Here is a 144179-nt window from a genome sequence, read left to right on the forward strand (position 1 = left end):
CATACAAGGAACTGCCCTCGACTGGATCCGATCATTCCTTACCGGCAGAAGCCAAAGGATCAGACTGCCACCTTTCCTCTCCGATCCCACGGAAATCACCTGCGGAGTCCCACAGGGGTCATCTCTCAGTCCGACCCTCTTCAACATCTACATGGCCCCCCTCGCAACCATCTTCCGACAACACACAGCATTGTATCCTACACAGACAACACCCAGCTCATCCTCTCCCTCACCAAGGACCCCACCACCGCCAGACTCAATTTCCAGAAAGGAATGCAGGACGTCGCAGCCTGGATGTCCAACAGCTGTCTAAAGCTCATCCCAGAGAAGACAGAAGTCCTTGTCTTCGGAACCACCCCTTCAGCATGATGGCCCACCGCCCTCGGGAGCCCACCGGCCCCCATGGACCATGCCAGAAACCTCGGCATCATACTCTACTCATCCCGCTCCATGAATCAACCTGTCATGCCATTGCCTCCTCCTGCTTCAACACCCTCTGCAAAAACACACAAGATGATGGACGGAATGTTGCACATTGGCAAAACATTCACCCCCCCAGTCACAGAGCTGGGTTTAATCCATCGTTATTTTGCTCACCAAGCCACCCCAGTTCAGACATGGCCATATGCAAATCAGTCTTGACCCTGTGCCTCAGGGGAACAGTCCAGCCCGAACTGCCAAGCCATGTCTTCCCTGGACCGGAATTAAGCATCCTAGGACCAGCTTCTGGCTAATCAGCTGTCATCAGCCAGGCTAGCTTGACTCCAGTGGCAAAGTGAGCAAGGGACTCAGGTCTGGGCATACCCTGCCAAGTTCGGGCTGGACTGTTCCCATGGGGAACAGGGTCAACACTGATTTGCATATGGCTAGGTTCAAACTGGAATGGCATGGTGAGCAAAAACACGATGGATTTAGGCCCAAATCTCTGTACTGGGGTGAATGTATGACATTGTTCTGCATTCTGTGTCCATCAACTGTTGTTTTTGCATTTGTCACCCGAGTGGGACGTGTATGCTCAGACACGAGTCCCGTGCTCTCCATGCCACTGGAATCAAGTTTTCCTGGCTGATGAGCGCTGAAAGCCAGAAACCGGTCCTAGGATGCTTGTTTCCAGTCCAGGGAGGACCTGGCTTGGCAGTTCGGGCTGGACTGTTCCCATGGGGCACAGGGTACAGACTGATTTGCATATGGCTAGGTTCAAACTGGAATGGCATGGTGAGCAAAATAACGATGGATTTAGGCTCAGATCTCTGTACTGGGGTGAATGTAGGACATTGTATTAACTGTTGTTTTTGCACTTGCCAAATCGACACCCTCTGCATCCTCTGTGAGACGTTCAAATGGATCCCCCCGAGCAAAGGAACACAGTCACCCACATACTCATCACCAGCAGGTTGGACTATGGGAACGCACTCTACGGCGGCATAAACAAGTTCCTACTCCGCAGACTCCAGATGATACAGAACACAGCCGCCAGACTCGTCCTCGGCATCCTTCGACACAAGCACATCAGCCACCTCCTACGGAATCTCCACTGGCTCCCCGTCGAGAAGAAAGTAACTTTCAAAATACTCACCCACGCCTACAATTGCCTCCACAACACTGGACCCAAATATCTCAACGACAGTCACCTTCCACGTACCCAAAAGAAACCTCCGATCAGCCTACCTTGCCCTAGCCTAAACCCCTCACATCCACAGAGCCAAAGCAGGAGGTAGATCCTTCTCCTACATCGCAGCCAAGACCAGGAACGAGCTCCTGACAGACAACAGACACGCCCCCTCCCTGAACACCTTCAGGAAGGCACTCAAGACCTGGCTCTTCGGCTGAACAGCATTGCGTAATTCCCCTCCCCCTGCGTGCCTTGAGACCCTCACGGGCGAGTAGCTTACAATTCTCTGAATTATACTATTATGTTGTCCTAGACTTCCCCCAATATAAGCAGTCTCCCACTTGTGTGACTGGGCATACCGCCCGCGACCGGAAAAGCCCCAAAAAGCAATAAGGGGCCATTAAGATTCTGACATGTGAAATTACCCATTCTGGCTATTTGTGTAGCTGTGTTCTTTGGGCCCGGGCTCAGCCAACACCCAGAGAAACCTATGAAACCCAGACATTTCTGAAAACTAGACATCCAGGGCAGTCCACCAGGGTGTTTTGACTTGAATGTCTCTCACTACTTTTTCTTACCAGGCACTGTCTGAAAACACCAAATTATAACTAAACCCAAAGATTGTTCACATTTCTGTGAGGGGAAAGTTCCAGATTCTACAGGAGTATACAAAATTCCTACCACCTCCCATTCTCACATTTCTCCCACTCAAAGCACTACTCTATATGTGTGGCAGGGTTATCACCCACAGCAGGAAAAACCCCACGTTTCTACCCCATATGTGTGGCAAAGCTTATCACACACAGCAAGAAACCCCCGAAAAATGCAACTAGGAAACATCAAGATTTATCCTTTCAAATTGACCCATTTTAATGTTGTGGGCAACACTGGTATTTTGGTCCAGGTTGTGTCAGCACCTAGGGAAACCTCCTAAACCCAAACGTTTCTGGAAATTAGACATTCAGGGGAGTTCCCTGTGATGTGACTTGAGTGGACCCCTAGTACGTTTTTTTTTACTCAGAATGCCCTGCAAGCCTCAAACTTTAGCTAAAATAACAGCTTTTCCTCACAATTGGGAGGGGGAAATTCTGGAATATGTGGGGATCCACAAAACTGTAATCTACTTCTGTGGCTGGGGCTTCGCCTATCTGCTGCAATAGGAACAAGTCAAAACTTGTACCATGTGAAGTCAATGTAATGTCATTTATGTCTTCACATGGTTTCTGTTTTAGTCCATTCCAGTGCTATGCATTAGGTTCACCCACACATACACTGTTTCAATCAGGAGAAATGTGGAAACACAGGGTGGTAATACCTTTGCCATTGTAGGTAAGAAAAGATGTTGGGATCCTCTCAAGTACTTTACACTGGATCCCATGGTTCTCTCGATTTCATAAATGCCGATTAGTATAGTTGGTAGGGTTCCCTGAAGTTGTATGTCATTACAACAAATGCCTTTACCAGGCATCCTTTACCAGGTAGAGACTTTACCAATATCATTTTATCATTAATTGGATGTAGGAAGATCATTTGACTCTGCAGACCATTCAGGCCAGTCGAATCTCATTATTTGTGTACGCGTAATGTATAATTAAACTAATATTGTTTCTTTGGCATTTTATGCAGAATTAGATCATTATTAGCAAACTTGTATAACCATAGAAGATGTTGAGTTACAAGTTGGAAGGAAACAATATTTATTAGCAGTGCTTTTGTTAGTTAAAAATAACCAATCTTTATTCCTGGCTCAAGCACCAAAGTTGAATACCTTGCATAAGACAAGCATGGAAAGCGAGTGAGATATGAAACCTGAGATCAACTCTGTGACATTCCTCTTTTCTGTTGTTATTCTCTCACAGTGTTGCCAGAAGTGCAGGACCAGTAGTCCAGAAATTATTCAAAGAATCCCAGAAAGAATACCTGCACTGCAGCATGTCGTGATGTCATATTTACCTTTTTCGGCTTGGCTGCGTCCAGTCCTCCGATTCCGTTGGTTAGAATGTTCATGCAGGGCCGTTCCACGAATGTCAGTTGGTCTTTGGCTGGCGTTGGTGGAACACGCTCACATGTCGCTATGAGGAACTGTTTTGTAAGTCAATAAACATTTGTTCCAGAATCATTTGGTGCCCGGTGTCCTTACTACATTTCTTGGCGACGATCCCCAGCCATATGTAGTAACACCAGAGTGGCAAGGAGCGTGGACGGTGGACGTGTTCGGAAAACCTCAAAAGTCAATAGTGGGAGCTGTCTACCGGTGGTGAGCGCTCAAGTCAAGGCGCTAACAGTGATGTTTTCAAGAGTTGCTGTGGAATAATTTCATCTGTGAGGAGACAGACGCCGCAGAATTAAAGTAAGCACATTATATGACTAAAGGCATTTTCAGGGCAGAAGCGTAATCTGTGTGGCATTCATGAAGCGTGAAATGACAGTGCAGATTGTGAAGAAATAATTTCCTGTGAGGAAAGAGAGACTTTTGTTCAGCGATGAAAACTGTGGTAGAGGGAGCGTGCCTAGGTTTGGGAACAGCATCACTTTTGTCAGGATTCAGGGTCTCTTGCGCCTACCTAATGTTATAAACTATGACTCCCATGAGCCTTCACTGTGGGAGGTACTTAATGACTTCAAGCGCTGAAGCGAATGCGCATTATTCTGGTTGTTTCCTGGTCTCGGGTTTGTTTGTTCCTGTGGAGCAGGTCTCTCATTTGAAGTTAGCTAACAGCTCCGTGAAGTTCATACCTGTCCTTGTTCTTCCTGGTGGGTGAGTTGTTCTCCCAGCGCGGCGGCGCTTTCGTCGGTGTAACGGAACGCTGTGAGTCGGCTGAGCACTCGTTACCGGCTACACTTGGGGGCATTGGCTGCTTCGAGTTCTCCTAAGTGCCCACAGCGCGGCTGCGCTTTCGTCTGTGTAACGGAACGCTGTGAGTCGGCTGACCACGCGTTATCGGGTACACCTTCTGCCTCTGTGGATTCATTGCGGAACATGGTGGTTTTGCTACATGTTACCGTAACATCGGGAGTCTATTCTTGTTAGCGGAACGCAGTGTGTGTCTTGCCACGCGTTACCGTTCATGAATAATCATATGTGTATACAGCGGAGTAAGGTGCGTTTGGTGACCACTTACTACCGTGTGTCCTTGGATTGTCCTTTCTTCGTTGTACAGCGGAGAATCGTGGTGGCTACTACATTCTGGTGTGTGGGTTTAAGACTACATAGGAATAAACTCCTGTTCATGGACCTAGACGGAATATGAATACGCAATATTCCAGGAACTAGGAACTTGTTACTGTCTCTATAGTGGGTTATGCTTTTTCTCTTGCTGAGCTGTCCACGGATCTATAAAGCCAGAAAGGCTCATCTATTATTTTGGATACAGAAGTTCAAGTTCCAGAGTTGAGAACTGAGCTATTTCGTGTCTTCTGTTTCTTTCCTTGAACTGCTGTTGAACTGCTGTCTCATTGTTTAAGGTGTGTCTGTGGGTCTGTTGACCACTTCCTTTAGCGAGAATTGATGAGAGTAGAAGTTATATTTAAATGCTAAGTATAACCTTGTTTTCTGTTCTTGTGTCATTTCAGAGCCTTTGTCCTAGCAGTTCCTTCCCCTTCCCTTTTTATCCCTCGCCTAATGGTTCGAACTCCCTGTATTCTAAGATCGGGGAGTTGGTATCAATGGGAGGTGGACCCCTATTAGCAACAACCGGATCCTGTGGAGCGTAATCTTGACAGAATAACGCGCCACGAATTGTGCTACACCCGATCCGGTGGTTTTGGGGACCACGATGGATGATGTCCTGCAGGCTTTAGTATTAGTGCAGCAGGAATTGATTTCTTCAAAGGCAGAGACAGGGGCATTGCGTGACAAGGTGGATAAATTGGCTAGAAACCCTTCTGACGCCACCACTGCTGCCCCTCAGATTCAGGTCTCAGTACCCCCTCCCATACCCTTGACAAATCCAGAGAGGTATTCAGGTGACCCAACTAAGACGCAGGTTTTTTTAACGCAAGTCATAATGCATTTTTCTTGCAAGCCTTCTTCTTTCCCTTCTAACCATTCGAGAGTGGCTTTCGCTATTTCCTATTAGAGTGGGGATGCAGCCAATTGGGCAGTACACTTGGTACGGAATGACGATGCCATCTTATCGGATTGGTCTGCGTTCCGTGCTGAATTTGAAAAGGTATTCGATAGGAGGGCCACCACCTTAAGCACTGACAGAGAGCTGTTCGAATTAAGACAGGGGAGACAGGACTTGGTTACGTATCTTACAACCTTCAATAGGTTGATAGCAGAAACGGCATGGCCTGAAGGGAAGAAGATGTTGTTGTATTATCAGGGGTTACGAGAGGGTTTGAAGGATATTATAGCCCAGATCGATCCTCAGCCCCTCACTTGTTCGGACATGATCAACCTCTCTTTAAGACTAGATGGGAGGCTTACAGAAAGAGGGAAGAAAGACGCAAGGCTGAGAGTGGGTACTACAGAGCGGATTTTTCCCCTCGTAAGTCTAGTAGCCCCACTGAGGCAGGCAGCGAGCCTATGGAAATAGGAGCTGTTAGGAAACCTTGTCTAGAGCAGAAAGAGACATTTCGTAGGGTTTTAGGTTTATGCATGTATTGTGGGAAGAAAGGTCATTATGTTAAAGACTGTCCCGCGAAACCTAAGAATTCAGGGAATTGGGCCAGAAACAAGAAAACTGCTGTGTCTTTTATTACCACTGATGAAACAGCACAGTCAGTAAGGGAGGACACAAACTGAAAGCTTCCTTCCCTTGCAGCCTCTGTACTACAGGAACATGAATCCCACATAGTGCTTCCCATGACCCTAGAAAGTCAGGCTCATATTCATCAGGTAATGGTGATGGTAGATTCAGGAGCCACTGGGAACTTCGTGGATAGTGGATTAGTATCCTCTTTGGCTTTGCGTAGAGTACGTAGAGATAGTCCGGAGGAAGTGTGGGCTGTGGATGGTAAACCGTTGAAATCAGGCTCATAACAGCACTTACGGAAGAGTTAGTACTATCCGTGACAGTTAAAGGGGAGTGTCGGAGGGATGGTCGGAAGCAGAAGCGGGGAGGCCGTATGTGTTCAATAGTGAAGCTTTTATTGATTTCTTAGACTTCACAAAAAGGTTCAAGTAACATAAAGGAAGGGTGTGGTACAGATAGTCCAGGGGTGTAATTGCACTCTCTCTGGTATTAAGCGTCTGGTCCTGACTTCTTGCCGGCTTGGAGAAACCTGTTACGGGTTTCAGGGAATCCTCCGGTGTTGGGGAAACCTATTACGGGTTTCCTGGTGTTCAGCCCGGTCCCGGGGTACCTCGAAACAAAAGAGAGCAGAGTCAGGGTCTATCTGTTCAAGGGGATTACTTAGAGACCGTCACCTCACCACAGAAGTGAAAAAACATAGATTTTAGGGCAAGTGGTTAGAGGGGTCGAATCTGAGGGCTCGGCAAATAGGTATATTAGGCTCGAGATACGGTGCTGGACTCTAATGAGCGCGTTTTATAGGGTCCCTTTTTAACAGGGTCGGGTTTTAGCCTGGTCAGGGGATGAAACACTGGAACAGATCTTATCGCTATGCGGCAGCGTACACCCACCCCTTCCCTAGACCCTGGTCCCGCCACGTACCGCTAGTGGCCACAACTCTCCAGAGTTGTGGCGGCTCGTGTGTCCTCCGGGCTCCACCAGTCCTCGCTCCAGGTTTCCTCGTCTTCTTCGGCTCCGGTCTCCTCGGCGTTCACGTCCTTCGGCAGCTCCAGGGTCTTCGGATCAACTCCTTCCGGTGTCTTCCCTGCAGCTGCTTCTCCCTTTTTCAGCATTGATTCTTTGATTAGGGATGTTCCTGATTGGCTGTCACGCCCGTTGGTCCCGCCTTCCAGAGAGCAGAGCTTATCCGGGTAGTTTGGCTGTGAGAGGAGGGAAGATTCGGGCATTAGGGATAGCGATCCTTCAATGGAGTCGTCCTCGTCCTCACACCAGTAAGGAAGCCACGGGGTCTGTAAAAGGGTGAGGTTTTGTTCTGGGCTTGCTACCGAAGCGGGGTCAATCTCACATTCCCTTTCCCTAACTTTCTTGTCTACAAGAAACGGATCACATGGGTAGCGGGACATAAAATTGGCATTTGCATGATCATTTCCCTTTCTATGATGTACAGAATACCTAAAAGGCTGTAGGGCTAGGAACCATCTTAAAACCGTTTGATTTTGTCCTTTATTACGAGAGAGACATTCAAGGGGGGTGTGGTCTGTGTACAGTAAAAACTCCCTACGATCTAAATAATATCTGAGAGCTTCTACAGCCCATTTAATGGCAAGAGCTTCTTTTTCAATCACTGCGTATTTTGATTCCCTAGGAAAGAGCGTCCTGCTAATAAAGAGGATGGGATGTTCTTCCCCATTGTCACCTTCTTGTGATAGGACTGCGCCAAGGCCATGGTCTGAGGCATCTGTTTGTAACAGGAAGGGCTTCCGATAGTCAGGATTGACCAGAACGGGCTTAGAAGTTATAGCTCGTTTTAGTTGATGGAACGCATTCAACTCTAGGGATGATAGATTTTTAAGTTTCTTCTCGGCTTGACCTGTCTTTCTTAGTAGATTGGTTAAGGGACTAGCAATATCAGAAAAATGAGGGATAAACCGTCTATAGTAACCAAGGAGTCCTAGAAAGGCTCGCAGGTCCTTTTTGCTTTTGGGGAAAGGAAACTGGTCTATGGCTACAACTTTTTCCTCCTGCGGTCTCATACATCCCCCACCTAAAAGGAAGCCTAGGTATTTCACCGACTTAGAGGCTAGATGGCTTTTGGCTGGATTGATAGTCAAACCTGTGAGTCTGAGCGCATGTATGACTTGGGACAGGTGATACATATGTTCCTCCCAGGAATCGCTGTAGATTATGATGTCATCCAAATAAGCAGCAGCATACTTCTAGTGGGGACATGGGATTTTATTCATCAACTGCTGGAATTTTGCTGGTGCACCATGCAAGCCAAAGGGGAGGACCTTAAAATGATATAGACCATTGGGAGTACTGAATGCAGTTTTTTCCTTATCTTGAGGTCTCAAAGGTACTTGCCAGTACCCTTTGCATAAATCAAGAGTGCTGACGTACTGAGCCTTCCCGAGTTTCTCAACCATCTTGTCTACCCTAGGGAGGGGATAAGCATCGAACTGTGAGATTTTATTCACCTCCCTAAAGTCAATACAGAAGCGTATGGACCCATCCGGTTTGGGTACTAAGACCACCGGAGAACACCATTCACTTTTAGACAATTCTATGATGCCCATACGCAAAATTTGTTGTATTTCTTCCTCAATGGCCGCTCTGCAGGCTTCAGGGACACGATAGGGTTTCAATCGTACTATTTGCTTAGGTGGAGTGTGTATCTCATGCTCTATCAAGGTCGTTCTTCCCGGTGTGACTGAGAAGACGTCGTGTAGTGGAGCTAAAACTAAAACGTCTCTTAATGTTTTCTTTAAGTCATCAGAAAGATCAGGGTTGATGCTTTTTTCAGTTAAGGTGTTAGAGGGTTGAGCCAGCATTACAGGGGTGGGTCCTTCCCATTTTTTTAGCAAGTTTATGTGGAAGATTTGAGTAGTTTTATTCTGGGGATCCATTTCCAGTTTGTAAGTCACGGGAGTGACTTTCTCTACTACCCCAAAGGGTCCCTGCCATTGGCTCAGCAGTTTATGTTCAGAGGAAGGACGGAGTTCTTTTGTCATATTGGATTTTCTGAGCTATTTGTGACTGTTCCAAATTTGTACGTACAATCTCTCGCACTTGATTCAAGTGGGTTTTGAGACTGGCTACATAGTCCAAGAGATTTTTGGAGGTGTCTGATTCCTCTTCCCATTCCTCCCTGGCCATATCCATAAGGTTGCAGGGAGGCCTTCCGTAGAGTAATTCAAAGGGAGAATAACCCAGGCTCTTTTTTTTATGACATCGAATAGCAAAAAGGGCTAAAGGAAGCATGTCCTCCCATTTTCGTGCCTCCAAATTCAATAATTTCTTTAGGTTCGTTTTGAGGGTAGAGTTATACCGTTCCACCAAACCATCAGTTTGGGGATGGTAAGCTGCAGTGCGTATTTGTTTGATATGCAACTGGTGACATACTTCCTTCATAAGTCTGGAGGTGAAAGGTGTGCCCTGATCCGTTAATATTTCTTTTGGATATCCCACTCGGGAAAAGATACTAATCATCGCTTTGGCCACTTGGGTAGTATTAGGCTGTCTGAAAGCCACAGCCTCTGGGAACCTCATGGCGTAGTCCACTAGTACGAGCACATAGCGGCACCCACTACGAGAGGGAAGGAGAGGACCTATAATATGCATGCCCACCCGGGAGAAGGGTACATCTATTACTGGCAGGGGTCTTAAAGGCACCCGAGGGTGAAGAGATTGGCTGGATTTCTGGCACACTGCACACTCTTTACAATATTTCCTAACTTGGTGATAAATCCCTGGCCAGTAAAATCTTTCTGTTATAGCTTTCTCAGTCTTTTCACCACCAAATTAACCCCCTAGCAAATGGCTATGAGCGAGATATAAAACCTTTTCTCGGAAAGGCACAGGGACCAATAACTGTGTGGGTTGTGTCTTACCAGCCTTCCTATACAGTAAACCCTTGTTGATAAAAAACTGTGGACCTACTTGAAGGGGATCTTCCACTTCGCTGGCTTGACTCCACGCTTCCTGTAGCGTACTGTCCTCCCTTTGTACTGCGCGAACGCTCCTGTCGTGTTCCCATAGAGATGGTACAGGGTTTGTCGAGAGGACTGGCTTCCCTTTCTGTTTTTCTCGTCTTCGCTGTCGCCTACTCTTCCTGTCTTTGCCTGGTTCCCAGTCAGTACAGGGCTCTGAGAAAAAAGGTGCTTCTTCCCTCCATTCTGTTGTATCCTTTATCTCTCCTGACAAGAGTTGGTTAAAGTGAGGGTAATCTGTTTGAAGAATCATAGGTTCAGGTAGATGAGGAAGAAGGCCAGCTCTCATTTTGACAGGATTCTGGGTGGGTTGATGTTGAATGTCTAAATCAGTCATTGGGATACAGCTTATTGTCTCCATGAATGCACTGAATGTTCACCACCCCTGGGGGAAGAGGGGTCTTCCCGGGAACTACCTGTGGTCTGATAGGGGTCTGTTTACTCCCTGTGTCTACTAGGGCTTCTCTGGGTTCTCCGTTTACTGCGATTTGCCGATGAAAGGACCAGGAGTCATTGTTTGGCCCACCATACAAGACTCTGGTATAACCGACTTCCATTGGTTCTTCCTTTTGTGGACACACCTTTGCTATATGTCCAAAAGTCCCACAATGATAACGCTGGGGTCCTATGGGGGCTGGAGTTCTGGGAGCGGTTGGGAGGGTATGTGGCACCAGTGTCACGGTTTCAAGTTTATTGGGTAACAAGGATGTTCTAGGGGGTCTAATAGTAGGATGGGTGGGTTGTTTCCAGCTGCCCTCCTCTTTTCCTTGCTGTAACTCTTGGGCTCTAAAGTAAGCTGATGCTATTTCTACTGCTCTTTCTAGGGTTAGATCAGTGTGCTGGCGACCCCACATTTGGATAGGTGGATGTAGAGAGGTAAGGAACTCCTCTAAATAGATTTTCTCAAGGATTGCTTCTTTAGAGGTGGTGAGGGGTTTTAACCATCGATCCGCAGCGTCCTTTATACGATAACAAAGAGCTCGGGGATTTTCTTGTGCGCCTTCTTTAATGTGATGCAGGCGTATTCGGTAGGTCTCTTCGTCTATACCCATTCTTTCTAGGACACAACGTTTTATCTCAGGGTAAGGAGTTGTACCTAGAGGGTTTGCGGCTTGATAAGCAGCCTGAAGATCACCACTTAGGGTCCCAAATACTGACCCCACCTATCCTCTGGCCATTTCAAAGTTGGAAAGGTAAAAATCAGGATCTTCCCCAGTTACATATTTTTTGTACTACGAGGGAAAGAGGAGCAGTATAACCCCGAGGTTGACCTAAGGACTCCGCCAACTTTCCTATGGTGGCTTCTTGGGACTGACTTTGTCCAGTGAGGGTCTTGTGTAAGGCTCCCCTATCGGTTTCTGCGGTTTCCAAAAATTGCTTCTGATCCCACTTCTGACACCAAATGTCGGAGGGATGGTCGTAAGCAGAAGCGGGGAGGTCGTATGTGTTCAATAGTGAAGCTTTTATTGATTTCTTAGACTTCACAAAAAGTTTCAAGTAACATAAAGGAAGGGTGTGGTACACATAGTCCAGGGGTGTAGTTGCACTCTCTCTGGTATTAAGCGTCTGGTCCTGACTTCTTGCCGGCTTGGAGAAACCTGTTACGGGTTTCAGGGAATCCTCTGGTCTTGGGGAAACCTATTACGGGTTTCCTGGTGTTCAGCCCGGTCCCGGGGTACCTCAAAACAAAAGAGAGCAGTGTCAGGGTCTATCTGTGCAAGGGGATTACGTAGAGGCCGTCACCTCACCACAGAAGTGAAAAAACATAGATTTTAGGGCAAGTGGTTAGAGGGGTCGAATCTGAGGGCTCGGCAAATAGGTATGATTAGGCTCGAGATAGGGCGTTGGACTCTAATGAGCGCAGTTTATCGGGTCCCTTTTTAACAGGGTCGCGTTTTTGCCTGGTCAGGCGATGAAACACTGGAACAGATCTTATCGCTATGCGGCAGCGTACACCCACCCCTTCCCTAGACCCATGTCCTGCCACGTACCGCTAGTGGCCACAACTCTCCAGAGTCGTGGCGGCTCGTGCGTCCTCCGGGCTCCACCAGTCCTCGCTCCAGGTTTCCTCGTCTTCTTCGGCTCCGGTCTCCTCGGCGTTCGCGTCCTTCGGCAGCTCCAGGGTCTTCGGATCAACTCCGCTCCTGTGTTGGCCCATCCCAAGCCCGAGTTGCCTTTCATCGTTGAAGCGGATGCTTCCGATGAAGCACTCGGGCCATTCTTTCGCAAAGAGATCCAGATACGGGACAATTACATCCGGTGGCCTATCTGTCCAGGAAACTGAACCAGGCTGAGAAGAACTATACTATTTCTGAAAAAGAACTCCTAGCGGTAAAGAGACCATTCCAAGAATGGAGACAATACCTTTGGGGGGCTGAATACCCGGTGACAGTGTATTCAGATCACCGGAATCTTCAGTATATGCTAACGACAAGACATCTGTCTCAACGTCAGATGAGATGGATGCTATTTTTTGCTGAATACAACTTTGTCATAACCTTCAGACCTGGTTGTGAGAATAGGAAGGCAAGTTGCGCTGTCCCGACAAGAAGAGGGGAATCCCTCGACTACACCTGTTATGGAATCCATCATAGAACCCACGAAGGTGATTTGTGTCCTGAGCGCAGAGACATTCTTAGATAAGATAAGGAATGTCAAAACTACACCTCTTTGGGATACCTGGGCTGCGAAGGACAAAGTACGATCCATAAAGCAGGGACTTCCTTTCGTGAACACTCAGTTGTTTTTGCCCTCGGTCGCCTTACAGAAGGAGGCGTTCCAGTGGTGTCATGTAGCTCCGCTGGCGGGTCATCAGGGAGCGCTCAAGACAACACACTTGGTTCAGAGACACTTTTGGTGATTAACACTGAGAAGAGATGTTACATTATGGGTGGCTCAATGTGAGGTTTGTGCCCGATCAAAAAACGATTGTGGAAGGAAGAGAGGTAAACTAATAACGATGCCTACTTCTAGAAAGCCCTGGCAGACACTCAGTTAAGACTTTGTTACGGGTTTGCCAACCGATCAAGGCAAGTCAGCCATATTGGTGGTGTTAGATAGCCTAACCAAACTTGGGCATTTCATTCCTTGCATCAATCTCCCTACGGCTGGTCAAACAGCGCAACTGCTCCTCACTGAAGTGATTCATTTACACAGAGTACCTGAGGTCATTGTATCTGGCAGGGGACCACAGTTCGTGGCCAGATTCTGGAAACATTGGTGCTCCGCCTTGCAGATCAAATCTTCGTTGTCCACGAGCTTCCACCCGCAAACAGACGGAGAGACTGAACCAGACTCTAAAGAAATATCTTCGTTGTTATGCGGCTACCTATACAGGACTCATGGGTGTCTTTGTTGTGGATGGCTGAATTGGCGTACAACAACGCTTGGCATAGTTTGGCAGGGTTGTCTCCTTTCTATGCAACCTATGGAGTTGATGCCAATATCCTTTCTGTGAACATCCCTGAGAGTGTGTCAAATCAGCCCACAGTGTACAGCAGAATGAAGAAGCTGCATGCTGTACAGAAGCAGCTTATTAAACATCTGATCAAGGCTAAAGTGGAGTACAAACGATGGGCTGATGTACATCGCAGGGATGGTCCGGATTATCAGGTGGGGGATAGGGTCTGGCTCTCCACTAGGAATATTCGATTTAAGTTGCGAAGTGTGTTCCAACCTCGTTTCATTGGTCCATATGTCATAGGTAAAGAAGGTGAACCCTGTGGCTTTCAAGTTGAAGTTACCCGCTAGTCTTCGTATTCACCCTATATTCCACTGCAGCCTTCTGAAGCCTGCTTTATCTTGTGCACGGAGGGCCACGCCTCCAGTTCTTGTTGATGGTGGTGAGGAGTATGAGGTGAGGTGCAAATGAGACTCAAGGTGGAGGCGTGGTGTTCTGTGGTACTTAATCGCCTGGAAAGGGTATTCAGCTGAGGATGACTCTTGGGAGCCCTGTCACAATGTTCATGCTCCTGCGGCTGTGCGTCGCTTACATGCGAGGTACCCGGCCAAGCCTGGTCCTAGGAGGCGCTGAGGGGAGGACCTACTGTCAGGATTCAGGGTTTTTTGCGCATACCTAATGTTATAAACTACGACTCCCATGAGCCTTCACTGTGGGAGGTACTTAATGACTCCACGCGCTGAAGCGAATGCACGTTATTCTGGTTGTTTCCTGGTCTCGGGTTCGTTTGTTCCTGTGGAGCAGGTCTCTCGTTTGAAGTTGGCTAACAGCTCTGTGAAGTTCATACCTGTCCTTGTTCTTCCTGGTGGGTGAGTTGTTCTCCCTGCGCGGCGGCGCTTTCGTCGGTGTAACGGAACGCTGTGAGTCGGCTGACCACGCGTTACCGGCTACACTTGGGGGCATTGGCTGCTTCGAGTTCTCCTGAGTACCCACAGTGCGGCTGCGCTTTCGTCTGTGTAACGGAATGCTGTGAGACGGCTGACCACGCGTTACCAGGTACACCTTCTGCCTCTGTGGATTCATTGCAGAACATGGTGGTTTTGCTACATGTTACCGTAACATCGGGAGTCTATTCTTGTTAGCGGAACGCAGTGTGTGTCTTGCCACGCGTTACCGTTCATGATTAATCATATGTGTATACAGCGGAGTAAGGTGCGTTTTGTGACCACTTACTACCGTGTGTCCTTGGTTTGTCCTTTCTTCGTTGAACAGCGGAGAATCGTGGTGGCTACTACATTCTGCCGTGTGGGTTTAAGACTACATAGGAATAAACTCCTGTTCATGGACCTAGACGGAATATGAATACGCAATATTCCAGGAACTAGGAACTTGTTACTGTCTCTATAGTGGGTTATGCTTTTGCTCTTGCTGAGCTGTCCACGGATCTATAAAGCCAGAAAGGCTCATCTATTATTTTGGATACAGAAGTTCAAGTTCCAGAGTTGGTAACTGAGCTATTTCGTTTCTTCTGTTTCTTTCCTTGAACTGCTGTCTCGTTGTTTAAGGTGTGTCTGTGGGTCTGTTGACCACTTCCTTTAGCGAGAATTGATTAGAGTAGAAGTTATATTTAAATGCTAAGTATAACCTTGTTTTCTGTTCTTGTGTCATTTCAGAGCCTTTGTCCCAGCAGTTCCTTCCCCTTCCCTTTTTATCCCTCGCCTAATGGTTCGAACTCCCTGTATTCTAAGATCGGGGAGTTGGTAACATTGGGAGGTGGACCCCTATTAGCAACGACCAGATCCTGTGTAGCTTAATCTTGACAACTTTAGCGCGCCAACAGGAAGACGCTTTGTGAAGGAAACCTTAAAAAAAAGAGAAATGTTTCTCTTAAGAGGCGAAGAGTGGCTGTGAGCGCATAAATCAAATTGGGAACATCGTTGAGGCGCGCTGACCCTACTAGGGACAAGATATGGCGTCAACGGACTTCTCCCAAGCTTGGGAGAGGCTCCGGCTTCTCTCCTCCCTTCCCGACCACATGTGGGTAGGTTCAGAGACTTCGTCCGTACAGCGGACAGGTACCATCAGCTGTGGTGCCTACGCTTGGGAGAAGTCCATTGACGCCACCATATCTTGTCCCTAGTAGGGTCCCACTAGGACAGAGCAGGACCTCTTGGCCTGCCTTCAAGTCTCCTGTGGAAGGTAGTAAAATTCCCCGTCCACCCACGTGTAGTACAGTTGTCTTATTTAGGTCCTGATGAATTGCTAATGATGCATGAAACATGTCGACCGATCACTAGGTAGAACACACATCATTGGATCTTTGTACCAGTGTGTATGTTCTCCCTCCTGTTTTTAGTAAGGTAGTTAACCACACCATTACATTTCTTGTGGATTACCTAAACTTTTTTATTAGCACCACTTCTCTTCACGTCTACACCCCACCTAGAGCCCTCACACCCTTATGCACCAACTGGCAGGAACAAAAGATCTCCGATAAAGAGCCCCTTCGCGGGTGCCCGTCAGACATTGCAGCGCCAGTCTGACGAGGAGCAGAACCCAGATGATGAAGCATGACACCTAGCTTGTTGGGTGTTTGAGGGTTTTAGTTCCGAAAGGAGGCTTCCCCCTCCTTTCCCACTTTTGCTTGGTTCTTTTCATTTCTTTCTACTTTTTGGGGAACAGTGTATCCTTGTTGTTGTAAGTTTTTGGTGGAAGACATAGAGTACCTGAGTTATACCATCTCTGGCAACGGAGTTCGTCCAAATGGTGACCTTATTGAAGTAATACGTGACGCCGAAACAAGGAAGATTCCCTTGGAAAAGAGCTAAGCAGAGATTGTCATACCAACCTTACAATGTCACACGTACATACAACAGAAACAGGTAATTAATTAAAAATGCATTTATTTTTGAAAAACTTAAAAACACAATTGGGAGTTTAACTGATCTAGATCCCTAATCTTAAAACACATTTAAAATAATTAACACAATTGCGACCTGCACAATTGAAAAGACAGAACAAGTACAACATTAATTTGTTGAATACAATTGTATATTCTGGCTCCATTATAGAAACACTGGTATTGTATTGCTATTTCATCAGCATATCAATTTTTGGTGTTGGAGGCTTGAATTATACCAATTTATGCGTCGACGCGTTTCGGTGGGTTCACTTGGCCATTACCACCTTTATCAAGACCAAAGATTTGCTGTCACAAGCAGGGGTTAAATGCCATTGCCCTGTAATGAATTATATGCAAACAGTTAACTTTAGACTAAATGTACATACATTTTTTACTTCGCAATACATCCTAACGTACATACTGTTCCATTGTTACTGAGGACTCATATATAGCCATCTAAACATATTCAACATCAATCCTATACAAAACAGGAGAAGGGGGATGTCTGACTGGTTTATACTTCTGTCCTTATTATCCATTGTAAAGATAGGTATTGGGAAAACGAACATATCAATTTTTTCTTTCCCCATGATTACTCATCTTTAAGACCTCTTTTTAGTTATTGTCACTCGGCCTGAATTTATCACAAAGGAATTGCTAATACATTTTCCACATGAGAACATGAATTTAATACATTGGTTATACTGCAAAACTTATAAGACCCATGGTTACAGTTCATCACTTAATCAGGTACCCAGTATAAGGACTAATCAATTGACGGATTGTCGTCTGTGGGGCGGGAGAGAGAAAGACAGCAAGCTATCTTAGATCCTGAGTAAAATTAAACACCCAGACTACCTCGTGGTACACTAATTAGGAGGGAATAATCAATTACTAGTATCCCCTAGATGGAACACCCAGATTTTATACGCAATACGTGACGCACCTGTTCCTAATGACAAAGACAAACTGAGATCCTTTATGGGTTTAATTAAGTGTTATGCAAAATTTGCAAATTCATTTGCCACTAAGACTGAGGGCCTTAGAGCATTGTTGAACGAGGGGTATTTGTTTTCTTGGGGGGAGGAGCAGCAGGTTGCCTTAAAAAAAACATTTGTGAAGCAGGTGTCTTGGCACCGTTTAACACCACCTCATTACTTTTATCTCTGTAAATGCCAGTGCGTGTGGGTGGGGGGCTGTCTTGTCCCAAAACTTTAAGGGGCGGGAGAGAACAGTTGCATTCGCATCACGGACGTTGTCGGAGTGCGAGTGTAACTATTCAGTTATAGAGTGTGAAGCTCTGGCTGCCACACGGTCAGTGGAACCTTTCAGGACTTTTTTGTGGGGTATTAAATTCTGCATCCGCACGGACCACAACCCTTTGGTCAAAGTGCTGAGCCCAGGCGGGGCTGGAAAAGGGTCAGCAAGGTTAGCCAGACTGGCATCGCGCTTACAGGAGTACAGGTACAAGGTTACTCACATACCTGGATGGAGAAACGCACAAACAGACTGTCTATCCTGTTTGTCTTTATACAAAGGTTGTTGGTGTGACTGAAAGCAATGCTTGGGAACAGGAGGGAGCTGTGGCATCTTTGGGTGACTTGGCAGAATGTGTTGGAGGAGCGGTGAATGCAGACGAGTGGAAGTTGTCTATGGAACAAGATTCCACCCTTGAGGTGGAACGCATGTTGATTAAGGGTTGTAGAAGGGAAAGTACAGTGGGGCCCACTGTGAGACCTTTTGTCAAAATACTGGTCGATTTCAGCTTGAGTGAGTCCAAAATACTAATGAGGGACGACAAATTTGTACCACCTTGTGCTGTCAGACGCAAAATAATAGCATTGGCTCATGAGGGCCATTTAGGCCAAACTTTGACCAAGAAACATCTGAGAGAAAACTTCTGGTGGCCCTGTATGGGTGAGGAAATCAATGAGTGGGTGGTAAATTGTGATGTGTGTGTCCAGAGCGAGAAGAGGCTCAAGACGGGTCCCAAGACCAACACTGGCCATATTGAACATCCAGGATTTTAATGGAGTACTGTTTGTTTGGACTTCATTGGACCTATGCACGGCAAAACCTTAAGAATGCGTTACTTATGGTTGATGTACACTCTAAGTGGCTCAGCGTGCATTTGATGTCCGAGGTCACCACTCAGAGTACAATAGAGAAACTCATAATGGTCTTCCAAGAGGAGGGTGTTCCATCTGTCCTTGTCATAGATAATGGGACCCAACTGGTTTAGAAAGAAATTAGAGATTTTCTCGACAAGTGCAGCATTACACACCATCGCACCAGTTTGTAAAACCAACAGGACAATGGGACGGTTGAGCGGGCCAGTCGCCAGGTTAAAGGTAGCATTTCCATGGCAGTACAGAGCCAGAAAAATTTGAGAAACATGGTGAATGAAATGGTGTGGGCACATCGTACGACTGTGCACAGTGTAACTGGGGTTTCCGCTTTTGAGAAGATACATGGACGGAAACCCGGTACAAAACTTGTACCTGCATGGCTTATTTCACCCAGTTCACCCGTGGTGAGAGACACTGACCATAGCGCTAGAGCATCAGGTATCTGTAGCAGTGATTTAGTAAAAATCAGACAAGGCAGGACAGTCCGTGGCCCGTCCAGGTTTTGGGGGCCATTCAAGGTAAAACAAGCATTCCAGAACTAGGTTGTTGTTGAGAATGGAAACAAGTGGAACAAACTTAAGGTCGCTCTGTTTTGCAAAGGAAGGAGTTTGCACACACAGTAGATGGTGCTAATATAAAAAGTTCTGACAAATGTGTTAACGACTTTTGAGTGATGTTGGAATTGAAGTCAATGGAGGGAGGGGTGGGGGTGAACGAGGACGGGGGAATTTCTCCTGCGATGCCCACAACTTTTTACCTGCTACCTCTTCTCCATCTGTAAGCATTGAGTCCTCACGCCCCTGCTGTGACCGCAGACCGCCTAGTTATTTGGCAGACTATGTACTTACATGATTTCCCTTTCTCTGTCTAATCCTGTTCCTGTTTTCCTCTCCTTTTCTTCTCTCCTCTCCTTGGGTGAAGGGAGGGGAGGGGGGTGTAGTGATGTCATATTTACCTTTTTGGGCTTGGCTACGTCCAGTCCTCCGATTCCATTGGTTAGAATGTTCGTTCCGCGCCATTCCACGAATGTCAGTTGGTCTTTGGCTGGCGTTGATGGAACACGCTCGCATGTCGCTCTGAGGAACTGTTTTGTAAGTCAATAAACATCTGTTCCAGAATCCTTTGGTGTCCGGTGTCCTTACTACACAGAACAGTGATATGATGTTGTCTGCACTGCTGGATTGACTCTGCCCTGGTTTCATACTTTTGAGGGATTTTTCTACTTTGTATGAGGTATTTTCTTGGGGACAGTATTTGATCTGGGTTCTACAGCTCAGCGCTGCTATCCCAGTACCACCAATACTATTACTCTACAAGCCTATAAAGTAGTTACTGCCTGTAGGTACTTGACTCCCCATAGGTTGTGAAAGCGAGCAGATCAGGCTTACTCTACTTTGTAATTGAGGTGTAACACTCATACAGCATTGCACAGTAAATAACACAATAGAGATGAATAGGGTTTAATTGACAGACAAGTAAATTAAGGCGGGTTAAGAATATGATGCACCAAAATCTGAGCCAGTGACACCATCTTCTATGGCAGAGATATTGCCACAAATATATTAAAGAGCTAGATGATAGTTTTACATTAACATTCACATCTGTGGCTAATGTTACTCTATGGGAATCCATTTGCGTTTTCTTATAAAAGCGCTAGGGCTCAATAGGGTTTGTTTAACATTTCTGACTCACCTGCGCAGGGGTCCTGGACAAATGCGGTACAAAATAGCTTATATGCTTTACCTGGTACTCTGCTTCAACGATTCCATAGAGAAAGACTGGTGCAAGACGTTGCTGGAGAGCTTGCTGCTTAGTTTCCTGTCACCACAGTCAAACCCACTTCTGAAAGAAGAGTTCACACAAGTTCTGAAGGCATTTAAGTGGCTAAATGGAACACATGGCCCTTAGGGCCAACAAAAGGGACATCCTTCTTGAAATTTCGATTACCTTCACAAATAGGAGGAACTTTAACTGCTTTTTTCTCGTTATCGCGAGCTTATTGAGTACAAAAAGTCAGGGCTGAGGGTAATCGGAAGAGATCAAGGTGATTGGTCTTGATTGCAATCAGTTAAAAAAATGGCGACTCAAGTTATTTTCTACATCGTACATATTTTTCAAAATATCACTGTTCGAAAATGTTTTTCTGCCCAGCATACAATAGACCCAGAAAATACTGGTTGGTGCCGTTATGCAGGAACTTGGGATTTAGGAGTCACCTGTATGGGTACAGAATACTGAAAACTAGTACTCTGCCCCACATAGTTTTTGCAAAATTCTTAACGGCCATGTGGCAGATAAGAAAAAAATTACTGAATGTACGGACAATGCTATGAACTGCTTTTTAACCCTCATTTATGCCTGGATTATAATGGGAAGTAATTGTATGTAATGTGTTTTTATAATACTTAAGTTTTAACTGTGAATATGTGTTGTATCTTTTATGGTCTAAATGACCGAAATAAAGAATGTTTGGATTGGATTGGAAAATGGAATACCTCATTTAAAAACGCGGGCAACCCCGTTTTCTTCATTTTGTGGGTCCTGGGTAGAAGTAATTATTTATTCTATAAAACTATGACAACCCTGTCAGAAATGCTAGTATCTGCAATAAAATTACGTGAGGACTAATAGCGCTGCAACGCCGATAGCACATTCTTAAGTCTGCCTGCTCATCGCAGCAAAAATAAACATGAGGTCACACTTTCCTGTGTTATGTTTTTCCAAGCATTTCATGGTTAACTTTCAGCGTAGCGCTTTTTTTCCCCTTGTCAAGTCTACCGCTTTCTCTGTGAACCATTCCTTCTGGCATTTCTCCACGCAGTCCGGTTTATTTCACTGTGGGGGTAAAAAGTTAGAGGCTTATTAAAATTCCTCCCGCTGTCTGCCTGGGCTGGAAATCCCCCACATGCTTCGCGCCGTCCAATGGGGAGCCCTCGCCGCGCGACGCGCTCTTGGAATGGAGCGGTGGGCGAGAGAGGGAAAGGTTAGGCGGCAGAGCGGGCCACCAAGATGCGAGGACGCTTCAAGGCGCACTTTCGTCCTTCCATCCTTCGGAGTAAGGCGGCGTGGCGCAGCTGAAAGTCTAGAATAAACTTGCAAGAGCTTGTCGGCGAGGAGACGCACTCCGGCGGTTGTCTGCGTGGGGGCTGCCGCGACTGAGCCCTGTGCGGGAGCAGACATGAATAAGTTGCACTGTCTGATCAATGAAGGGAGTGGCCGCAGTATTTAAAGAGGGGAAACGAGGAGATTCTGCCTCATTACGCCGCGGGTTTGTTGCTGTTCTGACTCAAAGGGAAAGTTTCCGATGAATCCGCGGATGTGGAGTTTTATTCCGCCCAGGCTTACGTGTTGAACTCGAACTGGTTTCCATTTCAGGGTGCTGCTGGCCAATTCTTTGAAAGCAGTCGCCGCGTGCGCTTCACTCACCTGGGGAAAATGAACCTCCTCGGAGTGGCAAGCGCGCTTTTGAGTGCAGGTAAGATTTGCGTCATTAATCTCCTTTCATGTGTGCCAGACCAGTGCATGGGTCCGTATCTATTTTTAGATAACGAATGCTGCCTTACCAAAAGGCAGAGCCCGAGCGCTGTTTACAGACACGCAGCCCGTAGTTGTATTGTTTGCTGGATTTCAGAGAAGTGGGCTTTCATTTAATCTGGTGTATATTTCTGCCTACAGTTTGGATCGTTGTTATTAACGGGGCAGCAGTTGAGCCGCTTCAGAATGAAGTTGTCCACAAAGTAAGCGAAGGTTTTAAGTATGAAGAGAGGAAAGAGGCAAGTGTTCCATCAGTGGAGGAAACTGTAGATCAGAGAAGAGGTAAGTTAAATATGAATATTGAACTTGCTTTCTTTTTAAAGTTTCCTTTTTGTACTATTTGCTTTCAACTGTTATTTTTCCACAAGTTTTGCTTCTTGAGTTTTTTTTAAGGACATTTCTTATAATTGTATTTCTGTTGCGATCTCCCACAGTCGTGTTATACATGTATACAGCAAGGTTGCTGGACAGCATGGTGGTATATTGAGAGAAGGCAAGAAGGAAAACGCTTTTATCAGCCAAGAGCTGCGATTCAAGAGAGTTGATAAATGTGGACACTCTACATGGTGTAGCATGCTACATTGTTGGTAAGCGCGTCGGCGCCCCACGTAGGGTAGTAAGGGCCATATAAGTAAATGTTACAATGCACTACTATAGAATGCAATTTATGGAAGCTTGCTGTATGCAACACGTTTTGATGGAGGGATGTGGCAGCAAGTCATTTTTATCCTGATGGGTGTATAGTGCCTTGTGAAATTAAGGAGCCTTTTGTGCAAGTAGTTACTCCCTGGCATGGTACAAAGTGTATGATGCATGTCAAAGCACGGGCTTTTGTGAAAGTCCTCACATCACAGTTGTAATCGCCTAGGCAGAATTCTGCAAATATTGAGTGAGTAATCACTGATCTGCGCGGAACAGCACAATTTGGCACGAGTAGAGATATTTGAATACAGATACAGTTCTAAATAATAATCAGAGAAATGTATCTGATGGTGTAGCCTTGCAGGGCAGCTTCTTAACATTTGTATTTTCATTTGCTGCACTTATGCTTTACTAGTTAATATATATATTTTGCCTAGTACTGCATGCTATCTTTTAGCTTCTTCAGTGCGCTTGTCCATTTCTGCATTTAGTCGATGGAGGGCCTGCCTTTGTGTGCCTAAGGTGTTTTGGCGAAGGTGGAGCTGACATCAGTTGTTCCACCAGACATGGGCTCCGGTCTTTTTAGGAGTCAAGAGTTGCTTGTGGTTCAGGTGACTGGTGCTTGGTTTAGCAGATTGCCACTGAATGAACGGGGCCATGCCTCCTCAGTTGAAAGTCAGGGAACACCAGGTATACCATGCTAAAAGCCAAAAATCTCCCTAAACTGGAGAAGTTTTATGAGTCTTCTTATGTGTGTGGTGGGTTGTTTGGGCATTTAAGTACCGATTGTTCATAGCATTGGCCCTTGTTGTCTAATGTTCTTCCTCTCATAGCACATTTTAGACATATAACACATGCTTGTCTGGGACATAGGCTTGTGGATGGAATATTGTGGTGCCAGCATTTGAAAATAGACCCCCATCTGCAGTATGCAATGTGGAAGTGGCAGTACAACTTGTATTTTGATTGTCTTTGAACATGGGTAGATGTGCCTGGAGTTGTTCAGCACATTGTTTCTGCCTTGCTTTTCTGCTTCCACAATGCTGGAATTTATAGAGGTCTGTACGTGAGGATGCATTGCTCCATCTTCAAAAGAATCCAGTCTTTTTTTTTAATAACAATATATATATATTTTTCGTGGTACAGTGTGGCCGGGAGGCCAATTTAAACATATCCTCAAGCTTGAATACGTTACCAAGTAGTACCAGTAACACGACAAATCAACAGAGGCCAATAGGAATCTAACAAGGCAACCCCGGCACAGGCGGTTTACTCCATACCCCCCGAGGATCATCTCTATCAGGATCAATCGAGTGGCTGAAGCTGCTAGTCATGAAGGTGTCCGAGTCCTAATGGGTGCATTCCCCATTCCATGGAGGAATCTGTGGCGTGTGTGAAGAATAGTTATATACCCCTGTATGTCGCCCAAAGGACCGAGGGCCATATGTAGGTAAATGGCATTTACCGAATCGTAAATACCGAATTTTACCGATTCGGTATTTACAATTCGGTAAATGCCATGTAGGTAATAATTATTTAAATATTACCGAATCGGTAATATTCGGTAATTACCGAATCGGTATTTACAGATTCGGTAATTGCCATTGATTCCTATGGGCCTTGAGGCCCATAGGAATCAATGGCAATTACCGAATCGGTAAATACTGATTCGGTAATTTTACTGATTTGTCAAGGGGGGCAGGGTGTCACTTTGACACCCTGTTGCACCCCTGATTCTGGCTTGTGTGCAATGTGACACACATACATGCCCTTTGGGCATGTATGTGTGCCACATGGCACAGATGTACATGCACAGATGTGCATGTACACAGAAATTCGTTATTTACCATGCCATTGTATTTCATGGTAAATAACGAATTTCTAAGGGCCTGTGGCACTGTTTCCAGTGCCACCTACATCCCAAATTACCGATTCTGTACATTTACCGATTCGCTAATTTACCGATTCGGTAAAATTACCGATTCGGTAAATATACAGAATCGGTAATTTTCAGGCCCCCTACATCGGGAATTACAAATACCAGTCGATAACGGCCGAAATCGGCCGTTACCGACTGGTATTTTGCCACCTACATATGGCCCCAAATCTTTTTTTGTTTCTGTGGACAGCCACATGCTTTACACACTGCTTTTTCCATCCCCATGCACCTATCTATGGCGCGTTTCAACCCCCCATTCGTGGGGGAAAAGACTCTCTCCAATGTTGGGCGATGTCCCACTTGGCAAGGTTGAGTCCCAGGAATCGGAGGTGCTGCTTGTATCTGTTACCGACAATCCCTTCTGTGCTATGTAATAGGAAGAGTTTGGGCTCTAAGAAGAGATGCCAGGATAGAACTTGTTCTAGACATGAGGATACTTTACACCAGAAGGGCTGAAGTGCCCTACAGTTCCATACTGTGTGTTGGAAGATCCCCTCCTCATCCCCGCATCTGAGGCAAGTGGGGAACAGGTTAACACCCATGCGCCAAAGGTGAGATGCTCTATGTACCTATTTGAATTGAATTAGGCGGTACCGTGTTGTGATAGTGGCACTGCGGGAACTCGCCACGGCCTCAGTCCAGTCATCATACGTGAGCTCTGGGACGTCTGCCTCCCATGCCAAGCATAGTGTGCTTAGTGTACTATGATTATGAATGATCAGTGTTTGACAAATTTGTCTATTTCTGTGGGCACCTAGGTCTCCCAACAATAGGTTCCCCTCCCAAGGGGTGAAACGCCGGTAATCCCCCCGAGACGGATCTACGGTGTCAATGTGTGCCTAAGCTGTAGGTACCTGTAGAATTGGCTACGGTGGAGATGGTATTCAGTTTGTAATTGCTCAGAGGACTTAAGCACTGTCCCTTGAATTATGTCCCCCAGTGTAGAGATCTCAATAAGGTCCCAAACACGGAAATTTGGTAGTGTGGCAACTTGCCGGAGGTACGTTCCATGCCAAAAGGAGGGTCGTCTGCGTCAAGCATCCTCCCCAGCCCATCCTCCTTACTGTGCGCCCCCATATTTGAATTACTACCGTACACCCTGATGGTAGGTGGTCAAGGTTTGTCTGATGATAAAGGAGATCCAGAAGTGATTGGGAACACATCGCACACCTCTCTACCAGATAGGCTGGATCCATTTGTGTGCTATACTACCACTCGTTAATGTTTAGTAAGTGAGAGGCAGAATAGTAGGCATATATATCGGCTGCAGCGAATCCTCCTCAGTAGGTGGATTAAGTACAGGTACGCAGGGCTACCCTGATGGCACCATCACACCAAAGAAAATGATTGTGAAGTGCGTTGACCTGTTGGAACCATGATTGCAGGATAGTATAAAGAAAAGTTTGGGGACAATATAATATTCGCGGTAGGGAGACCATTTTGAAGGTGGCACACAACCAGAACAAGGATAAAGGTAGAGGTGACCACCCCTTCATTTCTTCGTGGAGATGTGACATTAGAGAGTGGATATTCCGCGACCAAGAAATGATCGGACATGGTGAGGTAAACACGCCTAGGTATTGGGAGCCCTCTGTGACATGGAGTAGTTGGGTCGCCCATGTGCCTCTCCCCTGGTCCCCACCGACTGGGAACAGTACCGACTTTGCTGGGTTGGTGCAGAGTCCAGAGATTTCGCCAAATATCCGGAGTATGGAAAACCAACCATGTGAGAAAAAGCAGCACGTCGTCCACGTACTGTGCAATCAAGTCGGACACCTCCGCAGACCACTCAAATCCCAGCTTCAAAGGGTCCCGCCTCACCCACGTAGCCAAAGGTTATATTGCCAAGGCAAATAAAAGCAGGGAAAGTGGGCTGCCCTGTCTTGTGCCCCGATGGATTGGGACAATGTTTTTTCATTTCTGCAAGTTTTTGCTCAATTGCAAAGAGCTAATCACTTCACTGAAGTAGTAGAAATCAATATATTCTACAGGCTACCTTCTTTATAAGATCAAGTATATTGCAATTAATTCATTCATTTAGGTGTATGGATTGTGCCATATTCTAGATACTCTCTAAATGTTTGGCTCATGATTAGATCGTTGCAATGGATCAAAAACTTGCTGAAATTAAAAAATATTGTCCTTTAAAATGAGTTCCTTGTGAAGGATTGTTGCTAGCTACACAACTAATACCCAGTTCACATGGATGTATGGGTCACTCTTGTGTTTTTGAAATACAGGAGGATTGGGAATCGCTCTGATCACGCTCCGCCCCCCCCCCTCCCCCCCTCCGTACAGTGGCAGAGAGATCGGTGTATAAAAGATGAATATATGAGAGAAAACGTGGACCAAAGTAGAGACCATGGAGGAGATGAAAAAGGTAATACCAACTTTGTGAATCAAATGCCTTATCAATGTCAGCAGGCAAAAAAGCAGCGGGACGTCCAAGTTCTGAGGCTTTTGCAATGGCGTTATGAACTCGCCTCATGTTGTCGGGTGGATCTGTATGGCATGAAGCCTGCTTGATCCGGATGAACCAGCTCATGAATGTGTGTACGGAGGCGATCAGCAAGGACTTTACCCAGAAGTTTGGATACAAAATTCAGAAGAGAGATAGGGCGAGGAGGGTTCATCGGGAGGACATCCTGGTTTGAGGAATACCACAATTTCGGCATGGCCAGTCAGGAGTAAAGATTCGTTGTTCTAGGGCTTCAGGAAGCACATATAAGAAGTGTTAGCCTAATTGGGACATATGAGATCGCAGAAATTCACTCCAGAATCCATTGGTACTCAGTGCGTGGCCGGGACGTATGCCTGATAGGGCCAGGCCAAGCTCCTCAACTGTAACTGGTTCATCAATTGGTTCATCAAGCTGTTCACGAATATGGTCGGGTAGTGACTTTGGTGATATATCTCTCAGGAATTTGCTGATTTGATCTTACGATATAATTTCCTTTTTGGCGTATAGATTCGAGTAGAAGGATGCAAATTCTTGGGCGACAGTACCTGGGGTAGTACACAGGATCCCTTCTGCATTTCGCAGTGTAGGTACTGGGACAGGTGATTGTGCTGCTTGACATAGGCGATGTAACATCCTTCTTGATTTATCTCCCCCATTGATACATTCTGGATTGGGATGCTTTCCACACTCCTTGGGCTTATTTTGTAATCAGCTGGCGCAGTTGTTGTTGTGTCAGGAGGAGACATCTCTTGGCCTTGGCACCCTTGCCCTCCCTCAATTCGGCTTCTAGGGCATGCTGACTTGTTTCAATGGCCACTACTTGCGCAAGGTGGCAGTGTTTCTCTCCTGCCCAGTAGGTGATATCACTGCCTGTATCGTGGGTTTGAGGATTTCCCACATTATTATACTTGAGGGGGCAGTGTCGACATTGGAGAAAGGCTGTTACCATTCCAGTCCTCCCTACCCATTCAGGCAAGCATTCCAGAATGATAGGAAGCCAACTGTTCAGTAGGAAGCCTGCACGTTCTTATCCTCATCCAATGTGTTGAGGAGATCCTCATGAATAGCAGGGTATACTGACTCAGTTCATTGCTTTGACCTGAAGCCTCCCTGTTGGTTGTCTCACGGGTCTTCAGGACCTTTGTAGTTGCTGGTGACCTGCCCCGTGTAGAGTTTGTACGTCAAAGATTGATTGTAGATCTGCTGACATTTGTCCAGGTAGATGTAGGAGTCAAAGGCTTATTCAAGAGCAAAGTGACCGTGCACTGAGTTAGGGAGTCATGAAGATGTGAGTGGCGAGCAGTGCTTAATTTGAGCCGGTGGTTTCCGGTGCTCGGCACCAGCACTTATTTGGCAGGACCGGCACTTATGAGTTTGCCACATATTGGGCTGTTTGTCTGATTTAGAGTGAGCCTCAACAGCAGTTGTTTACTAATTCAATATACATTGAAAATGACTATTACCTGCCACCAATGCTAATCTTATAGCTTTGGGGGCCTCGAATAGTCTAAATTGTCACACTTGTTGCAGTGTGATGGTTAGTAGCTGGTTAGGTAGTGTCATTAGCAGCGCTGCCAGGCAGAGTGGGTGGTGTAGGCTGCTAAGCTGCGCATGGCTTCATAGGCTGATTCAAAGTTTGCTCTTTCACAATCTTAGCTATTGTGTTGACCTAACACTAATTTATTAAGTCCGCTTTTAAAGAAGAAACTGTGCAGGTACCTACTTTCACTGTATCATCGTCCTGTATATAGGTTATTGTACTTTCCTTTTAGGAGGTTGGCGGTTGTAAGAAATTATTGTATTCTATCTTTGATAAACAAGCAGAAAGCCATATATTATATGGAGAGCTTATTTGGTTACATTATAAAAAAACAGCTCTAGCAGGACGTTGATCATTGTATGGCCACACAGAAGGACCATTAAACTAAAAAAAGCATTGGTAAAGCCAATAGGTTGCACCTTTAGAACCTCCTAACCATACCAATAGTTTTTAGCAATGCCATACAGCATCCCGATGCTGTGCAGCATGGTTAAAGTGTAAACAGAAAAAGGCGCTATTACTTGTCCACCCGCCTCATTTTGTAGGCTCACACAACTCACATGCACAAGCCTCTAAAATGAGGTAGGCGTTTTGTGTTCTTTTTAATTACCGATCCCAGTTGGATCAAAGATTAATGAAAATATCTAAAAAGTATCTAAAACGCGTGTTTATTCTGTTTTTTAAGGCGTGGGGGGTAAATGACAAAAGAGCTTGGGTGGGCAAGGAGGCAGTATGAGAGGTGAAGCACGGGCTGGTAAGACGTAGAGAGGATGAGTGGATAAGCAACATGGGCGAGAGAGAGGACCATAGAGCGCAGGAGGAAGAGCAGCACATGAGCTTTAGGGAGCAACATGGAACTATTAGGAGGGGAGCACACAGGCGGGAAAATAATGAAGCTTACAAGGGGGAGCACAACTCAAGGGGGATGCAAGGTAGAAGCGCAAAGGCGAGAGACAACAACACGTTGCGGGCTGGAAGGGCGAAGAGCAGTATACAAGGGAGAGAGCTGGAGAGCACACGCACTCTAGGCATGGGGGCGTAACAAAAAAAGAAAACATTTATTCAACAGTGAGCAGTGAAAGTAATGCATCCATGTTCTGAGGAAGGGACAAACCCAAGAAAAGGAAGTTAAGCCTACACATGCTCACAAAAAAGCAAGCATATGAGGGTCGATAAAGACAACCAATCGTAAGCAATGGGCGGGCTCTAAATCCACTGGAAACTGGAAATAGGTCTTTTTGGCAAAAGACTGCTTGCGTTATCTAGTAGAAGACCTAAAATATATGTTTAGGAACAATTAGGAATGTGGGCTCATTTTTGTTGGTGCTGGGTATAGATATCTTACAGTGCTCTATATGGAGAAAGGCAGTTGTTGTGCAGTTCGGGTCTCAAATACTGTAGCGTCAGGAAGTACCAAAATATTTTAAGGAGGGCTCTGTTCCTGCCACGTATTAATTAGGCAAAATGCGGTTTATTATGATGAACTCTAAAGTTCAACTTGCTATGCAATTGCCTCGAGATTTCAAGGTTATAAAGCTGTTCTCCAATAATAAATGAAGAGAGCGAGCGAGAAAGCGTGGTTGCTTGGTGTTGCGGAAGGAACAGTTGGGAAGGAAGATATTAGTTATGCAAATTTGGTATTCTAAGATCGTTTTTAAAAATTACATCACTGGAGTGAACATCAAAGTAAGTTTACTGGTTATGACTGATTGCCCAATGCCCATAACAGTTACTATGTGCAGTGCCCTCCGAGAAGATGTAAACTTCTCTGAATTGCTCATTGTGCAGTTAGGGGCCCAAACTGAAGGTGCATGAAGAGGGGCAGGATAATTCCCAATTATTAACTCTTGTCAGCATGTTGGTAATGGTACTAATGGTACCAGCGCTGACTTTTCTAGTCCAATCTATGTTCCTGCTTCACACCCTCACTGAAGTTAGAAAAAGGATAAACAACAGTTGTTGCTGCCAGCATCAATAGGGGCTGAGCCATTCCCAGCGTTTTCATCATGGTTCTCATATATCAAAGGCATTACTAGAACAGAGAGATGAATATGTTGGCTTAGTTGCTGTCATGTTATCCTAAGTGAGCCCATCCCCAGCAATCCCTCCCGGATCGGCCTTCTCATGCCAGGTACAGCCATCATGTCAAGAGCAGCTTCATATACCTAGGAAATGTCTACATATGCTAGATACAACTTCATGTACTTGGTTCTGGGATTGTATCTCAAATTGAAGCCATTGTATGTATAGATTCTGTTATGGTATGCCCTGAAACCTTCGAAAATGTACCGAAATACCCTCAAATGCCCAGTCACTGCCTCCTATACCAAAGAACAGATTCGCATGTTAAGGAACTGTCCCACATGCCAAAATTGTTGATCTAAAGTTTGTTGTACTGTTATTACAACCCATTAAAAACTTACGAGAAAAAACATAAGTAAATATACTGGAGCTGCACCTTACAGAATTGAATGAATATAAATCAGAGTATGCTTTAATGCATTACATTTTCTAGAAGAGAACAGAAAGAAAAAAGATGCTCATTGTTTTAATAGAACGTTACTTAAATATATTTTGCACAATTCATAAATACAATGTACATATAACCCTTTGGAAGCAAAACTAAGTTACAAATAACTGATTTTGAATACCCTAATTTACAAAAAAGTGTTTTGCATGTATAATTTGGAAATATTTTATCTGTTCACAAATGCAAATTTATTTAGCCCTTGATAACGTGTCCCATTACTTAAGAAGTTCTGCACAAACACCTGTTTGTGCAGGTATTGCAATCATAAATGGGTTGGAGTTCATGGCACCTTGTAATTTACATTTAGGGTAAAGTTTGCATCCCCCAGAAAATGTTGGCAGAATAAATGTGCCAGACCATAACAGAGCAAAAGGCCTGGTAAATGCCAGGTTAGGCAGATTGTGGTGTATAAAATGCCTGAATCTGCAGGTGATACACCGTTTTCGGGGAAAACTCATAATAGGTGCTCTTTACCACACCCCAAAAAGTTGAATCTTGGGTGGCCAATTTTATTGAGTGGGATAAATATCTCATTCCCCACTGGAGCACTCGCAAAAATGGCCTACATGAATTAAATATTCAGTGATTGACGCACAAAGTATATACTGATTTCGTATATCTGTTCAATCAATCAATCAATACATTTGTAAAGCGCGCTACTTACCCGTGAAGGTCTCAAGGCGCTGGGGGAGGGGTGCTGCTACTGCTCGAAAAGCCAGGTCTTGAGTTACCTCCTCAAAGTTAGTAGGTCTTCGGTCTGCCGCAGTAGGATGGGCTGGGTGTTCCAGGACTTGGTGGCGAAGTAGAAGAAAGATCTGCAGCCGGTGGTCGCTTTTCGAATGCGGGAGCGAGGTCGGCGGAGCTGTGGTTCGGGGTGTAGACGGAGAGTTGTCTTTTGAGGTATACTGGTCCGGTGTTGTGGAGTGCCTAGTGTGCGTGGGTGAGAAGCAAAAAGGAGATCTTCTTGTTGATGGGAAGCCAGTGGCGGTCTCTCAGGTGGGGTGTGATGAGATGTGATCTGTTGATGTTATATGCAAGACACCATAGTTTTCCTGTATATACAGAAGGTAGGGGGATCTCTGGGACTCACACCACTTTACAATGGTCCAGTTATAATATGTTGTGCCCTGACATTTCCATATGGTGGTTATGTCCCCTTTGCCCACTAATAACATATGAATTAACAAAGGAATTCGGAAATGTCAGTATGAAAGTACATAAACTTTTTAAGAAGTAAACTTGGGAATTTTTAAGTTGAAACAGTGCATTTTAATTAAAACAGTAATACACCTGTATTTGCTTTTCTTTTTTGTTCCAGTTAAATGTTTGCAATGTACAGCCAAAACATGTTTCGCTCCCTGGTGGCCTGCCGACCTATGCTTTTTCAAGGCTGAGATTGGATTCATTCAAATTTCTGGGAGGGGATGGGGCATCTTAAATTCTCTCTCTCTCTTTTTTTTTTTGTTAGTATATTTTTTATTGTAGATTCACAGGAAGCCACGAACAATCAATCAGGTGTGTCAGGTATTCGTCACAAATATCGCATCTCATCATCAGCAGAAGGATTCACGGCCATGTAGCCCACATCCCGGAGGTTGGGCGGCGAGTTACAGTAGAGCGCTGTAGGCTCCGTCTCACATACAAATGTAGGCTTTCAATGTGCATTCCGAGTATCTGCTTTTTACTTTTTGTTGCTGAACCCCCTCCACCCCCCGTAACGAACAATAACACAAGGTTCATATCCTCAACAAATCTATGCAAAAGAAAAATTAGCAGCAATTACACTTCCGTCCCCCCCCCTTGTCTGTGTATTGCCAGCAATGTCTTTCACAGTTCTGAACCAGGAGTCACAGATGTCTTACGGAGTTCCGCAAGTTTAGGAGGTATTGTCGTACCCTTTGTAGAGAGGTCGTTTGTCCCGGTGTCCCGTCTCATACTCACTGTAGGAAGCCCCCCCCTCACAGCCCCCCATCGAGCCCATGGTATTGTCTCCACTTAGACCAAATCCTGCGGAATTTTTTTGGACAACCCCTAGCCTTATAGGTTACCCTCTCGGCCGCCATATACAGATCCAACACTCTCCTCCATTCCTCCAGATCTGGAGGATCCGGCGCTCCCCAGTGTTTTGCAATGTCCCTCTTCACAACAACCAATGCAAGAACTAAAAATGTAAGAAGTGGGCGGGTCAGGTCCACCTCGGTGGTCATGCCCAGCAGCGCCAGCTTGGGATCCTGCGGGATCGAAGCCCCTAGCACCTCCTCTAGCTCCTTGAATACCTGTGTCCAGTATGTTTGTATTATGTCACATGTCCATATTGTGTGGTAAAAATCCCTCTCTCCCTGATGGCATCTAAGGCATCGCGGGTCCTCTACCCTCCCCATTTTGCTTAGGCGTAGTCTGTCGTAGTAAGTTCTGTGGAGTACATTAAATTGAATAAGCCGTAGTTGTGACTTGATTGCCACCTCCCGGGGATGCATCAACACTATTTCCCAGTCCAGATCTTCCATCTCGCCTACCTCAGCCTCCCACGTGGCCCTGAGTTTTGCCAGATGGGGCATCTTAAATTCTTGTATCAGTAGTGTTGAGACAAGTTGAGGTATTATAATCTTTGGGCAGCGACAGGCTAAGTTCTCTCTGGATCTTGAGAAACAAAATCGAAATCACAATCTGATTTAGCTGTCATTTTTTTTGACATTTCTGAATCCCTCTGTTAAGCCATACTTTTCCTAGTGTGTAAAAGTAGAATGCATGAATCAATGTCTAATTTTAAGATAATTTTGCAATTTTTAAATGTTCAAGTCTCCTATTACACTACATTGCTGTGCAGAAAAGTGTATTATTTATAAGAAACCAGATAATAACTCAAGATTTTCTAGGATGTTTCCTATTACCAGAAACCTCTCCTTATACCAGCAGCCTCTGGATTTTAAGTTGTGGAGCATACATTTCTCCTGGCCATGACTTTTTATATTTACAGTTTCACAAAACATTTCCGTATGTCACATTTAGACACATTGAAGTCAACCACAATGGGGTAGTTTACATTTCCTTTTTCAGTTACTAGATGAATCTTCTCAAAAACCTTCTTGAAAAGTATTACATGTGGTTGCAACACAGGAGCATGTGCAAGTAGTTACCCATCACAACTTGGCATGCTCAGCATATTGAATGTAATTTTAATTTTTTATTTTTTATTCCACAGTTGCAATATAGGAGAGAAAACAAAATCAGTAAACATGAAAGTCAGAAATAATCTGCTAGATTCATCAAAGACCCGTTTTGCGAGTCTGTAATAGCGACTCATAAGGAATCGCTATTACAGACTCGCAAAACGGGATTCATGTTGGAATCGCAAAATAAATTGCGATTCCTACACATTCCTTATTTGCGATTAGCAAATTGCTAATCGCAAATAAGGAATAGTCCCCATTCATTCCTACGGGCCTTTATGAATGGGGAGTATTCCTTATTTGCGATGAACAATTAGCTAATCGCAAATAAGATAGCGATTTCAAGGGTGCCAGGGGTGTCCAAAGGACACCCTCTAGCACCCCTTAAATGCAAATGTACACAGGTGTTGCGCACACGCATGTCCAAAGGACATGTGTGTGTGTAACATGCAACAGAGAAAAATGCACTAAAGTGCTTTTTACTATTTTTTCGCTATTTACCACGAAGTCAAACTTCGTGGTAAATAGCAACCAAATATTGCGAATTCGCAATTTCAAATTGGTTAATGAATTGCATTTAAGGAATCTCTAATAGAGATTCCTTAAATCCAATTCCTCGCAAATATTCGATTTCGCAAATAGCGATTTTTTGCATTTGGGATGATGAATCCCAAATGCAAAAATTGCACTCGCAAAGGGCCAGATTCTCAGAATCTGGCCCTTTGCGAGCGCAATTTACCTTGATGAATCTAGCTGAATATTCCTACATCATACATCATGTAGTCATGTGATCATAGAAGACTCCCCATATATACATACTAATTTTACGCTTTCTTGCCCCCTTTATAGAATACAAGCTCCATTCTAAGTTAAATAAATTATACATTTTGGCCCTCCAAAACTCAAATGCTGGAGGCTCTGGTTGAAGCCAATCTGATGCTATACATAATCGTGCAGCAGTCATTGCAGCAAACAAAAAATACCGATGTTTATACAAGGGATTCCCCGTTTTAACCGCTTGGCCTATCCCTGATAACATTAAAGCCGGTGAGATCTTAAGCGTAGTACCAAGCATTTCTGACAAGAATTTTTCAATACCATACAAATAATTAGACAGCTTAACACAACTATAAAATATGTAAAGACTATCTGCCTTGTCGTTCCCACATCGAAAACATTTACCATCATGATGGCCTCCCCATATAAGCATACGATCCAGGGTATATTACAAATTAAATGCTGTTTTAAAAAATTGTGCCTTCAAATTAGCTGAAAGGAGATCTTCCCCGGAGCTGATAATAGCATTTTCTATAGATAAGTCTTGTTCCCCCAAAATTGCCTGCCAATATGCATTTTGTTTCTCCATATCATCCGGTCTAGTTGATAATAGTATTTTATATAACCACCCAATTTTCTCTTGCCATCGTACAGCCTCTACCAAGCAGTTAGGTATCAGGGCCATATTCTTCCGACTGAGAAAATCATGAATTTGGGGATTTTTTTAAAAATTGAGAGTTAGGTAAATCATATTTCCTATCCAGGTCTTCATACAGCGGAATCAGTCCTCCAGCCTCATAAAAATCTCCAATTTGCACAATGCCCTTATTCCGCCAATCCAATGCCGTCCTATCCCAAAATATAGAAGGGAGCAATTTTAAAGCATTCATTGGTGCATAATAAGTTATTCCATCCAAAGCCAATATTTTACGTAGTTCCCTCCAGACTTTAAATGCAGCTTCCAAAACTTTGAACCTGGTCCTTTTGTGATAACTACCATTGATTTCTTTAAATAAATATCTTCTAGCCTCGGTCCCTAAGATTAGCTGAAATATGGATGGTGCTTCTACTATACTGCCAACTTCTTCCCCAGTCAGTAATATACGCATTTTCTGCAAAAAACTAACATAATAATAAAGAATAAAATCTGGTATGGCCCGACCACCTCTTAGAAGTGTCATAAATCTCATAGCCCGCCGGGGTTTACCGGGAGGACAAAGAAATGTAGAGCAGAGTGACTGCAACTGTTGCAATTGGATTGGGAATATTTCCAAAGGAATGGATCTAAATAAATATAATACCTTTGATAAGATGTTCATCTTTATGATATTGCCACTGCCTATTGTAGTAAAATGAAGTCTTCCTCTCTGTCCAACTAATCTCTTATATTCCGTAATAGTGCCATTAAATTTACATCTACTAATTCTTTCAAGTATGTAACTTCGAATACTGATCTAGGATCTGGTATTGCAATATTATCAGTACATAAAATTTGCGTTATAGAGACATTGCTTAGAGGGATTAAAATATCCTCTTTAAATGTTTCTGGTCTCAATAATGTCAATAAAAGGAAGAGGATAGCTGCTGAACTTCGAAGTATACAGCCTGATCTGGTATGTATTCAAGAAACTCATTTACCGTGGAGTAACCGCCATCTTGTAGCAGATTTAGGGTACTCTTTAATTGCTGCCTCACAACAGTCATCAATGAATCGGAGTTGCGATACTAGCTAAACCTAAGGTTTGCTAAGTAGGACAATGCCTGGCAGATAAGCTGGGCCGTTGGGCCATAGTAGAATTAGGTTTGAGGGCTCGTCAATTTACACTTTGCACCATCTATGGGTCCAATTTAGATGAGGCATTAATTTTGAAGGATCTAAATCTAGAGTTGGCATCATGGGTAACTCCGTTGATTGTATATGGAGATATAAATATTAACCGAACTGCTCTGGAATTTATAGAAGGACCTCAAAATTATAGAGGACACAAACCATGGGTTTTTAAGGCACTCTATAATTTGTTAAAAGATCACGGTCTAGTTGATGTATGGGGTAGCTCATTCCCTACAGATTTAGGCTATACGTTTTATTTTTTTCCCATAAAAAATTGGTACGGCTGGATTATTTTTATATGCCTTCAACCCTGCTAGCTGGGGCGATTACGCAAATATTCCCTAGGATGTCTTCTGATCATGCTCCTATTGTTTTAGAAATACCAGCTTTAGGGATTGAACATAAAATTAGAAATTTCACCCTTGATCGGAAATTATGTGTAAATGATCAATTTAAGGTAAATATGTTGAAATGGATAACTGAATTCTTTGATAATAATGAACAATCGGCCCGTATAGATATTATATGAGATTCGTTTAAGACTTGTTTTAGGGGTGAAGTATTGAGCTATGGTATATTACATTAAAAGAAGGTTAAATTAGAGATGCAGGAACTTTATTCCGCTTTAAGAGAAGCAGAAGAGAAGTTGACTCAAGGGATAATACAGCAGGGGAACATTTTGGATTTGGAGGATGTAGTCGCTAGGTGCCGAGCTAACATTAATGGGGTGTGGAACATCGAGACTGAGAGGAAATATCTGGCATATAAAAAGCAACGTCATGAGTACAGGGAAGCAACGGGGAGATGCCTTGCGCTAAGGTTGCGCCTGCAAGAAACCTCTAGACGTATTGCAGGTTTAGTGGATAGGTGAGGTGAATTATGTAGCGATTCGCAGAGGATTTTAGCTATCCTTCATCAGTATTACACAGAGCTTTATACACAGCAGAGGCGGGAGGATGGAGCTGACCATGTAATACTTGGGGGGGAGCTTTAGTCAACTAGACCTCAGTGAGACAGAGTTTTTGGATAGTCCAATCAGAATGGAGGAGCTAGAAACTGCGGTTAAAAGCTTAGCATCGGGGAAGGCGGCGGGTCCTGATTATCTCCCAGGTGAAATATATAAGCTTTTTTTTTATAAGCTGAAGGATATGACGCTTGCAACTTTTAAGGCAGCACAATCAGGGCAAGCACCAAAGTCATGGGATGAAGCCACTATAGTGGTGTTTAACCCCTTCACTGCGGCGGCTATTCCGCCGCAGTGCTAAGGGGGCGGGGCGGCCGCATGCTGGTGACGGAACCGCTCCGTCATCAGCCGCGGTTGGGCTTTGCTCATGACGGAGCGGGTCCGTCATGGCCCCGCCCGCTCAATAGAATGCCCAGCGCAGGTGCGGAATCTAGCGCAGGCGCGGAATCCGCGCCGCGCAGGCGCGGCGGCAGGGCCATGACTGAACCGCTCAGTCATCAGCACAGTGCCACCGCAGCTGATGACTGAGCGTCATCAGCATACAAAGGGTTAATAAGAAGGGTAAAGCTCCAGAGCTGCCCGGTTCATACCGCTCGATTTCTTTACTTAACTGTGATAGCGAAATGTATTCGAAAATCTTGGCTAATCGTATTTCAAAAGTTATAACCTCATTAGTTTCATTAAATCAGCACAGATTTATTCCAGATAGGGGGATTGTCACACATGTTAATAAAGTGGTGACTCTTTTCGACATTGCTCAAGCTGAGAAACGGAAACTTGGGTTAATTTTATTGGACGCTGAGAAAGCGTGGAAGGCATTATCTCTGGAAAGTGATGAACCGGGTGGGCTTTGGAAAAGGCTTCATGACTGCGATACAGGTGCTTTATGCTTCTCCAGTCACTGGAACTGCTGCTATGGGCATGAGATCTGAGGTGGTTAAAATTACAAGAGGAACAAGGCAAGGATGACCCTGCTCCCCTTTACATTTTGCTTTATATATAAATCCTTTTGGTGAAAGTTATCTAATAGTCAGTTGATAAGACCCTTCTTTGTACAGGATATTCCTCACTCAGTTTTCGCGCATGCGGATGATATAGCTCTGACGTTTGATGATCCGGTTACGGCCCTTTCAGAGATTGAGCGGTTGGCATCTGATTTTGGCCAGGTTTCTGGTTATAAACTCAATGTCTCTAAAACAAATTAAAAAAAATTCTGGTGCTTGGTAAGAGCAAGAACAGATATTTTATTGTGACTGTACACACTGAAAAGTTCAAGCCTCGTTCAAGCCTTCCCAATAATTTTTAGAAACACTTTTCATAGATACAGTTGTCGATTATTTTATAAAGTTGATGCTTTTTATCTAGTTTCATGAATGTTTGCTATGATCCTGAGTGAAGTATTCGTTTAAAATCGGCTCCTCTAAATGCTCACATACCCCCAGAAACTTTCACTGAAAACCTTTAGTAAAGGAAGAAACTTTAAATCTGCCACCTTTTGTAAGTAGTGGGGATGCATATTGTATGGTTACATTATGGTCAGCTGGGGCTTGGTTCAATTATACAGTATAGATAGCAAACTAATGTAACATAACATAACATGTGTATTTGTAAAGTGCACGATTACCCGAAGGTGTCCTGGCGCTGAATAACATATTTATTGTTACCCAACTCAATGGCACTCATGTACAGCACACACTTGTTGAGCTGCTGCACAACCTGATGCCTAGGATGTGCAAGTTCTTTTCCATGATAGTATTTTGATGGCTTTAAAAAGCTATGCAGTTGGATAGTAGCCAGGCTTGATGATATCATGAGTTGCAAATAGCTCTTGGATTGTAGTGTCAGGCACCGGTCATAAACACAGTACCAGGGGGTTAAGTACTTGGCAACGATGTTGTCTACAGATATCACACAATATAAGACTTGCTTGAGTTGTGAACCACTACGCCACAAACCTATTTTTTATATGATCTATCACAGACCTAGCTCTAAAGAGCACCAGATAGCTTCAGAGGCAACCTTTTATTGTACATGGAATTTCTTCTGCAGAGTGATCCTGGCAACAATAGTCGGGGTGCACTTTACACCCCACCTGGGAAATTAGTAACAGGTTTGCCTAGGCTCAAAAAGCACGTAAACGAGCACATTGTTGGTCAAGGAGCAATGCAGAAATACATCTCAGGTCCTGAGTTTCCAAGGTCTCCTACTTAGCCAAAAGACCACTTTTACCTGTTTCCAAATAATATCATCTCTGAGACTAACAATATGTTTACACCTGCCATTGAGAAATCATGACCATGTATGACCTTCCACCCTTTGTTTACTGCAATATCTTTCTGTACACTCTCCTACCTCACCATGTTCCTTTTCCTGTCCATTTTTCAAAGAAATCCTTCCTAACTCTTCCATGCTACCCTTACCCCATAATGATCCCAAAACAGCACATAGTTATTGCAGGCCAAATACTCCTCTCTAGAAATACACACCAAGTATTTTAACAATCTGGTCACATTTGAGCAGTGCTAGAAGTGGGTTAAGAAAGCCCTTTTGATTATTTAGATGGGCTACTTGTCAGCCTCAAAATACTATTCTGGTGTTTTTGGACAGGCAGTTTCACAGTGACATCCAGAATTGCGAAAACAGGATTACAAATTATTCAGAATGGATAGGCACATTACTTGGCCATCCTTTCTGTGGACATTCGTATCATAACCCCAATCACCTCAGTTGCAGACTCAGTCATCAGGAATCAGTGTTGCAGGGGTGTTTGGAGGGCAAGAGGGAAAGGGTTAGAAGTGTTACTGTAACAGGTCATGATGAAAAGTATGCCCTATGCTGTAATAATCTATCACATTAACATATTTGTCAGACTGTGGACAGATTATCCTCCCACTTCAGTTGATAATGCAAATATTTAAAGTTTTTGGATCGACAGAGAAATTAGAATGACCAGCCAGATAAATGGCGTAGTGGCATCGTGCCAATTCCAAAATGAAAATATTTTTTCACTTCATATTAAGTCTTCTGAAAGTTCACATACCCAATGCTGACATCATCTCTAAGCTTGACTGCGTAAATGCCTTGTAGGTAGGTCTGCCAGCTTCTGTTATATGTAGGCTCCGAGGTGTGCAGAACATCGCAGTTTGGCTTGTCATGAATTTCAGGAAATTTGATAGTCTCTGTTGCTTGCTGTAACGTGCATTGGCTGCCATTTACCAAAAGGTTTCAACATAAGTGTCACAATTCACAGATTTAGAATATTACCAAATACAGTAAGGTCAAAAAGGTTACTGGCCGGAATTCTCACTTTTGCATCTGCTAATTCTTCTCCAGTTTCTGGCAGTTTGGAAAGCAGATTTTTCAAGTGAGGTGTATACGTCTGTTTTTGGTAGGATGGTGGTTGGAATTTGAGGTTGTGGTTTTATGATGCACAGGCAATCTTTGCATGTTTTTCATTTTCCACTGCCTTCAGGCTAGGTTCGTGCTATAGAAATACTGTGATCATACGTGCCAACAGGAAGACTTTTTTGCATCACTAAGAAATGCAGCTCATGGTAATAAGGCCCTATGCTTAGCTCACAAAGCCTTCTGTGGAACTGGGCCTAGGTTGCTGCAAACTTTGCTTTCGGGATCTTGGTTGGTGCTGTTCCTTTTTTGTCATTACCTCCTCACTTTGGAACACACTTACCCTAATCATGAGGACCACCTCACAGTTAAAAAGTTTGTTCTGTTGAGCTTATCTATTCATTCCTTCTCCCATTTGAATTAGTCCCATCTTTGAGATGCCTGAGGACTTATGTCAGGTTTACAAGTATCAACTCACTCAACTCTGTAATTATTCTTGTAAGTAGGTAGAAAACGCAACCCCTTAATCTCACAAAACTACTCAGTTTGCAAAGTCTGGTGTCCTGACTACCCAAAAGAAACATAAAGGAACGAAAGGTAGCTGCCAGGCAAAAGATAAATTGAACAACATCCATAAAACACCTATGTCTTTCTGCTAGCATTGTATTGTCTGTCTTAACCGTTCACAATATGGCTCAAGCTATCCTGCACATATATTTGAAAATTTGAGGAATGTTTACAATTCCCTGCTTCTGTGATGGATTATCTGTGCATTATTTTACATCTGTCCCATAGATGGGGTTCCAAGATAATTATGATGTTAATGATATTTAAAGTTCTTTTATCTTGCCAAAAGTATTCAGCTATCTCTATCCCCATGAAGAGAGTGTGCATCATATACTCTGGGGTCCTCTTTCTGCAATTTTGTGCTTTCTGCAGTTTTTCCCTGGGGCTGTTGCTATCTTCTGCGCTCACTTAACTGTGCTGCCAGTGTCTCACTATTCAAGCTCTTTAACCTCTGTTTCTACATATCCCTCTCAGTTTAGCGGTTGCAGAGACTTTCTGTACAGCACATACAGCACAAGTTCCAGATCTCCCTGTAATATGTTGTCCTGTCTGCCACTGCTCTCGTTTCTGCTGGCTGTTTGCTGCTGTGCTGTCTAGGACCGAACAGAGGGACACTGCGCCACCGTTGTTGTTACTGGACACTGCCTGGTCCTTTCCCTCCCCTGAGCGCGGACTGCAGACTGCAGACTGCCTGGGGCTCCCATTTCCCAGAGGGCAGTGCGGTCTCGCGTGAGGAGCAGACTCTGCTGGCCTTTAAATTGTTTTGGCGGCTCCCACGGCGCAGGACGCGAGCGGGCTCTCCCGGGCCAACGTGTGCCGTCCTTGCCCGTCATCGGTCGGAAGAGGCGGGGCTTGGCGATGGCATTTGGTTTTCCATCTTTGAAGGTACTGTGTATATGAGCATAACGCTCAAAGGGTGATCCTATCGAAAGCTCCTCTGCCTGTCAAGGCTTTGGACCTGTGTGGGTTAAGTGGTTAAGTGGCAGTTTTAACTGTGTGTATTTATTGTAAGACTTTCTTTGTTTTTAATTTATAAAGATATGGGGAAACGAAAAACATCAACTGCCCCGCCCAAAAAGAGGCCTACAAAATCGGTGAACTATCTGACTGGTGCAATGGGTGCTATTGAGAAGCAAATATTAAATGTGGAAGAGGCTATGACTTCAGATAAATCTAATAGCATAGAGGCTCCTATTGTATTCACCAGTGTTAGAGATAACATCAACATAATAATTGATCCCCATGAGGAACGCAGTGTAGAGGGAACAGAAGTTCGAAACGGTTGTGTCGTGAATATCTCTGACCATGTTGTTGATACTGATTCAAAAAGTGATCCTCAGCCCCCCCCCCCCCCCCCCCCCCCCCCCTCCCGGAAAGCAGTATAAAGGATGTGGCTATAATAAATTCAAAAGCAATAAAAAAGGGTAGGACACCGGCACAGAATAAAATCTGTGGGCGGTAGAAAGCTTTAGCCAGCTCTGACGTAGGACTTCAGAATGAAGTTTTACAACTGAAAAATGAATTGGAAGCCTTAGATACTTTCCTTAGGGATGTTTTAGGAAAATTGAGTGGAAGACTGGGAGCAATAGAACACGTGCTGACCAAAGCCCACTGTAATCCTGAACCTCTATTAGATCCTAAGGTCACACATTATGTAAAAAATGATGGTACCACTTTGGATATTGGTGCACATTTACTAATGCGTAACCAAAGTTCACAACCAATAACTGGAAGTGGAACTGGAAATGTGGAGACCAGTTCCAGATTAACTGCCCCAAATGGATGTAATATTAAACCGAGTGAGGGGCATAGTGTGAATAGAAACCCAAATGCAATGAGTGAGTTAAAGTTTTTGAAACAAGTGCCATATATAGATCTACCGCCGGCTGTAACCCCGTACATTGTGGTACTAACTAATGTACCGAGGCTTCGTAAAGGGACTGAGGAGACATGGGAAAGCTTAAGAAATAAATCTTTATCCTGGTTGGGGTGCAGAACAGGCTTAACAGATAGACTATTCTATGAGTTTAAACGGGCTAGAAGGGTGGGTTGGGTAGGAAGGGGGCAAAAAGATCATGACGGAGACTGTGTAATTTTGAATTTTAAAACCCTGTATCTAATTGAGACAATTCTGGGCAGGATGCTTAACAATACAATTCGGGAAGACCAAATTAATATCGTGCCTTTAGGATACTTTACAAACCTAGCCATCTTGGTAGTGTTACACAGAGAAAAGTTGCTCCACTGATACCATACAGTACAACTTATGGAATACCCACTTCTAATCGCTTTAACATGCTACAGAATTTGGAAGAAGTAGATTGACAAAATGGGTCTGATAATGCTTCCACAAATGGAGCATCCAAGACATCTAGTGTATTTAGTAGGGATCGAATGCCAATGAACAATATGATGGATGTTGGTATAGAGGGGATGGGACCTACGGGAACATGTAAAACTGTAGCATATTGGAACATAGCGGAAGATGACCTTGCATTGAGTGTTAAGTCTGTGAATCCCGTTACCACTGATGTTGTACACTCGATAATGAGGGATACCATCCCTGGGTCTAGTATAGTAGAAAGTCCGGTATCTGATAGACCGTCTACAGGGTAGGGTAGGTGCAACTTTGTTTTGGAATATAGCTGGCCTAAAATCTAAACTGAATACTGAATTATGGTGTGGATTCATACAACAATTTGAAGTTTTCAGCTTAAATGAAACATGGGTGACAGAACCAACACATATTAATGGTTACAAAACCTTTCATACCAATGCTATAACCTCTAAACATGATAGAGCAAAAGGGGGGCTGTGTACGTATATTTCGAATTTAGTTAAATTTGAAAAAATAGATCTGGTGTGGGAGGACAGTTTCTATTAAATTATTAGATTGAAGGTTGATATAAATTGTTTAGTTATACTTGTTAATTACTATAACAATATTCTCCATGATTCATTAGATGGGGTTCTGAAGGCCATACGTGGATACCTGCATAAGCTGCAGGATCTAGGGAGCAAATATTTGATTAGGTTATGGGGAGGAGATTTTAATACTGTTCTATGCAAACACTCGGATAATGGGAACTGCAGTTTAACATATGATATGGAGACTTTTGTACCACATTTCCCACATACAATGTATGGTGAATATTTAAACGAACTATTATTCGAGTTTGATTTTTGTCTTGCAAATACTCTTAAGTAGTCCCCAGGTGCCTCTCGGCCCTACCTTTAATAGGCATGGATCTTTCTCCACAATTGTTCTGCTTTCTAATCGTTATGGGTCTATTGTCGCAGATTTCTCCCAACATCAGATTCCTTTGAGGGATCATTTTGCCCAAAATGTGGGTATATCGATATTTAGACAAAATACAGGCAGTCAACACCCAAAATATTATTTTAGAAAATATTGCTTTAACCAGACAAAATGGTTATAACTTGCACTGGGAGAATGTGATACCCTCAGACTTTATGGTTGGGGTGGTAACTAACTGTAATGAGGCGATTATGGTATGTTTGAAGGAAAACACTGCACCTAAGGATATTATTGATAACTTTAAAATCACTGATTACATTAAAAAGGCGCTTACCGTTAACATAAAGCGCAGGAACAACAGTAGTGGGAGAAAAGGCTGGTTTGATGCAAACTGTACCCGGACCTATAGAAATCTAAAGCATGCTCTGCATAATCGAGTTAAAGATAGGATTAGAATGAGAGAGGCGCAGAAAGAGCCTGGAAAGCCCTTCTTGAAGCGTCAATTGCCAAAGATTCTTGTGCATTCTGGAGGGCAGTTAATGCACCTTTCCTTAAAGATAAGGTGGCATCAACAATTGAGGTGGCCATCTCTGAGAGTAGATGGATAGAACACTTTTCACTTTTGTATGATGTAACAACCCCACAGCCACTTGATACGGGGAATATCGAGAGTGTGTATGACATATTAACACGGGAAGTCATGGACGACCAAGGTTTATTGCCTAGGGACAACGGGAAAGTAACATTATTTGAGCTTAGTGAGGTAAATCTGCCCGTTGCCGCAAGTTCGGGATGGAAGGCGGCGGGGCCAGATGGTGTCCCTGTCGATATTTTTAAAGCAAACATTGCTTTATTTTATGGGGCCCTCTATGTACACAATTATTTAATGCATCGACTTCAACTGGTTTTAGTCCAAAGTGGTACGAGTCCATCCTTGTCCCAAAATTTAAACAAGCATTTGCAATGCAATAGGTCTCGCAGCATTAAAGTTTGAGTTATTGGCATTGTGTATGACAATGCGTTGCATAAAATTTTTAGCAAACTTTGAATTGGTGAGCAGTTTGAGTGTGTGCAAGAGTATGTTGTTGCTCACAGCTGTTATTATTCACACAGCTCTAATGATGCACCTCACCACGGGGCTGACACAGTTATTATTCACAAAGCTCTGATGATGCACCTCAGGCATGGGCTCACAGCTGTTATTATTCACACAGCTCTGATGATGCACCTCCGGCACGGGCTCACAGCTGTCATCATTCACACAGCTCTAATGATGCACCTCACGCACGGGGCTGATGCAGTGCCAAGGCAGTGCAGCATTTTCGCTCGCTGCGCTGCGCTGCATGAACTCTTTGCAAATATACCCCTAGTTAAGTATGTTGCGAGGATTATTTGCGAACATCGCCTAAGGCACCATTAATTTGTCAGCTGTTTAAACGTGAGTCTTAGTAAAGTTCTGTGTGCCTGGTGGAAGCGTGCACTGACGGCTGGTGGTGTGTGTGCGTGGTAAAAGCGTGCACTTGCGGGCTGGTGGTGTGTGTCTGATGAATGCGTGCATTGACGGCTGGTGGTATGTGTGCGTGCTTGGTGAAATTGTGCGCTGGTGGTGTTTGTGCCCGGTGAAAGCGTGCACTGATGATGTCTGTGGTTGGTGAAAGTGTGCACTGACAATGTGGTTCTGTGTGTGGCTGTATGTGTTGTTGTGTGTGTGGTTGTGTGTGTTGTGGTTGTGTGTGTTGTGTTTGTGGTGGTGTGTGTGTGTGTGTGTGTGTGTGTGCGTGTGTGTGTGTGTGTGTGTGTGTGTGTTGCTGTGCGTGTGTGGCTGTGTGTGTGTGGGGCGTCCAAAAGTACAGCTACACCAGGAGACCTACAATAGACGCACAGAGACAGAAGGGGTCAGAGAGAGGGAGATCATACTGTGCTGCAGAAGAGAACACAATGCGACATGGGACACTCATGGTAAAAGTGACAAAGAAGAGACTAGGACATCTTGGTATACAGACTGGCAGAGAGTAGACACTCAGAATAGAGACACACCAGGTGTCGAACACAGGGAATACAATCAGTGGAGCAGCAGAGGACAGACAATAGCAGAACAGAGATCCCTACCTGAAGACATCTTGACAGAAATAGAGATTAGCACACACAGTGACAACATATTCAGGAAATAGAGAAATTAACAAAGTAATCGGCAGGCCGGTGCCTCCAAGGCTAGACGTATCTGATGAAACTTATGTGGAGTTGCAGATTTATATTGACACGAATCAATGTGCACCAGCCCTACCTGCCTATCAGATGGCACGCCTTTTCAAAAATCAGCCCATTTCGAAGCAGTTTTCCCGTCGGACACACGATACAGGGTGCACTGAAGCAGAATGCTGAAAACCTCATCTCCACAGAAGGTGCTCGGCGGGGGGCACTAAATGCAATTACAATACCTTTCAATTTAAAGAAGTAAATGTCCTGCCAATTTAAAGCTGTGCCCGTACTACAGTAAGTGGTTCAGTAAAACTTGCGTGCGGGAGCAGGAGTCGGACTCTGGCAGGAAGGGACAGGAGGCCTGAAGATGGCAGATATGAAGATTTATATTAGGAAGAGCACAGCACAGGCTTACTTTCACTCGAGCACAGGAAGTCCAGCGAGGGACGGCAGTCTCCGTTAACCTGTTTCTTAGCGCCGCGTGCCCCTCTGCAAACTCCCCCTGCATTCCACCAGGCGCGCGCACTCCTAAAAACGAAACCTATGGTGGGGGCGGGACTTCCGTCTTGTGCGGGAAGCCCACTCCTAACAAGACGTGCGCGCGCAAAGCGAAACCTATCGTGGGGCAGGACTTCCGTTTTGTGAAGCATGCGCCCACGGAGTGCCTGGAGGAGCAGTGATGGCGCGGGGCTCCCATGCCCGAGGGCGAGCTCCGCGGAGGCTGCACAAGTCCGGAGTTCCGGTGAGCGGGGAAGGGGGATGCCTGTATGTGTGCGTGTGTCTCTGTGTGCGGCGGCGGAGGGGTGGGGGGGAAGTCTCTCCGTGTGTGTATGTGCGTGTATGTGCGCTTGTGTATGTCTGTGTGTGCGCATACGTGCAGGGGGAGGTGTGCCTGTGTATGTTTGCGCTTCCCAGGAGACAGCCATGGCGAGCGCGTTCGCGGCCTGCGCCGATCGCCTTTTGCGAGATGCGCGCGGCCAGGTGCTGTCTCCTGGGAAGCAGACCCAGCGACAATAGATCTCTGGCGAGACAGCGCTTACGCGCTGTTCAACGCCACGAGACCTAAAAAGGGGACAGAATGACCCGGCCTGCTCTCGACCTATATCACTGTTAGATTCAACCGTAAAAATTGTAGGTCGGGTCATATTGAATAGGCTACAAGTCTGGGCAGAAGAACGGTCAGTGATAAGTGACCTACAGTTTGGCTTTCGTAAAAAGTTAGGCACCATAGAGCAGGGCCTAAAGTTAAACATTTTACTGAACAAGTATATAAGTATATCAAGGCAAAAAAGGGGCCCCTATATTTGACTTTTGTCGATCTCTCATCAGCATTTGATTGTGTGAGTCACAATAAATTGTGGTTTATTTTAGAGGAAATGGGTGCCGATCCATTTTTTATTTCTTTTATAAGAGAGTTTTAACCTAGGGCAAGGGCACTGGTTCGGTTTGGGACGGATGGTGAATGTACGAGACATTTTAAAGTAAAACGAGGTGTTAGGCAAGGGTGCGTCCTTGCACCTTTTCTCTTTACCTTGTACATAAACAATATTGAAAGGGTTTTAATTCAAGAATGTAAAGTCCTACCTGAGGCTGGAAAGCCACCTATTCCCGCATTATACGCTGTCAATGCGGTCTTAATGGCACGCACCCCGCTGGGATTGCAAAAGGTGGTCTCCAGCTTTGCAAACTTTATGTCAGATCGAGGTCTTACTATAAATTCTTCTAAAACCTTCGTAATGAATTGCAGGACAGGATGTATAAAGAAAATATCAATTTTTATCGATAATAAACGGATAGAAATTACAAAGATATTTTCCTATCTTGGAGTATTATTTGATTGTACAGGGTCATGGGTGCAGGCTGTTAAAGCAAGGAGATTATTATATATTAAGACCTTATATGCTCTCTCCAATTCTACCAGGAAACTAGGTAGACGTCCCACAACGGAACTACTGAGTATTTATAAAGCTAAATGCGTTAGCGTTGCTACATATGGAGCTGGCATATGGGGGTATGCGGACGTGGGTTCACTCCAGGTAGCCGAAAATACGTACTTAAAATTCCTATTGATGGTCTCTAATAGTACCTCATCCTTTGTGTGCCACACTGCATTAGGACTGTTATATTTGGAAGATATTATAAAGATTCAACCTGTCCTATTGTGGCATAGGAAATGGATAACAGAGGAGACAAATTTTAATCGGGGAGTTTTAGACAATAGTAGGCGCCTGGATGGGGCGGTAAGGATTGGGTGGTTGTCATATGTTAAATTATTATTATATAATTTAGGACTTCATGAATTTTATGATAATCCACTCACTATGGCTGGGACGAGTAGAAAAAATCTTAAGAATATCTGCTTGAATTTTTGGATAGAACAGAGATTGAGTACCCAACTGAATAAAACCTCGGTTCAGGCACACAATCTCATATTAACAACTTTCTGTCTCAAGCCATACCTACGCCTGTATATGAGTGACTACGACCGTTTCCTTCTTATGCGTTTCCCGGCTGCTAATGACTGGTCTAAACAGGTCTGCAAATGTCCATGTGATGACACCTCTGAACAGTCTACAATACATGTGTTAATTTTTTGTAAATTTTACTCCACCCAGAGAAAAATATGGATTGTCCCTGTTTTAAAAGAATAAGGAATTAGGTCTTGTCGCCCTGCATTTGTGGCACTCCAAAAATTAGAGACAATTTTTGTTGTAGCCTCCGTTACGGCCTTTTTAAAAATGTTTTTAGATTAAGAAAAACAATTATAATGTGATAAAAATCAAATGAACTTAAGAGTTTTGTGCCCCCCTCGTGAATTTCCTTTTTAAATGTATTTTAATGTATGATGATATTGTATGTCCTTTTATGGTTATATATCTGTGTAACCAAATAAAGTATTATTGTATTATATTGTATTTTATTATTTTCCTATCCGCAGCTCTCCTTAGACTTATGTCCCCACACCATCAAAGTTTCCATGCTCTGGCCTCGTGGTTCCCACTATTAGAGGTTCTGTAGCTCTCATTCATGTGTAGGGTGGTCAATGAAAACCGGGAACTATTGCTAGCAAGTGATGTCTTCCATTTCTGGACAGGAGAGGAAACCTGGAGATGAGAGGGAGAGATGCAAGGAAGAGGTACAGGAGTGGAAGTATCTTGGAATAGTGGAGACAAAACTCAATAGGATACTGACTGGTGTTATAGGAAGGGTTAAAGTAGTTGGTGTTCAGGGTTGGATGCAGAGGCTGTTGCTAATGGTGTCTGCCAACCTTCCTAGAAGCAATGGGACATGTTTAGGATTGAAGGGTAAGGCCAAAAACAAAATAGGAGGGCCTCTCTGAACTGCATAAAATTTGGAAGAATATGTGTTCCTGAAAAAAAGTAAGACACCATAATTGGAAGAGATTGCTGTTCTATTTGTTTGTTTTTATCTTTCATTCATGGTGCCTGTGAGACAAAAAGTACCCAAATGGACATTCAATTCATTGCTGAATCCGGTAAGAAAATGATTTCAGGTCCCCTTCTCCATCTTCAAAACCATCACCCTATGGATGGCACCTTGCACCATGTGACTCCCTATTATGCCAAGAGACAAGAAAGGAAGTGAACTCTATTTTACACAAACACCTATTAAGAAGATTATTCTCTTGTGCCATCAGAGGTGTGTTTCATTGCTTTTGGGGCCTGGAGCTCGATTTAGATAGGGGCGATTATTGAAAGTCCTGTTTTGCTGGAGGTTCTAAATCCCAGGCAGAATCCACTGGTGAATTTTCCTGCACCATATTATCAACTGGGTTTACCGCGACATTGGAGGATTTGCTATTCATACCAACACTAAATCAGTTCCTTTTTACTCTGAGCTAGTTATTAATGCGTATTGTTACTGTGTGCTAGGTTGTTTGCGGTGGTTAGTTGTGAACATGCTTATTCTTGTTGTAGTTCTCGACGTATTTTTGTCAATTCACAACTACTCTGTTCTTAAAAGTTTCTCACTCTGGTGCTTTACTCCCTTTATATCTTTATCAGGCTTTAACTTACAGCGCAGATATCAGTAATAAGCCTAAATCTTGCATCCCTCTATAAAGGAATCGGGCCAAATGTTAATGTATTTATTTGGTACAAGTACACTTATGACCCAAAGTCGAGATTTCCCTCCTTTCTGGACGTGCAAATGTTTCCCATATTGTGCAGTTATAATGTTATTGCTTTTCAAACGCTACCAGAAATTAGGAAAATCTACCACTGTTCATAGCAGTCTCAGGTTTGATATTGTACCTGTAACATTGGAAGTTATGGTGTGAAAAGAGAAAAAAAACAATTAAAAGGCCGTTTTTCAGTGCTAGAAGACCTGTGATGGTTCAGACATGTATATGTGTATGTCATGTTGGTTACTGGTTCACTTAGGTGAGTTCTAAGCCATTTTGTGTGCGAAAATGCAGCTTTGTGCCTGATACTTTATCTTCCAAAGTAGGGCAACATGCACAGGTGAAGTCCTTCAACACGAGTTGCCAAACTTGCAGGAACCCCGAAATCCCTTCATGTGCCCATTGGTTAGGAGATTTAGGCTAGCTGACTTCCTAAAGCAGTTGTCATTACTAGTTATATAGAGGTCATCTTTCTCTCTGCCCAAAACCTCTGTTTGTTGGTAATCTACGTGGAGAGCTTGGCTGCTCCAAAACATTACTTAACCTTCAGAATGGGCCGCCGAGAACCAGGTGTAAAACAGTAGACATGCTGTCTTGCTTTCGTCAGATTGGCTCCAACAAATTTCAAGTACAGAACACTGGAGAAAAAAATTAGTTGTAGCCTCTATTTTAAAAGGTAAAATACAAACTTTGTTGTGTTGAATCCCCTAATATTAGTTCATATTATTTCAATAAATATCAAACCATATCAAACTGGATTTATAAAGTGAGGCTAATAACCCTTGAGGGTATCCAGGGGCTGAGAACTCTGCTGCTAGTGAGCGTTCTTTTGAATAGCTTTTGAGTCCTTTCCTGAATTCTGGTAGAGAGGATGAGGTTCAGAGGTGAAGTGGGAGGTTGTTCTAGGACTTCACAGCGAGGCAGGCGAAAGAGCGTCCACCACTGTTGCTTCGGCAGATGCGGGTGTGAGCGTGGAAGAGGGAGGCAGAGCGCGGGAGAAGGAGGTGTCTGGTGGGTTGGTGGAAGTTGAGGCGGTGGTTGATGTATGTTGGTCCTTGGTTGTGTAGGGCTTTTTAGGCGTGAATCAGCATTTTGCATTGCCATCTCTTCTGAATGGGCAGCAGTTGAACTTCTTGAGGTGGGGGGTTATGTGGTTCCGCTTTGAGAGGTCGAGGATGAGTCAGGCTACTCTATTCTTTATTGTCTGCTTAAACAAACATTTAGAAGACAGAAATCCATTTGCTACGTTTATATTTTTGACTACATTTGTACTGAGGTGTGTCAAACAATTGGCTCTATTTCAAAGAAACTAGAACCGTTTATGAAAATTGCTTATGAAAAGAAATGAGCCAGAATATGAATATTTACTAAATGTATCAGAAATTAGGCTTTATAAGTTTCTTGTAGGTTACATTTGTAAAATACACCTATATTGATTGCAGAGAAATTAAGTGTTTGATAATGGTGGTGCTATTTGCACCACTCTGGCCAGAGGAACAGAAATGGGCGCAGAAGTCAAATATGAATATGAGTGAGGCTTGAATTCAATTATATTCCAATATTCATTATACCAAAAAGAGATTGTAGCAAGGGTGGGAGAGTGCAAGTGAAGAATGAACAAGAGTGTGGATAAACAAAATATGAAAAGATGTGAAGGATTTCCGGCACTTAAAAACCCAAGGAAACAGAAAACTACTTAGCATTATTTTTATAATATATCAGCGAAAAAGCCTTATGATTTATATGCTTTTTCAAATGCAAATGAGAACTAATTAAATATTCCAGGGTCTGCCAGAGTACCCAAGAGCAACATTTATCCAGAGCATAAAACCATATAGGTGTATATAAAAAAGAATGTCCCAGATGCACAAAATGGATACACAGTAGGTAACATTTTCTGCCACATGAGCTGCAGGGTCTATCTATTCTAGTATGCCCATCTAAGTAATTACAGATGTAAGGTCATATGTTAAGAGAAATAAAACAAGATTTACAAATTGGGTCATATGGTGATGCCCATTACTGCAAGTCTGTCAGTTCCATCAAAACATGTTCTGCTGCTATTAATATGGTACTTAATATTCCAGCCTACCAGAGGTACAGCCAAAGTATGCCACTGTGCTCCCCAAAATGCTAGCTGATCAGAGGTGCTGCTCAACTAAGTCAGTGCTGCTCATTGTAACAGGAAGCTGTTCGCTGAGTCACGGGGCATGCTCAGAGGGCCTGAACTACTGGTCGGGGTGTTAGGACTGGTGTAGGTTACATAGGCTCAAACACAAGACAATAGTAAGCCACAAGTACTTACTTGAAACCAGCGTCTACATTGTCCCAGTATGACAATCCAACATAACAATGAAAATGTGTGCACTGCTCCGTATGTAAAAGACTCTGCATTGCCAAAGAATCACATTGTCCTGGTTTGTATAACACAATTGTCATTCAAAGATCCATGGTATATAGGTAGGCACAACACCATTGTCAGACCAGACACTAAATTGTCCTGGTACGTGAAGAACCTTTGCAGTTCAAGCATAATCATTGCAGGGTATAAATTAAAAAAAAACTGTGATGCCAGGAACCAAACTGCCCCCTCATGATAACCCCCGTTTCTGTGGAAGCATCATAACCATCATTTATCCAGTCCAACTCTTATCTCCAAACAGTGTCGTTCTTTCCTGTTAGGCTATGTATGCATACACTTATTGCTGCAAGGGCTGGCCACCAACAAATAGTCCTACTGAAGAGATTGATGGAAGCATGCACACACATCTTTTGCATTTCTGATGTTTTTGCCTCTGCATGAAGGTAGAAGAGTCTTCTGCTCGAGCCGCCAGCTTCGATCATTGAGGTATTAAAAAATGTTGTAAGGAAGTGCATGCATGGATGAAGATGGACTGAATTGCAAACAAGATTAATTACCAGTGGTCGAGATTGATTGAAGCAATACACCTATCACTTCTTTGTTTTTCTCGGTGTGATGTCCTGAGTGTGGATGGATATGCCGAGACCTGGGTCCTATAGGACTCAACCAGGATCATTCTGAAGATGCCCAAATACACAAACTGGTCTGGAGTTACTTGTGTTCAGAGAGGGGCCGTTTCTGGCAGGTTAGACTACATTGTTTCTACTGAAGCAGGACCAAGGCTGATTTACACATGGCTGGTGTCTGTCTGAGATAGAATGGTGGAAAAAACAATAACTTTGGTCCAGGGTAATCACCAGTGACTGAGTTCAATTCAAGCAATACAGCTGTCACCTTTTGTTATACTACATGCGCTGTGACATTTTTTTACAGGTGACTTGCATTTCTAGCAGGAAAACAAAGGGTGGTGCTTTTGAGTCAGAGGAGCAAACTGGTGCATTGGTGTTTACAGAGTTAAGTATGCCTCTGCACTTGGAAGCCTTCATGGTAGCAGGGTGAATTATACATTTAGTAAAAATGATCATGATTAGTGCATCTCATCTAGCCTTGGAACACCACTCTACTCTGCAGCCTTCCGGGAAAGGCCATAGGGCCCAGATGGACAGTCCATTCCTGCACAATGTTCAAGTCAGTAGTAGTAGTTGCAAATTCTTTAAAACATATTTTTACTGGCATTTTTGAGAGTACAGTATTATACAGTCAAGTACTACTCATCAAGCGGATCAAGGACTTGCAATTCTTAAGGTGTTGTTCAGTCTGTTATGGCCAGCTAAGTGCTTTATACCAGTTGATGTCACTATTGGGACCTGGGGATGGGCTTTTATGTATCTCTTGAGTATTCTGCCTAATAAAACCTACATCTGCCATGTGTGTTGCTGTTATCTGTGTGATCTTACAATCCCATATCTTTGATTTGGGTCCCTTTTGCGTCTGCTGGCAATAATTTCTTTATTTTTTACATTCTGAATATAATTGTCACGTTGGATGAACTAAGTGAAGTTCTCTGCTCTAATGCCCATTCCTCTAACATCACAATGTGCTGTTCCTACATAGAGATGTATGTTTGTGTCCTGAATCCTGAATGCCTAGTCACTTCATGTAATTATAAAATTAAGGTGGCATACTTTCACATTGTTACAAAATAGCCATAACTGATGTTATGATATGTCACCATGGGTCACCAAGACAGGTCGTTGTCCGAATAGGTAAGCTCCAAAGCTATAGCTGCTTATTCATTTCCCCATCCTGCTTTAAAAACTGTTTTTATCTTGTCAGTCATTAGCATGCCTGGCCTTAGAAATGTTAGTACAGTCTTGTATTAGGGGCTCCTTTTCATTGTCCTGGGAATGAGAATGAAAGAGACAAGACCACACCACTCGGGTCATTTAACTCTCCTCCTAGTCTCAGTTTGCCAAGTTTTTGGCAGCTAGCCAGAGCCCCTAAGAACCTTCCTTAGATACCATACTTACCTGTAGAAGAGAGGCAGCAGTGACACTACACCACACCATACCACAGAGAAACTCTACTCTTCTTGCTGCCTTCCTCTCATCCATGGCTGACGTGGAGGTATAACCTTTGTTAGCCCATCATATGCTGCCCTGATTGGTCTGCTCCCTTTTTCCGTGTGTACAAAGGTAGCATTTGGTGTAAGGGCTTTCCGCCTGTCTTGACCTTCTCCCTTAAGTAGATGCCCCTCCTCTTCCTCTAGCTTCTCTTGTTATGGTGGCAGATTGGGACGCTGTCCCTGGAGACTGAGGAAACATCACAGGTGTCCCATCAAGGTTTGCAAAATCCAACACCCAACTAGGCCTTGACCTGATGTGGGGAAGAAAGATCCAATCCCATTCCTTTCCCTCTGTGCTGTTGCTCTATTCTCAGTAGCCAACGTGGTTTCAATGTTCCCTATGTCAGACCTAAAAGCACTGGATGTAGGCATGTTGGTGGCAGGCACATAGCTTCTGCTATTGCCTGATCATGGCTGCCCGAGACTTAAGGGGCAAAGGTAAGCAGTTGAAATTCTTTGGCTTGAAGTGAAACATTAGGAGAGCTATCTCCTGGAACCACACTGGAAGAGGGCACAATAAGAGGCAGACAAGATGGTGACCCTGTTCCAGGCAGTAAGGACATTTACTAGACTAATTTCCAATTCGTCTTTATCATTTCTGTTTTTTTGTTTTGTTTTTACAGTGGCTCTCTCGCCAAAACCTGAGAGTATTGTTATTCAAAATAAAGAAGAAAAGAAAAGAAGAAATAAGAAAGGGAAAGGAAAAGGGAGAAAAAGAAACCCTTGTTTGAAAAAGTTCAAAGACTTTTGTATACATGGAGAATGCAGATACATAAAGCAGCTTAATGTTCCTTCATGCATGTAAGTTAATGTATAGACATGTTTTTGACAAATGCATGATTTTTAAGAGTTCTACCACACTCGTATCAGTTATTTTGGCTTTTATGTTAGTTTGATGTTTCAGATGTGATGCACTTTGTAGTATATTTATTAACAATTTAATTTATCAACAATTATAGTCAAATTGGAGTGGATTAGATGTGGTCTAGTGCTCGCTACTTTAAGATACATCAAAAAGGCAATGGAACAAAACACTGAACAACCGTTTGCTTAACGAAACAACTCTTCAGCTAAAATATTTAGAATGCGTGGTAGAGGTAGACTGGGATGCTAACTACAACATCTAATTGAATGCCAGTCATTACCTCGCATGCCTTTCCCATGTGTTACTTTATAACACATATAATACATCGCATTGGTCTTTACAACATATTGTATTACATTGTTCTGCTTGTGCTAGTATTTATATATAATGTATATACATATTTTTTTACAGTTGCTTTGTTGGGAGAACCCTTATATCTATATATATATATATATAATATTTTTAAAATGGGATGAACGCTATATATTTGTGTGTGTGTGTGCATGCGTGCTTCTGTGCTTGTGTGTGTTAAAAAAAACATAGAAATTTACTAACAAAACCAAACATTACAGGAACGTTATAGTGAGATTGAAGTTTTACCCGTAATAACCCACTGAAATTCAGCAGTTATAGTTTTACTTATAGCTATACTTATGTTAAGAAACTATAACTCGTGGCCTAAAGTTACTTAACAGTACGAGTTATAGTTTCTTCAGGTAAGTATAACTATAACTTCTGAATTTCTACGGTTTTGATGGTAAAACGTCAGCCTGACTATAACGTCCCTGTAACCTTTGCTTTTTTCTGTCATTTTTTTTCTTTTTTTCCGTAAAGTAATTTATAATTATTGTACATTGTAAATGTAAATGTAATACAATCACCTTATTTGGCCGGGCGCGGCTGGGGGAGTAGGCAGGGCATGGTGTGTGAGAGGGTGAGTGTTTTTTGTGTTTCCCCATAGGGCTTCAGATTCGCGGATCCATTTCGCATTGACACTAGGGGCTCGCTCAGTGCGCCGGGGTGGATTTTTTTGCCCATGAGGGGTCCCTCTGAAACCCTTCCATGTGTCCTATCGGGTCACAATACCTCTGTCCTGACCCCATTACTTGTCTTTTTATTTATCTTTTCTCCCCAGGGACCCAGCCAAGAAAGAAAATGGCGGCTGCAACTTTCCTTTCAGGTTGTGGCTAGCTAGTAGGGGCTTTTTGGCTGGATCCGTAGGTACCTGCGGATCTACAAAGGATCCGCATCCATAGATATCTATATTTTACTTTCTTTAATAACTACCGAACAGATTTACAAAAAAATTAAAAATGGCCCTTTGTAGCCAAAAATCTAGCTTTCTGAAAAATTGGTATAATTCTGTTCAGTGGTTTGGGCTGAAGTCGTGTTAAAAAATGGTAAGTTCAAATAGGCATTGCATGGGGAAAAAGCATTTTGGGACCCACAATTTTCTCGTTTCCCCCCACTTGACCAGTCACCTAGAAACTTTCTAAACAGCAGCTTAAGTACCGGGACACTAGTTTTGAACATTTCGTGAAGATTCATTAAACGGCACCAAAGTGATCAGCAAACAAAAACACTTTGTCTATGGAACAAGTTTGTCTTAACTATAACTACATACTGTCTATCGCCAATAGGTAATATATCATGTCAGTTACCTCTTGTCCATTACATGCGGGGCGTGGGATCTGTCACTTACGCTAAAGACAGTTTTGCTCTACTTCCTTAAGCAGGATCGAGTTGTATTTTCAGCTCCTCAAACAAAACGTGACTGTGCATTTAACCCAATTATTATGTTATCGAGTGACGCACTCAAAACGAGGGAAGCCACTGCTGAGGCACGATTTGAAAGCCTCTCAACTAGCATTCCCAAAACCAATGAGGCAACACCAATTACAGCCAACAGTGATGCTAAGACTCTGCTGAAGAGTCTGGAAAAGCTATTAAGAAGTGAACTCGCCAAGTGGTGGGAGAAGAAATCTCTGGAAAAATATCGGGATGCTAACAGAGTTCCCAGAGGCCTAAGAATCCTTACAGTTCCTACTTATGAAAACCCTGACCCTCAGATGCTACAGGAATGGGCAGACAACAGCCTGCAAAGTTCTATGAATATGGTGAATATTCTAATTAAATATGCTGAATCAGACCGAGACAAACTACTAGTAGAAATAGACAAAACACTGGCACTGTTGGAGGCTACTGGAGAAACAGAATTCATAGCCAAAAGCAAAGCGGAGATCGATATCCGCACAAAAAAATTGGAAGACAGCATAATAGAGCGCAAGGTAACCAAATTTGCGAGAGACAAGAACGACTACGCTACTGGAAGGATTTTTACCTTCTCAAGAAAATATGACAATTTAAAGCGCAAAGCACTATCTAAAAGTAGCAAAACATCGAGCAGCAAAGCAACTACAACCAACCAAAGCTCTGGTATTCCAATCGATAACAGTGACACCATATCAATCAACTCCTTAACTTCAAACAGTGAAGACGAAGGTACCTCCACATCTGCAGCTTTAGACCCAGACATTAATTACACTGTAGTAGAGGAATTGGGTTTTGTAAACGAGGACCGGCGCTACTCCCTGCGCTCCCGGAATCCTCCAAACCAAGCCGGCAATCAGCCAGCCAGCGCAGGCGCTCAAGGCGGAAGCACCACAAAAAGAAATACCTCACAGGCAAAAACAAACAGGAACTGGCGCAAATAATTGGCACTGTGGACAATACAGTCATCAACCTATCAGACACTATCCTCACTAAGGCAGAAGAACAGCTTTTGTCTCTTGGTCTCTCGTATTGCCCGCCCAACAAATTTTCCTATAATCAAACCCGGATCGACCTATACAAGTTTGTTAGAAAAATCAAACTCATCAAATATTTTAAATTGGAAGCCAAACGCAAGCAAAGTGGGGCAGTAGCAACTCCTTCCAATATGGAATCCAACCTCCAAGTTAACGACAATGCTGGTTTACAAGACCTGTATGACCTAGCATTTGAAGGTACGTCTCAAACTACGCCCACTGTCAGTCAAGTGTTCAATGTCAACAGATCTGCAACTACGCCCTTTAGACCCAAGTCCACCTTCTTTCCCCTCATGCCTCGTGATGCTGTTGACATCTTCAGCGACCGTGTTATTATTGAACTAAAGGCTCTTAACAGGTCTATCATGATGCAACGGAAACAACTTAAGTACAATGACCGACAATACAATCTACTCATTAATAAGCTACAATCTGACAACAATGTCGTCATAAAAAATGCTGATAAGGGTGGCAACACGGTTCTCTGGAAAACCACAGACTACATCTTGGAAGCAGAAAGACACTTGTCAGACACTACTTGCTACACCCTCTCATCACAGTTTGCGATGGTCCAGAATCAAAACCTGATACGCAAACAGCTGACTTCATGGAAAAGACTGAGTCTCCTTACCAAAGAGGAATGCAACTTCCTATCCAAGGATCATCCTGTAACACCGCACTTGTACTTTCTACCCAAAGTGCACAAACTTGTTACCCCTACACCAGGTCGACCCATAATATCAGCGATTGGGAGTATGACGGAAAATATTTCCAAATACGTTGATTTCTTTCTCCAGCCCCATGTGGCGAGTCTTCCTTCCTTTCTAAAAGATACCACCGACTTTCTGACCAAGATTGGTAATATTGTTTGGTGCAATGACTATTTGTTTTTGATTCTTGATATCGAATCGCTTTACACCTCTATCAACCATCAGCATGGTGTAAATGCATGTCAATATTTTCTCAATTCACGTGCCATTTGTTTCAGAGAACACAATTCTATGTTGATTGCTATGATTAAACTGTGCCTGACCTCCAACTATTTCCGCTTCAAGAACAACATCTACCAGCAATTGCGCGGTGTGGCTATGGGCTCGTGTTTCTCCCCCAGCTATTCATGTCTCCATGTTGGTTGGTGGGAGGAGCACGAGCTCAGAGCCACACATGCGCACTGGTCGCCTTGTATCGCGCACTACTGGCGTTACATAGACGACATTTGCATCATCTGGAAGGGCAGTCAAGATCAAGCCCTTTCATTTGTATCAGACTGCAATAACAACACCCTGAACCTGAAATTCACTGCTACCCTTAGCAGCACTGAAGCCGAATTTTTGGATGTACAACTGTTCATCAAGGACAACACCCTCAAGTCCAAATTACATCGTAAAAGTACGGCGGGAAATTCCATCCTGCACGCACATAGCTCCCATCCTGCCCATACCATCCGCAGTATCCCGTTTGGCGAATTTATTCGCATTCGCAGAGTCTGCAGTGACCCTGATTCTTCTGCTATCTGCCTTGAGGAATCTAAACAACGTTTCCTGCAAAGAGGTTACTCAAGAGCCATACTGGATCAAGCTTTGGCCAAAGCTTCGTCATTAGATAGAGCCTCACTACTTAAGCCCAGAGAGCACTGTACCACTGGCACTAGTGATAACCAGGATGACTCCCAACGTACTGTCAGGCTCATAACCACTTTCAGCTCGCAAGAGCGTAAAATCAGACGCATCATAGGCACTGAATGGCCTATTATTCTGACTGACCCAGTCTTAGGTCCATTATTGAGTGAAACTCCTACCATTACTTTCCGACGTGCACCATCCATGCGTGATGCACTCGATAGAATTGCACCCGAAAATCCACCCAAACCCAACAAAACCACCAAAATGGGCTTTTTTAAATGCACCTCCTGCCGTGCCTGCAACTTTGCAACTAATGCCACTCACTATGTTACTGCTTTCAGTGACACTCCTATTCCCATCAAGGAACACCTCACCTGCAGATCAGAGTTCGTGGTCTATAAACTGAAGTGCACATGCAACTTAGAATACATTGGCAGTACCAAGTTGCCAGTGCATCAAAGAATACTGCAGCACATAAGGGCCATTGTCAACAGTGACAGCAACTATCCAGTTGCTCGACACTTTGGGGTGGTCCATAATAAGAAACTTAAAGACCTCCAATACACGGTTCTCTGTTCAGTGCCCCCACCAAGCCGGGGAGGTGACCGTGAAAAAATGCTCAGGCAGCGCGAAACCCAATTAATTTTGTCCCTCGATACCAAAGCCCCTAATGGTCTCAACTTGACTGAAGATTTGAAAAGCTTCCTGTAATGCTTCTTTCTTCTCTACAGTTTTGTGGTCTGGTCTCTGTATTTAATTTCACGCTTTAGCTTTTTCCTTTCTCTCGCTCAGTTTAGGCGTCACTATTTGTCTGTTGGCCTATTAGCCCATGTACAGCATGGCGCAACCTTATAATCATGACTCTTGTTACTATTTTGACTAGGATTTGTTGCCATGCTTTTCATCTCACTTATGTCGCCTCTGTTTTTACTGTTTATCTGTTTCGTTGTCTTCCCTCTCCTCTCACTTCTCATTTTTCACATCTGTGGTTGGGCTCGTATATCTCTTTTTACTTTTTTCACTTATTATTTTTTTAGCACTCTGTAGTCTCCTCCTTTGCCCTTAACTTGGCTCACATGTCTCTTGCAGCATGTTATTTTACGCCACGTTTATCTTGTCCGTATGACCATCTACTGCTTTGTGATGATTTCCTTTTGTGTTCTAAATGACTAATATGTGCAGTATTTTCGGGCACTATGCCGTAATTGCTTTCAGCGCGTCTTTGACACTGAGGTTTGCTATTTTTTTGTTCACATGTAACTCTGTTTATGGCACTATGTCGTGACTCCTATGTTACTTTACATGTTACTCATCCGCAACCAATTCTCTTAGATTAGCGCTGCCTCTATTTTAACTGACATTCACTACTTAAACCCTACTTTTTATCACATTGCACTGCTTTACCTTTAACATGCAAATGTCATGTGGTACATGCTGTTTTCTCATGTGAACTTTACATGCAGGATTAATGTAGACACTGTTGCTTTATTTATCTTTCTGTTTTTTTATTTTTTTGTGGGCGTTTCTTTTCCCCAATCAAGCCCCTCCCACTTGTTGTATATATATCCTCACTTTCTTTGAGTGCATTTGTGTGATCAAGCTCCCCAGTGGAGTGAAACGCGTTACCTCTAAATAAATGTTTTGAAACCTGCTACTCACTCGAGTTGGATTTCTTGATGAGCCTTTCTTTTGACTGTCTGCTGTGGCACTACGAGGTCTGCACCCTGCTGCTGCCTGTCATTCACTGACAGGCTGGGATTCCTTTACATATATATATATATATATATATATATATATATATATATATATATATATATATATATATATAATCAGACCCCCCAGGATATAACTGCACGGATTAGCAAATTTAGCGGCACAAAAATGGAACTTTAGCGGCACAAATATGGAAATTTAGCTGCAATTTTGCGTCATTTTATTTGGCCATTTTTCCTACAACAAACACAGATATCTTCGTTTTTTTTAGTTATTTAACAACATGAAGCTATGTATATTTGTTTTATTTACAATGTAGACACTTTGTTTCCCTCGAAAAGCAAAAGACTGCCCGTCAGCAGCCCAGGGAAGCAAAACCGCGTTACAGACGTAAATTTGGGTGCAGTTATCGCGGGAATACTGGTGTTGTCTTAGGTTTGCGCTAGCTTGTGAATGGAGTGTTAAATCTATCTCCACCTTTGCTGTGTTAAGGTGGAGATAAATCGGAGTTAACTCCTTGTGAATATGCCCTGAGCGTTTCCAGCTATCACTTTATTGCTGTCCCAAGCTAGTTTTAGAGATTATTTTTCTTTTTAAAAACACACCCACATATCGAGCAATTACTTGAAAAACAAAATGCTTCTAACTAATAAATTATTTGTAACTTCCAAGGTGCCAAATTCTGAGTACTGTACAATTAAATCTCCAGATCAGGCAAAATGTTGCTGTGAGTAGGACGCAAATCATAGATGAATGTTTAATAATATTGATCATTCACATGCATATCTCTGATTTAAATGTACTTGTGAAAAGATGCACAAAAATGTAAAAAAAAATCTGGTGCACCAGAAGCTAGCCTTTCTTTCAGGCCTAAGTAGCAAAAGTTACTATTAGCCACTCATTCCTGAGCTACTCCTCACGGGCGCAGGGACTATAGTAGCACGGACAGAAGTGCAAATATGGCCTGAACCATGCAAATCATCTGGAGACATCAGTCCTCGAACCTGCCAGCCTCCTGTCCGGGGTATCTATGATTGTAGTGCCCTCAGCCATTGGAGTGCCCTCAACCAACTTTGCTCTGTTTTAATGAACTTTCAATGTAACGGCAAACACTGCACTGGTTTAAAAAACAACTTAGTGAGCAGCTATTCATCCTCCTCTGAAGCTACGAGGTTTTGTGTTACAAGCACGTGAGACTTAGCACCACAAGTCTTAGGCCTAAAGTGCCCCTGGACCCTTTATTCTTCTAACAACAGGAAGTTTTCATATGCTATGCACTTTGTACTTTAACAAGTGCCTACGGCAACCTCTACGGTGTTTCCAGGCATTCCCCCTTCTAAATCTTTGATATTAAGAATCGCTTTCATCATAGTCCATCAACGAAGGCTGAAGCGCCCGATTTATAATCCCCCCCCCCTCCCCCCAATAGTCTGAGATTGAGACAAATTATATAGCGTAACACCATGCTTTCGGGATATTTATTAGCATATTTAGTGGCATGCCTGTCATAGAGCGCTTCAACGCCTTGTTAAGGGTGGTAAGCGCTATATAAACATAATTAAAATTATAGTTCTGTAAGAAAAACTGAATTTACACATATACCTTACAACTGCCTAATACAGAGAAGGCTTGCAGGGAACACTTAATCAAATCATTAGTTTTTGATTGGTTTTGGAACAAAACCGTGTCAAATCCTTCTCCGTAGTAAAACGAGAGGAAAGTCCTTTGTGCTGACATCTATGTTACCCTTCATACCGAACACACAGAGGAGGTGAATCTTGCAAGCGCAACATACATAGCTACCAACTTTAGAAAATGGAGACATTGGACATTTATATTGCTTCACTATTCAGACCACCCAGGATATAGCGTCATGGATTAGCTTTTGTAAAAATATGCCGCGATTTCTACAAAAGTCCCGATTTCGCGGGCACTTTTGTAAAAATCGCTGCATTTTTACAAAAGTGCCGATTTTGCGGCAAACCGTGAAATCCTGGAGGGTCTGATATATATACATATATATACACACACACACACACACACACACTAAAATGTCTCTTTCCATCAAACTCCTTACACCTACTCATCCATGGCTCCTTAAAAAAAACTTACTATCTACCCTTCACTGGGCCAAAAAAAACTAACTACCTACCCTTCACTGGGCCATAACAATCTCTTACTCCTACCCATACCTGTACCCTACAAACCCTTACCTTCTCGTACCCATTCCTAAAACCTAAAAACTCCTACCTTTTTAAAGTAACTTAAGTGTGTTTGTGTATGTATATATGTATACACACACACGTATGTGTATATATATATATATATATATATATATATATATATATATATATAGTTGTAAACATAAAAAAAATCCAGAGCAGTGCCATGATACCATGACGCACTGACCTTTATTGCTAGTACAACTGTATTCACAAGTGATGCAAAAAGTTGGCGCACAAAACAATTTGATTAAAATCTTGCACAAATGACATCCTGGAGTGCTGGCTACTTTTTGCATCCCATATGTGTATATTCACTAAAAAAAACAAAGGTTAATAAAATGTCATAGATAGGTGAACTGTTCAGTAACAACGTAACGTATTAAGCTCTAAAAGCACTCAAATTCGGCAGTTATAGTTACCTCAACTAACTTTAACTCCTGCCCTACGGTAGCTATAAGTTGTGCCCCCGTCATGCACAATGATGTTCTCAATGATGCCAAAGAAGATGTCATGAGGTGTAATACAGAGGGTAATTAGCAGTTCATGGCGAGGGCGCAAGTTATAGTTCCCGGAGGGCATAAGCTAGTCTTACTTAAGATAACTATAAGTGGTAAATTTCTGTGTTTTTAGAGCTTAATCCTTTAAATTTTTAATGAGCATCTCCTACCTATAACATTAGTTTGACCTTTTATTTTTTTCAGCGAATTTCTAGTTTTTTTTAAATGTAAAGTAATATTTAATTACCATACGTTAATTCAAACAGCTGCAAATGGCCTCTGGCAGTGCATGGCGGAGGTTGGTTGAGCCCCTGCTGCAACCTCTGCATGCAGTCAACCCAAGCTATGCACGGCGTTTGGGAGGGTGAACCATGTGCCCCCTACCCGAGCCTTATTAGGCCCTGGGGACCTCATCCCCCAGGGCCTTTTTTTTTATTAAGAGAGCAGGGCCATGTGGCACCCCCCTGAAAATTATTAGGCCTGGGACCATCCCCAGGGCCACTATTAAAATGAATGAGGAAAAGGGCACGCATTCTCCCCCTCTCCTAGCTGAATTTGACCCCTGGGGTTCCATCCTGCTGTGCCCAGCGCATTTTCTAGGGGGAGGGGGTATGTGGCTTTCCTCTCGGGTTGCTCTTGTCCCTGTGGACCTCATTCCTGAGCAATGGCAAATGGTTTAGGTGGGAGGCACTTGGCCACCCTCCCCTGGTCCCAGCGGCTCCCCTCATCCAGCTAATAATGCTGCTCTGTGCGGATGGAAGCAATCTCTTTTTCTGTTTTCCTGTCTGTTTCACTTCAGTGATGTCATTTGAGATGTCATCAGTGATGTCACTGACCATGTCATAAGTGATGTAAGTGATGAGGTCAAAAGCAGCGCATTGCGGGGCGCAAGTTATAGTTAGCTCAGCTAATAGAACTGCTGAATTTCACTTGTTTTGTATAAGTGAAACCTGAGCCTAACTTTACCGTCCCTGCAACTTTTGTTTTTTTCAGTGAATTTCTTTTTTTTTTTTTTTTTTAATTTTTAAAACCTTTATTATAAAAGAGCACACAGCTATTCAGCCTAACATCCCGGAGGCAAGGCAGCATAGACTCAGGAGGAAAATAGTGCAAGGCGATTCACATCAGAACATTGCAGGTTGTTTTTTGTTTTTAATAATAAAGATAACTAAACCAAGAAAGGAAACGCCAAAAGGCGCGGAAGATTGGCAATGGAACAACAGAGACGTATAGGAGTCGGCCAAAGGCAGAGGAGGACAGGTAGAGATTCGATAAAAGAATTAATGGTAGAATGGGGAGGGGGGGGGGGGGAAAGATCAGGAGAAATACAAACAGCATAAAACAGTTGGTGTCACAGGCTACGGTGATAGGAGTTCGTCCAGGGGGATAGGTTCCGGTGGCAAGCACACATCGCCCCTGTATGCATTCCATGCCCCCCACACTTTATTCCATGTCTGAGGCCTCCCCCTGGCAACATAAACCGTCTTTTCTCTGAACATGCACCAATCCATGTTGGCTTTCCATTGTACCACCAGGGGGGCCGTAACAGCACCCCACTTTTGAGCAATATCACGCTTGGCAATCATATTGCCCAATGTCGCCCAACGAGTCTGCGCCGTGTTGTAATCAGTCGGTTCCCAGACGTTAAGGAGGCACCTCCGCCGCCAAGACCACACCAGTCACCTCTCCCATAATCCGGTGCACTTTCGCCCAGTAAGGGGCAATGACGGGGCATTCCCACAGAATATGTATAAAGGTTGCGAGAGCCCCACAACCACGACGACAAAGGCCATCGGGCGAAAATCCCATATGCAAAAGCCGAGGGCCGGTAACATACACCCGGTGGAGGATTTTGAATTGCACCAGTCGGAGACGTGAGGAGATAGCGACCTCCTTAGGGGAGGACACTGCACTCTGCCAGTCCTCGTCGTCAAGTTCCAGGCCGTCCGCTACCCATTGATCTCTCAAGCCCAGGAGGAGATCAGTTCGAACATTAATCAACTTTTTATAGGACAGAGAAATAGCACTGTCAGGCATATGGCCATCCAGAATCCTGTCCTCCAAGGGGGAGCTTTCGGGGATCTCACCCTCCGCTGGCCTGGCAGAGATCAACGCGTGCCTCAGCTGGGCGTACCGGAAAAACTCCGAACCGCCCAATTGATATTCGGCCTGCAGTTGAGGAAAGGTCTTGACTTCGCCCTTAGTAACCATGTCGTCCACCCTGGAGATACCTATGAGGTCCCATTTGTCAAAGCCCTTGGTGTGCCACAGCCTGCCCAAGATATCATAGTCGTACAGTGGGGTAAATCTAGTCAGTCTGCCCTGCCAACCCTGCGCTTTAGTAATCGTCCGCCAAGCGTGAACCGCTGCCCTGGTCGGGCCTGACAGGCGCCGATCGAAGGATCTGGAATACAGGGCACGATAGTAGTTACCACCGCGCAAAAGCCATCTGTCCATTGCGTAACCTGGGCTATCCAAGGGGCCATAAAAACCATGGTTGATTGCAGTGAGCTGAGAGGACCAGTAGTACCGACGTACATCCGGTAGGGCGATGCCTCCGTCGTACCACGGCAATGTGAGCTTCTGGATGGCGACACGGGGTCGACCCTCCCAGAGCAAGGCGCGTTGCAAGCTCTCAATTTCCCGAAAATAGCGAGCCGGAACCGGGTCCTGAGTGTTCTGTAAAGCATACAGAAATCTGGGCAAGGACATCATTTTAAACAATGCTGCCCGGCCCAGGAGAGAGAGCGGGAGCCTGCGCCAACTATACACATCTCTCCGCAGCCGCTGGAGAGGGGGAAGGAGATTGTGATCGTATCGCGCCTTAGAACTACCGGAAATGTATATTCCCAGGTACTTAAAGCCCTGTCCGGCCATCTGGATATTGCAACCTCTAGGGAGGCGCGGCGTGTCCCCCTTTAGAATGTAAAGGGAAGACTTAGCCCAATTGATGACCAGGCCAGAGTGGCGGCCAAACAGTCTGAGCACGTCGCATGCCACAATGAGCGACCTGCAGGGGGAAGTAAGGTAGAGCAGATTGTCGTCTGCGTATAGGGAAACTCTATCCTCAAAGCCCGGGGCCCAGGTTATACCATGCAAGTCCGGGTGCACACGCAGCATGGCCGCAAGCGGCTCCAAAGCCAGAGCAAACAGGAGAGGTGACAGGGGGCAACCCTGCCTGGTACCTCGGTGAAGGGCAAAGGACGCCGACACGCGGCCATTAACTGTGACATTAGCCAGCGGGCAAGCGTAAAGAAGTTGCACCCAACTCAGGAAGCTCGGTCCAAAGCCAAGCTTTGCTAGCACCGCCCAAAGATAACTCCACTCAAGGGAGTCAAAGGCCATCGTGGCGTCAAGGGAAGCAAGTACCGCCGGTTCGTCTAGGGTGTGAGCTCTGGCCATAACACCATGAAGCCGACGCAGGTTAAGGGCAGTGTTACGGCGTGGAATAAAACCCGACTGGTCCGGGTGCACCAAATCACCAATGACTCCAATCAACCGATTGGCAAGTAATTTGGCCAGGATCTTAGGCTCCACATTGAGGAGAGAGATGGGGCGATAGGATCGGCACACGTCTCTCGGTTTTCCCTCTTTGTGAATAACCACGATGGTGGCCAACCTCTGATCTAAGGGGAGGAGGCCATCGTCCCGTGCCTTCAAAAACATAGTCCGCAGGTGCGGGGATACCACATCCGGTTGGATTTTGTATAACTCGACCGGGATACCATTGGGGCCAGTCGCTTTACCCGACCTTAATGCACGGATCGCCAAGGCGACCTCGTCAGCGGATATGTCTCGATCTAAGTCGGCACGGTCTCCTCAGAGAGACAGGGAAGGTCAATCGTCGAGAGGAACGCAGCCGAGTCCGCCTCAGAGCGGTCTGAGTTGGAAGTGTAGACACCCCGGAAATAATGAGCAAAAGACTCGGCAATGGCACTCGGGTCCGTGACGGCCACACCGTCTTCAACCAAAATCTCAGGCACCACACGGCTGGCCATCTCGCGCCTGTCCAGCCAAGCCAGCAGCTTTCCGGCCTTGTCCCCAACGTCGTAAATACGACCTTGTTGTTCCTTGGCCAGGGTAAGGGCAGCATTCGTGGCGAGATCGTGGTATTCCGCTTGTTTAAGGGAGAGGTCATGCAAGAGAGAGGGGTCGGGCTCGGGCTCCAAACGGGACTCGAGGCGCAAAACCTCGTCTTCAACACGCGCGAGGTCGGCATCTCTGACTCGCCTGGCCTCCGCAATGAGAGCAAGAGCCTCACCCCTCAACACAGTCTTGAATGCCTCCCACAAGGTGATAGCCGAGCCCACATTCTCCGAGAAATAGAGGTCGATGGCCTTAGCAAGGAGTGCACGAGTCTTGGGATTACGGAAATACCACGGGTTAACCGTCACCGGACGGTCAGACAGTACGATGTTAAAATCAAACGAGACCCACAACGGGGAGTGATCGGAAATACCCCGTGCCAGAAAACGGGCCTCAGACACGGCAGACGCATGCGCGGCAAGGGTAAGTACGTAGTCTATACGGGAGAGACTACCATGGGCACTCGAAAGGAAGGAAAATTGGCGGAGCACGGGATGTAGCAGTCGCCAACTGTCCACCAGACCCATAGAATCAAGGAAGGAAGGCAACCACAATTGGGAGCTGCGGAGATCTCTCGGCGGTTGACGGTCAAGGGAACCAGAGCAGACTGAATTGAAATCACCCCCCATTATCAATAGGCCAGCAGGCAGAGACAATATGGCGGCACCAAGGTCTTGGAAGGTACTAGATTGCAGGCCTGGGGGAACATAAACCGAAAGTAGCGCCAGGGAACGCCCTTCCCATCTCCCCGCCACTGCAGCGTAGCGCCCCCTCTCATCAATCACAGTGACGTCTATCTCAAGGGGAAGGGACGCACGCACCAGGATACCCGCCCCCCGGGAGCCCGAAGAGAACCCAGAGTGGGCCACCATCTTGTAGCCTTTACGATTAAGGGCCTTGCAAGAGTTGCCTACCAAATGCGTCTCTTGTAAAAGCACAATATCGGGCATATGTCTCTTAAGCAGTTGAATCACCACCCCTCTCTTAACACGGTCACCCAACCCATTAACATTCCAACTGATCACTTTCAATTTCCTACCCCCCATCGTCCCGCAGCCCGTCCCACCCAGCCCCAGCCAACCCAAACATCAAGTAAACAGCAGTAAACACGATCCATTGCCTGAAGGAAAGAGAAGAGAAAGAACGAACAAACAAATAAACTTGCATAATTGCACCCCCCACCCTGCACCCCTGCATCAGACAAAAAAGCCCCCCCAACCAGCAGTGTGCCTGTCGCCCCAGAAACTACTCTACAAAAAGAGACCCAGAGGAGTAAGGAATCTCCGCGAACACCTCCCGCCACCCTCCATGTACCGACAGGAAAGCTAACAGGGTCAAGTAAAAAACAATACCCAACAGTCTAATGAAGCGGGTTCACCGAACGCCGGTGTCCCTACTGTAGAGCCAAGTCTCATAGATCCGGGCCACCAGCCGCACCTCCATCACGGTCGTCTTGGGCGTCTCGACGCGGCGATAAAGTGTCCAACCATTCACTCACATTCTCGGCAAAGTCAAAGAACAGGGCACGGCCCTCATGTTCGATCCGGAGTTTGGCAGGAAACATCATGGAATACTTATATCCCATATCTCGCAATCTCCTCTTCACCCCGGCATAGCTCTGGCGCTGCCGCTGTACCGCCCTGGTAAAGTCCGGGTAGAAGTGTATTTCAGCGTTCTGGTACTTAAGCGGTCCATGTCGTCTGGATGCCTGCAGGACCGCGTCCCGGTCCCGAAAGTTGAGAAGTCGTGCCACAATGGGCCTAGGCGCCACGCTCGACTTCGGCGGGCCGCCCGGCACCCGGTGGGCACGCTCCACAGAGAAAAAGTTACTAAGGCCAGACGGCGCCAAATGGGTCTTTATCAATCCTTCAACAAAGAGGTCCGTCGCCGCTTCCTCTGATCCCTCCGGGACACCGACAATGCGGACATTTTGCCGCCTGGCACGTCCCTCAAAGTCCTCCAGCCTCCTCGAGAATTGGTCCGCAGTCATCCGCAGGTTCCGGACCTCGGTTTGCAGGTCCGAGACGTCGGCTGTCAGGCTGGAGGTCTTAATGTCCAATGTTTTCACTCTATCATTAGTTTTGCCCAGGTCGGCTCTAATGAGAGTCAGGTCAACGGCCATAGTGTCCACCTTGTGGGTCAAGATCTCATGTTGCTGTTGCATGTCAGCCCGAAAACTGGTGATGGCTCCCATAATGTCGCTCAGGGTAGGCTCGGAGCCGTCGGGCAAGCCCGTAGGTGGAAGGCTCTTGGCAGAGGATCCCGTAGCAGGCGGCGTCTTCGGCTGGGTATAACGCTCAATTCTGCTCTGCTGCGACTGTGATTTCCCGCGGACGCCTTTATTCGATGTCTTGTCGGGGTCCCCTCTGCCCGCCATGTTGGTTCCGATGAGGACAAAGGGCTGTGCCAGCCAAGCCCGAGCCCAGCGAGCCAAGTAGGGTATCCGGGTTGGATAGTTAGACCAGGCCGACGTAGGAACGCACTGCAGGCACTAGTACTCCGCCAGCAGAGACGACAGGCAAGCACTCCGCAGATCAATCGTGCGGAGTGGCGGAGACCGGAGAGACAATGGCACAGTACTGGCACGGAGTTCCACTCGACGTAGCTCAGCGTAGGAACCACCGATTCGAAAACGGAAAGCAGTTCTCGCCTCAGTAGACCATCAGCAATAAGAATCCACCCTCATGGAACAGGATATCAGGCAGGATATGAGGAGGATCGGAAGGTCCGCGGAGCTCCGAGCTTACGCGGCCATCTTGGTTGCCCGCGAAGCTCCTCCTTCAGTGAATTTCTAAGATTTTTTGTATTACATTCCCTAACTATAACATCCCTGTAACCTTTTTATATTGAATATATATTAGGGCCCCTGGAATTTACTGGCTTCTGCATCTGCAGGTTTTTGTCGTTTTCCGAGGTATTGGAACGGCACCATCCCACCCACAATGTTTGTCCAGCTGAGCTTGCTGCCATCCGGCAGCGCATGACTTCACGAAGCTAGATTGATTCACTGTAATCAGCCTGCAGCCTGACGGACTTCCATTTGTGCGGTTGAAACGTTTTGCAGGGACCCAGGGAGGCTTTTGGACCTAATAAACTGAGCATACCGCGCCTTGACCTGCAGGACACCAGCCACTTTGGGTTGTATTCAGCTTCCCCACGCAACACCAGCCCGAGAATACTGCATCTTGGGATTTGCAGTGCCTACAGCGCTGCATTCGGTGGGCGAGCACAAGATTGGGGAGAGAGGGTGTTCCCACCAATGGGAAGACTGCAGGACCTTCAAAGGTGGAGACGCGGTAATGTCTTTTGTTAGCAGCGGCGTCTGAGGAAGGCCACACGGCCGAAATGCATTATGCCTGTTTGCTGTCGAATTAAAGCACTTACCTGGATTCCCTGCGTGGCTTCTTCCTTTGGCATGCTGGAGGGGTTCTTGGACATTTTCTGCGTCAGCCAGAGACGCATTAAGAAGCCCCGTTTCGCAAGTTGGGTGGTGCCTTTACTGGCTTCTGCATCTGCAGGTTTTTGTCGTTTTCCGAGGTATTGGAACGGCACCATCCCACCCACAATGTTTGTCCAGCTGAGCTTGCTGCCATCCGGCAGCGCATGACTTCACGAAGCTAGATTGATTCACTGTAATCAGCCTGCAGCCTGACGGACTTCCATTTGTGCGGTTGAAACGTTTTGCAGGGACCCAGGGAGGCTTTTGGACCTAATAAACTGAGCATACCGCGCCTTGACCTGCAGGACACCAGCCACTTTGGGTTGTATTCAGCTTCCCCACGCAACACCAGCCCGAGAATACTGCATCTTGGGATTTGCAGTGCCTACAGCGCTGCATTCGGTGGGCGAGCACAGGATTGGGGAGAGAGGGTGTTCCCACCAATGGGAAGACTGCAGGACCTTCAAAGGTGGAGACGCGGTAATGTCTTTTGTTAGCAGCGGCGTCTGAGGAAGGCCACACAGCCGAAATGCATTATGCCTGTTTGCTGTCGAATTAAAGCACTTACCTGGATTCCCTGCGTGGCTTCTTCCTTTGGCATGCTGGAGGGGTTCTTGGACATTTTCTGCGTCAGCCAGAGACGCATTAAGAAGCCCCGTTTCGCAAGTTGGGTGGTGCCTTTACTGGCTTCTGCATCTGCAGGTTTTTGTCGTTTTCCGAGGTATTGGAACGGCACCATCCCACCCACAATGTTTGTCCAGCTGAGCTTGCTGCCATCCGGCAGCGCATGACTTCACGAAGCTAGATTGATTCACTGTAATCAGCCTGCAGCCTGACGGACTTCCATTTGTGCGGTTGAAACGTTTTGCAGGGACCCAGGGAGGCTTTTGGACCTAATAAACTGAGCATACCGCGCCTTGACCTGCAGGACACCAGCCACTTTGGGTTGTATTCAGCTTCCCCACGCAACACCAGCCCGAGAATACTGCATCTTGGGATTTGCAGGGCCTACAGCGCTGCATTCGGTGGGCGAGCACAGGATTGGGGAGAGAGGGTGTTCCCACCAATGGGAAGACTGCAGGACCTTCAAAGGTGGAGACGCGGTAATGTCTTTTGTTAGCAGCGGCGTCTGAGGAAGGCCACACGGCCGAAATGCATTATGCCTGTTTGCTGTCGAATTAAAGCACTTACCTGGATTCCCTGCGTGGCTTCTTCCTTTGGCATGCTGGAGGGGTTCTTGGACATTTTCTGCGTCAGCCAGAGACGCATTAAGAAGCCCCGTTTCGCAAGTTGGGTGGTGCCTTTACTGGCTTCTGCATCTGCAGGTTTTTGTCGTTTTCCGAGGTATTGGAACGGCACCATCCCACCCACAATGTTTGTCCAGCTGAGCTTGCTGCCATCCGGCAGCGCATGACTTCACGAAGCTAGATTGATTCACTGTAATCAGCCTGCAGCCTGACGGACTTCCATTTGTGCGGTTGAAACGTTTTGCAGGGACCCAGGGAGGCTTTTGGACCTAATAAACTGAGCATACCGCGCCTTGACCTGCAGGACACCAGCCACTTTGGGTTGTATTCAGCTTCCCCACGCAACACCAGCCCGAGAATACTGCATCTTGGGATTTGCAGTGCCTACAGCGCTGCATTCGGTGGGCGAGCACAGGATTGGGGAGAGAGGGTGTTCCCACCAATGGGAAGACTGCAGGACCTTCAAAGGTGGAGACGCGGTAATGTCTTTTTGTTAGCAGCGGCGTCTGAGGAAGGCCACACGGCCGAAATGCATTATGCCTGTTTGCTGTCGAATTAAAGCACTTAACTGGATTCCCTGCGTGGCTTCTTCCTTTGGCATGCTGGAGGGGTTCTTGGACATTTTCTGCGTCAGCCAGAGACGCATTAAGAAGCCCCGTTTCGCAAGTTGGGTGGTGCCTTTACTGGCTTCTGCATCTGCAGGTTTTTGTCGTTTTCCGAGGTATTGGAACGGCACCATCCCACCCACAATGTTTGTCCAGCTGAGCTTGCTGCCATCCGGCAGCGCATGACTTCACGAAGCTAGATTGATTCACTGTAATCAGCCTGCAGCCTGACGGACTTCCATTTGTGCGGTTGAAACGTTTTGCAGGGACCCAGGGAGGCTTTTGGACCTAATAAACTGAGCATACCGCGCCTTGACCTGCAGGACACCAGCCACTTTGGGTTGTATTCAGCTTCCCCACGCAACACCAGCCCGAGAATACTGCATCTTGGGATTTGCAGTGCCTACAGCGCTGCATTCGGTGGGCGAGCACAGGATTGGGGAGAGAGGGTGTTCCCACCAATGGGAAGACTGCAGGACCTTCAAAGGTGGAGACGCGGTAATGTCTTTTGTTAGCAGCGGCGTCTGAGGAAGGCCACACGGCCGAAATGCATTATGCCTGTTTGCTGTCGAATTAAAGCACTTACCTGGATTCCCTGCGTGGCTTCTTCCTTTGGCATGCTGGAGGGGTTCTTGGACATTTTCTGCGTCAGCCAGAGACGCATTAAGAAGCCCCGTTTCGCAAGTTGGGTGGTGCCTTTACTGGCTTCTGCATCTGCAGGTTTTTGTCGTTTTCCGAGGTATTGGAACGGCACCATCCCACCCACAATGTTTGTCCAGCTGAGCTTGCTGCCATCCGGCAGCGCATGACTTCACGAAGCTAGATTGATTCACTGTAATCAGCCTGCAGCCTGACGGACTTCCATTTGTGCGGTTGAAACGTTTTGCAGGGACCCAGGGAGGCTTTTGGACCTAATAAACTGAGCATACCGCGCCTTGACCTGCAGGACACCAGCCACTTTGGGTTGTATTCAGCTTCCCCACGCAACACCAGCCCGAGAATACTGCATCTTGGGATTTGCAGTGCCTACAGCGCTGCATTCGGTGGGCGAGCACAGGATTGGGGAGAGAGGGTGTTCCCACCAATGGGAAGACTGCAGGACCTTCAAAGGTGGAGACGCGGTAATGTCTTTTGTTAGCAGCGGCGTCTGAGGAAGGCCACACAGCCGAAATGCATTATGCCTGTTTGCTGTCGAATTAAAGCACTTACCTGGATTCCCTGCGTGGCTTCTTCCTTTGGCATGCTGGAGGGGTTCTTGGACATTTTCTGCGTCAGCCAGAGACGCATTAAGAAGCCCCGTTTCGCAAGTTGGGTGGTGCCTTTACTGGCTTCTGCATCTGCAGGTTTTTGTCGTTTTCCGAGATATTGGAACGGCACCATCCCACCCACAATGTTTGTCCAGCTGAGCTTGCTGCCATCCGGCAGCGCATGACTTCACGAAGCTAGATTGATTCACTGTAATCAGCCTGCAGCCTGACGGACTTCCATTTGTGCGGTTGAAACGTTTTGCAGGGACCCAGGGAGGCTTTTGGACCTAATAAACTGAGCATACCGCGCCTTGACCTGCAGGACACCAGCCACTTTGGGTTGTATTCAGCTTCCCCACGCAACACCAGCCCGAGAATACTGCATCTTGGGATTTGCAGTGCCTACAGCGCTGCATTCGGTGGGCGAGCACAGGATTGGGGAGAGAGGGTGTTCCCACCAATGGGAAGACTGCAGGACCTTCAAAGGTGGAGACGCGGTAATGTCTTTTGTTAGCAGCGGCGTCTGAGGAAGGCCACACGGCCGAAATGCATTATGCCTGTTTGCTGTCGAATTAAAGCACTTACCTGGATTCCCTGCGTGGCTTCTTCCTTTGGCATGCTGGAGGGGTTCTTGGAGATATATATATATATATATATATATATATCAGTTCAAAAGGAAATAAAATGTTTTGAACAACGAAAGCGAGCCTTACCTGCCTCTATGTCAGTCCATGAAGAAGGGGCGCTTTGGCCCCGAAACGCGTCGGACTTTGTTTTAAGAAATCAGATGGGAGGTTGTGAAGCTGCATGGGGGCCAAGCAAAGCCGGATGGTAGGAGTGCCGATGGTGAGCCTCTCTGAAAGCACTTGTGCGTTTGCTCGTTTATATATATATATATATATATATATATATATATATATATATATATATATATATATATATATATATATATATATATATATATATATATATATATATATGTGTGTGTATATATATATATATATATATGTGTGTATATATATATATATATATATATATATATATATATATATATATATATATTAGGGCCCCTGGAATTATGCCATTCTGAAGCTGCACGTTTTTTTTCATTAGTAATGCATTTGTCAGATAATCTATAATTTGCACATACTAGGGGATCACTCACAAAGCACCTATTAAAGAAAAGACAACCTGTAGGAAAAGGAGAGAAAAATAAGTTCATGCAGCACTAAATATCTAGCACACACAAATGCAAATTTTTGCTAGCAGCACTAGAGATGCAGACAGGGCATACAGGCTGAGGTGATATTTTCTGCCTGTGCCAGAGCATAAACTGTTTAGTAGCAGTGCTTTTCACTAAAGCACACTTTGTTTTGTCATCTTATAATTCCTTTGTTATGAAAACGAATGACTGTGAAAAAAAATAGTAAAACGTCTTGCATGCCTAAACAGTAACTGGACACTACCAATGATCCTAGACTTGCATGTTTAGAGAGCCTTTTTATGTTTGGGAAAACCAAGATCCTGAAGGCTAACAGGCCCAGCATATTTGCTGTCACTCTTGCAGGCAATGCACCGGTAGAGGTTGAGACCTTCACATCCCTGGGCAATGTCATAGACGAGCAGGGTGGCACAGACTCCAACATCAAGGCAAGAATCGACAGAGCAAGTGCTGCCTTCATTCAGCTTAAGAACATTTGGAGCTCCAAGCACCTAACACTGCAAACCAAGAACAGGTGTTTAACACCAACTTAAAATCCGTCCTTCTGTATGGAGCAGAAACTTGGACGATAACAGTGATCATCACCAGCAAAGTCCAGACCTGCACTCACATCTGTCTGAGGAAAATACACAAAATCAGCTGGCCAAACACCATCTGCAACAACAACCTATGGCAGCTGACTTCCCAACTCCCTGCTCATGAAGAAATCATAAAAAGATGCTGGTGCTGGACATGACACACCCACTGCAAGCCTGTGTTAAACACTACCAAGCAAGCCCTGACTTGTAACTCTCAAGGGTAAAAAGAGGAAGGCCAAGAAACACCTGGTGTTGAGGCTGACTGCAAGGAACTGGGTTACACCTGTAGTCAGGTTGAAAGAAAAGCCCAGGACAGAGATGGTTGTAGTGTCCTAATTGATGGCCTGTACCCCAGGAAGCGTAGTAGGAATAAGTAAGTAGGGGTCTGTTTGATGAGACGACATCGAAAAGATTAAACTGCTGGAATAGGGCGTTCCACCTGTGACCAGATCATATCTTACATAAGTAGCTTACATCCTCCCCCGGTCTCTGGTGCAATACTCCCTTTTTGCTCATTTCCTGATTCTGTCCATTCCGTGTATCTCCACACCCTGTCTTTTTCCTATAATTCCACACCCTTTTTTCAGTTATGACAAGTCTCTTTTGGTATTTGTGCTTTTTTATTAATTCATAAAAGGCGGAAAGTGATAATAAACGCTTTGCCTCATGTGAGACTGTGGATGTTTTATAGCGAGGAAAAAAATGTGATAAAAGTAAAAGAACCATAGTCATAGCTGCTGAACTTCTACAGCAAACTAAAGCTGGATTCCCAAAATAGCTTGTACAATGGGACACGCATTTTCATTTTACTGTTCACAGAAAATGTTTACAGGTGCCAACACGTAAATAGTGTTGGTCTAAAAGAGCAAGGAATAACTGAAGATATCACATGCTATAAGGTCACTTGGCAGCTTTGCATATGATATGGCTCCTCAGTAGACACTTGCACTTCCACCTCGATCTCTTCACTCTGTCTCACATCTCTTACTAACGCTGCGTCACTTCTTACTCATCCTAGCTGGAGGCCATTACGTGACCTGCTAGGTGTACAACTGGAAGGAGGGCGAAGGAATTAAGGAGCAATGTGTCATATTTCTCTGGATGTTATGATGAAAATCCTTGGGGCAGAGCTGTACTTTGGTATGGTTTTGGTTAAGTAAATTCAGCAATTATAACCACAGTTTTAAGTTGAGTGCTTTTGAGTCATTTTCCCAATATATCCCACGTCTGCACTGAATATTCACCAGGTCACCCTTTCTTGTGTTTCATTAAATCGGAGGAGCACGTAAAATATTACTTTTGCACAAAACAAATTTTATATTCAAACGCCAAAACTGTTCTCTTTGTCAGTGGGTGTTGTTTGTAAGTTCTGCTGCAGCGTTGATCATTGCCAGTGTTTACCCTGTGGTTATAATCCACCCCTTCACCCTCCGGTTGCAACTGGAGCAGGGCTTGCCAGCATTCCACAGCCATGACACAGCCTGCTATAAAGTAGTATGCTGTATGGAGACTTCTCTCGTACAGCTTGTGCGCAGCGGTGAACACTGAATGGGACGGCTGAATTGAGGCTTTGCTGCAACTGCACAGTACTCGTTAAAGTACAAAGAACTTTCCCAAATAAAGTTAACAAAATAGCAAAAAAGGTGATGGATTGAAATGCCCAAATTGAGTTCTATTAATGTTAATTACTCTTAGTCCTCGAACCAGTTGTTACTTATGAGGTGTATCGCACTTCATACATACAGTTAAACACAGGACAGTATCCTGAAAAGTCAGCAAGGAGCCATAAAAGAGAATGGCATCCCAGCATCCTTGTGGAATACCAAGCCTTATGTGGAAGGCCAAATAGGCCCAGGGCTGTAGTGTAGGGAATAATGACTGGAACAAGGACACTTAGGACTAAGTTATGAAGATTAATTTAAGTAATCAGGGTATTACCTCTATGTCCCTCATAAGTAGCACTTATGAGGAATGCTTAAGCTATTACTTATGAGGAATACCCAAACTAATAGACACCCTTCGACCCCAACAAAAAAATATATGTAACATTTCTTACTGCCAAAACCCAGTGATTTATTATATCAAGAAACTCAACATTTGAAGACAGAATAAAATTGAGAAACCGATGCCAAGTTCCTTTTATCCATTTCCAAATCAATTAGTCTATAGTGATTTACAAAAGTGATCACAGAAGACCAAGTTGTAGCTCTAGAAATCTCAGCAAAAGGCACACCTTGCATTTTAAGATATGTAGTAGCAAAACTCCTGGTGGCTCTCCCGGTACCCCAGCATGAAGGAGACACTTTACTAAGGTGCAGGGGAAGGCTAAAGTAGGCCTACTCGATTACCTTATCATAAAAGCAGAAGCCTTACAACCTTAATTTACCACACCAGAAGTTACAAATACAACACCCTAAGTCGAAAATCTCTTCATCTGTGTGCCTATAACTCAATGTAGGCCTTTTTACATCCATCAAATGCAATAACCCCTCTTCTAGAGTGGAAGGAGAAGGGAAAAGACAGATTGAACAATTTCCCGACATGCATTTGTAACACTGGCCTCTTTCATCACAAAAGTAGGATCTTTATATAAAATGATCCCATCATCTGTAATAGTAAGAAAAGGGTCCACCCCGCGCAAGCAGAGGTCATTTCTGTTAGCAATTACACTTCTAATCCTCAACAATTATAGATTAACTACAGAATCCAGACAGGCTAAAAAAAACTCTTCAGGAAATATCCATTCTTTTAGCCTGGTCCAAGGTTCTCTGAAGACTCAAACACCCACCCAATGGGTCCTTGGTGTTAAGAATGCTAAACTCTTCTGAACATTTTCTTGCAGAAATTATTAGACCTAGAATAGTTCACACTGCAACATCTTTGAGGTGAACCGCTATGGCAGTGGCATGACTTTGAAGGTGAAGGTCTATGACAATTCTGTATGACAAGTTAACCACTTTCTTTCTCACACTCTCCTTACAATTTATAAACTGGAAAGGGTAATGTTAACAAAGGCAATCCCTCCAGTTCTCTAAGTCCCTCTCTCGATCAGAGACCGGAAAAAAAGGTAGAATGCTGGCATGCCACCCCCTTTTACGGTTCCCAGGTGGGATGGGCGATACTGGCTTTTCAACACACACTCTTGTATCTTTCTTGTCTCATTCGGGTGGGCTATAACTCATAAGTAATGACCGGTGCAAAAACAAGAGACGGAGGTAATGTCTGAATTAATCAGAACCATTGGTAAATACCCCTTGCACAGCAAACTTCTCAACCCACATTTGAGCATGTCCTCATCATCTGTGTAGACGTATGTAAAGTTTCTGGCCAATAACATTCTATCATAAGTTAAAGGGACAAATGACAAATATGGCCCCATGCCGAATGTAGTTAATATAGATTGATGTTGGTTAACAGTGGGCTTCAAGAGTTCACCAGTCTGACCTCTTCCAGCATGTGAAGCCCCTCCTTTTTTAATGCTTCCCTTGATATCATCTGTAAGGAACTGGGGTCGGTAAAATATTCTGGATGCCCTAAATCGTTCATAAAATCACAAATGAATCTATTCCATGGTATCTTTAAGCCTCCGTCTAATTTAAGACAGTCATCTAAAATATCCCTGTTTAACTGTGTCTGCTTTTTAGACCAGATACTATGCCGCAACAGTATCTGTTCTATTTTAATTAAGTCAGAAATATAAAAGAAACCCAATTCTTCATTCATGGCAAACAAAACATGAAGTACTAGGGGGACAGATCAGATAAATCTTTAAAAAAAAATTCTCAACTTGTTGCAGCGGTGTGGCATTTGCTAGGCTACACGCCCCGGCTCTGTACATTGCTGATGTAATGTACTTTGCTTTGTAGATTTGTATCAGCTCCTCAGGAGGTTTCCGACCTCATTTCTTAGAAAAGGTTACCAGGGTATTGGATGATCGAATAAACATCAATTCTTTTGCAGTTATTGTTTGAACCCATAATTCATTTTGATTGAACAATACACCCAAATATGAAAAGCTCTTAGTTTTGATTAGCTTCTGTCCCACTCCGAAAATATCTTTCGCTCTCAAGGTCCCTTGGCCACCTCTCATTACATATGTCTTAAAAATGTTAATGCCGAGGCCTACATCCTTCATAAAAGCAGAAAATCCATTAAGGGCCCTTTGGAGAGCAAATTTGGTTCTTGCCAACAAAACTGCGCCATCCGCATAAACTAGTGCCGGGATGAGTCGGCCTGCAACTTATGGGAGGTCATGTGTAGTTCTTACTAAAGCTTCCCCTAACCATTAGTATACAAATTAAAAAGAAAGGGGGCCAGCACACAACCCTGTCTCACCCCCTTCTAACAGGAAAGGTAGCCGTACGTTCCCAGAGTGATATATCTTCTAGTTGATCATTTCCAAGCTTAAACTGACAATCAAGAAGGACTCGCCCTCCCCAAATGCATGAGGTTTTGCAGTTAGTGAGCTAAGATCAAATTCAGTATGTCATGTGTACTGTATTATTGGGCAATATTATTATTTGTAGAACAAATAATCTCTTTTAAATCTTATGAGTGGTGAATTTGTTTTGAGATTGTTCACAGTCTGGTATGAATTATCTGTAGGTGCCACCAAATTTGGCATCTGCCAAGGATCACTTAGGTTGCCCAAGTGGGCAAGACAGGATTTGACTTGGTTTCTTAGTTACACATTCTGCACTGCAGCCACTGGGCAGTATCTGCAGTTATCTCCTGCAAACACAGGGGAGGGTTTTGAGTAAATAGGAAGTGATGACGCTCGGCTAAAGTTTGCGTAAGTACTGAGCAAAATATTGTATGAATACGGCGCTGACCAGGTAGGGGAGACCATTGTAACCCCTATATGGGTATTAGAAGAATCCCTACAACAAAATAGTACATACAAATCCTGGACATACATGCATTAGTGTATACATATGAGGTCAAATGAACATAAGTGAATTGAAGAGTAAATATCATAAAGTTCGGAGAAGAGTTGTTTCCTGTTTCTTTTAATTCATATCATGTAGAACAAAAACCACCGAAAGCAACCAGCCGTCAGTGCTTCTTCCAATTTGCCGAGATGATCCTCTTCAAGATCATCGTATGTGGGGAAGATTTGGGACCTACATTGTCAGTATGAGAGGATAAGAAAAACAGTTATTTTTGGCTTTTAGGATTAAGTAACATGCTTGCAAATTTTCTTTCATTTAGCAGGAGTCTACAGTTTTTATTTCTAAAATTCAGCCTATGTTAAGGAAGGGAGGAGGGAGCAGCCTTCAACATCTCCAAAATTCTGGTTTCAGCTATGAAATGGCTCCAAAGTTCCATGAGAAAAGGGTAGGGCCAGATCTTGGCTCTGAGTCAGGCTTTCTAGAACTCCGCGTGCAATTAACTAATATGCCCTTTAAAGAAGATTCACTGGGTGAGGATCTTGTTGGATGATGACAAGGCTGCCAGTGGATTCCTGTCATGGTTCAGTGACCATCTATTCTCTCACATGATGTCCTCCTAGAGAGTTCAGGAAGTTTGTAATGGAAAGTCTTAGCATTGAGAGAATTTCACCTGACTGTGTGCACTGTACCTGTCCTCACTGTTGGTATATCTTTCATCCACTCAAGAAGTGTAGTTAACCAAAGATGTGCTAGAGGTGTAGGCACATGTCCAACTACTTGAACAGAAACAATTCTGAATTGCATAGATTGTGGGGGGACACAAAATGACATGCAATTTACGGCACTATATGTTAGGAACAGTGCCTGAAAAGTTTAATCTGTAACAACTATTTCAATTGGTGATAAAGGAATGTACTCTAGTTCTTCCTCCACAGATAATGGAATACAGTTTTCCACTTTCAAGGGACTGTATGCAAAGCTAAGTAGACTTAGTTTGCTATGTGTCCCTGCAAGTCTTCTGTGTTACTCATCCTATCTGTGGGTGTGTCATCAGTGCAATGCCGAAATGATCAACACCACAGTCACAAGGTTCATCGAGCGGTTTCTCTGCCGCATAGAGGTTGTGAAATTTGGTGGTGACCTATAGTGGTGGGAAGGGTGTATGTAACCCATGTGACTGTGTTCATTCAGTGATTCTCTATTTAGGACCTTAGTCTAGAGGATCTGATGTGCAAATGATAACCCTTTGCATTGAGCCTTCTTAGAATTCGCCTTTGAATGAGTTTTACTGTTCTAATTTATATCACTGGCAAGTGCATTTCTCTTTGGGTTATTCATTTTACATGTGAAAGTGAGTGTGCCATTAGTCAGGCTGGTGCTGAGATTAACAAGGGTGTTGCATAAAAAAGTTAGTAAGTATGCCCCAGGAAGTAAATATCTTCCCCCTCATGGCCTCACCCTTTAACTGAGAACCATCACTTCTGCATATCTTTGTCAACACAGTGTCTAAAGCACTGTAAGGCAATATTCCTATGTCTCGCCTGACCGTGCTATCAAGGCTAGACTGGCCGGACCAGGCATAAGGCGTTTCCCCGGACGGCTAGAAGGGTGGAGGCTGGTTTTTGATACTAGGGGCGTTATTATAACAGTGTAGCAGTTTTGAAAGCATCTACTGCAGAATTCCTTGTATATCCAGTAGTTTTCAGGCAACAATAAAAGTGTCAAGATATCTCTAGTGATTAATGGTGATTAATGGAGAGAGATTGGAGTTTCGTTTAGTGGCAGATTTGACTCCTCTAAGTTAGCGCAGAGGGTTAATATGCCTGCTGCAAAGGGTGTGCATCATATAGATCACAGAACAGTATTTCATGTGCATAGATTAATGGGTTGCTGCTTTTGTCACAGAGACCCTTTTGTTACTGTGCTGTACACTGTACATACGTTACAATCATGATCTAGCACAGTAAGCTATGAAGTGTCATCAAAGAGTACATGGTACAAGTTGGAAAGTAATCCCCCCTCCCCCCCCCCCATTATCTTGTATGTTGCAAAAAAGGGTTTGTTTCGGTACAAATACATTCTTGTTAGAAAAGCCAGACCTAACCACTGTGTTACGTTCTGAATCCTGGGTTTGTGCATCTCCACACCAAGCACTCATAAAAAATGCCTACCAGTATGGATGACATGTGAATCCTATACCTTGTATTTTCCTTTGTCACATTTTCTATACACTGATTTCCACATGTGTTATTCATTGTCGCTGTATTTGTGTGTGATGCAAAATGCTCCGACACCCTACACTGGTGTGAGAGGAGCTATAAAACACATGAAATACATCAGCAGGGAGGGGCCATGGAGAGATGAGAAACACCGTTGGAATGTGATAGTGAGGGAATCATTGAAGATCCCCAACACAGACTGTTGAATCCTGGTGCACTCTAAGGTCATCATTTACTATGCTTTAAAAGCTAATACAATTGAGTAATCGTGTTGCAGAATGCGCCATTTGTGCCCGAATTTTCTTGGGGAGAGAACCACCCAGAACCACCTTGTAGTTGTCAGACTTACTTCCTGCACTCACTAAGTGCCCGTACGGGGGCTGGTCTGACAAAATTTGCCTGGGATCCTTTGGTTTCCCAGTCCAGCCCTGTGTGATATGCAAACTATGAAAAAGAATTACAAATAGTTATAAGATAGCTGTTCTGTAGTTGAAGCTTTGAGTCAATTTAGTGTGTAAGAAAGTGCTGTGTAAATGTCAACATTAAATTTGTGGCGCACTGCTGTGGGTAAGAGTTTTTTGTACACAATTAGACTTTTTAAGTACAAGAAATGTATTGGTATATAATGCATGGATCTGTATCAATAAACAAAATACCCCAAAATATTTTTTATAAAAAATGTAGATTCCCTGAGCACTGTGAAAACTCAGAATACTGGTAGAAATAATTTGTATGGTTCAGCATATGTTGCATAAGGCCCTCTACACCCACGTGAAAATGTAATTGCATATTTTGTACATGGTATTCTCTTAAATAATGAAACTCCTTGGGCACACATTGGATTTTTTAAATGACTCGTATTTTCAGACTATGTTTGTGGTGCATGTGTTTAAATGTTTTCTTTTATTTATTGTTCTTCATAGATGCCAGCATGGGTACCATGGTGAACGTTGCCACGCGTTTATTCTTTCAGTGGAAAATCCATCTTCCAGTTATGACCACACAACAACACTGGCAGTTGCAGCAGTGGTCCTGTCTTCTGTCTGTCTTCTAATCATTGGCACATTGTTGTTGCTAAGGTAATTTTGTAATCACATTTTTTGCTGCAGAGCATGTGCAATGTAAAGTAGCAGTGCCATATTATTGTAAGAATAACCTTATGCCATTCCATTGCAAGTGATATCAGCTAAGAATCATTTAGCTTTAAAAAATACTGTGATTTTGTCAGTGTTTGTACACATTAAACCATATCAGACTTAGTACTCACCAAGGCCTGGTAGTAGATAAATCTAACCTTATGTGACAACACAGAGAGATTTCACTGTGTTATTATTTATTAAATAACATTTGGCAAACTCAAAGAGGTTTTGTGTGAAAAAGTGCACCTTTAATGATTCCATGTCAGTTAAGAAAGTATTAGATAACCAGGAGTGCTACCAAATGCGTATAAAATGCAGAACCTTTGGGCCTGATTTAGAACTTGGTGGACGTGTCACTCCATTTCAACGGTGAAGGATATTTCCGTCCTCCGAAATATAAATCCCTTAGGATATAATAAGATTTATATTTCGGCAGACTGGATATCCGTCACCATTGTGAATGAGTTTTGGTTGGAACATTCAGATTTGTGGTAACATAATATACCTTTGTCAAAATATCTTTGTAGCGGTCTCTTAGAGAAAAGACTGTTGCTCATCAGTCGGGGAAGGGTGATAAAGCCATTTCCAAACAATACAAAGCCCATCATTCGACAGTGGGAATGCTTATGTATACTATTTAATGGAGAAAGTGCATGCCAGTTATTAAGCTACCCAGTAGTGGGTGTCCCAGCAAATTGACCCCAGGTTTTGACCAAATGATGCTTTTAGACATCTAAAATAACCCCAAAGCTACATCCAGGGATCCATAGGTCTCTGCCAATATGGTAAACGTTAATGATTCCTTCACTTGCAAAAGACTGAACAGAACCACAAGACACGCTTATTCGTTATCCCTCTTGCTCTCTCCCTCTATGTTTGTGTGTGTTTGTGTGTGTGTGTGTGTGTATATATATAAATATATATATATATATATATAATATATATATTCACTGGAAAAAACACAGGTTTCAAGGACGTTACAGTTAGTCTAACATTTCATTCATACAAAACCACAGAAATTCAGCCGTTATAGTTATCCGAGCTAACTATACCTCACGCCTCCGCAATGCACTGCTGATGTCATCACATATTACATCACTCATGTCGTGGTCAGTGACATCCCCGATTACATCACTTTTGTCATTGAGCTATACTTGGGCTACAAATGGGTGATGTTTGTGCTACGTTTGGGCTCCTTTTTCTCTGGTGGCCTTCAATTCAATACATTTTATTCGATCTGATTTAGAAATATAGATAATAAAAGTGTACATAAAGACAGTAAATCCTCCTTCTTAATACAATACAATGAGATTTAATTAAAAACAGTAGGTAAAAACGGGTGTTACAAAGCCCGGCACAGAGCAACTTCAGTTTATTTATTTATTTGTTTTTAAAGTTTTATATAGCGCGAACAAGATCTTTGCAGATATCAGAGCGCTTTACAGAAACAGTAGGTAAGATACACAAGACTCTTAAATCAATATGAGATTCCGTAGACAGTGAGTTGCAAAAATAGGGTAACAATCATACAGTATACAGAGTAATAACAATCAAGAAACAATATTATGGAAACAGTACAATGTCTAAACGGATAAGATTATAGCACCCCAGAGGGTGAATAAACACAATGTTGAAGGCATAGCAGTAGTCAGTAGTGGGTGCATTGCAGGTTATTGAGGCACTCAAGTCCTAGTGTACAAAGGTAAGTATTCAGACAGCCGATAATGAGGGAGCCAAATTCTGTCATTGTTCCAGTATCAATAGTGTTCAGGTGTATTTAGCCATAAGGATGGCCTTCACCTCTTTCTTGAAGAGTATAGTGGACGGGATAAGCCTGGTTTCTGGCGGGAGTGCATTCCAGATCCTAGGTGCCATTCCAGAGAAGGAGCGTTTGTATGTTTTTTCCTTCCGGAATCTCCGTGGTTTCAGGAGGAGAGTGTTTGTGCTTCTGTTGGATCTTGAGCCTCCTGATATGGTCAGCTTATGAGAGAGGTAGTTGGGTGCTTTGTGGTGTACGGCCGAGTGTGTCATACAGGCAATTTTCAACTGACTTCTGGCTTCAATAGGCAGCCAGTTCAGGGCTTTTAAGTCAGGGGATATATGCGAGTGTTTTCTTGAGCCGGTGATGAGTCTCGCGGCCGCGTTCAGTGAGGAAAAAGAGAATAGTAAAGTTCAATGTTTCACAAGATCGATCTCAAGTACTTCATGCAAAATACGCAATAAGGGGTCCAAGTGTGATGCAACGCTCCAATAACTGACCAGACTGCTCTTTAAAAAAAACTGCAAAAAACTCAAAATAAAAAGGGTTTTGCACACTTCCATCATTGAGCCATACGTGGGCTACATATGGATAATATTTGTGCTACATTTGGGCGCGTTTTTCTCTGGTGGCCAATTTGGGAAACCTATTTGTTATGAAGTTTCCTAATTTCCTCATTTACTGCAGTATCGTCAGTAGAAAATGCTTTCAGTTTTTTCTTTTGATTCCACCAAGAAGGCATTCAGACGTGTCACACATTTGCCATAAATTCAGAATATTAGCACTCTAGTTGCTCATTAGATCACTGTAGTAAAGCTACTGCTCACCAAGCAGTTAACTGGAAGTCTGCTGCTGGTATTGAAAGTTCATGTTTAAGTCTGCATGTCAGAATTCTTTTATGAAATAGAAAAGGATTTGAGAAGTCACTCAAAATGTGCCTTAATTTTTCTTTCTGCAGCACTAATCACAATTGTTATGGCAAAATGAACCCCCTCATTTTGTTTCTTTTTAAATTAAATGTTTTAAGTGTTCCCAATTTATTCCAATCAAGATGGCTTCACGTGTGCCATACTTTTGTCATAAGTAAAACTGTTAGCTCTCTAGTTGTTCTTTAGAACAATCTGGGAAGCTGAAGTAGAACACAAAGGAATCAACTGACAGTCTCTGCTCTTGTTGGATGTACATGTTTTACTCAGAATGTCAGACTTTACTCTCACATGACTGAGAAAGATAATGTGAATTTACAGAAAATATGCTCTCACTTTAGCTTATGGAGCACATTCCAAACCTCTATGGGAAAAGCATACAAAAATAGTTTTCTCTCAAGCATGATTCATGATATCCCAGCAGAAGGCTTTTTCACAGAGTAAAATCACCTTAGAACACACCACAATGCCTGAAATGAGCATGGTACCATCAACAGTAACAAAGTCTGTTATCACCTTTATACATTCTCCTTCTGGTGACCCTCAAAGCCTTCTATTCACCACAATGCATTTTAATGGGGTGCTATCATGTATATTGGTCCCAAGATGGCTGCCAACACTTGGATGAAGTGCTGGCAGCCAATCAGATCTCATGATAAGATGTGTGGTTGGGCTCCACCCAGATATATAAATGTATGTGGGGGGGCAGGTCGGATATACAGACGCGGAGGCTGAATATATTGTCGAACAGCACTTTTATGATCAGGAATCAAAGTCTTAGGTTTCACAACGGATTCCGCAATTCCTTCCGCAGCAACTGTCTCTTCACTATTGAAAGGGTTGGCCGTGGTACTCAGAGTTGTTTCTCCCTCTTCCGCCAGATGATGTATTTCCGGGGGCGATGAGGACTCCGTGGCATTGGTTTACCCGGAGGTACCGAGAGGAAAAGAGAAAAGGGCCGTCAGTTGGTCTGTTCGAAATTAGCCCTGATTCTTACACCCGGATGTAGTGCACGACAGATGGAATGGTGATAGGCTGTGCAAAAGGTTTTGGACGTGAAGGTTGGTGAGGGGGAAGGGATTGGATAAGCCAGGAAGATAAGGTAATAGGGAAGGAATAGCGGTAGACCAAATACTATTCCCAAGTTAAACAACCATTGTGCCGCTTTTTATCACTGCTTCAGGACAACCTGTGAATGTGCAATTCTTTAATCAATTCCACCCTCCTCCCAGGATATACACTCCACCGCCCACCACCCGTAACACCGAACAATCCCAGAATGTTCCCCAGACCAGTTTCATTCACCGGCCCTGCTGTAACTCTCCTGAGTCACGGCACGCTCTCCAGCCTCCTCTGGGGGACACCACCACTCCTCCGTTCAGCGGTCTTCGGCCTCCCCCGCCTCTTCCTCACGCTCCGCAACGCTGTCTTGACTCTCGGCGTTCAGCTCCGGTTCCCGGCTCCGAGATTCGGCGTCTTCCGCGTGGTCCGTCCCAGTTTCCGCCTCCTCGACGTTCTGCGACCCCTCTTCCTGTTTGGCGTCTGTTTTTACTGGTCCATTCTCCGTAGCTCCTCCTCTCAACGTTGTCCCTCGCTGTGGAAAGAGAGGAGAGACATGGATCGCCGTCCGTGGTTCCTGTGTGACGTGACTCGTAGGACAGCGTCCCGTTCGTGCAGGGAAGTCTGGGTCCCGTAGTCCAACCCTACGGTGAGTTCCGCCAGGTCCCTTCTCACATCCACTTTCCCTTGCTGTCTTGATACTAGGGTTTCTTTCTTGTGGATATCTAGACAGGAAGTCTACATTTCCTTGTTCTGACCCTTTCCGATGTTGTGTGTTGAATCTATAAGGTTGTAATGCCAGGAACCACCTCAACACTCGATCGTTGTTTCCCTTGTTTTGGGCTAACCATTCTAAGGGTGCATGATCTGTGAATAAGGTGAATTCTCTTCCTTCTAAGTAATATCTCAGTGTTTCGATGGCCCATTTCACAGCAAATGCCTCCTTCTCGATGACTGCGTAATTTTGTTCTCTTGGGAACAATTTCCTACTGATGTACAAGATGGGCTGTTCCTGTCCTTGACGGGATACCTGAGAAAGCACCGCCCCCAACCCTTGGTCCGATGCGTCTGTCTGTAAGACAAATGGTAGCGAATAGTCAGGGCTAGCTAACACTGTCTCAGACGTGAGTGACCCTTTCAGAGTATGAAAGGCTCTCAGGATGTCTGGAGTGGGATGCTTTAAACATTCTTCTGTGTTAGATGCTTTTTGCAGGAGATTGGTGAGAGGGGAGGCTATTTGAGAAAAATTAGGAATAAATCTCCGATAATACCCCAGGAGGCCTAATAAGGTCCTAAGGTCTTTTTTTTGTCTTAGGTAGGGGTATTTGGAATATGGCTGTCAGTTTAGAATCTTGGGGTCTAATCATTTCTTCTCCCAGTAGGTATCCCAGATACCGCACTGTTTGTGCTGCCAAGTGACTTTTTGAGGGGTTGATTTTCAAACCATGATGTCCTAGTGTTTCAATAACTTGTGTCAAGTGGTGTACATGTTGGTCCCAGGTATCACTAAAGATGACTATGTCATCAATGTATGCTCCCGCGTACCTCTCATGGGGACGTAGAATGCAATTCATGGCTCTCTGAAAAGTTGCTGGAGCACCATGTAACCCAAAAGGCATGACCTTGAAATGGTATAACCCAACAGGTGTGGAGAAAGCTGTTTTCTCTTTGTCTTGTGGACGTAAAGGGATTTGCCAATACCCTTTACACAGGTCCAGGGTGCTGATGTATTTGGCTCGCCCTATTTTCTCTACCATCTCATCCACCCTTGGTAATGAATAGGTATCGAATTCAGACAGTTTGTTGACTTCTCTGAAGTCGATACAGAACCGGACCGAGCCGTCCGGTTTTGGAACCAGGACAATAGGTGAGTTCCACTCACTAGAAGAGGGTTCAATGATGTCCATTTCTAGCATCTTTTGGACTTCCTCACGTATGGTGTGACGACGTGCCTCTGGTATACGATAGGGCCGAAGTCGCACCCTTTTCCCTACAGGTGTCCTGATGGCATGTTCCACCAAGGTGGTTCTCCCTGGAGTCAGAGAAAACACTTCACTCAGTGGCATAAGGCCTTGGGTCAACTCTTCTTTCAAAGGGCTAGGAAGAGTAGTGTCTATGCACTGGTCAAACAAGGGGGCCTCAGTCTCGACTTGTACAGTTAGGATAGGCATAGGTCCTTCCCATTTTTTTAACAAATTAACATGATAAATTTGTGAAGTCCCCCTGGCTGCATCTAATTCTATTCGATAGGTTACTGGGGTGACCTTCTCTGTGATTTTATAGGGACCCTGCCATTGGCCAAGCAATTTGTGATCAGAGGAGGCCATCATCAATAGAACAAGGTCTCCCACCTCAAACTTTCTCTCTTTCACTTTTTTATCATGCTGGGTTTTCTGAGCGGCCTGGGCTTCTTCCAGATTACTACGGACAATAGTCCGGATCTGTCCAAGATGTGTTTTAAGAGTTGAGACATAATCAACCAAGGGTTTGGTATTGTCTGGTTTGCTCTCCCATTTCTCTTGAGCCATGTCTAAAAAAGTACGGGGTTGATGGCCATATAACAACTCAAAAGGAGAATATCCAGTACTTTTTTGTATTTTACATCGTATAGCAAATAGAGCTAAAGGTAACATATCCTCCCATTTCCTGGTTTCTAGCTCTAATAGTTTCTTCAGGGTTGTCTTAAGGGTGGCATTGTACCTTTCCACCAACCCGTCTGTCTGAGGGTGGTAGTCTGCCGTTCTGATTTGATGTATGCCTAATTGTGTACAAACTTGTTTCATGACCTTGGATATAAAAGGGGTTCTTTGGTCAGTCAGTATTTCTTTTGGAAACCCTACTCTAGAAAATACCGTTATCATCGCTTTGGCGATATTGATAGCATCAGGGCGACGTAGGGCTATAGCTTCCGGGAAGCGTGTAGCATAATCCACAAGCACAAGTACTTATCTACACCCACTCCTGGACGGTAACAAGGGTCCTATAATGTCCATGCCTACCCTTTTGAAAGGTTCTTCTATTACAGGAAGTGGACGTAAGGGTGCACGGGGTGGTATGTACCTACTATGTCTCTGACAGATGGGACATTCCCTGCAATACCTTTTGACTTGTTGGTAGATACCAGGCCAATAAAACCGCTCCAAGATCTGTTTTTCTGTTTTCTCGGGCCCAAAGTGTCCTCCTAACAGATGGCTATGAGCCAAAAACATTACTTTCTCACGAAAGGGCATAGAAATTATTAGCTGTGGAGTTTGGTTAGGACTTCCTTTCCTATAAAGCAACCCATTTTTCTTAAGGAAATAGGGACCTACATGAAGGGGGTCTTCCTGGTCTAGGGCATTCTTCCAAGCTTCCTGTAGTACCGGATCTTCTCTTTGCGTGGCACGAAAACTTCTGTCCATCTCCCATGGGTTTTCTTCAAGTATAGCTGGAAGTACAGTAGGTGTTTTCCTCTTTTCTGTTATTCTCTGTTTTCTACTTTTCCTAAGTTTTGACATTGGCCACTCGGGATCTTCTTCTTTAGAGAAGGGAGCTTCAGCCCACCAGTCTTCACATTTTGATTATCATGGGCTAGCATCTGAGAGAGATGTGGATAGTCATTTCCCAAGATGACTTTTTCAGGCAGATTAGGTATGAGGCCTACTTTTAGGGTGGTTCCAAGATCATTAACATGTTGGATCCTAACCTGCGTGGTCGGGTATTGTTTAACATCTCGGTGCACACACCGCATAGCAACCATCTCCTCACTTGGTACAACCCGTGGTTGGAAATCCTGCGGTCGCACTACACTGTCGACATCCAGTGTCTGCTAAGGCCAATGTGGGCTGACCATTGACCTTCACTGCACAGTGATATGGGGGTAGAGGTTCTCCTGATGTAGAACAGTAGTAATTCCTGGCTATCCCTATCTCCATAGGTTCCTCTTTTTGTGGACAAAACTTAGCAATGTGTCCTAGCCCCCCACAATGGAAACACTGGGGTCCAGGATTCGGGGGTCGGAATACGGGTGTGGGTGTAACAGGTCCCGGGAAGAGAGTTACAGGTTCAGATTTTTTTGAAACAGAAATGCGGGGTGGTCTATGGTTTCCCGGTCCACTGGCTCTCCATTGAGTATCCTCTCTGCCCTTTTGAATCTCCTGTGCCCTGTTGTAGGCACTAGCAATCTCTACTGCAGTTTCTAAAGTCAAGTGAGGTTGTTGCCTGACCCACTTCTGGATTGGTGGGTGAAGGGAGGTCAGATACTGTTCTAGGTAGATCTTAGACATGATACCATCTTTATCTGTTGTGGCAGGTTTCAACCAACGGTCGGTCATATCTTTTACCCTAAAGTACAGGGCTCGGGGTGTTTCTTGGGGTCCCTCTTTGATCTGGCGTAGTTTTATCCTGTAGGATTCGTCGTCCACTCTCAACCTCTCCATTATACACCGTTTAATGTCAGCGTATGGCACTGTCCCTTGTACAGTGGCTGCCTGGTATGCTGCCTGCAAATCCCCTGATAAGAGAGGACCTAGATACTGACCCCACTTATCAGCTGGCCACGCTGCAGCGGTGGCTATACGCTCAAAAATTGTAAAAAAGAAATCAGGATCTTCTCCACTGACATATTTCTGCATGACCATAGAGGGAAGTGTAGTGGGTCCTCTTTGGTTTCCCAAGATTTCAGCTAATTTGTCCATAGCAGCTCCATGCGATTGGCTTTGTCCTGTTATGGCCTTCAGTGTCTTCTCACGGTCTTCTTCTACGACATGTAGAAATTTTTCCATCACTTTGCCCAAATGTTCCTGGTGTTCCTCCATTCTAGCGAGCGCAGCCTCCATGTCTCCTTTTGATCCCACTTCTGACACCACTTGTGGGAGGGCAGGTCGGATATACAGACGCGGAGGCTGAATATATTGTCGAACAGCACTTTTATTATCAGGAATCAAAGTCTTAGGTTTCACAACGGATTCCACAATTCCTCCCGCAGCAACTGTCTCTTCACTATTGAAAGGGTTGGCCGTGGTACTCAGAGTTCTTTCTCCCTCTTCCGCCAGATGATGTATTTCCTGGGGCGATGAGGACTCCGTGGCGTTGGTTTACCCGGAGGTACCGAGAGGAAAAGAGAAAAGGGCCATCAGTTGGTCTGTTCGAAATTAGCCCTGATTCTTACACCCGGAGGTAGTGCACGGCATATGGAATGGTGATAGGCTGTGCAAAAGGTTTTGGACGTGAAGGTTGGTGAGGGGGAAGGGATTGGATAAGCCAGGAAGATAAGGTAATAGGGAAGGAATAGCGGTAGACCAAATACTATTCCCAAGTTAAACAACCATTGTGCTGCTTTTTATCTCTGCTTCAGGACAACCTGTGAACGTGCAATTCTTTAATCAATTCCACCCTCCTCCCAGGATACACACTCCACCGCCCACCACCCGTAACACAGAACAATCCCAGAATGTTCCCCGGACCAGTTTCACTCACCGGCCCCGCCGTAACTCTCCTGAGTCATGGCACGCTCTCCAGCCTCCTCCGGGGAACACCACCACTCCTCCGTCCAGCGGTCTTCGACCTCCCCCGCCTCTTCCTCACGCTCCGCAACCCTGTCTTGACTCTCGGCGTTCAGCTCCGGTTCCCGGCTCCGAGATTCGGCATTTTCCGCGTGGTCCGTCTCAGGTTCCGCCTCCTCCACGTTCTGCGACCGCTCTTCCTGTTTGGCGTCCGTTTTTACTGGTCCATTCTCCGTAGCTCCTCCTCTCAACGTTGTCCCTCGCTGTGGAAAGAGAGGAGAGAGATGGATCGCCGTCCGTGGTTCCTGTGTGACGTGACTCATAGGACAGCGTGCAGGGAAGTCTGGGTCCCGTAGTCCAACCCTACGGTGAGTTCCGCCAGGTCCCTTCTCACATCATTTTTCCTTTAATATCTAAAAAAAACCTACTGAACGGATTTACACCTTTTTAAGCCAAGAGTGCACTCTGGACCAAGATCTACCTTTCTGCCAAATTTGGTGTAATTCCGTTCAGCAGTTTGGGCCGTAACCCTGACAAATGTTTCCTATGGAAATTAACATGGAGAAAACATGTTTTGGGACCCCCCTTTTTCCTCGGACCCCGCTTGATGAATAACCCCGAAACTTTCAAGACAGGAGCTGACCGGAGCACCCCCATTAGTTTTGAAAATTTCAAGGAAGATTTGTCAAATATATCTATATATATTACAACTCAGAAAGCACCAAAGCGCCGCACTCCCAGGCGGGTGCCTCCGTTGCGAGGGTGCAATCGCAAACCAATTACTGCTCCACCTCCCCAAAAGCGAAATCTCCTGCAGGAAGAAAGGAGGCACTCACGGAGGTACGTTTACAAAATGTATTAACACACAGCAAACTGACGCGTTTCGGTCGGAACCTTTCTCTAAGGAAATTAACATGGAGAAAACATGTTTTGGGACCCCCCTTTTTCCTCGGACCCCGCTTGATGAATAACCCCGAAACTTTCAAGACAGGAGCTGACCGGAGCACCCCCATTAGTTTTGAAAATTTCAAGGAAGATTTGTCAAATATATATAAATCCAACAAAAAGTTGCCTGCTGTAAGGAAGCCCTTCTCAGGTAAGTATAGTTCAAGCCATCTTTAATGGTAGGTGAAAAGCAATATTCAGAAATTCACGAAGTGCTCCACAGAACATCAGTGCCCAACGCGTTTCGTGATAACAATCACTTCCTCAGGGGCTGTGGGCCAACAGGCGAGACATGCAGTACAGCAGTTTTAAGTTCGAGCTCCCGCCCAGGTGGGCGTGGCCAACACATGGCATGCTGGTACTTGGAGTCATAATCCCAGTGGATCGCTGTATCCTTCTTGCATTCTGCACCCAAATTAATCCCAAGTGGGTTGTGGTTTCACTGCTACAGTCTGCCATGCAAATACATTCACCCACCGGCAACAAACCTGTTCCATGGCTACAGCACCGCTTGATGCCGCAGCGGAACTGCACGAGTGCAGTGGGGCGTTTCCTTGCCTCAGGCGAGGCTGCTTAAACATCCAACAAAATGTTGCCTGAGATTATGACTCCAAGTACCAGCATGCCATGTGTTGGCCACGCTCATCTCCTCGGTACATTACAAAGAAGTCGGGCCGACGAGTTTTGCACCACCTGACGTTTGTTGATGGTTGAAGTGTTGGCGCCGAGATAAAGGACATTTCCATAGTCCAGGCGGTAGATTACTAACGCCTGGACAACGGTTCTCTGGGTGGCACGGGGCAGCATCCATAAGATTTTCTGAAGCCATCTCAAGGTGGCAAAGCAAACGGAGACCACCTTAGTGGCCTGCTGCCTCATAGAGAGCTTGTCATCTATAAGAAATCCGAGGTTGCGAACTACAGAGACCGGCTGGGGGAGGGGCCCCATGTCACTAGGCCAGTGCTGAGGGCCCCATAGATCTTTGTTCTTCCCCAAGATGACGATCTCGGTCTTGTCACCGTTTAACTTGAGGAGATGCCTCTGCATCCACTCAGTGACACGCGACAGTCCGGTCTTCAGGACCTATATACTGTTGCACTCACTGCTGGAAAGGGAGAAGACAATCTGAGTGTCATCGGCGTATGAAAATATTGTCAGCCCAGCGTCCTCCACGATGGAAGCCAGGGGTCTAACATAGATGTTAAATAGTAGGGGGCTGAGTATAGACCCCTGGGGAACGCCATACGCCGATAAACAGGTAACAGATACAGCTTTTGTCGAAAAAACTTGGAAAGTGCGCTCACTTAAAAAGGAAGCAATCCAGGCTAGCGCAGGACCATCTACTCCTAGGGACCGGAGAGAGTTCAAGAGAATGGAATGGGACACGGTATCGAATGCAGCACTCAAATCCAGAAGGATGAGTGCAGATGTCTCCCAGCGGTCGATACCGTGCCGCAACCTCTCCGTCACCCCAAGGAGCGCCGTCTCGGTGGAATGGTGTGCTCGAAAGCCGGATTGGGAAGGATGTAAGAATCCCGAGCTTTCCACAAGATGATTTAACTGAGTGTTAACATGCCTTTCCAACACTTTTGAGAAAACAGGCAACAAGGATATGGGTCTAAAGTTAGCAAGATTGGACACATCCGTTCCTGCCTTCTTTAGAAGAGGGACAACCGTCGCATGCTTCCATTCCTGTAACACATGGGACTCAATTAAAGATGCATTAAGAAGTCTCATAAGAACCCGTCTGGGTTCAAGGTCCAGTAACTTTAGGACTTTCGCAGGTACTGGATCACGGGGTGATCCAGATCTAACACTGTTCAAACAGGAAAGAAACGATATATCATCGAATAGTTGCCAGTTTGTGACTTTCGCCATTGGAAGCGGTTTTTCAGTCACCGCAGTCTGTCCTAATCGGGGTTCAATTACTGTCAAGGGAATGCTCATAGAATCGTTTATGCGTTCAACCTTGGCAATAAAGAACGCAGCAATAGAATTGCATTGGGCTTCCTCCAAAGCTGGAGGGATCGGGACAGTATCCGCTCCTGTTAACTTCTTGACAACAGAAAAAAGAGTGCGCGGACAATTCTGTGCTTGCGTCACTGTTCTCATAGTGTAAGCAGCTCTCGCAATTTTGCATTGTGAGTGATACCCCTTCAAAGCTTCTTTATAAGCAGCTTTCCGAGAAACAGAGTAGGAATGCCTCCATTTCCTTTCAAGGGCCTTGCAATTGGCTCGTAAGATCAACAAATCAAAGAACCAAGGTGCAGGGGGACGATGAGACCTAGAGTGTTTCGGCGTTAAAGGGAGAAGAGTAGTTACAGCACTAGTGAGCCAGTGTGATACTACGGTGTTCAGCTCCAGAACAGGAACATCAGTGTCAGGGCGAGTATTCGAAAGGTGCTGGTTTAACTTTGTGATGTCAAGTTTACCCCACAGATGGATTAATTCGCCCTTACCACAGCCACCCTTCACCAGGCTCTTGGCATGAGATAAGGAAAAGTGGACTGCTAAGTGGTCAGACCACTCAAGCGGGCCGGCACTCTGTGAGCAGTCAAAATGAAGGTTGGAGAGAATAGGATCCAATTGATGTCCAGCAGAATGAGTGGACCCAAAATTACGCAATGAAAGATTAAGAACTTCAAGATCAGATAAGAAGTGCTTGCTGGAAGTGTATAAAGGATCTTCAAGGTGCAAATTAAGATCACCTAAAATGGTGAAATTTGCCGCCCTGAGAAGTAGGGGAGCTATAGTCTCAGCGAATGAAGACGTCCAGATGTTAGCATTGCCGGGAGGGCGATAAACCAGAAGGCCCGACAGAGTGAGTTGGGGATTAATAGCTAATTTAAAAGAGGCAGCTTTGCATCCAGACAGGGGAAAGGCTTCAAGCTTACAGATGTAGCTAGATTTGAAAATTATAGCGATGCCCCCCCCCCTTTTCCGGAGTCTGTCCTGCCTCACTATAACGTAGTTGTTAGGAACTGCAATGGCAATGTCCGGACCAGAGCTTTCATGGAGCCAAGTTTCAGTGAGAAATATGACATCAGGCTGCTCATCAACGATGAAGTCGTAAATATTTTGTTTATGTTTCGGGAGGGACCTGCAATTAACGCTCCAAAACTGGAGTGATGGGCAGATAAAAGGAGTTTTTACGTCCCTCCGTCTACCTCGTGTTCGAGTATGAATCATTGCTTTGGATCTGGACATTTTGCCAGTAGAGAAATTACAGCCTGGGCATTTAAAATTATGAGTCGGTAGGATACAGGAAGTGCAATCAGCGTATATGGGAGGCCGTAAGAATTAAAAATCCTCACCGGTATAAGTATGGATCCCAGAAGACACGCAGCAGGCTTCCGAGCCTGCGATAGGAGTCGTGGCACCTGGGCCCGTCCCGGCGCGGACGGGCGCAGACGGGCTAAACTCAGGCGTAACTCCCGCGGAAATCCGGCGTCCCCGCTGCGCGTATCCGCTGCGCGTCTGCATGACCTCCTTATATAGAGGTCTAGCGTCCTTATGACGTCTAGACCGTCAAAACGAGATGGCGCCGCCAGGCGTCCTACTCTCACCTAATATGGCCGCCAAAGCGCGAGCAACCGGGACAAGGACCCGCAAAACGCGTTGCTTTTACAGATTATAGTGCAGGCAAGTGGGCATCGGTTTAAAATCAGGGAGAAGGCTAAAACAAAAGTAAATTAGATATAAAACGGGAGGTATTTAAAAAAACATGAGAAAAAGCATGGGAAGCTGGCAGGACAACAATAGTGAACGCAGCGCGCTCTAAGCCGGTCTTCCAAGATATTGGTCAACTAGTAGTGCCAGACCCCTAATTACCCTCCTTATATAGAGGTCTAGAGTCCTTATGACGTCTAGACCGTCGAAACGAGATGGCGCCGCCAGGCGTCCTACTCTCACCCAATATGGCGGCCAAAGTGCGAGCAACCGGGACAAGGACCCGCAAAACGCGCTGCTTTTACACAACAAAAAACTATCAAGCAACAAAATTCAAAGGTCAGCCTTAACTTCCTTTTAACTCTAATTTATCTAGCAACTCTAATGTTTTTTTAGTGGTTTTCTTTTGTGTGTTGGTATGTGATTGTGGGTGTATGGGCATATAATGTTAGTTGAGTGAATGTATGAGTGTGGATGCGTTGGCATATGATGGTTGCTGTGTCCATTGTGGAGGATTTGGCCCAGAAGTCCCTGTGTGTACTATACAGAGTGCACTGCATATGGCCTCGCACATTTCACAGATGACACCACAAGGAATATCAGTGGCATCACTGGTGACATTGTGCAACACTTCACCACTTTGCAATGGTGCCCAATTTCTAGGCATAATATCAGTTTTTGCCACAGACTATTACCATGTATGCACTTGGATGTAAAACTATCCTGTGTACTCCTTTACCTTTCATGAATGCTCTAATTAATGGGAAGAATACTGTGTGTTGGCCACTTTCAGGAATATTTTCCAGCAGTCTTCCCCTAGTCATAGTTTCTGCACAACACATTTGGTGTTTGTATCTGTGCACTTAATTGTTACCTCCCTTCACAATGTCTCCTACTTGGTGGATTATTGTGCATCAGTAGGTCTGCATTAGAGCATGAAAGCAAGTTGGAGGAGGAACCAACATATTATGGTAGGGGAAGATGGCTGTGCATATTTGTGCGGCCACCCACGAAATTAAAATGTTGCTTTACTTTACAAAAGATTGCCATATATTTTCCCGCATTTGGAGCACATGCAAAAGTAGTCTTGCAAATGTTTCCAGGCTACTGTTACCTAGGAGGCTTATTAGGTTTAGACTTATGCAAGGAAACCTATCAGTGTCTTCGATTTTGGACTGCAATTTATTGGAATTAGGTACATTTCCAAAAAAGGATTCAACCTAAAATACATCAGACTAAAATGTACTCCTCTAAATTTACTCTTGTTTTGTGAATGAAACCCAAAATGTTTATTTGGACATGCCTGTCTTCATCTGACTTGTGCTGGGTCAGTAAACCTCTTGCTGATTCACTGGTAAATCAGAAATTAACTTGACTTTCACAATTGCAATAAAAGGAAGCTTATATGAGGGTCTACATTCTGAATTGCTGTTTGATTTTTAACACCATCATTCAAAATTGTTGCAAATGCAAAAACAGTGCACCATGATTAGGGCACTGCAGTCCTAAAAAGATTATCTTATCAGGTCTCTAGTTGCAAAGATAATGTGTAATTATTTTTATATCCCAAATGTTTGGATTTCAGGTACCATAAAAGAGGAGGATATGATGTGGAAAATTCAGAAAAAATGAAGGCGGGCATTGCTGCTGGTAATTTATGCAGTCGGTCAGCTTGACTAAGGTATTATTATTATTTTTTTTTTAACGTGCTCAGTGAAAGCCGCTTAGTAGTAAAGTGTCTATTAAGATTGGAAAGAGTTAGATGTTGCATGTCTAAGTATTTTTGTTACATTTTACAGAACATTATCCTACATGTACAGCCTTGGGCCTATTCATTCAAAGAGAGTACAGGTACAGCGATGATGAAGGACAGGAATATGGTTATTGACAGGAATATGGTTATTTCGGAAAGAGATGATTTTCAGCAGTCCCCTAAATGTTATCTTCTCGATCTATAGTCTAATCCCAATGTGAAAGTGCTGTGCATGTCATAAAGATGCTGCAATCTCAAATAAAGGTTTTTACTGTGGTCATTTGAATCTTTATTTATTTGTCCCTTTGTTGCCTCCACACCACATTTATGGTGCCTCTGCCAATGATCAGGGACTTGATTCACCCACTCCCTCGCTCTGCCTTTAGTTTGTGGATGGATTAAAGATGACAGAGCTCTCTCAATTCCGAGTTGCTGAACAAGAACCTTCCAAAATAAGGAAGCAAACAAAGGGAACCTACACCTGATAATATTTTTTTCTTATTTGCCTAGTGTTCTTTAGTGAGATTCTTGCCCTCTCTGGAGTGGAAGGATACCAGATAAAAGGCTGAAATGGGACACCTCTATAAATGTGTACATCATTACCATGAGCGCGAAGATAAAATCGATAGAAATTACTCTTCAAGGCCCTTCTGCAGTTTCACATAACACAACAGGTATATACTTGGAGCACACATTCACTTCCAAGGTAGTCTCTTGGTGCTAAAAGGCAGCAGAAAATCACTTGAATGTCTGTGAGATTGAACATGAGTAATTAGAACAAGTGACATCTATCGTAAAAGAATGACACAACTAATATTTGAAAATCCATTCAGTGGTACTTGCAGTAACTTGTTGTCCAACAGCAGGTGCCACTAAGTTGATATATCAATGTGGGGTTAATGATTGTACTCCCCATATACTTCTGAAGAATGAGGGTGCAAGGTGAATAGCATGATTGCACTTGGTGCGGAGTATCATGGTCTGTTTGACTTCCACGTCAGATATGTCTCCTAACAAAAGTTAGTGCCATTCAGTTGATGCTTCTTTCACATATGATTGCTCTTCTTTAATGATCAAAGAGTTCATCTCACATTGGTTAGGGACAGAGATAAAAAGAAAGCAGGGTCTAAAGCTGTCACTCTATCGCATTTGTATCATACAGCTTTTATTGCTCATCTGCGCCACCAGCTTTTATGATGTATGGAAGTAGAAGATCAGGATATACCAATATAGGGCGTGTCATAAAAGCCTTTTCTTAAATGATCAAACGCCAGATCTGTGTTTTGATAGCAGTTTTAATTCTAATTGAGGCTTGTTTATTTACGAAAGATTTGCTGAAAAGGAGCTTCTGATGGGTACTTCTAACCACTGATTTCTTACCTTTAGAATAGCCCCATGTGCCATGCTTTATCCAGAAGATTTAGTTTTTTTGTTCACCACTTTCATTGAGTTTTGACACACGGGTAAAAATAAGGTACAGGGCAGACTTGTAAAGTACTGTAAGGCGAATACCTCGGTGGGGGACATTATCACAAAATTCAATAAGACGGGAGACTCTAGTCCAGCTGTCCCAACCATTTCCCCCATATTCGTTCATGCTTTGAGGGACAACCTTTGGCTTTAAACACAGGCTTTCTTGCTGTGCACACCAGCCCACCCCAGGCTGCCACTGCGACATCGTAGGGGAGAAGGGTTTTTCCATCGGGCTGTTATGTTGCGATTAGCCACCATGGTAGCCGTTCCCAGGAATGCCCGGTTGCTGTTAAACCCCCGGAGCCCTCCAGGACCCCAAGCAACAGCATTAAAGGCGAGAGTCGCACCTCCCATCCCAGCACTTTTGTCAGTTCAACATGAACCTTGGTGGCTTCAAACTCCAACTTTCACTGAATGCCAAGACGCTCAGATTCACTATAGACACCAACTCGCCTTCAGAGAAAACATCGACAAAAAACAAAGACAACCTAATACCAACTCTCTCTTCTAAATAAAGTGGAACTTTTGTTTCTTCCAGAAAGCAACTTCAGAACTGTTGTTCAAGCCCCTGTACTCTCACTTCTAGAATGTGGTAACACTATGCTACATGGCCTCCCACATTCCTCATTAACATCCTATATGGATATCCTTCACGCTGCAGCACACCTCCTCCTGGCACAACACCCCTTGCATCAATCAGGACCAGAAAACGCTGCTCCAGTGTAGGAAAGAGTTGGAGATGCATCTTTTTAAAGAACACTACATGACAATACACTAACAGTACCCTTATGCTTTCAGACCCCAGCTACCTGGCCTATCTCTGGTTTACTGTATGCTTGCCTTTGACCCTTTACAGTGTTCCGCTGCCTTTTGACACATACAAAAATAATAAATACATACTTGCAAATAGTAAAGAGAGATTTGGTTATTCAAATTCTGTTTCTAAATTGTTTTATTTCTTGCTGTCATTTTTTTTTTTTTTTTTTTTTTTTTTGCTGTTTATTGTTGTATATTGATATACAATTCAAAAAGGGAGTAATAGTATTGTAAAACTAAAAGAATGATTAACATGTTAAGAGATGATCTTCCTTTATGTAAGGAAGAACGCCTACATGGCTAATAAAAGCAGCAACGGAGTTTATGCATTATTTTTTTTCCTGAGACGTCGTTACCACTCGAGCTTTTGCCTATAAGGGACAGTGTGTCCATAAAAGCTGACAATAAGTGTGACAAAGAAGCATGGTACCAGGTCCAGGTTCTAGAAAAAAATAGTGCTTATATTGAAACAAATTATTGTGTTGAGAGACCATTAGTGCCAAACACTGTTCTTTCCTTTAGCAATGCTCCATGTACAAAACCCTCTCTTATCTGCTAACTCTCTCAAGATAGCGAGCTCCTCATTTAAAAAATGATCTCAATTTTTAGCACTTGCTACGTATTGATTAAAACTATGTTGCCTTTTAGCTAGGTTCACACTATACAAATCGAATATACATACATACCTACATACTAAGGGCCGGAGAAAACAAATGTTTTGTCTTAAAACGTAACAACTGTATTTTAATATATACTATTTAAGTTTAACTTTTTTTTTTTTTCAGAACGTTGCAATGAAATTCTACCTCCACAACGAACCAGAGAACAAACTGGGACGTCTTGTTATATGTTGGACATATTTAAATATATGATGGAAGCTGTTCAGCATATGAAGATTAAGTCGGTTTTCCAGACAATTGTGTTTCAGAAAATAACCAAAACTGCTTAGCTAATACCTTCAAACTGGAATACAGACCTGGAAATACAGAATGGATAACAGCTGCATCGTGACAAATGCCAGAAGTCCAGCAGCTCAAGTTGATCTTAAGAAATGTAAATTTTGAAAAAAGAAACACTGACCCAATCGTAATTCTCACAAAGGATTCTGCATTCTTTCTATGCATGCCGGAACTAACTGTGAAAACCTATACAAAAAACCAATGAGTAGTGTACCTTTATGAAGGCATTTTTTAGTTGAAAGTAGGATATTTAACAAAAATATTGTTTTTAAACATTAGCATTTAAATTATCATATTTATTTTTTGGTATGTTGCTCTGATAATGTTATTTATTTCTTTTTAGTGTCTTTTACCCTCCTAACACCAGTAACTTATTAATCAGTTACAAAAACATTGACTGCACATCTGTCACATCAAGATTTCTCATGATTTTTAGTTCAAAATATATTATGAGAGTAAAGAGTGATCATGACAAATGTTTTTTTGCATATAAAATTGTGTTTTTTAACTTAACTACGTATACAGTCATTAAAATTACCTCTTAATTTATAACTAAAAGAAGTGTATAGACGTATTTGCTTCGAGATTGCATTAATGGACAAATGCTCTGTTACAACACTTTGACAGATAAAGAGATGTGTTATATTGATTGCTGGGCAGACACATCACATGTCCATCCACAGTTTCATTTATCACCTTTTACTGATCAGTTAGATCAGCCCAAATATTCTTAGTCAGTTAAAATTCTAAGTTATCTCAAAGATCTATTCAGTGAACATTTATACAGTTTCATGTATAATAGGTGCAGATACTTTGACCTGTCACACAAATGACTAGTTGTGCTATCATGGTGCTCTTTTACATTTCATTCTGAAATTGTTAAAATGCCGTACAACAAAGTAAAGGTCTTGACAAAGCACTTTGGTTGTTTTCCATTTTTGTTTTCTTTCACTTGTTTATTAATTTAAGTATCTGTCTTTTACATATAACAGGAAATGAACCACTTTCAGTCTCGGAGGGCCTAGAAGCATGACCGGTTCGAATTGGGAAGGGAATGTTACTGGTTGCCATACCTTTTGCTCTTGGTTTGCTGGTCTGAAGAACAAAAACACATTTGTTTACTCCCAGTTTTTGGAGTTTAGGAGAAACTGAACTGAGTTTTAATTGGTGATAATTATAAGAGTCGGTTCTATTTTCTCTCCTCATCCCCATATTACTTTCAGCACTTTGTTTTCAGAAATAGAGAGGAAAAACCTGTTAAAGTTGTCACTATGGTTAAATTATAAAAACCTTTAAATATGAATTAGAGACTGGGTTTGGGATTATAACAGATAAAGTAGTGTGGTACTGCCCGAGATTTTCTTATTGTTTTGTTGTTGTAATTGTACTGTACAATCTGATAAAGAGATTCAATTATGAAATAGATGAGTTATACCCACGGTTACACAGAGCTCTACTTAGGGGCCGGTTCCGGTTGGAAATCGACCCGACCGACTCGTACCCGGAACGGAGTCCGACTGACACCTACATGCACCATCCGACCCATGCAGTACGATGTAAAGCCTGTGATCTACAACTGAGCCGTACGGAAAACAAGCCGTACGAACGAGCTGTACAAAATTCAGCTATCCGGCTGGAAAATGGACCCGAGCGGCATCGACCAACACAAACCCGTAATTAACTCGACCGATACGTACCCGCGACATCCGACACGCACAATACGATGCAAAACACATGAAACCCGACCGATTCGCACGGAGCACAAACCGCATGACCGACACGGCCCGAAAACGTACCTAAAGCGATAGACACCACCGCGATCGACCCGCATGCAACACAGAACACAATCAGCGTGAAAGGCACAGAGCAGCCCGCACAAGCCAACATGAGCGTCTAACTTGGTCAGAAGGACGTCTCCTACATGCCCACAAAAAACAATGTCAAAAACACAAAAAAGGACCAGTCAAGCAATGACAGTCAATTAAAAAAAACACAGACACACCCACAACTCCACCTATAAAAAGGCAAAAAAAACTACCATGACCCTTTGCAAATACAACAGAGCAGCCAGCACAGAACAACTTGAGACACCAACCAAAGACACACACACAACTCAGCCATCACACAACCCACACACCATCAGCACCCCTCCAAAATCTCTCACACATACACCTACCAAAACAGACAGCCACCCACCCACATCACTCCTCACCGCCACCCATCACCATGCCCCTAAGAAGAATCCACAGTTCACAGACACTGAGTTAGAAATATTGGTAGATGAGATCCTCAGAGTGGAGTCAAATTTGTTTGGCACATTGGTACAAAGGACCCCCATGTCACAGAAAATCAAGGTGTGGGACAGGATTGTGGACGAGGTGAACGCACAAGCACCAGCGTATCGCACAAAGACCGACATCCAGAACAGGTGGTATGACGTGCGCAGGAGGGTCAAGAAGCTCCTCCAGAAAGAACACTCCTTGAGCCAGGTCACTGGCAGTGGCCCTCCTGCCAAACCAGTCTATTTCAGGTGCTGAGAGGAGAAGGTGCGAGACACCCTACCACCAGAGAGCATCCATGGCGTACCAGACATACTAGAGCCTGGTGACTACACAACAAATATACTATCAATCAATCAATCAATCAAAGCATTTATATAGCGCACTACTCACCCGGAGGGTCTCAAGGCGCTAGGGGAGCGGGGGGGTCCGCTACTGCTCGAACGGCCAGGTCTTGAGCTGCTTCCTGAAGGCAAGGTGGTCCTGGGTCAGGCGGAGGTGGGTCGGGAGGGAGTTCCAAGTCTTGGCGGCCAGGTAGGAGAAGGACCTTCCTCCTATGGTGGCTCTTCGGATGCGGGGGACGGCGGCGAGGGCGTGGCCGGTTGATCGAAGCTGGCATGTGGGAGCGTAAAAGTTGAGGCGGCTGTTGAGGTATCCAGGGCCTTGCTTGTGTAGGGCTTTGTGTGCGTGGGTGAGGGGACGGAAGGTGATTCTCTTGTTGACCGGGACCCAGTGCAGATCTCTCAGGTGTCCGGAGATGTGGCTGCGACGGGGGATGTCCAGGCTGAGTCGTGCTGAGGCGTTCTGAATCCACTGGAGTCTCTTCTGGAGTTTGGTGGTGGTTCCGGCGTAGAGGGAGTTGCCGTAGTCCAGACGGCTGGTGACGAGGGCCTGGGTGACTGTCTTCCTGGTCTCGGTGGGGATCCACCGGAAGATCTTGCGTAGCATGCGCAGGATGTTGAAGCACGACGAGGAGACGGCGTTGACTTGTCTGGTCATGGAGAGGGAGGAGTCCAGGATGAAGCCCAGGTTGCGTGCGTGGTCTGTTGGTTTGGGTGTGCTGCCCAGGGCGGGGGGCCACCAGGAGTCGTCCCAGGCGGAGGGTGAAGATCCCAGGATGAAGACTTCCGTCTTGTCCGAGTTCAGTTTCAGGCGGCTGTTCATCATCCACTTGGCTACGTCTGTCATCCCTTCGTGTAGGTTGGCTCTGGCAGTGGCGGGGTCGTTGGTGAGGGAGAGGATCAGCTGGGTGTCGTCGGCGTAGGAGATGATGTTGAGGTTGTGTTGGCGTGCGATAGCTGCGAGGGGGCTAATGTAGACATTGAAGAGGGTTGGGCTGAGCGAGGAGCCTTGAGGAACGCCGCAGATGATTTCAGTGGCTTTTGATCTGAACGGGGGGAGGCGGACTCTGTGTCCTTCCGGCGAGGGACGAGATGATCCATTCCAGTGCCTTCTCCTGGATTCCGACGTTGCTGAGGCGCCGCACTAGGGTACGGTGGCAGACAGTGTCGAAGGCCGCGGAGAGGTCTAGGAGGATGAGGGCTGCTGTTTCTCCGTTGTCGAGCAGGACTCGGATGTCATCGGTGGCTGCGATCAGGGCGGTCTCGGTGCTGTGGTTGGCCCGGAAGCCAGACTGCGAGAGGTCGAGGGATCCGTTCGTCTCGAGGAAGGCGTCCAGCTGCTTGTTGATGGTCTTCTCGATGACTTTTGCTGGAAACGGGAGCAGCGAGATGGGGCGGTAGTTCTTGAGGTCGGTGGGGTCGGCTGATGGCTTCTTTAGTAGAGCGCTGAGATCGGCGTGCTTCCAGCTCTCCGGGAAGGTAGCGGTGTCGAAGGAGGTGTTGATGATGTCCCGCAGGTGGGGTGCGATGACAGCGTCGGCCTTGTTGAAGATGTGGTGAGGGCAGGGGTCGGTCAGAGATCCGGAGTGGATGGAGTTCATCGTGCGGATGGTGTCTTCGGTGCTGATCGGGGTCCAGGCGCGAAGGGTGGTGGTGGGGGGCGGTGGTTCAGTCATGGCATGCGTCAGTTGAGTGCTGAAGCTGTTGTGTATGTCCGCGATCTTGTTGTGGAAGTAGAAGGCGAGGGAGTTGCAGAGGTCTTGCGAAGGGGTGATGTCGTTGTTTCCGGCGTTGGGGTTGGAGAGCTCTTTAACGATGTTGAAGAGTTCCTTGCTGTTGTGTGCGTTGTTGTCCAGTCGTTCCTTGAATGCAGTTTTCTTGGTGGCGTGGATCAGTTGGTGGTGTTTTCGGGTGGCGAGCTTGAGGGCAGTCATGTAGTTCGGTGTTGGGTCTCTGTGCCAGGCTTTCTCGAGTGCTCGGCAGTTCTTCTTGGAGCTCTTGCGTTCGTCGGTGAACCATGGGGCTTTCTTGCTGCTGGGTCTGCTAGGCGGGGTCTTCAGAGGGGCGAGGTCGTCTGCGCAGTTGCTGATCCACTTCGCGAGGTTGATGGCCGCCTGGCTTGGGTTCGTTGCGCTGGTGGTCGGCTGTGATCTTGTTCCAGCTTCTGCGTGCAACCTGTTGCTGGTGGTGGTGGATCGTGGTCCTTCTGAAGCTGAAGTGGACGTAGCTGTGGTCCGTCCAGTGGAGTCCGGTGGCGTGGCTGAAGGTGATGTCCTTGCTGGATGAGAACACGGGGTCGAGTGTGTGTCTGGCGTAGTGGGTGGGGGTGGTCACCAGCTGCTTGAGACCGAGGTTGGTGAGGTTGTCCAGCAGGGTGGTGGTGTTGCGGTCGTTGTTCTCCAGGTGGAAGTTGAGGTCCCCGAAGAGGATGTAGTCAGCGGAGAGGAGGGCGTACGGGCTGATGAAGTCGGCGATGTCTTCGCTGAATTGTGTGCGTGGTCCCGGGGGTCTGTAGATGAGGGTGCCTCTGAGGGTGGTCTTGGGGTTGATGTGGATCTGAAGTGCAGTTGTTCGGCGGGTGCGAGGGTGTCGTCGGTGTGGTCGTGATGCGGATGGTGTTCCTGTGGATGATGGAGATGCCTCCTCCTGTCTGGTTGACGCGGTCCCTCCGATGATCTTGTAGCCGTCCGGGATGGCGATGGCGATGTCGGGCGCTGAGGAGGCGTTCATCCAGGTTTCCGTGAGGAAGGAAACGTCTGGGGCTGTGGTGTCTAGCAGGTTCCAGAGCTCGACGGCGTGTCTGTGGATGGAGCGGGTGTTGAGCAGGATGCACTTGAGGTGGTTGCTGCTGGTGCTCGGCTTGGTCGGTGCTGGTGTAGTGCAGGACCGGATGCAGGTGAACTTGCAGGAGTGGCAGCAGAAGGGTCCGTGGGTGCGTCTCGGGGTGGCTCGATAGTAGACAGGGATTCGACCGGCGTTGAGTGCGTAGAGTTCGGTGGCGTCGTAGGTCCGGCGGGTGGGCTGGTGTCTGCGGAAGCCAGGGGTCCTGGCACTGGGCGCGGTCCAGGCGCGGACGGGCGCAGATGGGCTTACCTGTGGCGCACCTTCGGCGCTCAGTCGGCGCTCCCGCTGCGCGGAGCTCTGGGGGCGTCATAAGTAGGGGGACGGGAGGGCGGGTCAGCTGGGTTGGCGGGAGCGGGGCGGCAAATGGGCTGGTGGTGGGTGGGCCGCAGGGGGTCAGCCGTGGGAAAAACTGGCGGACGGGCGGCTCAGCTGTGGCTGGGTCGCTCGGGTGCAGGAGCAGGCGGGCGGGAGTCCCAGCAGGATCGGCAGGAGCAGGTAGAGGCAGGAACAAGGGGGGTGACCCGGCCTACTGAAAGGCGCTGTGGTCACTCCCGAGCACACCCGGCGATCCCCTTAAGTAGGGGGACGGGAGGGCGGGTCAGCTGGGTTGGCGGGAGCGGGGCGGCCAACGGGCTGGTGGTGGGCGGGGCCGCAGGGGGTCAGCGGCGGGAAAAACTGGCGGCCGGGCGGCTCAGCTGTGGCTGGGTCGCTCGGGTGCAGGGAGGGCAGCGGCGGCAGGAGCAGGCGGGCGGGAGTCCCAGCAGGATCGGCAGGAGCAGGTAGAGGCAGGAACAAGGGGGGTGACCCGGCCTACTGAAAGGCGCTGTGGTCACTCCCGAGCACACCCGGCGATCCCCTTAAGTAGGGGGACGGGAGGGCGGGTCAGCTGGGTTGGCGGGAGCGGGGCGGCCAACGGGCTGGTGGTGGGCGGGGCCGCAGGGGGTCAGCGGCGGGAAAAACTGGCGGCCGGGCGGCTCAGCTGTGGCTGGGTCGCTCGGGTGCAGGGAGGGCAGCGGCGGCAGGAGCAGGCGGGCGGGAGTCCCAGCAGGATCGGCAGGAGCAGGTAGAGGCAGGAACAAGGGGGGTGACCCGGCCTACTGAATATTGTGTCGCAATACACACACATCACTGTCAATGGGACAGTAAAACCATGCACTGCTAGCAAAGGCATAGTAAACCAAAGTCAATTAGCCCAAGAAGTCTATGCTAGTCACACAAATACAAAAATGGCCACCTCATAGGGATTTGTAAGTGTGTCATGACATGTACAAACCTACCAACAAATAGGGCAAGGCAGTGGCACTAATCTAAGTAAACACTGTCAGACATCCCTGCCACCACAACCACTATCTCACAGTGAAGCTGACTGATAGGAAGGAATAGTGGGTGTGCTGGTGAAGTGAGAGTATACAAAAGCATGATGGGGTTGTTGTCAAAGATAATGCCCCCTCTCCCAATTGCACCATCAACACCTCTCTGAAGAATGCTCACCTCAGAGGTCCTGAAATGGGCTGGCAAGTACTCTGGGACTGGGCTCTGTTGTGGGAGCACAAACCTCTCTTGGGAATTGGCCACCACCAAACACTAGGACTCCATTGTCAGCTATCTTGTCAGCACAGGCACAGCCCCTCACAGGGAAGCAGAGCCAGAAGGAGGGAAGTGAGGGCATGCTAGGAAGGGGGGTGTAGCCCAGAGCATGCTTGGAGTTGCCGCCACTCACAATGCACAGCCACCCACACGGCCCAGCAAGTTCATACAGAACCATGCTCACCTCACGGGGGTGGGGTGGGGGGGAAGCACTGACAAGATCTCTGTGACTGTGCTGCACTGTTGTGGAGAGCAAAAAGCTCTACTGGGAATTGGCCACCACCAAACACTCCACTGTCAGCCATCTTGTCAGCACAGGCACAACCCCTCACAGGGAAGCAGAGTCAAATGTCAACAAGATCACACTCATGTGTCAGCCTCCTAATGGCCCTTGAGTAACAATGACCATGTACATCGACATCCATGCATGAGATGGGTATACGCACACATCAACATGAACACTGAAAGGCCTCATGTCGGCAGGACAATGTGCTACCCCAATATCAATCTCTGTCTGTGATGACTGAAGACAATGTAAATGTGTTTCGATTTATATAGCGCACTTTAACCCAGGGGTCCCAAGGCGCTTGCTTAGGGAACCCGTCCTGGTATTCCCCTGTGAGATATCCCGGCCGGGTATCCACAAGGTGAAAGCCAGGCATCCCGCTGCGAGGGGCCGTAGTGGAGATTAAGCAAGCTATTGCCCAGAGTCGCAGAGTGTGACCCCGTGAGTCGAGTAGGCACCGGAGCGAGAATTGTCGACTCCGTGGAATTTTTGGGCCCGAGACCCGCCGAGACGGGGAATCGAACCCTGGTCCACGGCCGATCTCAGCTTCCAGGTCTGTCGCCTCTAACCACTGAGCCACGCTTCTCCACAATGCAGTGTTCAGGCATGCATCCTGAAGTCCAGTTGCAAATGCCATGTATATCAAACATTGTTACAAAGATCAAGGAGGGGTGAATGGTCCACTCTTCCTGTGCAACATGGTTCATTACTTATTATGTTGCCCTCATGTTGTGGCTCACATATGTACACATGCGTAGTGCGTGATATCACGCTTTTCCACAACAGTGTACTGTAGCAGCAGCATCATTGGCTCCCCATTGTTGCAAATATGCTGTGCTTGCCCCTATAGGTAACCGGGCTGGTTCCCCAGCAGTGATCAGAGATGAAAACTAAGAGAGTGTGTCTGTGCTCAAGGGCTGTGAGTCAAAATCGCACACAACACAAAAAGCCAAAGGGAAAATATTGAACATTGTGATGTATGTATGAAGTTACAAACAAAGGTGTTGCGTGTGTAGATCCAGCTACTCATCCACCGCACCAGAGTCGGTCACTGTTGGTGAACATGTTGCAGCCCCATGTGATCCTAGAGCTAATATCTCCTCTGGACACTACTGGGAAAGCTGGCAGTCTACCTCCAGGTGGAGGCACATCGTAATTGCAGTAATAGTGATCCAAATTAAATGCAGCCACAGTGCACTGAGGCAGCAATCCAAGAAGCACCGCCCCATAAGGAGGGAATTTACTAAGGAATGAAATAATGTACATACCATGGCTGCATAAGATGAGTGATACCTTGCACCGTCCTTCATTGTTAGTACTACCCATTGCAAGATGAATGTATCAGTACCTCTCCCTCCCTCCCTGTTGCAATATACATAGGTTAACCATTGATGTCTGTAGTAACATAACTGACAATGTCTCTCTCATCCAAACACAGGTGCTACTGGGGATACAGCAGCAGGTGAAGAGGAGTCCCTGGTGAAGACTCTGGTGGAGGATGAGCTCTCTAGTGTGGATCTGCCTCTGTCCTCTACGGATGATGAAAATCAACCTGGCACCTCCGGTGTGAGTCATCAGGCAGCCCCACCATGACAAACACCTGCACCCCCTGCAGCCACGTCAACATCTGGCCACAGACCCAATCCCATCGCCAACACCGCCAGTCCTAGGACACCAATGACACCATTAGCAACACGCAAGGGGGCCCCAGGTCAACTGTGCCTGCCACTACAGGTCCAGCCGCATGTCTAGGGGTGGTGGGAGTGGTGTTAGGCAGAGGTCAGGGTTTGCAGAGAGCCTGGACTGCCTAATGACGCCCAACTGGTACGTATCCTAGATTGGTAACAGGATAGCACCGGAGGATTCAACCAGGAAGTGGGGGTCCTCAAGGACATGCAACAGGAGCAGGCTGGCCATCATGCACGCATGGAGTCCAAGTGGGACAAAGTTACTGGGGTGCTAAGTGACATATTGACTTGTCTCCGCCAGAACATCAGTAATATGTCCACACCTCTCTGTGTTCCCACAACATCTCTTGCAACAACATCAGCAAATGCCACAGGGAGGGAGGCTGAATCTGGTGGCAAGTCTGATGCAGTGTTGCCGCCTCACCTTTGAAGGAGACACACCAATAGGGCACCTCAACACACACTCACCATGGACATGTGACACATTGACTACAAAGATGTTTGCAAGATATACAGTGGAATGCACAGACACCACACCTTTCCACAGTCACTGTTAACAAGCCCACAGGTGAGGTAACCAAATGTCAGTCAGATGTGTGAAGACAGGCAACAGACATGACTAAGTTAAGCATAGCTTCATTACAAATCAGAAACAAATTTATTACACAACAGTTTCAAGGTGAACCAACATGACAGTGGGCAGACAGTCACCAGTGTCAAATCGCGCTTCAGGGGTTCCTGGCACATCACATGATGGCATACTAGAAGTTCTACCCTGGCATTGGATTCTGGTTGTCGGTGTCAGACTTTACCAAGCGACTGCTAAAGTACCTTGGGAGGGACAGAAATGGGACCTAGTCAGGAGCACCCTCGAACAGGATGGAAATGCAATAAACATGTCACAAGAAACCTACAGAGTAACAAAGCAGCATTTCACCACCATTGACAGGACACATCACTGCACGCATCCAGTCAAGTACCACACGGACAAACTCCATCCGCAACTGAGCTGCACAAACACATCACAGGCTAACTCAGCACATTGACATGACAACCCTCTGAACTCTCATTCAGCTTAAGAAGTTGTTGAGCTGTGTGCCGACGTCACCCTCATCATCATCATCATCATCATCACTGGCCTTGTGGCCCAGGCCAGGTTCGTCGTCCAGGATGAGCGGCACCTTCTACCGCACAGCCATGTTGTGGAGCATGCAGCAGACGATGATAATCTTGCACACCTTCGCTGGCTCATATGGGAGGGCACCTCCGGTCTTGTCCAGGCAGCGGAAACAGCTTTTCAGGAGCCCAAAGGTACTCTCAATGACTCGCCTGGTTCTGCCATGTGCCTTTTTGTAGCGCATCTCGGATGCTGTCACAGGGTTCCTCAGGGGTGTGAGCAACCACGGCATGTTGGGGTATCCAAAGTCACCTACATACAAAGAATCACATATTAGTTGAGGATTGTAAGGGGGTGGGAGACAAAATTGCAAGATACGCACAATGGTGAACACTACACACCAACAAGCCAGACACACTGATTTGGCATCTTTGACATCATCAATGGTATGCGACTCCTCAAGATGTTCGCATCGTGCGCCGAACCAGGAAAACGTACGTGTAATCACCATGTCCGCCAGACATACCACCAGAGCATTGATAGAGTGGAAATGTTTCTGGTTGCGGTATGTCTGTTCCTGTGCCTGTGGTGGTATCAGGGCCACATGTGTGCCATCGATTGATCCTAACACATGTGGCATCCTCCCCAGTCCATAAATGGTATCCTTAATCTCTGCAAGTTCAGCCGGACTAGGAAACTTGATGTAGGAGTCTAGGTGAATCAACATCCCCTCCAAGACATCTCGAAGCTCACGGCTGAACATAGTTTGTGACATATCACCAACACTAGCCATAGTGTGTTGAGAGGTACCGGTGGCAAAGAAGTGCAGGGCTGCCATCACCTTCACCCTTGATATCAGTGCTGTTGGGTATGTGCGGCCAGGTACCAGGTGTTACGCCAACTGCTCCACCAACTCATCGATCAGACTCCTAGTGAAGCGGTAACGTTGGATGCTGTCGCGTTCCCCCATGGTCTCGAGGTCAGGGTACGGTCTATGGACTGCTGGCACCCTGCAGTACAGAGATTGGTAAAGTAACATAATTTCAGCTACCCATGTGGCACTTACCTTGCAAAACATCACATGATACATCATAGCAATACACAAGTAACTGAGGTGTGTGCTGTTGGTAATGGACGCATATGTCACCTTCATGTCCATTATCTCACATATCAATGACACATGTGAACATAAGTTCCTTGGGGTGCAATGGCAAATCATTGGGCTGTGGCACAGTACATATGGACTACTGTCACGTTCGATACATACAACACAGTGATAAGTGAGGACTGATGTTTCACAGGCATCACAACTCCATGTTAGGGAGATAGTCCCTGTATTGCCTCATGGGCACTGGAATGACATGTTGTATCATGGACATCCCACAACCAATCATGAGTCCCACAGTTAATGGCCCCTGTGGTCCCTACAGGCCATACGGAGGTCCCTGAGACACACACACACCATGAATGTGGATGCACAAGGCACATTGTGGCCATGGGTCTGGCTGTGATGTACATGACATGCAACCCTGTACTCATGGTGTATGTGACAGGTCATACACATCTCCAAACTGGAACTGTGTCCATGACTCATGCCCATAAGCCAACACTTGGACATTACATTTGTTAGGTGCACCACACCAAAACTGATCTGTCCCTATGAACCCCTGCCCAGCCTGGGAGTGGCTTGACCTAAGTGCCACGCAAGAATAGAAATGTTGGCCCCCATACACACACACAGGTGATGCAGCCGTACATGCCATGTGATGCAGTGTGGGACATAGTGTGGTGTTGAAGGTGTGGCCATGGGAATGAAATCTGTGTAAACCGTCTGCAAGTTACACCAATGTGATCCGATGCGGGTGACTTGTATGCAGACGCACTGTACATGCATTGACCGAGTAGTGCTCACACCTTGTCCATTGACTGCATGATGCGTATACATTACAGTCACCCACATCGGATCACATTGATGCCAATGGGCAATGCGTGCCACGGCTCGGTCCCTGCATGTTGCACGTGTATGCAACGTGACACGACGCGGGTGACTCCTACAGGGACCAAGCCGTGCGCATGGCTTAGCCATTGATTGCAATGTACAGGCAGGGACCGAGACGTGCGCACGCATAGCCCATAGAATCGTATCCAGACGGATGTGTTTGGTTAAAAAAAATACGCATCGTATAGTCAGTTCACCGAGCCGTGCGCACTCATTGGCAATGGGCTGGCATGGTGACAGACGCAAATTCAAAATTCGTTCGAGTTGTGCGCAGGAAATTCAGTTGGATGCCTACAACAATGTTGCAATCCTAGGGTGTTCTGAAGTTGAGCGTTTTGAACGATGCGGAAGACGTGTAGGAGTCTGTCCCGAGGTCGAGCTCCCTGACTGGGTGTACCTGCTAACATTTCTTCCTTTCCACCCCGTCCGCAGGATCCTTTGGACGTTTCCTGGGTTTCCCCGGCTCTGCCTTCGTTGACCCCGTCACTGCAGCTGCCTTCCGTGACGCTGGGGGTGCGTTCCCCGGCGTTCCCAACAGTCGGCCAATCAGGTGAAGGAACGTCATCTGCAGCAATCCAATCAGACGAGCCAGGGGCGTTTAAGGAAGCCCTGTCTCTGGTTGTCGGCGCGGAACCTCTCGGAAACCAGCTGACGCACGAGGAGAACGCCAAGGACGAAGAAGGAGGAAGTGCCGAAGAACCGCTACTGGGACTCCCGGAACAGAGACTCGACAAGCCAGGAGGCCAACGTTACCACGAGCCGCCCTGCCACACTTTCAGGGGAGAAGGGTGGCTCCACAAGGTACGAGGGCGCTTTCAGGGATTGTTTAAATCACGGGGTGGGACGGGGTAGCATGAGGGTGGTCACTAACGCCGTGCACTGCTGTCCGCCTACACTTAAAGGCTGCTATAGTTGGTGGTAGTATCCTGGTGATCCCTCACTCCCCTGCCCCCCTCCCACTCGTTACACATCGGTCCCAGCCACTAACGCGGCTGTCTCTTTTCCTTTTCTCGAGCTACATCTGGACCAGCGACCATCCCTGGTAAAGCAAAGACGGGTATTGAAGACACCGGAAGTTCGTCGGAGGAGAGAGCCCCGGCTTGTGTTGTGTGCCTTGCTGGACATTGAACTACTTACACCCCTGAGACCTAATAAGTACTGCCACACCGAATAAAACGGTTATTCATAGACTTCAATTTGTGGTGTCTCTCATTACCCCAACCCCACTCCTCACAGAGTCTTACATTTCAATGGATTGGACAGATTCATAGCAACCATGTCTGGCCTATCAGTAAGGGGCAATGTCACATAATCTGCCTCTGTAGAACTGATTTAAAGCTGGCAGGCCCCCAGGGACCTCACTTGCCTGCACTACATGATACTGGACCATTTTCTAAAGCCACTGCTGCTGCTGTCTATGCTTCCTCTGGATCCTGCAATGGCACGTACTCTGGAGAGGGCCCAGGCATTCACAGAAGAGGAGAACCAGGCACTGCTGGATGGGGTCCTCCCACAGTACAACAAGTTGTATGGGAAACCAGGGGAGCAGGTGAGTGTGCAGTCCACTGCCTATCATTTTCTGCAAGTTGTCATTGTAGAAGTAATAGAAGTGTGCACAGCAGTGTGAGTACTGTCAGCTACCTATTTATGTGGGTACATGTGATGAACAGGTTTCCTGCTGCAGTAGTGCTAGCCTTAAATTCCTATCCAATGCTACCATGTCAGAGCTGCAGCACAAATGCACATCTATATGAGTGCACTATCTGTGTACCTCTTTTACCTTTGTGATGAGTACATGTATTTTCAACTGTATGCAGCACAATTATGTGGCATGTGTGGTAATGTCCTCTTTACTTTGTCATACTCACAGGTTGATGCTCACCAGAAGCATGAAACCTGGCTGACCATCGCCCGGGCAGCGAGATCAGAGGGGGTCTACAAGCGCCGGACCCGCAACTGCCAGAAGAGGTGGCAGGACCTACGTCAGTGGCGGTGTGTTCATTAAGGGCGCTGGGGCATTGCCCCACAAGCCGCCCGCACCCGCAACTCCCTCTCTAAACTTAAGACTGTCTGACAATAATGTCAGTCAGCATGAACTCGGACCGCCCAGGGTGGGCGGTCCGGCATCATGCTGCCGAGTGACTGACATGTAGCAGACCAGGTGTGGTGCAGAGCAGGCAGCAGTGCGCATGCTGGGTGAAGGTTGGCACATTTTTTCGCTGTGCCCACTCATGCGCACTATTGTCAACTGTGGGTGGCGCATGCCCATTAGGACAACGAGGGTTGAGCAAAGGCTTAAACCTCGGTCTCCTAATGGGCAGGCGGGCGGTGAGTCACCCTGCTCTAAGCCAATGCTGGCGCTGCTGGAGCAGCGGCAGTATTGGCTTAGAGGGGCTGCCAACTAGTGCTGTTCCATGGAAGAGGTGCCAACGGACCCGGCCGAGAAGAAGAGAGGCGCCTCACGGACCTGGTCTGGTAAGCTTTTTTTCTCAAATTATAAACTCGCCTTTTGCACCAGAGACACCTGAGTTTCTCTTGCGTTGTTTCTGCGCTGCCATAGGCGGTGTTCTCTGCTTCTTCGAGCTGAGAGAGAGCCTCCGGTGCCAGGCCTGCTAGCTGGGCACTGCCAGCAGAGCCATCCACCGCTCGGAGATACACCGCCATGTTTCATAGCAGCAGATGAAGCGTGCAAAGTGGCCCAGCCTTCACCTCCCACTCGGCGCCACGAGCCGAGGATGGTTCAAGGCTCTGGAAGCCAAAAACTGCGGTGTTATGGAAAAAGACCTGGCAGACAGAAGCAAACACGTCTCCCTGCTGTGGAAACGAATACCCCGGGCCCTGCAGCAGTTACACTGGGAATACTTCAGCATGCAAAGAGCACGCGTGCTGGCATGTGCAAATTGTACTGTGGGGACACGGGGTGCTGTATCAGTAAATCTTTCGCTGATTTAAACATAACAAGGTTGTCTATCCCTTAAAAAAAAAATCTTGAAGCTTCGTATACACATGAACATTTTTTAAATGTGCCCGAAGAAAATTACTGCATTCTTAACCGGCAAACCTGAATAGACCATTAATTACAAGTTTTCTTCAAAGTCACTACCTGCGAGTACGGTCACATGAAGAGCGTTATCTTAAAAGTAGCTCGGCTCGGCTGCTGGATAAACTCAGGTGCTGCACAATTAAGTCAGTGTCAGTTGGTACTATGAACAGGGAGTAAAAATAAAAGCGTAAGAGGAGAGAGAGAGGGGGAAAGGAAGAGTGGGAAGAAGTAGCTACGGATCAAGAAATGGAAAGGAGGGGGACAGGGAGTGCAGAAGAGAGATTCACAGAGAGGAAGGATGGACAGAGGGGAGTGCAATGAGTAACAATAAGAGGAGAGTGACAGGGATGGAGATGAGAGAGAAGTTCACCGAGAGGAGAAAGGGACAGAGTGGAGGGGAACAAGTGTCAATAAGAGGGGGTGACAGATGCAGATGAGGGAGATTTGCAGGGAGGGACAAAGGGAAGTGGAAAGAGGCACAGCAAGGAGTGTCACACAGATGGAGATAAAGAGCGTGTGATGAGGTTCATACATGCCAAATGAGAGTGGAAACAATGGCAATAAGATGAGAGTGACAGAGATGGAGGTCAGAGAGAGAGGTTCACAGAGAGGAGGGAAGGGCAAAAGAGAGTGGAAAGAGTGACAGCAAGATGAGAGTGACGGAGATGAAGAACATGAGAAGAGATTCATAAGAGCCGAATGAGAGTGGAAAGAGTGGCAATGAGAGGAGAGTGACAGAGAGAGAGGTTCACAGAGAGGAGGGGGAGGGCAAAGGGGAGTGGAAGGAGTGACAGCAAGGAGAGAGTGAAAGGATGAACATGAAAGAGGGTGCAATTCAGGCAAAGCTATAAAGGGGAAAACAGGAGGTAGAAATAGTGATGGGGGAGACCCAAAGGTGAGGGGGAAGTGCAGAGGGCAGCTGAGGAGAGGGTGGCAGAGATGGTGAAGGGTGTGATACACAAAGACACCGAAACACAGAAATGAGAGGGAAGCAGAAAAAGGAAGGTTGTAATTTTTTAACACAGAAAGAAACTCGACTTGCTAGGACAAGCACTCAGTATGTCCTCATGCAGCCCAGCACTTCTCATGGATGCCCCCAGAAAGGGGAATGTGTAACCAGGGGTGCTTGTGAGGTGGCACTGGGCCCAGTATGTCTGGCTGCGGGTTTTGTGTTTGTCACTTTGTGAGTAAATCGAGTATTTCACGTCTGCTTGCAGCTGCAGCGGTCTCTGTATACTTTTTTATGTACAGGTCTTAAGCCTAAACAAATGTTTTTGACTCGTGCTTTATGTGTGTACTTGATACTAGTGTTTGAGTGTGTGTTTGTACTTGAGTTGGGGTGAAGTTGATGGATATAAGGATGTTGTTACAGATCCTGTCATAACACTGTCGCAAGTGCTTTACCAACCTTCCTACTCCATTTATCCACTCTTTTTTCAAAATTTCTCGGAGGAGAACCCCGAACCCCCCGTAGGTTGTTAGGGCTTGCTCGCCTCAGTGCAGTACCACGCTAACTTTACGCCACACCACACCACTTGCAAATGTCACCAGCCGCCACTGAGCCTGTACCAGAGCAGGGTGTGCAGTGCACACAAACACCGGCCCAAAATGACATTAGAACCAGGCACGCCTTCATGCTCCCTCTCACTAACTGGCACAGTTACATTTTGCACAAAGTTAGAAAAAGAAAGATAGATGTGCTCTCTCAAATAACGTTTAATAGCTCAGGCTTGTGGGAGGAGAGGAACAGTAGGCTTTCAGGAAGATGCTATCATTTAGAGTGTACAGGCACAGTTGTTGGAAATTTCTTATCCCTGGTCACCATTGCCTATGTTGCGCACCATTGCCTATGTTGTTTGTACTCTAGCCATGAGCCTAGTCTGCTAGTGTGCCTACAACTAGGGTTGGTGATTTATTGGCACACAACTACTTTTCACTACATGATTTATAGAAAAAAACCTGTTACAGGAACCTGTCACCCTGAAGTGCTAGGGCCAGAAGAAACGCCAGACACAGATATACATTACCTTACCTTACCTTTTGACTCTACAAGCTTTGAGTTCATTCATGGGCTTGAGTCTATGTCTGGAGGCTCCTAAAGAGATAAAAGAGAGAAAACAGAGACTACCCAGTGAGAGAGGGAGGCAGGGTTTTTCATGGCAGTGAGTAGACCCAGTGAAAACTGAACTGAGGAGCTGTGCAGCTGATTCTGAATGTGTGAGTGTGGATGTGTCATAGATGGATGTTAGGTCACATGTATACACCCGACAGCATTCACAATTTCCTTTGTATCTTGGAGCTTTAGGTTTTCTGAGAAACTGATGGCTCAGGCTGGGGGCTGACTCTTTAGAAGTCTCCATAAGGTTTGAAACATTGAGCTTACCCAAGTGTGGGTGGCGTTTATTTATAGGGTGAGCGTGTTTCCTGCGATCATGTTGTGTAAGAGACAGGATGGATTTCACTACACGCCACCCCCCTTCTCGCCCAACCCCAACTTAATCTGTGTGAGAAAAATGTCACTGGCCATGTCTGCACTAAGAATCGCAGATGGGTCTGGGTTTTAAGGGATTCCACCTAACGCACGTGAGATACGCACCGCGCTCTTTTATTCCCTGGTTTTTAGAGTCCCAGGGAATCTCGGGACGGGCAGCATGGGTTGCTTTCTATCAATGGGCCTCAGTGGGTGCTCGTCAAAGCTTCCCAGTGGGGTGCAGGCATTCGTCGTAAAGGATGTTTACCTCTGGTGGTTCCTCTGCTTCTTGTTTGGGGTGTATTGTCTGAGTAGGTTTCTTTGCGCGGGAACAATCCTTTTTCTTGTTCTCCTCTACTTGTACTTCTGAGAACTGCCAGTGCCCGTTTCTCTCAAATAATTTGCAGTTAATTATTAAACACACAATTATTAAATGCACCATTTGCACATGATGTAACTCTGAAGCACTGCAGAAGGACACTGTAACTTGCTTATCCGAGCTTAATGCACAAAAGACAATCTCTTCCAGCAATACAAAACGGATGAAGATTGTGCTGATTTAAATGAATAAAAGCACCTGTTTTTTTATTTGCGTTAACACTACATAGCTAAATTACCATCCGTTAAACCATGCCTTCATTGTTCTCTGCCCTTATGTGTATTCACAAATACTCTATGAAGGAAGAAGAGTAGACAGGAGGACGCCTCTAGATGGGACTGACTCTTATTTAGGCTGCTCTCTTGCACCATCTGCCAGATAAAACATGATTTAGTGAAGAACTTCTTGACCTCACCACAAACATTAAGCGCCAAAGATGGGCTACTGATGGCTGAGTTTGACTTTCAATGCAACAGTAACAAGGAAACCTCAGTGAAAGCGCTGTCCTTCTTGCTTGATAATGACCTAATGCACCCCTCATTTTGTGGGACCTGTTCTTGACTTACTTGTTGCTGATCTCACAGCTTGTAGACCCATACAAGTTGAATGGTTTTATCACTTCATCTATCATCATCCTAAAAACATCACTAGAAGTTCAACTGGAACCCAACTACGACCGGGGTAGGCGACCCCCCCCCCCCCCCCCCAAATATAACTCTGAACATTATTGCAGCTTTAGCTCATCCAGCCTGACAACAGAAAAGTGTATAATCCCTACATAAATGCTACAACACTTCCATCCTGACCACCAAAGCAGGGAAACCTTTCAACACTCTTACAGATTATACCACTGGTGCATCGTTGTCGGATTAAATTCCAGATAAGCGCTTTTCAGGACTGGTGCTTTGTTCTTTAACAATGTGCTCCAAGATATTGAATTTAGAACTGCACCTATAGCAGCTAACTCGGATCCTAACATCACTAATCCAAGTTACAGATATCCTCTGATATCTGTAACTCATTAACCCAATGATATCTGAAAACTAGGAAGAAAGTATCTCCTCCACTAAACTCTCAAGTTACCCACTTGACTCTTACCAGCAAACATAGCCGAACCTGTCACCTTTTCTCTCTCTCCTATTGGAAAAGTATCATTGCTGCTGCCTTTGGCACATGAGTTGTTCACACCACGGTAAAGAAAGGCCCATCCTAAATACTGTTATGCTGAAATCAAGCAGCAGTAAAACATTGCTGTCCTGTCTCTGGTCTACACTTTGTTCCCAAAATTACAGCGAAACGTGAAGCAAAACAAACAAATGTAGTAACAAAAATGGACTACTGAAAAATGTTCTGGTTTCAAATCAAGGCGCAGAACTGTACCTGATATCCCCAATTAGATAGGTGATGCCTGTCAATGGTGGACAAGGGTCAATACTGACTTCTGATCCTACTGTACCAGTGGCGTAGCTAGATCTTTGGCCATCCATGGTGGTCCCTGGGTTTGCTGCCCTGCTGCGGCCACATGTAAGAGTGGGGGTGGCGATTCCAGCGTATGCTACCCCGCGACGGCCGCCCCCCCCTCCTCAGCCCCCCTGCTACGCCACTGTACTGGACCTCTCAGCAGGCTTTGATACATGTGACAATGGAATATGGCTTAGAGCCCTATACCCTCACTTCAGTATTGGTGAGATGGTGTTACACTGGTTCAAGTTACATTTTGAAGACGGCTTCCAGATTTTGAAGAGTAAGAACACTTTCTCATACTCTATAAAACTCTTTTGGAGTTTCAGAAGACTTTACATTTTGACATTTATCCAATTTAACCTGTACTTGAATTCACTGAGAAATCTCCATATATTTTAGTCTATCTTATCACCAACATATGGATGATATGCAGATTTATTGAAAAATTAACTGTGATTTTCCCACTGATTAAATACAAAATTTGCTGATGATCTGCTGCTGATCCATTTGCTTTTGAACAGCCACCACTGCATATCTTTTGCATTCTCCTCCGACACCTGAATGGGAACTGGCAGATTTCCTTGGTGTTGAGCCCACTGAGATTTCAGATTCCATTGCAGAATCTGCATGTGCCACCTGGAATGGCCACCAAGCAGGAGGCCTGGAGAGCCAGGAATCTCAGAGCTGTTCTCACTGAGACCCAGGCTGCTACATCAAGATCATAGCCTGAGTATCCTGGACACCATCAACAGACATCATGTGGATCTGTAACCAACATATGTCAGTTCCAAGACATATTCAGTTTAAGACATGATGGTTTTGGTGGCATTCTGCACACAAAAATGCTGAATTTAATAGGAAATTTGGGCGAAAAAACGCAGAATGACCTTTGTAGCTCCAGATTCACGTCAGTTGGCACAGAAACAAAGGAAGTGATGCCAGCGCGAGTATGACGACATCTGCCGATACTGAAGGGTGTTTCTATGCGAAAGTTTCCAGATCCAATCTGACTCCTTGACGTATACCAAAGGGGAGAAATTTGCAGTCAGAAGTCTCTATCAGAATCGAAACACACACTGGTGCCCGAGTAGGAAACTGAAGTATTGTAATCATGGTTTTTGACCAAATACACACTTGAAATCTTGCTCTGCCTTGATTTTCCCAAGAAAGTGAGTGGAGAGATTCAGGAGAGAAACGAAGGTGAAAGAGGGAAAATAGAGCAAAGAAGAGGGGAGAGAGAAAGAGAGGAAGAGAGAGCAAGGGAGTCAGAATGATGGCGGAAAGGGAATAGCCGTAAGAAGGAGAATCAGAAAGGGTGAATGGAAATTTAAAGAATATGGAGAAAGAAGACTAACTTAGAGCAAGAAAGACAGAAAAAACATGAAAGACAGCAAGGTGAGTGTTTGGTGAGAAAAGCATAATGAGAACGCCTCTAGTAATTAGCGTATACATCCTAATTTGAACAGGTGCTCTAATGAGCAGGATAAAATCTCAGCCCTTATGCCCATATAGAATACTCAGTAAATCTTCTCAGGATTTCATCTTTAATACAGACTGTCAATTAAAGATCACAGTGCTTTGAGGATGAAATGGTGTGTGTTTCAATGTGGCTCTGTTGTATTGTAGATCGTAGCTCACGTTGGCAAATAATTTAGACTGGTGTAATTATCTGTTTTCCTCGTTTTTGTTAGTTCAAACCTGATTCTAGAGTGCTGTACATGCCAAGTGTGAAACACCACTGGCTTGTTTTTAGGCTGGGGTAGATATTTATAATTTTAAAAAGTGTAAAACATTACATTAACATTTATTTACTATTTTCAGACAGAGAATAAACTAATGAGTCTGAGGAAGAGTTATGGGTTATAAACAAATTTCAAAGTGATGGATTTGAGAAAAATAAAGACATTCTTCAAAACAAGCATCAGCAAAGCCAGTTAATTTGACTTTCAAGGGCAAACAAGTATACACAAATGCTACTTGTGTGTGTTGCATTAAAGAAAAGCTGTTTAGTACATTCAATCTGGCCCTATTTGGATTTACAAAGACTTAGAAAAGTAGCTAAATGGATTGTTTTTTGTATAGAATGCATAAAGGAGGTAAAGAACTGAATTCTACCAACAGTGTGATGACTAGGTAAACGTTTCAGATTGTCGTGTGTTTCATGCATGGGCTATTTTAGTTTTACCTATGATAGCCTAACTGTGCACACTGTAGGCCTAGTATCCCTTTGTACATACTACATAAACATGTTCTGCTTTTTTGCCACATTGTAATTTCACACAGAACCTGGGTATGTTTTCTCGTTCTGTTCTTTTCCTGGAATTTAGTCTGAACACCATGGACAAGGTTAAACAACAATCCCCCAAGGTATTCTTTCTGGTCAGACACCAGTACCTAGACATAACACAAGAATGCATCTGTTGCTTATGCACATACATGTCCTACCATATAGATGAGCAAATGAGCAACAACAAAAAACACACATGGAACAAGAGTTCTGAGAGAAGAGCACTGCGTCTGATGAGATGTAGAGCTTTCATCTGTGTATGCTAAGGTACGGGGTCCGCCAGTAATCCCAGAGATCTATAATATATAACTATTTAGCTTCATTAGCGATGGAGGGGGATTAGGTTACTCTGTCCTATAAAATGATAGGCCTTTTCATGATATATGGATTATTAACCATGCTAACAGTATTTTTACTAAGCATTTGTTTTCTAATTGTGGCAAGTGTACAGAGCACAATAGTTTAAATAAATATTTTAAACTTCCTCGTGTCTCCTGGTTATCTTATTGTGGACGAGTACGAGTGAGAGAGCGAAAGGGTGTGTCCTGTTACCGCGATCCCTGAGAGGGTCGAAAGTGTTGTATTCTAAGGTGCCAAATCACTTTTTTCTCTGGTAAGGTTAGAAGAGCAAATGAGGTACTATAGCTAGTCTGGTATCCATAGGTCCTGAGGTGGTATGTGACTCATTCCCTACAAACTGATGTTCTGTGGTTTTAAGCATAGTTCTGTTCTAAGAGCTGAATCTCTGCAACAAGCTGTGAAACAGTCCTTCAGGCATTCCAATGGAAACACTTCCTAGAATGCGGAATGATATACCAAACAGCCAAGCATGAGGTAAGAAGTTAATACTCCTCTGGACAGAACCAAAGCCTTCTCTATGTATATTTCAAAGAACTGGAAACAATACATAACCAGTTAACAGCCTTCTCAAGCCAGACATTAAAAACATGCTAAATCTCTGCGAAACATCTACTGGTCCTCTTCCAATATATAATTTAGATTTTGTTTTCTTTTTGAAAATTTGTTTTTATTTTTCACAAATCAAAACAATCGGTACTTGCACATGTAATCACAGTAGTTATGCATTTCGTTACACACATGCATACGGTTACATCAGTTCTTGAATTATTTCTATGTCTTTTTCAAACCACTAAAACATGTTTTTAGGGCGTAACCGAAAATTATCTTCATACTTAGCACACAGTCATACAACTGGACCACCACTCAATCTCTAATGTCAGATATTGTGTCTACTTGAGGGGTCTACATATGTTGCCGCGGTAGTTGTTCCATTTCCCCCAGATACGGGCCCATTTTTTGGGGCATCCCCTGTGTACATACACTGCTTTTTCAGTCACCATTGATGTGTCCAACTCTCGGCACCATTGTTGTAGGGTCGGATTCTGTCTGGATCCCCAGTGGAGAGCTATATTTCTTTTTGCCAGGGTCATACCTAGTGTCACCCAGTCCTGGTCCGAGTGATTGAGGTCTGTTGGCTCCCAAACATTAAGCAAACAGCATTTTGGTTCCGGGAGGACTACTATCCCTGTGACTCGTGATATGGTGGTCAAGATTGATGCCTAATATGGCCGGAGGATTGGACAGTATGTATCTTTGAACGTACCCAGGAGGCAGCATTGCCACAGGCAGAGCGGTGTGTCGGTTATTCCCAGTTTATGTAATAGTGTACATGTATAGTATGTTCTATGTAGGATTTTCAATTGTGATAACCGGAGCCTAGAGGGGATTGCTACCTCCCGTGAGGATGCCAATGCTTCCTGCCATTTCGCTTCATCCATGGGGCCCAGCTCCGTCTCCCACCTTTCCTTAAGGGTTAACGTGGCATCTAGTTGGTTGTTCACTATTTTCCAATATACCAGGGATATCGCTTTCTTGTGTAGATGATTCGTGAAAAGTCTGTCCTCTGGTGGCGAGGCTTCTGGTAATGGAGTGTCCTGTGGCAGTTCCTTTTGTAATGCATGTTTTACCTGCAAATATCTAAACCTTTCCGCCAGTGCAAGATCGTATGTGCCCTGTAGTTGGTCAAATTAGATGACCTCCCCTTTTTTCCAAAGATCCCCCACTTTCGATATACCTATTAGATCCCATTGACGGAATCCTTTTGTGTTGCTCCGCTTGCCTAGCCCTCGTGTGTCCCATATAGGTGTTGCCTGAGGAATGACCCCTTCCCAGCCCAGCACTTTCTGTGCCTCAAACCAGATCTTAACCGTGTGAGCCGTTGGGCCTGTGAGTGTGTGCCTACGTTTCTTTTAATGTCCCCACCTTCCTGATCAAGTAAGTGCCTATCCATGCGAAATAGTGGCTCCTCTTGTGGCGCATGCAACCATTGATTTATGACAGTAAGTTGAGCAGCCCAATAATATTGCTTGATATTCGGAAGAGCAATGCCCCTGTCGTACCATCCCCTCATTAGTTTTGGGATTGCTATCCGACTCGTTTTCCCATCCCATAGTCGTTTTCTCACTTCAGCGTTAATTGCTGTGAAATACGCAGGCACTACCGGGAATGGTGTATTTTGGAGAGCTTATTAAAATCTAGGGAGTGCCATCATTTTAAAAAGGGCTGTTCGTCCCAGGAGCATTAACGGCAAGGAACGCCAGTGTATGACATAGTTTTGAAGTTTTACAAGCGGTTTTGTGAGATTCTCAATAGTTAAGCGCTGATGAACGTGGGTGATATAAATACCAACATATTTGAATCCCTCAGTTGCGACCTGAATGGTGCAGTGTCGGGGAAGTTTAGGTACAGGGCTGTGCAACACGTAGAGAAGAGATTTTGACCAATTAATCATGTAGTCTGAGGCGCGTCCTTACGGCACGCAGATATTCAGTAGGCAATTTATGGATCACCCTGGGGAGCCCAAATAAAGAAGGATATCATGGGCGTACAGCGCAATACGATCTTCCCAACCCGCTGCCTACCGTCGCCCCCGGATGACTGGATTCTGTCAGATGCATGCTTCCAGCACCATCGCAAAAAGCAACGGTAACAGAGGGCAGCCCTGTCTCGTGCCCCTCCCCAATGGGAATTCTGTGGAAATGCGACTGTTTACAACAACCTGGGCCAACGGTTGCGTGTATAGGAGCTCTATCCATGCACAAAATTTCGGGCCAAACCCCAAGTGCTGGAGCACCGCAAAGAGAAATGGCCACTATACTAAGTCGAATGCCATACGGGCAACCAAGGACAGTATCACAGCGCCTTCTTCAATCATGTCTTTGCGTGCTATAATGCCGTTTAATCTGCGCAGGTTGAGTGCTGTATTCCGACTGGGCATAAACCCGGATTTATCCGTGTGGATCAAGGCTGGGAGGTGTGCTTGAAGTCTCCGCGTTGATGAGGGAGATTGGTCTATAGGAGCTACAGTCATCCGGGGGCTCCCCTGGTTTGTGGATAGCAACTAATGTAGCAGGCGATGGTCCATCGGTAGTGCCCCTCTTTGTAGACTAAATGTAAACACGCGGAGCATATGAGGCATGAGCTGTATTGTGGCCTTTTTATAGAGCTTCACTGGCAACCCGTTAGGTCCCAATGCCTTCCTCGAGTGTAGGGCACCTAGTGCTCTCTGAATTTCGTCACTAGTAAAGTCTGCTTCCAGCTCTAGGGCATCCTCCGGTGCAAGTGCTGGCATTTATACGTCTCTAAATAATGCTATATTGTCCTCCACCTTGCCCGTCGCAAGGGGTGTGTATACCTGTTGGAAAGGTGCCGCTTGTGCCTCAACAATTGTTTGTGGATCTGTTGTGAGTGCACCCATCTGCGTCTTGATTTCTGCCACCCATCTGCCTGCCCTTTCTTTTTCATCCAGCCAAGCCAACAGTTTCCCAGCGTTATCTCCCATCTCGTATTCAGTATTTTGAGTGTCAGCGCTTTTTGTTTTTGCTTCTTCCCATGCATATGTTCAGTATGTTTGTTGGGTCAATTGCAGCCTTTGTGCTGCAAGTTCCCCCGCCTCCCCTACACATTCTGCCTCCAACCAGGAAACTTCCTGTTCTAGCGACTCAACCTGGCGCTGTTTCTCACGTTTGTGGTTAGCGATCAGTGAGATGGCCTGCCCCCTTATCACCGTCTTGTAGGATTCCCATAGGGTCACAGGGGAGGACACTGTGTGTTCGTTTTCAAGGCCTTGGAGAGTCCTTTAATAATTTTGGGGGTTTTTAGGTAGCCAGGGTGTAATGGGAAAATGCGTCGTCTACCTGGGGAATGGGAGATGTACGTGAGCAGGACAGGCGAGTGGTCAATGATGGTTCTCAAGAGATATGAGATCTCCCCCACTCTACCAATCCCAGATCCCAGTGTGAATATGTAACCAATTCTGGAGAGACTACCGTGGACCCCCAATAGAATTGTGTATTCCCTCACTGTCGAATGTTTGAACCTCCATATATCTATGAGGCCCGTCGCCTCAGTGAAATCTGCCAGCTTCTTGCTCGCCCTGTCGGTGTCCCTGGGGGGTTGTCTATCAAGAGATGTGTCCATCGCGGTGTTAAAGTCCCCTCCCATGATGAGTTCTCCCTCTGGGAGTGATAGAAGTAATTTTCCCAGGTCTGGCAGTGTTATGCAGTGTAGTGCAGGGACAATATATATCGATATTAAATTGTAAGTGCTTCCTTCCCATTGGCAGGCTACTGCTGCGAAACGTCCCTGTCCGTCAGTTCAGGAACCCTTTATTATTAGCAGGAAACGTTTATTACAAAAAATTCCTACTCCCCGTGACCCAGAGGTGAAGTCTAAGTGGACTACATCTTGTATCCCCATCTGTCTAGTGCTTTGCAGGCAGAGCCCACCAGATGTGTTTCCTGTATAAGAGCTATCGCAGGACCTTTGCCTTTTATATATTGTAGGACAAGGCCCTGTTTTATTTTGTCCCCTAGTCCATTTACATTCCATGAAAGTATAGAGTTGGGGGTGTGTGGATTACGTGGTAGCGTGTCATTCGTGTGAGGATCGTCCGCCGATGTCATAGCCGTCAGGTGTGCCGTCATTCTCGTGGGATTGAGTGTTTGTCATCCTTACGCGTTGTGTGATGCATACATGTGTGTATAGAACCGTGGTGTTCCGTACCGTAATAGCTAAAAATAAACAACAGGCCCGTAAAACAACCCTCATCCCCCTTCACTGACATGCGGATTTAGAACTACCCGCCACCCAAACTTAGCAGAGTACTTCCATCCCATAACTATATACTTGGGTGGAGAGTCCTCGCGATCATCTTGCACCAGTCCCGTACATTACCTCAGTCTGTGGCGGCATACAAGTTATGTCCTATAAAGAAGTTCCGCCATATTGCCAGAGCACGTACTTATTTTGCTCAGTTCTTTACACTCAGCCTGGCATTTTCGCGTGCTGTGTCCATCCGTTTTGGTAGGGTGTCTCTGTGCCTGTCGGGCTGTGTTGTTCTTGTTTGTTAGTATCTGCCGTTCTACTCAGAATCTGTACCGTTGTCCCGTTGTGTGCTACGTTCCAATTCTTTCCGCCGAGCTGAAGTCGTCACCTCCAACGCTGAAAGCTGTTGCTGCCTTCTCCGCTCCTGTCGTTTCGGCGCCGGCCTCCAACCTTCAAGCCAATTCTGTGCTTCCTCTGGGGTTGAGAAGAACCAGCTCTTCCCTTCTGCTTCGACCCGCAGTTTTGCAGAAAAGAGCATAGCATATTTCAAGTCACGGTTGCGTAGTTCTTTCTTGATGTCTTGAAAGCTTCTACGTCGGTATTGTCTGCAGCAGAGGGGCCACACATGCTGTTTGTAGGATCGTATCTCTATCGCAATAGTTGAAGATACGGGCCAGTATAGGCCTAGGGGGTGCCCCTGGTTTAGGTCTGCTGCCTGGAACTCGGTGCGCCCATTCCACTGAGAAAAAGCTGGACAAACCTTGTGGTTGCAATTGATTCTTAATTAGGTCTTCCACAAATAATTCCAGTGCCGGCCCCCTAACAGTCTCCGGCACCCCAACCAGGCGGATGTTGTTGCGCCGTGAACGCCCCTCCTGGTCGTCGAGCTTGGTGACTAATTGCTGGGTCCGGCGTTCCAGTTGTTCTACCTGTTTCTGCAATGCCGCTGTGTCCGTGGTGAGCCCCGCTGTTGCGGTCTCAACATCTGTGAGTCTGGTATTCATTTTGGCAAAGTCAGCACGCAGAAACGTTACATCTGTGGATATTGTTCTGATGGACATTTGTACCTGCTGTCGCGTGGTCATTATGTCTTGCAGCATAATCTCATTTGGCTTGTCAGGTGATGAGTCCGTCGGGGAAGCCGGCGCTGGAGAGTCAGGTTTACTTAATTGTTCCTTGCTGTCCGCATACTTATCCAGTCTATTTGTTTGGACCGTGCGCTGCCCACGGTTGGCCATGTCGCCGTGTGTTTCACAGCTCTTATGCTTGTTTTTCAGCAGAAGGGAGAGCGCCGTAGTCGCCGTTGCCTGACCACGGGATTCTGTTCCACGTGCGGCCTTCCGGTTTTCCATATGCCCACCCTCTTATGTCAGTTATGCGGTGTCTCTGTGTTCCTCGTGAGGTGGGCCCGGGCGCAGGTGTACAGGTGACCACCAAGGCAGTGCGTCCAGGGCCAAGGCTGGTGAACTTGTACTGCAGAGCGCTGTGCGCCGGTATTGTTTCTGGGCCGGTTGGGGCTGGCAGTTCCACACTCCTATGATGCACACATTTAGCTCGGTTCTGGGCCTCCCAGTTGCGTAGTTATCCTATTGTGCGGTGCCTGCGTCCTGGCGCCCAAAATGTAGTGGTGTGCACCGGCAGCACCGCGGGGGAACCCCCCGTGCCGCCGCAGGACCGCCTCAGGCACTCGATCAACTCCCAGCGTCTAGGGAGCGGAGCCCACACAGGCCAGCACTCAGCAAGCCGCTGTGTAACTACTCCAGCACTTAAAGGGGCCTCCAGCCACCCCTCCTCACCTCCACTCTGTGGCCTGCCTGCTTGTAGTGTCTCAGCGCCGCAGCTCAGTTTTAAATGGGCGCCGGCGCCAGGCGGGATCTCGTCCCTCCCAAAGCAAGGAAGGGCGCCCAGCGCACCCCTCAGAGTTTGCGCACGAAGCAGGCCTGCAGGATGGGCTGCAGCCACCAGTTAGTGCGTTGTTGTGTCCCCCGTGGGGTGTCATAGCTCCAGATGGGATGGGTTTGCGGACGGCTGCTTATCAGGACCAGTTGCTTCACTCTACCTCTGGCCTCCGTCCTTAGGTGTTTTTTTCCTGGTCCCTTTTCCGGGTGAGAGACTACGCGAGTCCTCTGCTTCTTGGCAGGGTCTAGGCCGCAATCACATTACATGGCGCTACTGGATTAGTGCATCAGCTGTGGAGTTCGTTTCGGCACCAGAGATCGGAGTCAGGGCATCTGATCCTTGCGTCGTAATCGCCCGGATTAATTACAGGATAGTCTGGTTTCTGTGCCTCCGATCGCAGGAGCTCTCTCAGGCTGTGGCCATCTTCACTGGCTGCTAGCCACACCCTCTTTTTGACTTTTTAAGCTATTTTTAAATGTATACATGGGATTCTTTTGCACCCATGGTAATTGAAAGGAGACAGGCAGCAAAGAACAAGAGAAACAGGACTGAAGGTAGGGTGAGAAAGGAGGACTTGGTGGGAGACGAAGGGTAGACGAAAAGAGTAAAAAGAGGGTGGGAGCAGACTGTCTCACATCACAGCACTCAGTTCGCCCCGACGCATCATGGAAATTGCAGAGCATGTTAACGGTTATTTCAGAGACTGTCAAGCATATCCCTCAGATCTTCAGGATCGGTTCAATGCTGAACAGGGTCCACCCTCTGATAGCCAATTCCTTGTGACACAATATTAGCAGTCCTCATATAAATCCTAGTATATAAGATAACCTCATGGCCTGGTGCACAAACTTCCATGGTAATGAGGTGGGAGACTTTATGATCTTTAGGTATGCAACATTTGAGTTACTCCTTGGTAGCCCAGGTGAATCGGGAGGTTGGGAGGTTCATGTGCACCATTAACAAGACTATCTGTATAGCCCATGGGCAGGACCAAAATTTAGAGTGGGCTTTATACTCTTTTGTAAGGAAGAATAGGCAAATTCCACATTCCACCTCTGGCTAAACCCAGAGTCAACTATGTCTAGGTCAGCCAGTACAGGACGTAATTCACCGCCCCCTACCTTCTCCTCTCAATCTTTAGGTAAAATTTGAGCTGCTTAGGAGAACCATAACAATGACTTCATGGGACAACATCAGCGAACAATGCTAGTGAATTTAAGGGAAGGGGACATAGTAATGACTGGAGATTGCAACCCAGCAAGCAAGTTTAGCCTTACTTCCGAACCAGACCCCTGGAAAATGTTGGCTATGAAGGACGCCATGCTCCCTGAGTGTCGGGGTGGAGATCGTTGCTAGAAAAGTGTACATGTTTAGGACATTTGTACGTTCTGCATTTCTGGCACCTGAAAGGGAGTTGAACAAGGAAGAGGACATCTTTAGTGATGGAGAGTCATTATGACACCACACCTATTGGGGTTTTCTTTAATAAAGGGCTGTGGGGCCTGCATTGAGAAATGACTCTTCAGAGTTGAATCAAGTGCTGCCTAATGTAAGGGTTGGAGGGGCCAGTAGGGAACTGGAAGGCTGGCAGCATCCATGTCACGATTTCTAAGTGAATTCCAAGGCATCCTCCAAATATCAACACTTTATTGTGGGTCAGGTCTGTTGGATTTTCAGTTTTTGTCTACTTTTGCTGTTTGTTATTTTTGTGAGTAATATAATGTGCACCCTGTGGGGTGGGAACTCAGGAATTTTTGGGTTACAGGGTTGCATAGGATATGTCCCCTGTATTCGGCAGCAGGCAGATGGTTTGGCCTTGACGTCACCCAGAGTATATAAAACATGTAGAGAGCCACTAGCTTGACTAAATGGATTCAAATTGAATAACTTACTGCTATGACCTAGCAACATTTATTAGCAAGAGCTGTTACCAACTGTTACTATGTTACTAGCAGCCCGCCCGACGTTGTCCGGGGATGAAAAGTGAGTGAATTTGGCGCGCTCAGTCGCGTGTGCCCCCGCTTGAGGGCTAATGATTGTTTCCCGCTGTTCTTATTTTTTGATGACCCGCCCCGACGCTCTTCAGCCCCGAGCCCTTTTTACACGCACCCAGGCCAAGCCACACACTGCGTTCGGCCCTTTTCGACGCACCCAGGCCAAGGCACACACTGCATTTGGCACCCCAGTATGTGAGACAACAGGCAGTGCCCCAAGGGAGTCGCGCGAATGGTTACTTACCACGCTTCGAGGTGAACGCCTTTGTGACGCCCCCAGCACACGGCCAGAGACAGACGATGTGATTAAAGTACGACCCTGATGGCATAAAGTGCGCAACGTAGCACACGCCCCCAGCGTTTGTCACGCCCCCAGCGTGCCCCTTGATGCGGCGCCATTGCGTAATTGGTGCTTCACATGACATGAAGGGCGGACACATGCCCACAGCACGGACACACGCCCACAGCGCGGACACACGCCCACAGCGTTTGTCATGGCCCCAGCATGCCCCTTGATGCGGCGCAATTACGACTCACATGGCATGAAGGGCGGAACGTACCACACGCCCCCAGCGTTTGTCACGCCTCTAGCACACGCCCTGAGCACACGCCCCCAGCACACGCCCACAGCAGAACGCAAACATGCCCATAAGGGACTACTTTGTTGGCACGGTTCTTTTACCTTTCAAATGTATATGGTGGCTGTCTGCATAGCCTATGTCCTTCTGCTGCAACTGCCCTTTCCAACGCTGTATTGGGTGTTGTGATTGGTGCTGTGGTTACTGAGATTACCCGCCTCAAAGGTTTGGGCTCTCTCTTTATAATAGTAGTATAGATAAAGGAATTCTGGGCTGCTCTGGCTGGGCTCTCTTAGAGCCTATCAGAGCAGCACTTTCAACCAGGGCACACAGATCCTGGAGGTGAAGTTACATAGAGTAGTTGGGAAAGGTGACAGGTGTGTATGTATGTATTTTACATTTTGGACAACGATCAAAGGCCATGTACTGTATGACTCCACTATTAATCCTCGGCCCCTGCGTATTAGTTGAAAGCAGGTGCAGATGATTTTGGAGGCCATACATAACATAAAATAATAGATGGGTAACTGTAAGTTACAGGTATGTTTTTCTCTGAGGGGTTCTGAGTGACATCACGTAGACAACAACTCTTGTTGCACCTCATTGTCTATTTGACGTCATCCAGAACCCCTCGGTGAAAAACATCCTGTAACTCACAGTTACTGATCCATAATTCAATATTTTAAAATAAACATTATTGTTACTGCAGGTGTGTAGTGTGAATATTTGTGGGAGGCCTCACTAGCACACCCCCCACACTATGCCGACATAACACCCACATTTGTGTTTTAATGATAAAGCCACCCTTATGCCCACTGACTTACCGGTAAAGTGTGCTAAAAACTGGTCAGTGGCATACCGTAAAATGATGGAGCTCCTGCAGAATGTAGCACAGGGACCGAGATGTCCATACCTCGCAGAAAAGTATAGACTATAGTAGAGGTGGGCGAGCCACTAGAAAGCTTGAGTCAGGCTTGAGCCTGAGGCCTGGCTCTGGCTCTGGCTCAACTCAAGGTCCTTTTGGAACCGCAAACCCATAACAAGCCAAGCTTTCATGTGGCCGCTGCCTGCCACCCTCTGCTGTACTGAGGATGTGACATTAGGGCCAGAGTTGCCAACTTTGAAACTGGGGAACCAGGTTCGAGTAAGGCTCAACATCCTGTGATTCTAGGCAAATCACTAAATCTCCCACAGTGCTTTAAAACAATGAATGAAATGTTGTGTAATATAACTGGCGCTCATGCAAAGTTCTTTAATACTTTTGGGTCGAGTTTGTGCTATATAAAATCTGCATAAAATGCACAGAGGTCAAAACAAAGCATTAACATGAAAAGGAGGGACAAATAGATACCCATTTAGTGGCTTATTTTTACAAGTATAAGAAGAAAACCTGGATAAATTGTAGGTTGCCCTCTTGAATTGAGTGATCTGAGGCACATATTTAATTTCATCAAAACTTCTTTTTCTTATCCCTTATAAAAGCACTTTAAAACAAATGGCTAGATTGGTAAGATGGTCAGTTGGACACCGTGGGATGGGCCAGTGTTTAAAGGCCAACTGTTGGCCCGTTTTTGGGGGCGGTAAGGTCTAGAAGCCCCATAGGGCCTGATCAGTCTCACTGGAGGCCTGCATTAAGGGGCAGGTGGGACACTGTCATCCCCTTCATTACCCTCTCAGAAGATGTTTAATGTACTAAACCCGCCCTCTGCCAGGTCATCCCTATGTCAAGTGGGGCAAGCTTGTGCAGGCTTCAGGGTTTATGAGCACACAGATGTGTGCTGATTTTTAAGAAAGGGCAGCCTCTCTGTAAGCTTTGTGCAGTGGTAGTGTGTTGTTTTGAGCTGCGTTAACTTAAGTTGGGCTGACATCCTTCGCTTGACCTTCTCCCCTGCCAGACCAACACACTGAGTGCACAGTGGGGGATCAGAGGAAGTGCAAGGGGGTGTAGGGAGTTAGAATATAGATTGTTAAGCTAAAATATAGGTTGTTAAGTGTTCTGTATCCCATTATAGGCTAGTGTGTATGTATAGTAGTCAGACTAACCTCATATTGTATTCATTTGATGTTATTAGTCCCATTATGTTTATCCTTGATGTACATTCTAAATTCTGAGGAGTGTTCTAGTTTCAGTTGTACTGCTCCTTTTCTGATGTAGGAATGCTCCAATAAAGCTCTTTCTTAATACTACTGGTGGGTTGTTTGGAGTACTACATATTGGCGACGAGATGGGCAGAAAACCCAAAGGGAGCATCCATGCAAATATATATATATATATATATGCCAAGGAGACTCCTTCAAGCAATTTATCTTACCTTCACTGGAGAAAGGAGAGCCTGTGGAAGCGACTTCAGCTGTTTGTGTTCCTGCTAAGCGGCTGTCATTAAAGACACCTATGTATCCTTCCTGGAACTTAGGCCATAGTAAGGAGAGTGCCACTCCACTTTTGCTTGACATCAATTTCTGTGGAGATTGTTGCTGCTCTGGAGTGGTTATGTGTCTGTGCTGAAGCAAACAGGTGCAATTTGCCACATCAAATGGGAAGGGTTGTGGCATTGTTTTTTGTGTTCTCAGTGCCCTGGAGGAACAAGCGTTGGTGAAAGGAGGGGTACAATTAATATTTCCTGTGTCTTTGGTGCTTTGGAGGAGCGAGCGTTGGCGCAAGGAGAGGAGGAAAGCGAGAAAGGGAGCAAGGTCCTACTCGAGAAGGTAACTGTCGGTGGACTCGTGCAGGCGGTGATGGAAGATTCGTGCAGGCAGTGGTTAATCAGATCGACTATAGAACAACTAGACTTCGTGCTCACAGCCAGTGAGATGTTCTACGTGGAATGATGGGAAATTGACATGATCACATCAATTTCAATTGTGTCTGTTGGATCTGGTTCGCAATATGTCGCACTGTATCAGGCTTTATTTCGAACAAAAAAAAACATTGATTGCTTATTTTATTACTATTTGGCAAGTTTAGCTTTATTTAAAATAAACAAATTACCATTAGTAATGTATATGGGAATCCACCACCACCATTTTTAAAAGGCCAAATCATCTCAGTATGAAGTGGGGGAAATGGTTAAAAACATTTTTAAAACGATTTGTTAGCTATTAATGGTGATGCATTTAATTAAAAAAGAATAAAGCTCTACTTTTACATCTAATGGGCACGGATGCAGAGAATATTTTTGAACCACTAACTCCTCTACCAATCCCACCGGGAATGGACACAGGGCATTATAATTGCTTTACAGAGTCGCTAGATAGAATCAAAAAGAGATTTATGGAGGAGACGAATATAGTTTCAGAAAGATTACATTTTTACACTCTGTATCAATTAATTGATGAGTCAGTTGGTTCATATATATATCTAGATTAAGAATACTTGCTTCTAATTGTGCGTTTGGGGCACAGGTAGATACCTATATAAGGCATCAATTGATAATAAATTGTTCCAACAAGAAAATCCAGAACCAGTTTCTAGGTCAGCGTAATCCAAAGTTGCAGAAAGGTATAGCAATTTTGAAAAGTGTAGAACGGTCCACTAACTCATTTAATACAATTAATGTGGAGGGTGTATCTGTTGGAGTGGCTGCATTGGCAGTTACAAATTTACAAAAAACGTAATTGTCTAAAGGGTGCCTAATGTTACGGTACATAGGTTACAGTGTACCCGTTGTGGTTCAAAATCACACTCTTATCAATTAAAAATTAAACAATTGTCTGGCTAGAGGTAAAGAATATTTTAAATGTCAAAAGATGGGTTGTTTTGGTGCAATGTGCAGGAGTATGAGAGTATGAGCAAGGGGATGTACTTCAAAATAATATGGAAAATGTTGTGGATGATGAAACAGTTTTTGAGAATACTGTGCTATGTGTGAAAGAACAAGGAAAATCCAAGATGGAAACATGGAAAGTAGAAATAAAAAATTATATCGAGAATGAGCCATATATGCCACCATTGTGTGTAAACAAAATTGATGGGAATAATTTAGAAGTTATGGTGGATTCTGGATCCCCATATACAATTGTTTCTGACTCTTAAATTAAATTTTAGAACTAAATGATGTACGAGTGAATGGATATGGAGAGAAGGAAATTAACATGTCAGGGGAATTTATTTCTGAAATAACTTTCAAACACAAAAACATTATTGGTAAAGTGTGTACTGCTGTTGATGATCTGGAGACATCAAGGGAAATTCAACATCACTTTACAAGTGTGCATGGCAAATAAATGTTGATGGTACAAAGTGTTAAAGAGGGTGATAATAAAGACTTGGAGAGTACTCTTAATAAACATAAGAGTGTGTTTAGAAAAGAGCTAGAGAAAGTGAATGGGATTTCCCATAAAATTCTATTGAAGAATGCATTACCAACTAAACACAAACTAGGCCCGTTCCAATATCGGTGAGACATGAATTGTCTGAAATGATCAAAAAATGATGTGAAGATGTGTAATTGAACCAGTTGATGCATCGAAATAGGTTTCTCCCATAATTTTGGTTAAAAGAAATGGGGAGCTTGGGATGTGAGATGACCTGAGATCAGTCAACAAAAAACCTGTGGATGAGTATCACCCTTTACCCAGGCTTCAAAAATTGCTTGCAAAGTTAGATGGTGCTAAATAGTTTACCACCATTGATCTAAAAGTGAACTGACAGAAGATTCCAGACACATTACTACATTCATAACTCCTGAACGAACATTTAGGTATGTTAGAATGCAATTTCGGTTGGGATCTGCCACATCGGTGTTTCAGAAGTCGATGAATTGTCTCTTTGGGGACACTGATGGGGTGGTGGCTTTCCAAGATGACATTTTGATAAACTCTGAAACCGCTGACAAACATTGTGAGACCGTGAGTAAAGTCCTAACTATCCTGGAAGAGAAGGGAATGACAATCCAACTACACAAGTGTACATTTTTTGCATCAGCAGTAGAGTATTTAGGACATCAAATTAGTGGAACAGGCATTTCTCCCAAAAAAGAATTTCTTGACCTTATTACAAATAAGATTGAACCTCAAAACGAGGATCAGCATAAATCATTTGTGGGTCTATGTGAATATTATACTAGATTTGTGTGCAACTTTGCAGACATAGTATTTCCATAACGGTTATTATTGAAAAAACGAGTTAAGTTTGAATCGACCAATGCACATACATTCTGCAGTTAAATTAATCAAGAATGACATTATTAAATGCAAACCACTATCTTAATTTGTACAAACTGCTGCCAATGTGGTTACAGTGGTGCCAGCACCACAGTGTTAGGTGCAGTATTGAGCCAAATCAAAGGAGTTCTCATTAATTATTTGATTTTGAAGTGGGAATCATTTGCAACACCGGTAGGCATTTGAAGAAAAATAATTTCAATTGCTTATCTGGGGCATTTAAGTCAAACCGATTCCATAAAGAAAGTGAGAGATCTTTTTTGGTGGCCTTCCATAGATAATGATTTGATTAACTTTGTAAAGAATTGTTCTTTGTGTGTTGATTCAGACAAAAAGCCTGATTGCGATCTTGGCCGACAGGGTTGCTCCGTCACAAACGTGACGGATATCCCGTCCGCCATGTTGCAACTCCATCATAGCCTATGGAACTTGTAATACGGCGGACGGGATATCAGTCACGTTTGTGACAGAGTATCCCATTCGCCAAGATCTTATTCAGGCCTAAAGTTCTTAAAACACAGCATATCAATCTATCACAATCTTCTGTACCTGAGAAGCCATGGAAAAATATGCTATTGATACGTTAAGCCCATATGAAGGTATCTCAAGTGGAAAACTTTGCATATTAGAGGCAATAGATTACTTTTCAAAGTGGGTGAAGATGAAATGAGTCTCTCAAATTGATTTTGAAGTGGTAATTGAATTTTTGCAGGATATAATCAGAAGAGAGGGATTTCCTGATTATATTGTATCCTACAATGGCACACAGTTAACTTTAAGTGAATTTACTAACTTCCTAAAAATGCTAATATTCATCACATAAGAACTGCATTATACTCACCAAATAGGAATGGTTTAGTAGAAAGGTTTTACAAAATCTTAGTAGAAGGCAATCAGTTGGCTTTCAAACCATGTATTGATGTCAAGACACATATAGCAAATCTTATATGGTCATATCATTGTACCTCACATTGCACCACCAAGTTTCTAACTTTTGTAGAGCTTAAAGGAAGGAAATCAAGACAAGAGTTGAACCAAAGTTGGTTGTGTTCTAAAGATGAATTGTTTGATCTAAAAAAGATTTATAAAATGGCAACTAATACTGAAATCAAGGGAAATAATTTAACACATTTGAATGTTGTTAAACAACTATATCTGAGAGTTGGAGACATTGCGAAAATCAAATTACCTTTGTATGTGAAGAACAAGTTCTCCGAGTTCTCTGAAGTTTTCAAAATAAGGAAACTAGGAAAGACATCTACTTTATTAAGCAATGCGTTTTGGTAGAGTATTTCTAGGTTGGCTAAAGTGAATACTACAGCTCACAAAGATTAATATGGTAGCAATGAACATGATTTTGTAAGTGATATCATAAAACTAAAGTATATTGTTGTGCCTGAGCATTCTTCAAATATGTCAAGTTCTGTACCAAATACAGTAGTTAGAATAAGGTTTAGAACTTTACCTAAAATTTTTAATTTTTTATGTATTAACAATGTAATGGAATTTAGCCTTTTTGTTTGTTCATTTTTTCCCATGTTTGTTTTATTTTTATATAAGGTTGGAAGTATGTAGTGAGTTCGAATATAGATTGTTAAGTTAGACTATAGCTTGTTGAGTGTTCTGTATTCTATTATACCCTAGTGTGTATGTTCAGTAGTCAGACTCCCCACGCTCCCTGACTCCAGATACCTTGAGTGCGCCCCTCCTCCGCTCTGAAGCATAACAGCTGATTTGCATTGACCTACTTACTGCGACCGGTATCGTAGCCTGATTTGACTATATATTTATAGCGCATTTACCCTGTCATAGCGCCTAGCAACGTAGCCTCGCACTTTCCTTTTTGTTTTTTTGCGTGACATTGTTGGGACATTCTGTCAGCCTGCTGGTGTATTTAGTGCTTATTGTGTGGATTTGGCACTGCTCGAACTCCGGCTGTGCCCCTGTTTCGCTTTCCCTTTCGTGCCACCATTTTGTTGTTGTGCTCTCTCCTGGCCCGCCTCTCCTCCCCGCTACCGCCTCCCAGCTGACCCTCCCACGCTCCGCCCCCCTCCACTATCCATTTAAGACAGGTGGACTGTGGACTGCGGGTTGCTGCGGGCCGGAATAACAGGCGTGGAGGCCGTATATATTGGGCTATGGTAGCTCTTTTATTGTTCTGTTTGACAAAAGTACGTGAGCATATACATAAAGAGTTCAGAGGCGTAGCTTTGGTCGGCTCCCAGCTGTATATGGTCCAGAGGATCTTCCAGAGGTCTTCACGTCTTC

The 144179-nt window shown here is 45.2% G+C and overlaps 1 protein-coding gene across 1 annotated transcript; it reads left to right on the forward strand.

Annotated features, from left to right (window-relative positions):
• Positions 1-21690: 21690 nt before the first annotated feature.
• On the forward strand, positions 21691-106285 carry HBEGF (heparin binding EGF like growth factor). The gene is made up of 6 exons (XM_086931457.1): positions 21691-22207; positions 22408-22548; positions 56745-56922; positions 86309-86464; positions 101951-102046; positions 105193-106285. The coding sequence occupies exons 1-5, from the start codon at positions 22168-22170 to the stop codon at positions 102039-102041; spliced, it is 606 nt and encodes a 201-aa protein (XP_086787583.1). The 5' UTR covers positions 21691-22167; the 3' UTR covers positions 102042-102046; positions 105193-106285.
• Positions 106286-144179: the final 37894 nt, after the last annotated feature.

Source organism: Lissotriton vulgaris, chromosome 7 (assembly GCF_964263255.1).
Source record: "Lissotriton vulgaris chromosome 7, aLisVul1.2, whole genome shotgun sequence".
Taxonomy (NCBI): domain Eukaryota; kingdom Metazoa; phylum Chordata; class Amphibia; order Caudata; family Salamandridae; genus Lissotriton; species Lissotriton vulgaris.

Excerpts from the sequence above, each read along its gene's own strand:
- HBEGF (XM_086931457.1), top strand. The coding sequence starts at position 22,168 with ATGAACCTCCTCGGAGTGGCAAGCGCGCTTTTGAGTGCAG. Across the intron at positions 22,208-22,407 it reads AAGCGCGCTTTTGAGTGCAG|TTTGGATCGTTGTTATTAAC; the intron begins GTAAGATTTGCG and ends TTCTGCCTACAG. Across the intron at positions 86,465-101,950 it reads GGCACATTGTTGTTGCTAAG|GTACCATAAAAGAGGAGGAT; the intron begins GTAATTTTGTAA and ends TTTGGATTTCAG.